At 40.1% G+C, this 144,179-nt stretch overlaps 2 protein-coding genes across 2 annotated transcripts; one reads left to right on the top strand and one right to left on the bottom strand.

Moving 5' to 3' along the window:
* Positions 1 to 11,183: 11,183 nt before the first annotated feature.
* IL10 (interleukin 10) lies at positions 11,184 to 17,290 on the top strand. The gene is made up of 5 exons (XM_070748910.1): positions 11,184 to 11,330; positions 12,229 to 12,291; positions 13,218 to 13,367; positions 15,525 to 15,590; positions 17,198 to 17,290. The coding sequence occupies exons 1-5, from the start codon at positions 11,184 to 11,186 to the stop codon at positions 17,288 to 17,290; spliced, it is 519 nt and encodes a 172-aa protein (XP_070605011.1).
* Positions 17,291 to 45,816: 28,526 nt separating this feature from the next.
* MAPKAPK2 (MAPK activated protein kinase 2) lies at positions 45,817 to 140,154 on the bottom strand. The gene is made up of 10 exons (XM_070745555.1): positions 139,469 to 140,154; positions 67,662 to 67,801; positions 63,090 to 63,154; positions 58,391 to 58,470; positions 55,914 to 56,040; positions 52,416 to 52,491; positions 51,135 to 51,259; positions 49,698 to 49,783; positions 48,318 to 48,398; positions 45,817 to 47,706 (listed from the first exon to the last, which is right to left on the bottom strand). Exons 1-10 carry the CDS (start codon positions 139,730 to 139,732, stop codon positions 47,563 to 47,565), a joined length of 1,188 nt encoding a protein of 395 aa, XP_070601656.1. The 5' UTR covers positions 139,733 to 140,154; the 3' UTR covers positions 45,817 to 47,562.
* Between the last annotated feature and the right edge of the window lie 4,025 nt (positions 140,155 to 144,179).

The raw sequence follows: 144,179 nt of genomic DNA, 5'->3' as shown, positions 1-144,179 counted from the left end.
TGATCTTGATTCTATCCTGTTAATGCAGCCTAGAATTGTGTTGGCTTTTTTGGCAGTTGCTGCATACTGCTAGCTACTATTTAAATGGTAGTCCACTAGGACTCCAAGGTCTCTCACAATTACTATTGTTGAGCAAGGTACCACATATACTGTACTTCTGCATTTTGCTTTTCTTGCCTAAATATAGAATCTTACTTTTTCACAACTGAGTTTCATTTTTTTAGATACCGCCCAATGTTCAAGTCTGTCAAGATCCTTCTGTATCTTGAGCCTATCTTCTGGAGTGTTGGCTATTTCTGCCAGTTTGGTGTCAACTGCAAATTTGATGAATTCCCCATCTATCCCCTCGTCCAAGTCATTGATGAAAATGTTGAAAAATATGGGCCTAAAATAGAGCCTTGGGGTACTTCACTGGATACTTCCCTCCATGTAGATGCCATTTCATTGAGCACTACACATTAAGTGTGGTTGGTCAGCCAGTTTCGAATCCATCTGGTGATGTTGCTGTCTAACCCACATTTTTCTACTTTCTGTAGTAGTAGGTTATGGTCTACTTTATCAAATTCCTTACTGAACTCCAAGTAATTCAATTCAAGTCCTTCAGAGGATACAATTCAAGTCCTTCATAGCATAAAACATAGCTTCTCCCATAATGTCTATACATCTTGTTCAACATGAGGAAAGTGACATGACATGCAATAAAACAGTATCATCTGATAGCATCCAAGAAGCACACCTTCTTTGTCATGCCTGGTCCTCTAGAGGAGCACTCCCCTGAGATTCAGATATCCTCCACTCTGATCTTAACCTTTAAAAGGCTTTTAAAAGCTGGTCCTTCCACAGGCTTTGAATAATGAATGTGGGAATCTATACCAATGCTGTTGAGGCAATATAATCTCAGATGCAATGTTCCTTTTAATTGATCCCATGAGCTTTTCATTAATGTGACATCATGCTGATTGTATAAAAATAGTATAAAGGGGTTTTTTTAGATAATCAAATATTTCCTGTGAATTGGAAAAAAAGTAATAGGAAATAATGACATAGTTTGCCAATTTTGCTGTTTGTGAAAAGGAGTTTTATTTTAAAGAAACTATGTTATGATCTAGTATGTCTTTACCATAATTTTTATGTCATGGACCTAAATAGCTAAGAGCTGAAGCTGAAGTTACTGTGTCATTCTATGTCTGGGGGAAAATATCACACCAATATTTTAAAGCACACAGGAGGAGAAATACCACTTTGGGGATAAGATGGAATATATTATTGTGTTCACAGAACTTCTCCTCCCAACATGAGATGTTATTGTTGTAATTCCTTCCCATTTAGCCAAACGCAATTATAAGTCACATTGGGTGTAATATTTTTTAGTTCTCCTGGAGATACATTTCTCTCTTGGAGGGTACGGTCAGATCTTGTGAACCTGTAAAAATAAGTTTAAAAATAACTCTACAAGAAAATAAGTAAGCATCTAAACCATCTGTATTACTGTTATTCTCAAACTGAAACCAATAACTCTGCACCAAGCCCATAAAAGAGATCTTCAGACTTCTAATGCAGAACAATTCATAGATCATCTAAGAAGCAAAGGAAATATATGAATTAAACAAAGGTACTTAGGTAGTATAAGGCATGTGTCCAAATAAAAAATTCTATGGAAGGTCCTTGCATATTGAAATAGGATACCTCCCCACAGAACAATTTAACAATTCAACTATTTAAATGAAAAAACATTTTAATTTCTGTCATTCACATTTCATTTTATCCCTCCTGTTCTTTAATGATTCTATTCCACCATTTCTTTAATATTAGTATAATTCTTGTCCTGCAGTGAATTAGCTGTGGCAAGTCCTGTAGCAAGTTGCCTGTGGCAAGTTGACCATGTCAAGTTGGCTGTGCATGTATCTCTAGGAAAAAAAACATAGAAAAAGGTGTAAAAATTACCTTTCTAATAGTCCCAGCTGTTACCTGTTTTATTCTTGGAATTATTCTTATTAAAAGGACATCATCCTTATCTTTGATCATACATATTTTGTCTAATTGAATGGATGGAAAATCTTTTTTCCCTTTTAATAAAAATCTATATATGGTGTGAGGTAGTTAAATGTTTGAGCTCATGTCAATATTCAGCATTTTAGGAAAAGGAAAGTTGAGTCACACATGAGCATGCAGAAATACATTTTTTTCTTTCTTTTTCATAGATACTAAAAACTCAACAATGTTTTTCTTCTTTAATCTAACCACAAAGCAGAACAATAACAAACAAATAGAATACGTTCCAACCTATGCATTTGATAGAGAGTGTTGAAATAAATTATTCTGGTAATATTTCATAATGGTTCTTATCTTTTGGTCCTGATGACTATTCAGTTTGCATTAGATTCTTTCAGTTTCTACCTTTCTGAAATACTCCAATGATACAGCCAATACAGCCAACTATATCTATCTTTTAAAAGAGAAAAAAATAAGAAAATGTAATCATATTACTCATATTGACTTAACAGTTAATTTTAAAAGGCAGCTTTACTCAGAATAGCTTACATCCTGCGATGATACCTGTAATACCCTCAAACATCAATATCTGCCTATCCCAGATCCTTGGAGAGGACTCAATAGGTAAATAAAAGTGTTAAATTCAGTCTGAACATCTGGATGACTGTGCAATGAACTATGTAAAAATTCAATAGATCACAAATCTCAACTTTGGTGGGACATTAATTGGGGGGGGGGGACTAGGATAAACTAATAAGGAGTCACCTTAAGCCCCGAGCAAGGAACTCAAGACCATATCATCAAAATTTCAAGTTCAAAATGTCTGAATTTCATCTTCTTGATGTTATTGTTGGTTTGCAGTATACGCGCAGTAAGCACACGGATACAGAACTGGGAGTTATTGGTAATTTTATTAATTAAACCTAGGACCTGCAGAGGTAAAACGAAAAAGGGCAGAACATTCCTGGACAACTATGGGTGAAAGCCCCTTGCTGAGCAAGGGAGGGTCCTCTTAACCTTGAACGTGGACTGGAACTTGACCATCCCTTGCTCCTTGCCATACCCATGTGTGTGGGGAGGCTCACCCACCCAAGTTGTTGTCTCATGCGGTGGATGAGCCCCAGGGGCATCTCGCCTCCATAACCCAGGCCGGCCTAGCCTTTTAATCGTGGCGAGGAGCGGCCCATACTCCAGTGATACAGCCAATACTGTATCCATCTTTTAAAAGAGAAAAAAATAAGAAAATATAATAATATTAATCATATTGACTAACAGTTAATTGAAAAAGGCAGCTTTACTCAGAAAAGCTTACATCCTGCCATGATACCTGTAATACCCTCAAACATCAATATCTGCCTATCCCAGGTCCTTGGAGAAGACTCAAAATGTTGAATCCTTGCTGGAATAAGGACTGCACTCTTGTGGTGAGTAACGGTTCTTTATTAACAATGAATAACGGTTACAGAACTAAAACCAAAGACAACATGGCCGTGCCTGGCAGCTATATATATGCCGGGCTGCCAGGCTGAGCCAACCAATCCCCTTGTAGTATTTTCCCGCCCAAAGAATATGGGGCGGGTACAAGGCCTAACTGTCCTCTGGACATAACACAAAAGGTAGATAAAAATGTCAAATTCAGTCTGAACATCTGGATGACTGTGTAACGAACTATGTAACAATTCAATAGAAGATCACAAATCTCAACTTTGATGGGACATAAAATTAATTGGGGGGGGGGGCTTGGAATAAATAATATATTAAAATCAAAGAAAAGGCTTTTCTATCCTTCCTTCTCTTTGCAGCCTCCTATGCTGCAATGATCTTGTCCAGAGAGTCGATGCACTCTTTTGAATGTGTGCATGGTAAGTGAAGTGAATAAAAGACGATAACATACATTGGGTTTACATGCTAGGATAAACTAATAAGGAATCCCCTTAAGCCCCCAGCAAGGAACACAAGACCATATCATCAAAATTTCAAGTACAAAATGTCTGAATTCCATCCTCTTGATGTTATTGTTGGTTTCTGGTGAAAATGTGAACTGATTCCTCTAAAAGGTTTACTGCTTCTGTTCCGACCGTTCAAATTTCTCAAAAGGGTTAAAACACAGGGGAAAAGAGGGAGTATGATTCTTGAAATGCTACAATATCACAAGAAGCTTGTGAAGACTGACAAACAGACCTGGCCAATGAAACGTTGCCAATTTCCTTAATTTCACAAAAGGACTAATTGCAAACTCCTCCCTGATTGGCTCTTCATATTACTCCATTGATATTCATTCCTCACTCTCTAGAAACACTTTCATCAATGGGAAGAAACAGCTATGCATATGTATGAGAATGCTGAAAGCCACAGGTTAGATAAGGCAGTTGTCAATCCAGAAATTCAAGCAATTAAAAATAAAACAAGGAAGGGAGGACCAATAGCAAGGACTGCAATGTTGTGCAGAGGCATTCCTTCTATAATGATATCGATATACAGTGTTCCCTCGCTTTTCGCGGGGGATGCGTTCCGAGACCGCCCGCGAAAGTTGAATTTCCGCGAAGTAGAGATGCGGAAGTAAATACACTATTTTTGGCTATGAACAGTATCACAAGCCATCCCTTAAAACTTTAAACCCCTAAATTGCAATTTTCCATTCCCTTAGCAACCATTCAGATTATTACTCACCATGTTTATTTATTAAAGTTTATTAAAAAAAATATTTATTAAAGGCAGATGAAAGTTTGGCAATGACATATGATGTCATCAGGTGGGAAAAACCGTGGTACAGGGGAAAAACCCGCGAAGTATTTTTTAATTAATATTTTTGAAAAACCGTGGTATAGACTTTTCGCAAAGTTCGAACCCGTGAAAATTGAGGGAACACTGTATATGCAGTTGGTCAAATCACATCATGCCTTTCTTCTAGGCTGCTGCTTCCATTGAGCAAAATAACCCTCCAGTGCTGCTTTGTAAAACTTTATTAAATTCCTCAGCATTGCACTAAGCTTTTTTCACAGCCTACTCTACTGTTTGGCAATGGCAGAGAAAGCTGCAGGATGATACAGATCACTTCAGCTAGGTGAATGTGCACAGGCTTGTATTCTAATCACTCAAGGCATTTTTAAGAGATCATAAAGAAAATTTGCTTTATTTTATATGCATGTGTGTTTGTTCTGCCAAAAATGCAGTTGTTTTCTTTGTTTGTGATTACATTTATACGTCATGCTGTGTCAAAATGAACTTAGTGGAAATGTCCACATTTCTTTTAATAAGAAGGCATTTTCCTTAATGAGAAGGTGAATAAGCGTGTGTGAATGTGTGAATTCTCTTTTAATATTTAGTCATTTTTCCATCTTTATGCTACGTCATTTAAATCTGAAAGGAAACCCTCCCATAGGGCTTTTTCAGCTTTGGTAGTGAACTTGGGGGAACAGCAATGACGTTTTTCAACACTACACAACAACAAAGAAAGTCTAAAATTCCTTTAAAATAAGTTCTAAGGAACTCTGAGAATGAAGTAGTAAAACAGGTATGGGAAGACACATCAGGGGTCTTCCTGCTTTGCTGGCTGGGGAATTCTGGGAGTTGAAGTCCTCCAGGCTTAAAATTTCCAAGGTTGGAGACGTCTGGTTTAGATCATTGTATAAAAATATGTCTTTTAAGAGGCTACCAGGCAAAAGAGGAAGCAGAAGATCAAAGCAGCAGCCTGAAGATGATGAGTGGGACCTCAATCTTACATGTGAAAAGACTTGAACATGCCAAGATCTACATACCTATAGCCATGACAATCTATTAAAACACACACACGCACACACATATATGTGTGTGTGTGTAACATATTTTTGCTGATAATGAAAAGGAAGGGAGATTAGTATAGATCTATTTCCAGCTTATTTGCTCTCATCAGCCAGCCATACCTTTACTGAGATTTGAAACTGCAGCCTCTGCCTTGCTAGGCAGTGGACTTAGCATCTAGACTACAGGCTCGCCTACTTATCAGCTTGGTACCAGGGAAAGGTTATATGCAGTGAAGGGCTACCAAAATTTTTACTACCACACTGTGGGCATGGCTTATTCAGGACACCCTGCATTTTATTTCAACATCTTTCAGTGCAAATTGGGTGCTCTCAGGTGGAGCTCCATTTCAGCTACCCCACTGAGTCTCCCCCCCCCCACTTATCCAGGCAGTAGCCCACCCCGGTTATATGTGATTTTTTGTCAAATCACCCTGGTATATGGGAGGAGCATACAGCTTCCTTTTTACCTCTCGGTCCCACCAGGGGCCATATTCCAAGGCAGATAAACTTTATATAGCCAACAACTATAATCTATAAGCATAACTTATTTTTGCTGATAATGAAAAGGAAGGGAGACTAGTATAGATCTATTTCGAGCTTATTATGCTCTCATCAGCTAGCCATACCCTTACCAGGATTTGAATATGCAGAGTATGCCTTCTAAGGCAGTGGTTTTAATCTCTAGACTACAGGCTCTCCTCCTCTCAGCTTGTATCAGGGAAGTTTGTGTGTGTGTACGTGTGTGTGTGCAGTATATATGTATATTATATATAAATGTGTACAGGAAATCCTTGACCTCATCACAGAAGTACTTAATTATTATTATTATTTATTAGATTTGTATGCCGCCTCTCTCCGAAGGAGGTTAGGTGATGATACTACAGAGTCAGGTAGTGAGTTCCATGCTTCAACTACTTGGTTACTAAAGTTGTATTTCCTACAGTCCAGTTTGGAGCGGTTTACTTTAAGTTTGTATCTGTTGTGTACTCCGAAGACTAATTGGTGAAGTAACTGCCCAAAAACCCAAATACTGGAGATCCCTAGCTGATCAATATGCCACATAGCATGGGAGGATCTAATGTTAATGCTACACACGCAGATACATTCATACACACATATTGCATATAGGTGATAAACATAGAGAAGCAAAGCATAGCAATCATTTTTATTAGTTTCTGACCAATATTAGCTGAAATTGTCAATCTCTATTTCAGGGCTTGCTATCAAATATATAGAAACCAAAAATGGGCCTTGATGGACTTTTTTGTTTGTTTGTTTGTTTGTTTTGTTCAGTACATATTGGTAGTATACAAAGATATAACAATGTTTATATACATGATACTAGTAAGAGAGAAACATTAGGACAGGGGACAGAAGGCACGCTGATGCACTTTTGCATGCCCCTTACTGACCTCTTAGGAATCAGGAGAGGTCACCAGTGGATAATCTAAGGGTAAAGTTTTGGGGGTTAGGTGATGATGCTACAGAATCAGGTAGTGAGTTCCATGCATCAACTACTCGGTTACTAAAGTTGTATTTCCTACAGTCCAGTTTGGAGTGGTTTACTTTAAGTTTGTATCTGTTGTGTGCTTGTATGTGTTGTGAGTGCTTCTTGTCCACCTCTGGTAATGATAGATTCTGAGGAGGATGACCCAGGCCCATCTTGGTACCCTGGGCCAGTAGTGTGGTCAGCTGATGCAGAGAGTGAGGGTGAAGGAGAAATAGACCTGGAGGAACCTGAAGGACCATCAGAGGTGGCAGATTTGTCAATGTCAGTAGAGTCTGACTGAGAGGGGGAGGAAGAGGAGGATCTGCAACCTTTGCTAGATGCCTGCTTTAGAAGATTAAGAAAGAGACAAGAATAGTATGGAAAAAGGAAGTAGTCTGTGGTTTGTTAACTCTAGGGAATTGTGACCACTTTCTATAGGTATTTAAGGGTGGAGTATGACTAATTCAGGGTGGAGTTACAACATTTTGCAATGGAGTCAGATGACTATTTGAGGTCTCAGCCAGGTTACGCTAGCCAACTGTTATTTCCCTGCTAAAAATCCTTGGGGAAAAGTGCCTTGTCTGCTGAAATGCTGGAAAGCTGTCATTAGTAAGTCTGTGAAAATGGAGAATACTTATGTCATGAAGGAATGTGAGCAGCTTTGATCTTTGGCAACAGCTTAACTGCGGAACTGTTAGATCATAATTATCTTCACTGAGAAACTGCCAAGATTATATCGCATGCATGCCTTTAGCTTGTACAAATGAGACTTTATGTATAAAAAGACTATTTTGAAGTATCAATATGTGAATTCCTCCTTTGTTTTCTAGCTGCATAGGTCAGGATAGAACAGTGTGGATCTTTTTTGAAAGGAATAATTTAGGAATTGGATCTATTGCCAAACTTTTTTTCACTAACTAGGATTCCTCCACCAAGGGATGGATGTAATGGATAAAAAAAGACAAAATGGTGGCTGCAATTATTTAATCACCTTCCACACCAGAGGTGGGTTGCTCCCGGTTTGGACCAGTTCTATAGAACAGGTAGGGGGAATTTCCCCCCACTCGCCAAACCGGGAGCAATTGCCAGCTGGCAACACCCCTGAACTGGGTCTCTTAATGGTGCTATAGGGGGTGCCATCTTGGGGGTTTTTTGCTTCAGTTCATGCACAGAAGCTGCTTTTTGCTTCTCCACATGCGCAGAAGCTGGGTTTTTGGTACTGTGCATGTGCACTCCCATGTGCACTCCCAATAATGGACAGCCAAAATTTTCACTGCCACACTGTGGGTGTGGCTTATTTTGTGGGTGTGGCTTGATGGTCATGTGACTGGGTAGGAGTGGCTTGCCAGCCATGTGACCAGGCGGCGGTGGCTTGAACAATCATCATAGTTCAAGTGAACTGTTAAATCCTCGACTTACAACCTCACCAGTGTTGCTCTCTGGAGTGACAATTTGCTTCACGTTTCCCACACTCCCTGCCTCAGGCTGGGTAGCTAGGTGAAGAGGTGCCAATCAGCTCTTGAGAGAAAAGGGGGGAGGAAATGGGCCCCCTGCAACTCCTGCCGGTGGGAGGGTGGGACGGTCACTCAGCTTGAGCTGGGCACATAGCTTCATTTATGTTGTGAGCTGCCCCGAGAGGGGCGGCATACAAATCCAATAAATAAATAAATAAATAATTTTCCACTGGTGGAACTATGTTCCAACCTGTCCTCCCTGCTGCCCACACCTGGGCACACCCATGGGTTGCAATGCAAAGGTGGCCATGCGGTGCGGGAGGAAGCAAACTGGCAGCGAGGTAAGTTAGAACCCACCCCTGCCCTACAAATGTGTATATGTTACATACATGCTGTATAAAATGTCAGTAAGACTTCAGTCAAGCAGTCTTTGATGCTGTCATTAACCTCCTCTTCAGAAGCTTTTGCATTAACACAAGCTGAAAAGTGTGCATAAGGTTATGAGGTACTAATACTATTAGGCTCTTCAGAATTCTTTCATGCATATTATTGTTCTTTCTTTACAGATGCTTTTTAGACATCTGCTGACTTCAAATATTACATACAAACTGTTCAGACAGAGGCAATTATCTAACTAAAGATTCCTATTCCCAAAATTTACTCAAAAAATGTTCTGGATATCTAGCTTCCTTAGTTCAATTAAATTTAGTTATAGAACCATATTATTTGTATAGTCCAAGATCACATAATCATAAGATTGCAAAGAGAAACATTTGCCTAGAAAAGGAAAATTTGAATAGTTTGTTATTATGATTATATTAAATTAATCTATTATTCTGAATTGTTAGCTTCTTTCAAAGAATTGGCTTTGAATGTTCTTTATTTATAGCAGGGCTGTCAAACTGCCAGCCCGCAGGCCAGATGCATCATGTGCTGGCCACGTCCTATGCCCAGTTTAGCGAAGGGTGAAAAGTTCCAATACATCACATGGTACCACCATGACAACATGAGTTTGACACCTCTGATTTACAGGGTTCTGATAGAGAGTTGCTTATTTCTTTGTCGTCCTACAGCCCCAAAATCAAGGTTGATTGTTTTTCAATTGCAAAAAGAACAAAAGCAAGTTATTTCAATTTGAGATGGAAGGCATTATGTTTCACCTCCAAGAGTAATAATGAACCAATCTAATAAAACATCATTCTCGATTATACAAAAAAGAAACATCAAGTCGGGAGAAGGTGAAAGAGAATTTACATATAACACTGATCATGAAATTTACAGCTCAACGAAAAGGAAGCCATCAATAAACCAAAGAAGATGAAAAGAAACAATACAGAAAATGAACCTGAAGGGCCACATTTTTTTCTGAAACATAACACTTTTAAAGGAATCTTGATGAAATCATTAACACACAACAATGAATAAGATACAGCATCAAAAATGTCCGGAGGTTTGTATTGCTTTCATTTGCAAAGAGGGAAGCATCCAACTCATCATACAAGCTTATCTCTGTATTGAATGTAGTTGGAGACACAACATTTACAATAAACAAAAAGCCAAGAAAAGGGTAACATTGTTTTTATCACAAAAATTAGTTAAGGACAGCAAGAGAAAAAAATTCAGAAATCAAATTAATAAATCAAAAGCTAAATTATCTAAAATAGAACCTATTCAACAGGTCTTAACAAGATGACCATAGGACAGATCCACGCTGGCCCTGTATGACTATAATATTTCCCCTGTTTAAGGAAGATGTTTTAGAAAATAGTGGCACTGCAACTTTAGAAGATCCTGGATTAAACAATTCCATAAATTTCTAAGAAAGACTTTTACATACTTGATACAGTTATTGGTCTTAGTTTGAGAATAGCAGAAATACAGTCGGATAGAATATCTAGGTGTTTCCAAGGCCACAAATATCACCCATGTGCAGTCAATTGCTGTATGGTTAAGCTATTTTATTCAAATAAAACTTGGTTTACATTTAAATATATTTGGGGATTTTATATTGTTTGGGAAAATATTGGCTTTTTCCCAAAAATACTGCCTGAGATTGATTTGCTTACCACTACTGGTAGGTTAGTAAGGGGAAAACAATTCAGTTAGATTTGTAGAGATTTGTTAACAGAGATTTTTCTCATTAGAATGACATTTAACTAAAGTAATAATAACATAACGGAAAGTGTATTTCCATCAAAGCAAAGCTAGCAGAAGCATTACCACACATTTACAAGAAGCTATTTTTTTAAAGGGGAGGAGAGGTGGGAAAGTTCTACTGCAATAAGCACTTTTAAAGGGAGTGGGGAAGACTCAAAAATTTATTATGGGAACGTGACATTTGGGGTTCCTGACGCAATCAGGAAGGAAATTAGTCCTGCTTTGAAGTATAAATCAGGGACCAATCAAGGTGATGGCAATATAACTTTCAAAATCTAGTAAGTCTAGAAAGGAAGGGTCAGAATAGAGATGAACTCATTGATAGCATTTATGCTGCTTTCACTGATGCTCAAGAATGTACATCCCCAACTCATAGACTGTGGACACTTTTCAGATAACCTCCCTCTTAGACTCCGAGAGATAAGAGCCACATTTAACAAGATCAAGGATTATTTTGTGAGTATATTCATCTTTTGTTCTTCTAGCTCTTTTCATTTAGAAATTTAGGAAGCAGGAAATGTAAAGGGGCTGGGCTTATTTGTACAACAGTGCAAAGCAACATATGGTTGTGTTGTTTGTTGCTAACTACAATAAGCACTACTAAAATAAATCAGTAGCTCAGCACATAATTTATCAAGAGATTTTATGCAACTTCCAGGAAGAAAATAACCAATGGAGAATTTTCTTGTATGTTTAATTATTTTCATAATAAACAATTACACATAGTATGCATTGTTTCTCAGATAAAATTACTACAATGATTAATAATATATATTTGAGGATTGGAATTGTTTATTGAAGGGATTGGAATAACATTCATTGTTTAATGTTACATTAATGCCAAAGTCCGAAAAACATTTACATTTGAAAATTAGCTGTCTGTATAGCTAGAAATATAGTACTATTTCTCTATTCTTCAGATGTGCATAAATGAAAATAAATAATAATATTTAATATTATATTGGTATTTTTGAAGGTAAGAACTTTTGAAGTTAATTGAAATATATTAAATATCCAAAAACAAATTTTGAGCATCTTATGTTAAATATCTATCTTGCAAGTTTAGCTACTCTGCACAAAAAGATGCATTTTTAAGCATTCTTAGAGGTAAACAAAGAGGTAAAAGATTGAAAATAGGGCCTAGCCTATGTACTGTGCTAATCCAAGATTTTAACCAAATATATTGAATAAACTACATCATACAATTTGATGGTTCATAAACCATGTCTTATAAATCAGAAAATGAGTAAACAAAAGAGTTGGTTGTTAGGTAATAGTAGCATATTCTTTCTAAATTAAATTTAAATTCATATTTTCTTAGATTAATGTTTTCTTTCATTACTTTCTTTTATAGCAAGATAGAGACACCGAGCTGGACACTATGCTATTAAAACAAGATCTGCTAGAAGATTTCAAGGTGAGATTTTATCAGATTACTTAGGGGAAAATGTAGTATAAATTGGGATCATGAAATCGTATTCTTGGCAGGGCTACATTTCTGTACTTATCAAGTGTCATAATTGAGGATTTCATATGAATATGTAATCAAGTGAATTGAAAATACTATATAACATACATATTGTATTTATTTGCTTGTTTGTTTATGCCCACGTCCTAAATTGGTGGTAAATCTCAACTCCCTATATCCTTTTCATTTATGTATTGTACCTGGGGAGAATCATACATTTATAAACTATTTTAGAAAAGTCGGAATTCACTCTACAGATGCCTGACTAAACAAGGCTGAATAATATATCCAAAGAAAAAGATGATATAATGATACTCCATGTGTTTTATTTATTTCATAAATTATAATATTTGAAGGTGGAAAGTTTGATTTGTACATTCTTGGTCCTTAAAATAAGAAAGAGGACCTCTGCTTTAGACAATTTGTTCTTAGAAGGTTCAAACAATGGAGATTAAAGGAAGATTTTCTGGTGAATTATAAAATATGTTATAATTAAAAATTTAAAATAATTTTGTATTTATTGAGATATATTAAGAGATAATTTTGCACCCAATAATGATGGAAATTTAATACAAAAAATAATAAATTTCCTGGATCACAATACCTCAATTTACTGGGAGGGGGAACTGCTAAAATATTGTTCGCCTTAGTTACATGTAAACGTTTTTGTTGGTATCCATTTCCAATTCTGATTTATCAAGTGGCATTTAAAAAAAAACCTGTTTAAATATAACTTTAATATTTTCACTTGACCCTCTTCACCCATGGAATAGAGTCAAAGGATAGAGCAATATGTTTTATTGCTAGACTAGAATAAAGTCAACATATACAATTTGTTCATCTCTTACCATTATTGTTCTGTTTAATTCTTTCAGAGTTACTTGGGCTGCCAGTCAGTGGGAGAAATGATCCATTTTTATTTGGAAGATGTCTTATCCAAAGTAACTACAGACAACCCAGTAAAGCAGGATGTAGATTTCCTTGGAAATATGTTGCTAGATCTGAGACAATTAATCAAACGCTGTGTAAGTATTTGTGGGTGTTTTCCCTTGGCCTCTTATTGTCTGGCTTGCTATGTCTGCTTGCAAAGAAAATCCTTGTACAGCTAGAAACAATAAGATAGGCAAAGTGCAAGGCACACTTGGTTATTAACACCAGTTTTATTATAAGCTATGTTTCATTGTTTGGTTGCAGTTTTTTATACCATGTCTTCAAACATTTGCTCTAGTTTCTAAATCAAAGAGAACAGTGCAGAAATTTGGTGACACTGGGATTATGATAAATGTGTAGTCACTCTGAAAGTCCAATTCTTCATGCAGAAATGATGCATGTTAGATCGGTTTTTTTAAAAAAAAATCTGCCCTGGATCAATCCACATTTTGTGCCAAGAAAATCTAAATTAGAAAATGCCAAAGTTATATACCTAAATCACATTTGTGGATAAACTATTTCAACAATTTAAGCACAAAATGCTAGAAAGCATATATTTGTGGCATTAATCACACAGGTCACTTTAAAAACATTACATTTTCTTAGCACATCCTTCTTGTGCCTAGCAACATTTTCTGAACAATGTTCTATGCTATACAAACAATGTTTGTCTATAGCTATTAAGGGGAAGAAAGAATAAAGCTTCTTTTAGAGTATCTTCTTTAAATAAGTAGAGACATAAAACAGAGAAAGTAAATAAGGTCTGTGTGAATTAGTAGCTATTTCATCACCTATAAGAATCTGTGAGTTATATAATCTATATTAAGAACTGATATCTCCCTTAAGTAACTATATGTAAAATTCTTACCTAAAAGCAGCTGCTTCTACAGATTGTAAATGCAGAACTATAACTGGTGGAAGTATTAGAATTTTTTTATTGCACTCTACTCCCCACTGTGTCATCAGGTCACAAAATGACTCAGAATGCAAACATTCTGTAAAGGAAGCCTTTTCTTAGCAGAATAGATGGGAAATACTACTTTCTAGTCTTCAATTGAGGACAAGGCATATTCATCAGCTTACACATGACAATAAGTCATTTCTAAGAACATACTATTAAAATATCCATGAAGAACCTCATTGCTCTCTGAGCTTGGTTTTTTGGTCTTAGATGTTTTATTATCTGACCAGTAACCACCATGCTCAGAAAGTATCCAGAACTCCACAGTTTAACCCTGAGCCACAGTACATATATTTTTTTCTATTTGAACAATAGTCCTGCTGGATCACATGTGCTCAAATATAAAAGTGCCTTGCACACTGTAATGTAATGCAAGAAATATATGCTCCTTGATGAGAGAGATAGAATCTTCTTTTGTTAAACTATATCTAATTTTAGGGTCTTGAATTGGTTGATTGGGCTTGAGCTACCTATTTGTGAAATAAAAATATTTCAAACAGAAATATGTATAGCATGTAATCAGATTTCATTCTTTTCTCCGCTTCACAGTAATTCCCAGGGAAACTAGCCCAATTAGACAGCAAGATGACTGGCTCAGACAGTGGAATTAGGCAGAAATTTATATTAGTGTCTTTAACTAAATTAAAAGTGAAAAGATATTCTTTATATCTAAAGGAGAAAAATAAAAAGGAGCAAGCATGGGGTTGTAAAAGTGGGTAAAATAATGAAACACTTTTTATTACTCTATTATAGTATAGTACAGGGTTGCCAAACTCAATTCCATTGAGGGTTGCATCAGGATTGTGTTTGACATCAGGGCGCCAGGGGGGCTGTGGCCAGGGAGGGCATAGCAGCTGAATGTCAGTTATGTTGGGGGTGCTGTGATGGCCTTCTCTGCCAGCAAAAACAGGCTATGCTATGCTATGCTATGCTATGCTATGCTATGCTATGCTATGCTATGCTATGCTATGCTATGCTATGCTATGCTATGCTATGCTAAGCTAAGCTACGCTATACTGTTCTCAGTGATGGGCTACCAAAATTTTACTACCACACTGTGGGTGTGGCTTATGCATTTTGTTTCAACATCTTTCAGTGCAAATTGGGTGCTCTGGGGTGGAGCTCCAAATTTTGCTATCGGAACTACGTTCCTGACTGTTCTCATATGAGCCCATCACTGACTGTTCTGCTACACTGCAATTACCTGTACATCTTCCTTGCTCAATTGAGGCATGTAGCTGTGCCATTTGGAGGTTTTGAAAGTGTTTATAATCACGTTTCCTTCCCACAGCATAGGTTTTTCATCTGCGAAAGGAAGAATAAAACAGTAAAGGCTGTCAAAGATATGTATGAAAAGGTAAATTCCTGAATTATATTATTGAACTTATTTATTTATTTATTTTTTAGATTTGTATACTGCCCCTCTCCGTAGACTCGGGGCGGCTATATTATTTAACTTGCCTTCTGAATCTCTGCAACTCTAAGAAAACTTGTCACTATCTTTGATAATCTTTGTGTAAACATGGGAAAGCATATGAAAGAGCTTGTTTGACCTACATTTTACATGAGAAGTCTTAATGTAAATCCTTCAGACCATTTATGATAAATGAAAATCTCTCTCTCTCACACACACACACACACACACACACACATATTTCAAAGCACTTAATATGTTCATTTTATAAAGAATGTACCTAAAAAGTGTTCTCCAACATACTTTCAAAAGCAAATAATAACATCAATGAATATTTTTACAATATTTATGAATTATATTTATAATCCATAATCCAATCAACTCCAAATGTTTACAATTATAAAAACACATATAATCTAAATTGAAATAGTTAATAAAGTGACGTAAAAATGAGAAATCACAAATACAACCCTAGCAGATCCACAGCTTCAAAACAACAATAATTATATCTCAAAAGACCTATGAAACATTCCATCTTCACATTATGAAATGATTGAAAGATAAAGGCTGAACAAACCTCTATTGGTGTGGACTGTTTCACAAGGGGGAACCAGAGACAACATTCTCCCCGGCATTTTTACACATTGGGTTGGGATGATTTGAAGCGCCTCTCCGCTAGCTCCTCTCTCACACACACACGAAACCTTCTGCACCATTCCATTTCTGTGTCTTGATACTCCTCAAAGTGGAGAAAATGTGCCTTTCAGGGCAGGCAATTGTGATTGCTAGGATATCACACCTTTTCTCCACTTTGAGGATAATCCCAGTGCAGAAATGGAAAGGCGAGGGGTAGAATGGGAAGCGAAGGTGTAGGAAGGAGAATTCCAGGGCAGAAATGGAAAGATGCAGAAGATTGTGTGTGTTGGGTGGGTAAAAGGAAAGCAAAGCAGGGTGCAGAGATGTGTGGTAGCCTGGTAAGACTTACTTCCAAGTAAACCTACTGTTCCCTCTCTGTATTCCTGAGGGAGGGGGAGGCTGGAGGAGAGAGGTGGGTGTAGGCATTTTGGAAAATTATTTTACACTTCTCTCCTTTCACTAGATTTATATTAATTGTCTTCTAAAGAATTCTTACTTGTGACTAAACCAAGTGTTCCCTTTCCCCCTCTAAAATAACCTGGTTTCCAGTTCAGCAAAAAGATTGTAAGGTTATCACTTCCCCTCTCCTTTCGCTGCATTTGTATTGGTGGGGAAGAGAGTAGACCCTTCTAGCTGATTGGTTGGGAGCTGTGGAACAACCACGTCAAAAGGTGTGGGACATAGCTGCTGGTGACCTATTGCCCAGAGCAAATGGATGGAGACATATCACTTGAGATAAATTGGGGGATAATCTCCCGAGGAGAAACACCCGAGAAGAAGGAAGAGTCAGAGATGAAAAGTCCCATTCCATATTTAATAGTATTCAGAAAGCTAACCAAAACAACTTCTACACCTCCTATTATATTAATAGTACTATTAGTAATAATACTGTAATTATTTTTCTTTCTCATCAGCTGCAAGACAAAGGGATCTACAAAGCAATAGGAGAATTTGATATTTTTGTTGACTACATTGAACAATATCTTATCATGAAAATGAAAAACTGAGTATTTTTCATAGCTGGGAAACTGTTACTTTATAAATGAAAAACAATGCAAACAATGTTCTGGAAAAATAAGTGATAATGCATGGTAGCATCAAATGTTTAATTTAAAATGTATTTATTAATTCATATACCTCAGTTTTATCAGTGTTTTACATGTTTTAGACAAGAATCTAGTAAATAATTTATTGACTGATATGTTTACATAGAACATTAGTTGCCTTTTCTTACAGCTAGGATGTTTAAAGCTAAATTGTTCTTTAAAAATGGAAATAAGAACTTCTATTATTGTCTTATAGTTTAACATAACATTTTCATTTAAATCTCAGCTCTATGACCTGAAGCTTACAAATAAATGTAGTGTTTTTTTAATGGATATACTGGCATTTCCATAGGATTGTATCCAACAGTGTCTTTCCCTTCTGGAAGATTTGTGTTAATAGAATGAAGAAAAGTATTATTTAGTCCCCATATTTGCAATTCTCATCCTTTCAGTTGTGCTGCAGAGTTTTGCCATACTTGTTTCAATATAGGTGGTCCTTGGTTAATGATCACTTATTCAGTGACCATTCTCTTTCATGATGGTGCTAAACAAATGGTACTTATGACTGATTGCTGAAGTTCCAGGTGTCACAGGATCTCCATGGCCCCTTTGATTGCCACTTGGATACTCAATGACCAGCTTGCAATTATGTCACAGAGTCCTATGGTCATGTGATCCTCATTCATGACCTTCTTTGCTGGTTTCCAAGAAGTAAGTCAATGGGGAAGCTGGCAGAAAGTCGTACATGACATTGTGCTTAACATTGCAGGATTTGCTTAACCAGAACTGCTGTCTCTAAGGGACATGAAAATGCAATGTGCTTTACAACTACATTGCTTAACAATGGAAATTATAGTCCAAATTGCTGTCCTTAACCAAGAACCACCTGTAGAAAAACTACTTTGGGTGCAAACTGGTGTTACTTTTCCGCTCATAGAAATGTTTGTTAATTTAAACTACAGATCTCTGGATAATACTATGGAATGTGAAACAGAGGTGATCTCTTACAATAAGCCAATACCTCATACAAAAATATGGTTGTGCTGCTTCTTTCATTGTTGCAAGTGCATTGTTTCATGCTATGCACTGAGATCTGCTTTGCAAACTCTTTTATATCTATCCTTATTAAATGAATTTTAAATTCTACTTACAAAGTTATTTTCTCAGGTATAAGACTTGGCTTTATATCCTCTTAGGCTCTTTCAAGCCTTTTGAATTGCTTATAATGCAAAATTTAACAGATCAGTGGGTATAATATTTTCATTGTATAAGAACTGTGAATTGCTTTTTTTAAAAAAAATTGAAGGAAGAATAACATTCTTAGTGAGCTATGTATGAACATAAAATTCATTTTGTTAAAATTCAGAATCACCAGCTAGCTCATGCTAAAATTACACATGTAAGTTAGCAGACTTTAATAATGAATTGTAGAAATTGTTTGATGATTGTTGAAAACGTTAGGGTTATATCAGAACATCAGCTCATACTATATTTTGAGTTTCTCAAGGACCTTGATTATGTAATTTAGTAATCAAAGGCATTCTAGCTCTTTTTTGAGCGAAAAAAATCAAATATTTATCCCACATCTGGGATAAATCCCAGATGTCATTTAGTCATTTAGTCATTTTAACATATCACTTAACTAACATCTCCCCCCCCCTCCTAAAATAATTCTGGCTAAAAGGAAAGGTGCACATTTTGGCTTATCTTCAAAACATTCTGAAGTGATGAATAGAGAGAAATCACCTCAGCTCCTGGCTCTTCTATGGTGCAATTGAGAAGAATTTTTCTTGCTAAACAACCTGTGATCTCTGATGTGGTATATAAATAATGTACACTTTGTATATTTTAACAGAAAAGATACAATATTTGTATCTTGAGTAGATGAATCTTGTTGACTATTTTTGTCATTTAAAAAAATAAAATTGCACTTCTCTTATTTCTTTGCCTACTGTGGTATTAATAAGCTACACTATGGGATGATTCTAGGATAAAGTAGAGAAATCAAAAAAGATTTTTTTTAAAAAAAAAGTTTAAAAAGTTATCAAGGGATTTAACATGCAGGATTGGTTTAATTTAAAAAAATGTTCTGATAGTAAGGACAATTTGATAGTAAAACCAATTATTAGAGAAATTATTTCCTTTACTAGGTGTGACCCCATAGAAATTATATTTGTCTGGCATACTTTAGATTGGATTTCTGCATTAAGCAAACTACATCAGTTATTCTTAAACTGACCCAATCACCCCTTTTCCCCATCTCAAATAAGGTCATTCCTCACAGAGAATATTTTTAAAGATCAAAGACTCTGTTGTTTTATGCAAGTGTCTCAGCAGCAGCCATCTTAGAAAACAGGAAAAGAGAAGAGGAGATAAGATATCATAATAGGACCAGAATGTTGAGTTAATCAATTGTAGAAAAGTGCATCTCTCTGTCTGCAAAAGACTAATCTTCATTTACCATATTTCTAGTGATTTATGATTCATCTCAGAAGAAAACAAACTTCCCTAGAACATTTCATATTGGGAAGTAGTGAAATAGAAGGAAGTAGTAGGACAAATGCTCGGGCCTACACATTGGCAAAACGAATGAAAACACCCAATACAAGCTGAATAGATGAGACCAGTGTTTCTCAACCTTGGCAGTTTGAAGTCCACACATCTTCAAACTGCCAAGGTTGAGAAACACTGGACAAGACCTTGCAGCCGACCCTCACTCTATCAAAGATCTTGGAATATTCATATCAAATGACCTAAGTGCCAAAGCCCACTGCAACTACATTTCCAAAATATAAATAAATAAACAACATATATAAACAATGTTATATCTATGTATATTACCAAGAAGTATCTGACAAAATAAATTAATAAAAATAAATCATATAAATAAATAAAAAATAATAATAATATAAAAAAAATAAAATAAAATAAGTAGTCAGTACACATTCTATAACTCGTAAAATAAAGAGAGTCAAAATTCCCAATGTAGTGTGAGCTTCGGAAGGGAGGATCTAAGTATGACCATGACGATCATAATCAAAATCCATAATTGCATAATTTAGGAGACTAAAATGTTTGTGATTGTGAACTACGGAGATGCCCAATATGAATCATTTCATATAATTTGTCAGAGTTTGTGTTATTTATGAGATAAAATCCAGGGCCAGATGCCCTAGTTGAAGCAGACCCATTTTTCTCAGAAAATATATGTAGCCTTTTCTCTGTTATGGGAAATAGGCACAAATTTATAAATTTCCCCAAAAGAAATAAAGACAGTAGTAAGTAATAACAATCATTTGAGAGACAGCAGTGAGTAATAAGAATCATTTGAGAAAAAGAACACTGCATAATTTAATTTAATTTAATTAATTTGACTTCTATGCCACCCAATCCCAATGGGACTCAGGGCAGCAAATAATACAATATAACAAAAGTCAAATATTATTTAATAAACAGTAAAGCCCCATTATAAAACTCTAATGAACTATCCAATCAAACACACATGCCTACAAAATAAGACATAATTCAAGCGTGACAAGATGTTACATTCATGGCCCACAGGCCTGCCCCCAAAGCCAGGTCTTCACGGTCTTTCAGAAGGCCAGAAGGGTGGGAGCAGTATGGACATTGCGAGGTAGTTGGTCCATAAGGTTCGGGCAGCCATAGAGAAGGTACCTCCCCTGCGGGCCCGCCAACCTGCATTGCTTAGTCAACAGAGAATGCCAACTCCGTGTGATCTAATTGGTCTCTGGGAGGTATGAGAATTTATAAATATTTTATTCCAGAGCATACTAATTTTATTTCAAATTTATCTGTGAAAAATCTGGTCTTATAAAAATATCCAGAAATCTTAGACAAAACCAAATTATTCATGGATCTCCTCGTTTGGGTTTAGGAACAGACATACACATTAGCTCTAAGATGTCATGGATTTTCTTTCATCTTACTGAATTGGCCACTGAAAAATATATTTGTTATTAGTAGTAGTAATCTATTACTATTAATAGTAGAAATTCCCTTTTCCAAAAGAAAAGAAGAAGAATGAAAACAGCCTTCAATTTATAAACTATGAGCTAATTAAACCATCATTAAAATACTATAATAAAATCAGTAAACATATATAGATAGGTTAGCTATCCCTAACCTTTCTCCATAGATCAGTGATGGCAGCAGATGTGGGGGCAGTGGCGGCTGCAGATCCCACACATGCACAAATGAAACATAGCGTGCTTGCCTGCTGCTTGTGTGGCCCAGTTCCCAACAAACCATGGATCATTACTAGTCTGCAGATCAGGGGTTGGTGACCACTGAGGTACGAAGGTCAGCCAGAAAGTAATGCACCATTTTTTTCCCCAGCCTACAATACAAATGTGAAACCTGAGATATATATTATTTGAATTGTCAGGACTATGTGTGTAAACTTTGTGTTTCTTCAGACAGATAGCATAGCTGCAGCCGTGTTTCAAAATGGTGCCTGTAAGTTACAGCAGTGTGTCGTCATTGAATTTCTCACTGCAGAGAAAGAAACAGTTGGGAACATTCGCAAACATTTGTGTATAGTTTATGGAGAAACATCATTCTTTCTTGTGTGTAAGTTTCATTGTGTTCAATAAATAATTGTTGAAGAAAAAATTGTTGCATTACATTCTGGGTGACCTACTTCCCTACAGCCCCAAGATTTGTTAACAAGTTAATAAGTGGTATGTTAAATAAAAAGGAACTGGATGGATCAGCGGCTGGCTGGTTTGGAGGCTGTTTGAGGGGGCATTTCATTTGTTGTAACTTTTGACGAAAACTGTGAAGTAAGGCAACATACCACTTCTAATTATCAAAGTGGAGCAATCACAACACTTTGCTATTTCTGCAAGGTTAAGCTACTCAACAAATCAGACAAAACACCTTCTTGAGATGGATTGCAGGCAAATTACCCAGATATTCTGTCCAGGCTGTGATCTCACATCTATGGAAATGTAATTAAATACTTTACTGCACTAAAGTTTCCTATAACATTTACGAAAGGGAGTATGAAAGTGATGTGGATGAAAAGCAGCAATGTATTTAGATTTATAGTAAGCATTTTCAAAAAGTCCTATTTCTCTTTTTTAAGAAAAGGGGAAGGTCTGATGCTGAAAAGGGTTGCTGAGCTTGCAGTTTTGATACAGCAGTTCTTCCATTTCTAGGATATCTGCCTCTTAATATTCAAACGGGAAGATAAATCCAAATTGAGTTGGAATAGACCTTGGAGGTCTTATGGTTCAACTCTCTTCTCAAGAAGAAGACCCTATACCAGTGATGGTGAACCTTTTTCTGGTCGGGTGCCAAAGGGGCGCATATGTGTGCCATAGCTCATGCGTGCATGCCCACACTCCTAATGCAATGCCTTCCCCCATGCATGTGCACACAACCCCACCACCACGCTGCCCCCCATGGGTGCATGCAGGCCTCACTGAAGCCTCTGAACTTCCGGTAGGCCTGTTGGGACTGTTTTTCACCATCCACATGCTCTAGAGGCTTTCTTGAAGCCTAGGGAGGCTGAAAATGACCTCCCCCTGTCCTCCCAAAGACCAAAATTCAGCTGGCCAGAGCACACATGTGCACTGGAGCTGACCTAGGGCAATGTCTCATGTGCCTTCAGATATGGCTCTGCATGCAACATGTGGTACGCGTCCCATAGGTTCACCATCACAGCTCTATACCATTTCAGTGACTGTTTTGTCTCTTCTTTAAAACCTTTAATGATGAAGCACCTGCAACTTTGGAAGGCAAGCTTTTCCACTGGTTAACTGCTCTCACTGTTAGGAAATTTACCCTTAATTCCAGGTTACTTCTCTCCTTAATTTCAGAATAGATGAAGTTAATGAGTATCATGAAAACTATACTAAACAATGACATTGTGCTTTGCCTTTAAACTTTCTTTTCTGCCTCTTTACAAAGCAGAACTCCGGAACAAAATGATTTATATTAAACATAGATACATAGAGTTTGAAGTGGCATCAGAAGTCTAGTCCAATATCCTGCTCAAGGCAGGAGCCTTATATTATCCCAATCAAATTGTTGTCCAGTCTATTGTTGAAAACCTCCAGTGATGGAGCATCCAGGAGCCAAACTATTCCACTGATTAATTGTTTTTCCTATAAGAAAATTTCTCACTACTTCTAGATTGAATCTCAGTTTAACAAGCTTCCACCCATTACTTCTTGCCCTTCCCTCAAGTCACCTAAAGAATAAGTCAATCCCCTCTTCTTTGTGACAAGCCTTTATGTACTTGAAAACAGCTATCATGTCACCCTAATCATGGCGGTCCCAAAGATAGTCTGGCCCTAAGCCATGTAGGGGTTTATAGGTGATAACCAACACCTTGAATTGCACCTGGAAACTAATTGGAAGCTAGTGTCAAGCCGTCTGCAGAAGTTGGTGATAAACTAATGGCTTGCCACACTATCTTTATGATATCTGATGTCTGTGTGAGTTGGGAGGGCTGAATTCCAGAAGCAACTACACAACATTCTTTCGAGTGCATTCCACTGGGGCAAAAGTGAAGAAAGAATTTGTCCATGCTGGCACAATCTGTATGGGCAACGTGACAAGTTGTGGGTGGGGGACAGCAAAGGATATGAACTTTCACCTGAGTTTCAGGTTTCCCTGCATAGGTGCCAGCATGGCTTTGAAAATAAATTGGAACTTTTAAGAATACTTTGACACAGATTTTGATTTAGTTCAGATGTTATCTGGAACCTTGACAGCCAGTGCAACTCACGGAGAGTTGGTGTGATGTGGGTGTACCTAGGTGCACCTACGATAGCTCGCGTGGCTGCATTCTGAACTAGTTGTAGTCTCCGAATGCTTTTCAGGGGTAGCCCCATGTACAGCACATTGGAATAATTGAGCCATGAGGTGATGAGGGCATCCCAATCCAAAGAGGGTTGTAATTGGTGCACCAGGGAAATAGTGCAAAGATCCCCCTGGCTACAGCTGAGGGATGTTGTTCCAGTCTCAGCTAAGAATTCAGGAGGACACTCAAATTGTGGACCCATTCTGAGAGGCATAATTCTTCTCCTCCCAGAACCAAGGATGGACAGTTGGTATAGTCCTTCGGAGGCAATATTCATAGCCACCTAGTCTTGTCGGGGTTGAGCTCGAGCCTGTTAACTCCCATCCAGACCCTCACAGCAAAGGCACATCACATCTACTACTTCACTGAACTGACACGGGATGGAGATGTATAACTGGGTATCATCAGTGCATTGTTGATGTCTCACCCCATGTCATCAGATGATCTCACCCAGTGGTTTCATGTAGATGTTAAATAGGAGAGGAGAAAGTACCGAGCCCTGTGGTACCCACAAAGGAGGGGCCTAGGGTCAATCTCTGTCCTCCCACCAACACCAACTGCGACCGACCAGAGAGATAGGAGAAGAACCACTGGAGTATGGTGCCTCCCACTCCCAACTTTCCTAGCTGCTGCAGAAGGATACCATGGTCAATGCATACAAATCCAATAAATAAATGGTATTGAATGCTGCTGAGAGGTCAAGAAGCACCACGATAGAAGAATTACCCCTATCCCCGGCCTGCCAGATGTCATCCATCTGAATAACCAAAGTATTTCTGTGTTGTAACTGGGATTGAAACACGATTGAAAAGGGGTCTAGATAATTGGCTTCATCCAATGACCGCAGGAACTGGAGTGCCACTATTTTCTCAACAACCTTACCTACAAAGAGTAGGTTGGTGACTGGACAAAAGTTCCCCAACTCAGCTGAATCTAGGGAAGGCTTCTTGAGGAGGGGCCTCACAACTGCTTCCTTTAACAGTTGCGGGAAAGACCCCTCACACAAAGAGGCATTGATCAGAGCCTGGAACCAGCCTCATGTCACCTCCCTATTAACCGCACCAGCCAGGAGGAGCACGGGTCCAATAAACACGTGGAAAAACACACAGCTCCTATAGCCTTGCCCACTTACTCAGGAGTCACAGGATCAAACTTGTCCCACACAATAGGACTAAGACCTGCAGTCACCCCTGGTTACACTACTGTATATTTACGCCATTGCTTTGTTTTCCTTGACCAATATTTGCCACCTCACTAACCAGTCACCAGTGGCTGAGTTTCTCCTTCCCTCTTGCTCCACAACCATGTCAAATTAATGAACAGTACAGAGTGGAAAGCCCTAAATTGCAAAAGTCAGCAGTCATAACTTATCCTAGGAGTTATTCAGAATAAATTTTTATTATGTATTTTAGATTTTTTAATCCTGGCTTTCTTATTTTATAATTATGTTGGCAAACATACATAATACCCCTTCCACCTCTTATTAAGCCTTTGAGGTGAGTTGGGCTGAGAGACAATGACTGGCCCAATGTCACCCAGACAGCTTTCATGCCTAAGAAACAGTTTATTCATGTTCAAATGTTGTGGATTTTAACACATCACATTTTTCCTGGCAAAATAGTGGGTGTGTATAGTTGGCAAGTCTAAGGAGTTCGAGATAAAAATTTCCAGGCCTCTTTTCAGCAAATGTTCCATATCTGTATGCACAAATTTACAGAGACTGTAGGCAAAAGGGGTAAAAATATAATCAGTTTGCACATTGGTGGTAACGTTCCAGGAAATCAACTTAAGCGTCTGCATATGATAATTCTGATCTTTATGACCTACATCTGCAAATACATACAGGTCTGGAGGAAGCTAGTCACTTGCTTCCAACCTCATTTGATATGGCATCATAACTGATTTTTGTGCACATCAGCGTATCACTAGACAAAAGAATTTGCTATTAACAAGTTTAATCAAAATTCCGTTCTAGGAATATTTCTTAATAATCACATTTGCTAATATTCACTAAATAATCAGTATTACAAATATCTGATTGAAGACATTATATTAACATAGACAAGATTGATGTTATATTAACATCAATCAAGTTAGCTTTTGATGTTGCGGTCATTTAGTGGTGTTTTCATGATTGCATCTGTAATAAAGAAATATGAAAAATATTTTCTATTCAACTGCATGTATTTATTGACATAGATATTTAATGATAGTGATTTTTTGACTAAAAGGCAAAAAAGGCATAAAATGTCAAAGGATTTTTTTCAAATTTATTTAGTTTTTTTTAATGCAGTTTGAATGAAAAGTGACCCAACCCAAAATGTACTGGATGAAAACTTATGCAAATTTTTGGAATTTACAAATAATGTTTGAGCCTTCCATTCTCAGACTATTTCACCATTCACCAGAAAATGTCCCACAAGTTTTTAAAAGGTGAGTATTAGTTTGTGTAATAAATCAGTGAATCATAAAAAAAACCTAGCAAGATTAGCCCAGCTGCTTTGGCCTAAAGAAAACAATTTAAATCTGCAGAAAAAACAATTGCTGGATTGAGGACCTGTATACTGCACAAGTCAAAAAGAGGGCTGTGAAAATATTTACTGACCCCTCGCATCCTGGACATAAACTGTTTCAACTCCTACCCTCAAAACGTCACTACAGAGTACTGTACTGCACACCAAGACAACTAGACACAAGAACAGTTTCTTCCCGAATGCCATCACTGTACTAAACAAATAATTCCCTCAATATTGACAAACTATTTACTAAGTCTGCACTACTATTACTACTAGGTTTTTTCCCTCATCATTCCTATTACACATTTCCTCCCACTTATGACTGTATGACTGTAACTTGTTGCTTGTATCCTTAAGATTTTTATTAATTTTTATTGTTTCCTCATTGTTTATTTGACCCCTATGACAATCATTAAGTTTTGTACCTTATGATTCCTGACAAATGTATCTTTTCTTTTATGGACACTGAGAGCATATGCACCAAAGACAAAATCCTTGTCCAATCACACTTGCCAATAAAGAATTCTATTCTATTCTATTCTATTCTATAGGTGAAACTCTTGCCTCACAATCAGGAGGTTGTGAGTTTGATCCTAGGTAGAGACCAATGTAGGATCTCCTGCTTGGGCAGGGGCTTGGACTAGATGACCCGCAAGGTCCGTTCCAACTTTGTTAATCTGTCAATGTGCTTTAAAATGCCAGCTAACCATAGAATAATAGGCAGGATATAATAGGCCAAGGCAGGATTTCTTCTGCCAGCCTAGATTATCTCCATTGATTAACTGTTCTATCAGGATCTTCTTTCTTAGTTCCAGGTTGAATCTCCCTCTGACAAGCTTCCATCCATTGCTTCTTGTCTTGCCCTCACGTGCTATGGAGAACAAATCTTTTTTTTTTCTTCCTTTGACAACCCTTAAAATATTGGAAGACAGCTATCATGTCACCTTAAGCCTTTTCTTTATTAGGCTGTACATATTTAGTTCAGTAATGGATGGAATTGTATCAAGGAGAGATTCTTAAGGTGAAATTTCCCGACAGAACAATTAATCAGTGGAATGGTTTGTCTCCAGAAGTTGTGGTTGTTCCATCTCTGGAGAGTTTTAAGAAGAGAGTGGACAGCCATTTGTACAGAATGGTATAAGACAATGATGTGAATCTTTTTTGGTTTGTGTGCCAAAAGGAATGTGGGTGGGTGTGCTTGCATGCGTGAATGTACCCACACTCCTTCCCTCCCCCCCATTCATGTGCATCCCCCCCGCTGCCCCCCGCGCATGAACACAGGTCTTTCTGAAGCCTGGTACATGAAAAAAATGCCCAAAGGGGCAAACCGGAAGTTCTGGAAAATACATTTCCAGTTTGCCATTGTTTTGTTTTTTGCAGTCCGGGGGGTTTAGGGAAGCTTCCTGAAGCTCCGGAGTGCAAGAAAACAGCATACCTGGCAAACTAGTAGTTTGGAAAATGCATTTCTTCTTTGCCCATTGTGCTATTTTTTGCACTCCGGGACTTCTGGAAGCTTCCCTGAACCCTCTGGAGTGCAAAAAAACAGCACAATGGCAAACTGGAAGTACATTTTCCCGAACTTCCAGTTTGTCTTCTGGTCATTGGTTTATGGAATTCACTTCCAGAATAGGTCATGATAGCTTCGAGGCAGGATTAGACAGATTCATGGATGCCAAGTGTATCAGTGGTTATTGAAACGGATGTCCAAGTGCTGCCTCTATGTTGGTTGAGGCAGGCAGGATTCCCTTGAGTACCATTTGCTTGGGGTCAAGGGAAAGGAAGGGTCTTGCCTTCTCTTTCTGCTCAAGATCCCCATGGACAATTGGTGGGCCACTGTTTGACACAGAATGCTGGACTCGATGGGCTTTGCCTGATTCAGCATGGCTCTTATGTTCTTATGTCTGTTGGGTGGAGTTTTTGCCTCCGGGGCTTCGCATCCGGAGAGCGAAATGGCCTTTCCCATGGTCAAAAATCAACTGGACAACATGCGCAGGCAAAGTCTTGTGTGCCCTCCGATATAGCTCTCTGTCCCACCTGTGGCACGCATGCCATAGGTTCACCATCACGGGTATAGGGTCTCCTGCTTGAGTAGTGGGGTTGACTAGAAAACGTCCAACGTACTTTTCAATTCTATTATTTTGTTATTCCTTTATCATTGTTGTTTATCATACAATTTAACCTCCAGATTGTCCCAAAGGGAATCTCCATAGACATTTAACCGCCAGGTCCCTTATCGTCTTTATTGCTCTTTTCGGCACTCTTTTTTGTATTCTGGTGACCAGAACTGGATGCAGTATTCCAAGTATGGCATTGCTAGTGCAGTATAGAGCAGTACTATCATCTCTATGATGTTCTATTGATGCAGCCTAGAACTGCACTGGCTTTTTTGGAAGCTGTAGCACACTGTTGACTCATACTTAAGCAGTGGTCCACCAGTCCACGAGTACTGAGAGATCTCTCTCTCTCAGGCATGATTGTTGAGCAAGGTACTGCCTATTCTGTACCTGCACATTTGGGTTTTCCTGCCTAAGCACAGATAGGGTCCAATGCTCAGGTTTGTCCTTCTGAATCTTGAATCTATCTTCCAGAGTCTGAGCAATTTCCCCCAGCTTGGTGTCAAATTTGATGAGTGCTCCTTTAATCCCCTCATTTAAATCACTTATTATTATTATTATTATTATTATTATTATTATTATTATTAGTAGTAGTAGTAGTAGTAGTAGTAGTAGCAGTAGTTAGATTTGTATGCCACCCCTCTCCGGGGCGGCTCACAACAGTGATTAAAAAACAATACATGGTAACAAATCTAATATTTAAAATCTAAAAATAACAATTTTACATTAAAAAGTCTAAAAAAAACCAATATATAAAAACATACACACAATCATATCATACACAAAAACTACATGGGCAAGGGGGAGATGTCTCAGTTCCCCCATGCCTGATGGCAGAGGTGGGTTTTAAGGAGTTTACGAAAGGCAAGGAGGGTGGGGGCAATCCTAATCTCTGGGGGGAGCTGGTTCCAGAGGGTCGGAGCCACCACAGAGAAGGCTCTTCCCCTGGGTCCCACCAGCCGACATTGTTTAGTCGACGGGACCTGGAGAAGGCCAACTCTGTGGGACCTAACTGGCCGCTGGGATTCATGCGGCAGAAGGCGGTCTCGTAGATATCCTGGTCTGGTGCCATGAAGGGCTTTATAGGTCATAACCAACATGCTGACGAATACTGGCCCAAGATTTGAGATACCCAGAAACTTGAGATATCCCCAAAAAATCATAAAATCAAGTTCCAGTATTTCATTCCCAATTGCTTGTTATTAGTCAGAAGCAATGCCATGACAATATAATATTTAATTTTACTTCTTGCTGGCAAAAGCCTCAAGATCACATGTTATCTCAGTTTAGAAATCAAAACATAATTTGACCTGAATGAGTCAGCACAATTGCATAAATGAAAATTATCTAACATTATATGTAAACAACAATGGAGAAGTTCGCTTTTCTCCAGTTACTATTTCTATCTCCTAGTTACAATATATTGTTACAATAGCATATAATGAAGAGGAAGAGGAAGAACCTTCAGTCACAGCCTCAAGCTGTTTGAATTAAGCCGCTAAGGTTATTTTAATGACAAAACTCCTGCATCTTAATTATTTCATAACAGGCACCAATGCAGGAGACAGGTTATGCCAAGTGCCATTTTTCACCATGGAGAAAATGTGTAAATGTTGAATTTTTTTAACGTTTTACAGCACTGAGTTTAATTATATATCCATTGTGATAAATTACACCAACAGTCTATAATTAAAGACAAATGTACATAACTGTCGCTCTAAATGCAACTTTGGATTTTCAATATTTGGCAATGAGCAAAATATCTAAACTTAGTAAGAAATCTCTGAGTATAAATGCTGTTTTATATAAGTACAAATAATGTGAAAATACTCATTCAGGTCAAAAATTGAACAGGTCCAAAGACGGGCTACAAGAATGGTGGAAGGTGTTAAGTATAAAACGTATCAGGAAAGACTTCATGAACTCAATCTGTATAGTCTGGAAGACAGAAGGAAAAGGGGGGACATGATCGAAACATTTAAATATCTTAAAGGGTTAAATAAGGTTCAGGAGGGAAGTGTTTTTAATAGGAAAGTGAACAATAAGAACAAGGGGACACAATCTGAAGTTAGTTGGGGGAAGGATCAAAAGTAACGTGAGAAAATATTATTTTACTGAAAGAGTAGTAGATCCTTGGAACAAACTTCCAGCAGACGTGGTTGGTAAATCCACAGTAACCGAATTTAAACATGTCTGGGATAAACATATATCCATTGTAAGATAAAATACAGGAAATAGTATAAGGGCAGACTAGATGGACCATGAGGTCTTTTTCTGCCGTCAGTCTTCTATGTTTCTATGTTTCTATGTGTATGACAATGGAAGATGGATGTTTTGAAAAGGTGGGAATTCCCTGATATCCTCCAATTTAGCCCAAATTCCTCCCTTCTGATTTTTTACAGTCCTGATCTGTCTTGCATGCCTAGGGGTTGTTGTTTTTTAAAGCTAGCACAGAAACCATCTAGTTATCTCACAATAGGTGTTATCTTTTAACCATGACTCAGATAAGCAGATATTCAAAGAGAGTGGGAAAACAGAAGGGGGTGGAGAAAACAGGAAGCAGTATAAGCTTGTGAAATAGGAAGTCAGTTTATAGTGAAGGTAGGAGAAGAGGCATACAGGAGAAAGAGGGGAAGAGAAAGACCAAGGAGTACAACTGCAATTCATCTCCACAATTTGTTGAATTTCAGTTGTGTTTTAGATTTGACTTCCGTTTATTTTATTTACAAGATTTGAGATGATTACAAATTCATTTATGGCACAAAGAACAGAAGTAGTTTGTTGAAATAAACATACTATTTAATTTCATATTCCAGAGGAGGGCAACCAGAACAGTAAGTTGATTGGAACCCATCAATAATGTTTAGCCTGCAAATAGAAGCAGGGGGAATGGGGAACAATGGCCAGTGTAAGTGAACAACTAAATCCATCTGTTGGGATGCCTAAAGCGTACTTCTATTTTGTGGCAGCTATCCTCTGGAATGAGATTTAATACCGGTGGTTTCCACCTTAGTGACATTTCACATGACCTTAAAGACTTGACTCTTTTCTCAAATTCTGGCCTTGGAAAGTTGGAGCCCCTAATTGGTTTGTTACGTATGTTTTGAAGTGGCTGGGCAGATTTATTAGTGTGTGTGTGTATGTATGTGTGTATTATAAGCACCTAATCTAGAGTCAGGTAGTACATAATAATAAACTTTACCATCATCAAACATCACCTGCGTATCCTTGGGAAGGACTTAATAAGTAGATCAAAATCAATCCAAGCCTCAGACTGACTGCAACAAACCATAAATAATGTTTCCTTATAGTTGTCAAAGAATGGAATATGTTACCCTATAAAATGGTGAGCAATTTGTAGTCACTGGAGGTCTTTAGGCTAGAAGCCAGGAAAGTATGAGTAAATTCCACCTTAGTCATGAAAGCCCGCTCGGTGATATCAAACTGACGGGTTTAAGCATATTGATCCTGAACCAAATGCAAATGGAGTAACCAGAATATCACATTTGTTTCCTTCAGTTAATTCTGTGGTTTCCCTTAATTATTTTAAAACAAGCAATCCCGACCCTACCAGTTCTATTTATTCCCATACATGTACACACACATGTATGTGAATTGTGTATCTATGTGGGTCTACACATACAAACACACCGTAACTTTCTCACAAAGCCTGATATTCAGAAAGGACATCATTTAGATATAAATTTGAATAATTTCCCATTGTTACCAAAAACACCTACTTAAGAATTGCATTACACTGAATCTCTTACACTGAGTTCTCTTGCACTTATCACCTCCCACTGACTGACAAAAAAATCATTTTCACAATGAGACCTTCAAAGAAATAGATTCTATTTCACATGTGCTATATTATCACTTCAGAGCAACATGTCCAAAAAAAGGGTGTGTGTTACTCTTTCCAATACAGGATGGCAAACCCAATTGTTCTGACTCATAATTCCCCTTCTAGCCAAAACCATTGTGACATAAGCATAAGTTGAAAAATCAAGGTAGCAGCAATATGGTTCTTGTAGACGTGACTGAAATACTAAGTGCCTATTTAGCATCTCTTGACTTGGCAATTTTTAGAAGTTTGTTTTTTAAATTTGTAATTGTAAGACAGAATACAAAAAAATAAAAGCAGTGGATCACTACAACACAATGAATACAGTGTTCCCTCGATTTTCGCCGGGGATGCGTTCCGAGACCGCTCGCGAAAGTCGAATTTCCGTGAAGTAGAGATGCGGAAGTAAATACACTATTTTTGGCTATGAACAGTATCCCAAGCCTTCCCTTAACACTTTAAACCCCTACATTACAATTTCCCATTCCCTTAGCAACCATTTAGATTATTACTCACCATGTTTATTTATTAAAGTTTATTTTTAAAAATGTTTTTTAAAGGTAGATGAAAGTTTGGCAATGACATATGACGTCATTGGGCGGGAAAAACCATGGTATAGGGGGAAAAACGCAAATTATTTTTTAATTAATATTTTTTAAAAACCGTGGTATAGACGTTTCGCGAAGTTCGAACCCGTGAAAATCAATGGAACACTGTATATGGGGGGAACATTTGGTAGAGAACAATCAACAGTGGACTAACTGAGGTGACAAAGTCTTTGTCATCTAGCAAATTTCTGTTATGTGATTTGATTGACACATCTTAATAACTATTTGTGAACAAAACACAATAGCAGATATTTTGTATTCTCAATCATCTCTTAAATGTGCTATTCTAAAAGTTTGCTCACTCTTGCAGTGAACATTGTATTAATTCTCATTGTTGCTTTGTCCATCTAGAAATCTGTCACAAAAATTAAGCTGCTTCAACTCTTTAGTTTTTATTCTCTCTAATACCCAGATGGGATCCCCCTCACCCTTATATTCTGAGGTAAGATTTTGCAAAATAATACGCCCTATGGAACTGTCTTTAACAAGAAGCTTGTAAAAGGTAGTCAGAATTCCATATCAGTCCCAAATAGTTTCAAACTTTTGAATGGCTTGCGGGTGGAAACTAGCCACATAGTTTAGGACCAGATTATCTCCAGGACCGTCTTCTGCCTCATGCATCCCAGCAGCCAGTTAGGTCCCAGGTCCCGTCAGTCAGACAATGTCGACTGGCAGAACCTAGGGGAAGAGCCTTCTCTGTGGTGGCCCTGGTCCTCTGGAACGAACTTCCTCCGGAGATACATACTGCCCCCTCCCTCCTGGTCTTTCCTAAAGCTTTAAAAAGCCTACTTCTGCCAGCGGGCATGGGGGCCATGAGCGATGAGACTGTCTGCGGCCGATACTAGATATGATTGGACTGGATGAATATAGAAACATAGAAACATAGAAGACTGACGGCAGAAAAAGACCCCATGGTCCATCTAGTCTGTCCTTTTACTATTTCCTGTATTTTATCTTACAATGGATATATGTTTATCCCAGGCATGTTTAAATTCGGTTACTGTGGATTTACCAACCACGTCTGCTGGAAGTTTGTTCCAAGGATCTACTACTCTTTCAGTAAAATAATACTTTCTCATGTTGCCTTTGATCTTTCCCCCAACTAACTTCAGATTGTGTCCCCTTGTTCTTGTGTTCACTTTCCTGTTAAAAACACTTCCCTCCTGAACCCTATTTAACCCTTTAACATATTTAAATGTTTCGATCATGTCCCCCCTTTTCCTTCTGTCTTCCAGACTATACAGATTGAGTTCATTAAGTCTTTCCTGATACGTTTTATACTTCAGACCTTCCACCATTCTTGTAGCCCGTCTTTGGACCCGTTCAATTTTGTCAATATCTTTTTGTAGGTGAGGTCTCCAGAACTGAACACAGTACTCCAAATGTGGTCTCACCAGCGCTCTATATAAGGGGATCACAATCTCCCTCTTCCTGCTTGTTATACCTCTAGCTATGCAGCCAAGCATCCTACTTGCCTTTCCTACTGCCCGACCACACTGCTCACCCATTTTGAGACTGTCAGAAATCACTACCCCTAAATCCTTCTCTTCTGAAGTTTTTGCTAACACAGAACTGCCAATGCAATACTCAGATTTAGGATTCCTTTTCCCCAAGTGCATTATTTTACATTTGAAAACATTAAACTGCAGTTTCCATTGCTTTGACCATTTATCTAGTAACGCTAAATCATTTACCATATTACAGACCCCTCCAGGAATATCAACCCTATTGCACACTTTAGAGTCATCGGCAAATAGGCAAACCTTCCCTACCAAACCTTCCCCTATGTCACTCACAAACATATTAAAAAGAATAGGACCCAGAACAGACCCTTGTGGCACACCGCTTGTAACCTGTCTCTGCTCAGAATACTCGCCATTAACAATAACTCTCTGATGTCTATGCTTCAGCCAGCTTGAAATCCACTGAACTATCCAGGGATTAAGTCCAATCTTCACTAATTTATCTATCAGCTCTTTATGTGGAACCGTATCAAAGGCTTTGCTGAAGTCCAGATAGGCAATATCCACGGCACCACCTTGATCCAACACCTTTGTGACATAGTCAAAGAACTCAATGAGATTAGTCTGACACGATTTGCCTTCAGTAAAGCCATGCTGATTTGGGTCCAATAAGTTATTGTTTTTTAGATGCTGATTTATCCTCTTTTTGAGTAGAGTCTCCATCATTTTAACTACAACTGATGTCAAGCTAACTGGCCTGTAGTTTCCAGCTTCTTCTCTACTGCCCTTCTTGTGGATAGGCACAACACTGGCCATTCTCCAATCCTCAGGAACATCTCCTGTTAACAGGGATTGGTTAAACAAATCAGTCAGGGGGGTAGCAATGACAGATCTGAGTTCTTTAAGAACTCTGGGATGGATGCCATCTGGACCCATTGCCTTATTTATCTTTAATCTTTCAAGTTCTTCTAAGACATCGGCTTCTAAGATCACTGGAGCTGAATCCGTACAGCTGGAAGCAATGCTATATCCCTCTATAGTATTATTTTGTAAGGTGTCCTTTGAGAAAACTGAACAGAAGTAGCTATTGAAATGGTCAGCGATCTCCTTATTCCCATTAATGCATGTATTATTCCCGGTACTAAGCTTTGTGATGCTGCAGTTTTTCTTCTTCCTATCACTAATATATCTGAAGAAGGTTTTATCCCCCTTCTTTACAGATTTTGCTATTTCTTCCTCTTTTGAGGCTTTAGCAGCATATATTATCTGTTTCGCCTCCTTCTGTCTCATTTTATACACCTCTCTATCAGCTATACTTCCAGACTCTTTATACCTCCTATAGGCAGCCTTTTTTTCATTGACTATAGCCCTTACATCATTGCTAAACCATAGCGGTTTCTTCTTCCTTTTACCTTTAGTTACTTGCTTTACATAAAGTCTTGTGGCTTTTAAGATGGCCTTTTTTAATACAGTCCACTGGGTGCTCGCTCCTGCCATTTTATCCCTCCCCTTTAATTCATTATTTAAATATTCCCCCATTGCATTAAAATTTGTTTTTCTGAAATCCAATACTTTGGTTGCAGTATAGGATTGCTCACAATCAGTTTTTACATCAAACCACAAACATAGATGGTCGCTGCAACCTAAATTTTCTCCCACCTTGACCTCTGAAACCCGATTCCCATTTGTAAAAACTAAATCTAGAATATTCTCCCCTCTAGTTGGCGTCTTAACTAGCTGTGCCATAGCTGCTCCTGTAAAGGCCTCTACTATATTCTTACTTTTGCATGTAAGGGCACTGGGGATATTCCAGTCAACATCAGGCATGTTGAAATCACCCATAACCACAATATCTCCCTTTACTGCCATTAGGGTAATCTCATCCACCATCTTGTTGTCATGTTCCTCAGATTGCCCTGGAGGCCTATAGATCACCCCAATTCTAATGACAGAACCGTCTTTATTTTGCATGCAAATCCAGAGGGTCTCCAGATCTTTACATGTATTTTGAATTAGTATTGTTTTTAGACTTTCTTTAACATAAATGGCTACTCCACCTCCCCTTCTCTCTATTCTATCCTTCCTATACAGTGTATATCCTGGTATGGATATTTCCCATTCATTGGAATCCTTAAACCATGTCTCAGTTATGGCAACCAGATCCAAATTATCTCTAGATATTATGGCCATTAACTCACAGAGCTTGTTGCTCAAGCTTCGAGCATTCGTGCACATTACCCGAAGAACATTATTTTCATTATTAGTTTGCCCCTTATCATCAACAACTACATCTATTTTATTTTCAGCTCCCTTTTCATAAGCTTCCAGAAACTGATGTATCCTCATTGGTCGGGGACAGAAATCCTCCACATCTGGTACATCTCTGTCCCCTTTACCTAGTTTAAATGCCTGTCCAAAAAAGCTCTGAATTCCTCACCGAGCACCTGGGTACCTCTGTATGATGGATGCAAACCATCCCTCTTAAACAACTCCCTATTAGACCATCTACTGACATCATGACTTACATAACCAAAACCTTCAGCTTTACACCACTGCCTTAACCACACATTAAACTCTCTGATACAACTTGTTTTACCCTCCTGGCCACAAACCGGTAACACCTCTGAGAAAGTCACTGAATCAGTTATTTTACCCAGCTCCACACTTAGACTTTGAAAATCTCTTTTTACTAGATTAACATTTCTCTGGGACAGATCGTTTGTGCCAAGATGCACCACCACATCAACTTTATTACCTTTACTCACAGCCCTGACAATGTTTGTAATCCGCCTCCTGTCCCTGTGGGCAGTGGCTCCTGGAAGACACCTCATCACCTTCACCACATCCTTCCTCTGTCCCAAATCAACACCTCTGACAATCGAGTCACCCACAAGAACATGTGTCCTCTCTTTATTTCTACTAACTGGACTTGGTTTGGTGACACTATGTTCCTCATTTACAACAACTTCTCCTTTGAACATCCCCTCATTCTCCGCCTGAGGGTTAATATCAACAAAATCCTTACTATTTAAATCCACAAGAACATTATAGGAGTTGGATACAGAGAGACCAAAATTGTTATGTTTTTGTTCAACTGCACGTAATCTTCCTGAACCAACAGTTGTCCAAACAGCCCTCCTCCTCGGGGGGCGCTGTGGAAGTGGAGGCTGCACACATGGCTGCATTACAGCACGTGGCTGAGACAATCTTTCCACTTCTGCCTGCAAGCTACAAACTAAGGACTGCAATCTAGAGATCTCGCCATCTAACCTAGATGTCCTAATGCAAAGAGGGCAGTACCCCAAGTTCCACAAGGTACTACGGAACACAACAGCCAAACAAGTGTTACACTGTACCAAGCCAATCATCTTAAGAATGTATTGAAATACAGGTACTTAGCAAGAAAATGAACCCTATTGCTACCAAACTTTGCTGATTTTGGTTTATAGTTATATAATTCGCGCGCCGCCAGGCGCGCGGGCCACTATTTTCCTCTCCTCTTCCTCTATGTTCTGGAAGTGCAGTTTAAAATGGCTTTTCTGACCCTTTTATACTTCCCAATCTAGTCCCCTCCTCCCTGAATTCAATAACGCAATCAGTCAATGAAATTTCCCCTTACAGCCAGCTATATCCCCTCCTCCTTGAATTCAATAACACTATCAGCCAAAGAAATTTCCCCTTACAGCCAGCTATATACCCTCCTCCTTGAATTCAAGAATACAAACTGTAAACAGCACTATTTTCCTCTCCTCTTCCTCTGTGTTCTGGAAGTGCAGTTTAAAATGGCTTTTCTGACCCTTTTATACTTCCCAATCTAGTCCCCTCCTCCCTGAATTCAATAACGCAATCAGTCAATGAAATTTCCCCTTACAGCCAGCTATATCCCCTCCTCCTTGAATTCAATAACACTATCAGCCAAAGAAATTTCCCCTTACAGCCAGCTATATACCCTCCTCCTTGAATTCAAGAATACAAACTGTAAACAGCACTATTTTCCTCTCCTCTTCCTCTGTGTTCTGGAAGTGCAGTTTAAAATGGCTTTTCTGACCCTTTTATACTTCCCAATCTAGTCCCCTCCTCCCTGAATTCAATAACGCAATCAGTCAATGAAATTTCCCCTTACAGCCAGCTATATCCCCTCCTCCTTGAATTCAATAACACTATCAGCCAAAGAAATTTCCCCTTACAGCCAGCTATATACCCTCCTCCTTGAATTCAAGAATACAAACTGTAAACAGCACTATTTTCCTCTCCTCTTCCTCTGTGTTCTGGAAGTGCAGTTTAAAATGGCTTTTCTGACCCTTTTATACTTCCCAATCTAGTCCCCTCCTCCCTGAATTCAATAACGCAATCAGTCAATGAAATTTCCCCTTACAGCCAGCTATATCCCCTCCTCCTTGAATTCAATAACACTATCAGCCAAAGAAATTTCCCCTTACAGCCAGCTATATACCCTCCTCCTTGAATTCAAGAATACAAACTGTAAACAGCACTATTTTCCTCTCCTCTTCCTCTGTGTTCTGGAAGTGCAGTTTAAAATGGCTTTTCTGACCCTTTTATACTTCCCAATCTAGTCCCCTCCTCCCTGAATTCAATAACGCAATCAGTCAATGAAATTTCCCCTTACAGCCAGCTATATCCCCTCCTCCTTGAATTCAATAACACTATCAGCCAAAGAAATTTCCCCTTACAGCCAGCTATATACCCTCCTCCTTGAATTCAAGAATACAAACTGTAAACAGCACTATTTTCCTCTCCTCTTCCTCTGTGTTCTGGAAGTGCAGTTTAAAATGGCTTTTCTGACCCTTTTATACTTCCCAATCTAGTCCCCTCCTCCCTGAATTCAATAACGCAATCAGTCAATGAAATTTCCCCTTACAGCCAGCTATATCCCCTCCTCCTTGAATTCAATAACACTATCAGCCAAAGAAATTTCCCCTTACAGCCAGCTATATACCCTCCTCCTTGAATTCAAGAATACAAACTGTAAACAGCACTATTTTCCTCTCCTCTTCCTCTGTGTTCTGGAAGTGCAGTTTAAAATGGCTTTTCTGACCCTTTTATACTTCCCAATCTAGTCCCCTCCTCCCTGAATTCAATAACGCAATCAGTCAATGAAATTTCCCCTTACAGCCAGCTATATCCCCTCCTCCTTGAATTCAATAACACTATCAGCCAAAGAAATTTCCCCTTACAGCCAGCTATATACCCTCCTCCTTGAATTCAAGAATACAAACTGTAAACAGCACTATTTTCCTCTCCTCTTCCTCTGTGTTCTGGAAGTGCAGTTTAAAATGGCTTTTCTGACCCTTTTATACTTCCCAATCTAGTCCCCTCCTCCCTGAATTCAATAACGCAATCAGTCAATGAAATTTCCCCTTACAGCCAGCTATATCCCCTCCTCCTTGAATTCAATAACACTATCAGCCAAAGAAATTTCCCCTTACAGCCAGCTATATACCCTCCTCCTTGAATTCAAGAATACAAACTGTAAACAGCACTATTTTCCTCTCCTCTTCCTCTGTGTTCTGGAAGTGCAGTTTAAAATGGCTTTTCTGACCCTTTTATACTTCCCAATCTAGTCCCCTCCTCCCTGAATTCAATAACGCAATCAGTCAATGAAATTTCCCCTTACAGCCAGCTATATCCCCTCCTCCTTGAATTCAATAACACTATCAGCCAAAGAAATTTCCCCTTACAGCCAGCTATATACCCTCCTCCTTGAATTCAAGAATACAAACTGTAAACAGCACTATTTTCCTCTCCTCTTCCTCTGTGTTCTGGAAGTGCAGTTTAAAATGGCTTTTCTGACCCTTTTATACTTCCCAATCTAGTCCCCTCCTCCCTGAATTCAATAACGCAATCAGTCAATGAAATTTCCCCTTACAGCCAGCTATATCCCCTCCTCCTTGAATTCAATAACACTATCAGCCAAAGAAATTTCCCCTTACAGCCAGCTATATACCCTCCTCCTTGAATTCAAGAATACAAACTGTAAACAGCACTATTTTCCTCTCCTCTTCCTCTGTGTTCTGGAAGTGCAGTTTAAAATGGCTTTTCTGACCCTTTTATACTTCCCAATCTAGTCCCCTCCTCCCTGAATTCAATAACGCAATCAGTCAATGAAATTTCCCCTTACAGCCAGCTATATCCCCTCCTCCTTGAATTCAATAACACTATCAGCCAAAGAAATTTCCCCTTACAGCCAGCTATATACCCTCCTCCTTGAATTCAAGAATACAAACTGTAAACAGCACTATTTTCCTCTCCTCTTCCTCTGTGTTCTGGAAGTGCAGTTTAAAATGGCTTTTCTGACCCTTTTATACTTCCCAATCTAGTCCCCTCCTCCCTGAATTCAATAACGCAATCAGTCAATGAAATTTCCCCTTACAGCCAGCTATATCCCCTCCTCCTTGAATTCAATAACACTATCAGCCAAAGAAATTTCCCCTTACAGCCAGCTATATACCCTCCTCCTTGAATTCAAGAATACAAACTGTAAACAGCACTATTTTCCTCTCCTCTTCCTCTGTGTTCTGGAAGTGCAGTTTAAAATGGCTTTTCTGACCCTTTTATACTTCCCAATCTAGTCCCCTCCTCCCTGAATTCAATAACGCAATCAGTCAATGAAATTTCCCCTTACAGCCAGCTATATCCCCTCCTCCTTGAATTCAATAACACTATCAGCCAAAGAAATTTCCCCTTACAGCCAGCTATATACCCTCCTCCTTGAATTCAAGAATACAAACTGTAAACAGCACTATTTTCCTCTCCTCTTCCTCTGTGTGATTTTAAAATTTTAAAAATGTTTTTAGTAAATTTCCATAATCTTTTATAGTTTTTTAGATTTCTTATACATTGTTGTATTCAATGTTGTACGCCGCTCTGAGTCGCCTCGAGAAGGGTGGCATAGAAATCTAATTAAATAAATAAATAAATAGTGGTTAGATAAATTTGGTGGTTAGGCCCTATTTGGACCGGGAGTCACTGCTCACAGTCATTCATGCCCTCATCACCTTGAGGCTCGACTACTGTAACGCTCTCTACATGGGGCTACCTTTGAAAAGTGTTTGGAAACTTCAGATCGTGCAGAATGCAGCTGTGAGAGCAATCATGGGCTTTCCCAGGTATGCGCATGTTACACCAACACTCCGCAGTCTGCATTGGTTGCCGATCAGTTTCCGGTCACAATTCAAAGTGTTGGTTATGACCTATAAAGCCCTTCATGGCATCGGACCAGAATACATCCAGGTCCACCTTCTGCCGCACGAATCCCAGCGACCGGTTAGATCCCACAGAGTTGGCCTTCTTCAGGTCCCGTCAACTAAACAATGTCGTCTGGTGGGACCCAGAGGAAGAGCCTTCTCTGTGGCGGCCCCGACCCTCTGGAACCAGCTCCCCCCGGAGATCAGAATTGCCCCCACCGTCCTTGCCTTTCGTAAGCTCCTCAAAACCCAACTCTGTCATCAGGCTTGGGTGAACTGAACTACCCTTTCCCCCTAGGCCTATACAATTTATGCATGGTATGTTTGTGTGTATGTTTGGTTTTAATAAGGGTTTTTAAATTATTTTAAACATTAGATTTGTTACATGATTTTTATTACTGTTGTTAGCTGCCCCGAGTCTACGGAGAGGGGAGGCATACAAATCAAATCAAATCAAATCAAGTCAAATAAATAAATAAATACTGAGAAACCAATATTGGATCTCATTTCACAGGTTTATGAAAACTAGTAGTAAATGAGATAAAGAAGACAGAACACTATTCCAGTCTATGTTGATTCCTATATCTCCAGTCACTGAGACTCAATAGCAGCTCCGAGTAATGCCTAAATTAATTGCATTTTTTATTTGTTTAGATATGAATTTGCATCTGTTAAAGATAAAATTTGCTTAATTGAATTCCATTCCATTCCCAATGTTAGGCACCTATAGTTATCATCCTTGAACCCAGCAGTTTCTCTTGTTATTCATAGGCCCTAATAATGATGGAGAAACTGGGCATAGAAAATTTGTAATTTCGGTTTATTGTAAGAGTTTCAACAAAAAGGATGTAGGTGAAGGGATCTAAACATTTAGAACAGTGTTTCCCAACCTTGGCAACTTGAAGATATCTGGACTTCAACTCCCAGAATTCCCCAGCCAGCATTTGCTGGCTGGGGAATTCTGGGAGTTGAAGTCCAAATATCTTCAAGTTGCCAAGGTTGGGAAACACTGATTTAGAAGGACTATAGAAGGGTTTTCTTTTGCTTTGTGTTATTACACTATTAGGAGCGCAGGCGTCTTGTTTCAAAATCTTTCATTTCATTGAAAAAATACTCTATTACAGATTTTGTTTTATTTCATTTATTATTTTATTTTAGCTTCCCTTGGGCAGAGTTTTGATTCTAAAATGCAACATATGTACTGGGGGAGGGTTCCACTTATCCTTGCCACCTGTTCCCTCGCAACTTTCTTACTTTGAAACATTGACTCCACAACACAGTAGACATGTTGTTTCCACCATTGTAACCAGTCCAATGATTGGCAATCGTAACTTTCACATAATTTTGTGCTGATTCAAACCGAATAGTTTCGCTCACATGACAGTCAAAATGAAAGGTGTCTGGCATCTTCCCATTCTGCTCGTTTCTCACCCTGCCCACCAATCAAAACCTATTAGCTAGAAACACTAGAAATAAAAAATGCTGAGTGTGGTATCAATCACACAGAAACTGCCCAGCCCAATCCAGAAATGAAAAGAAATTCATTTGAAAAAGTCCAATATTCATTCCCTTTCTGAATAGTGATAGCTCCAAATTTAAGCAACTGGCTCCACCTAGAGGAAACTAGAGGAAATATTCTTCCAGAAATTAAGGAGACATCCCTCCTGAAATTAAAAAAGCTCATTTGAAAAGGTCCAGCATTCCTTTGCTTTCTGAACAGTGACGGCTCCAAATCTAAACAAATGGCTCCATCTAGAGGAAACTAGAGGAAACACCCCTCCAGAAATTAAAAGAAGCTCATTTGAAAAGGTCTAACATTAATTCACTTTCTGAACAGTAATAGTTCCAAATTTAAATAATTGGCTCTGTCTTTAGGAAACGTTCAGCCAAAATGAAGTGCTGCTTCTTACAGAGAACTGTGTTTCCAATATTTTGTCATCACCATGAGGAAAAGATTTGTTGTCCAATTGAATATGCCGATCAAATGTTAATATTTTGCTATATCTATCTCCACCACAATCTAGGATAATCAGGACATTATGATGAGGATAGGCAAGTATGAACAGGAATGTCTTTTTTTGCTTGGGTGCCAGAGGACATGTGCATGCGTGTACCCACATCCATAATGCAATGCCCCCCCCCCCGAGTATGTACGCACAACCCCCCATGTTTCTCCCCATCCATGGGCACAGGGCTCATTGAAGCCTCTGGAGCCTGTGGATGCCTATAAATGTTGTATTGCCTCTGTACAAATCATTGGTGAGACCACACTTGGAGTATTGTGTACAGTTCTGATCATCAGACCTCAAAAAGGATATAATGGAACTGGAAAAGGTGCAAAAAAGGGCAACAAGTATGATCAAGGTAATGGAGCACCTGAGTGCAACGCCTTGGTCTCTTCAGCCTTGAAAGACGGCATTTAAGGGGTGACTTCATCGAAGTGTATAAAATCATGCATAGGATAGAAAAGGTGGATAGAGAAAAAATCTTTTTTCTATCACACAATACCAGGACAAGGGGGCACTCCCTAAAGCTCACAGGTAAGAAAGTGAGGACAAATAAGGGGAAATATTTGTTCACCCATAGGGTCATTGGTTTATGGAATTCACTTCCAGAAGTGGTCGTGACAGCTGTCAGCCTTGATAGCTTCAAGGCAGGATTAGATGCCAAGTGTATCGGTGGTTATTGAAACGGATGTCTATGTGCCGCCTTTATGTTGGTTGAGGCAGGCAGGATTCCCTTGAGTACCATTTGTTGGGGGTCAAGGGAAAGGGAAGGTTTTGCCTTCTCTTTCTGCTCAAGATCCCCATGGACAATTGGTGGGCCACTGTGTGACACAGAATGCTAGACTCGATGGGCTTGGCCTGATTCAGCATGGCTCTTCTTATGTTCTTATGATGGCAAAAAATAGATTCCATCTTAAGTTTGGCCTTCTGGAGCATGTGGGGGGCAATCATTTTCACCCTCCCCTGGCTTCAAGAAAGCCTCTGGAGCATGTGGATGGCAAAAAACAGACTCAACGGCCCAACTGGAAGTTTGGAAATGAACTTCTGCTTGGGCCGTTGGATACATTTTTTGCCATTCACAGGGTCCAGAGGCTTTACTAAAGCCTGGGGAAGGGGAAAACTACCTTCCACCCTCTCCAGAGGACCAAAAATCAATTGGCCAGTGCACACAAATGCACTAGAACTGACATAGGGCAACACCTCACGTACCTTCAGATATGGCTCCATGTCCCAGCTGTGGCATGTGTGCAATAGGTTCGCCATCACGGGTCTAGAAACTAAAGCAACTTCCCCTCTTCCCCTTTTATTTGTGATCGTTAGCTACGACATTTATTGATAATAGAATTTGTAAGGTAACACAGCCAGAGGTTTAAGATGGTGGAATTTCTGTTTAAGACTAGGGAAAGACTAGGATGGAGTTATGGAAAAGTATGTTTAAAAATGACAGCTTTTAGTATCTCCAGTCAACATAGCCGGTGCTGTGGAATATTGGAGGTTATAACAGGGCAACATTTTTAAAAAGTCACTTTGCTCGATTCTGATTGGGTGCAATCAGCCATTGTTCAAGCTTTAGGTATGTAGATCTGTGTATTACTCAACAGACTGAGCGATTTATTATTTTCTTTTAATTGAGAGATTTGTTGTTTTTTCCTCACCAAAGCCAACAATGAGCCAGACTCTTATCAGGAAGATTCACAAAAGATGACAGGATTTCCTTCTAAACAGGCCTGGCCAGAGCTAGATATATAGGTGCTGTGCTGGAAACATATGTGCAAACACGTGCACATATGTTGATTACAATAAAGCTTACTGGGTGCATGTAATTCTCATAGCAGAAACTATCCAGTCAGTCTGGTGTTCAAGGCAACAATTAATACACATAAACACAAAAGCACACACTGATGTATTAGGTGTCTTTAATCCAAAATGAGGGAAAGCAGGAAAGCGGACCAAATCCTCTTGTTAGCAATAAGACACCAAAACAAACTGAACATTTTTTTACAAATTAAAGTCCCTTACAGTGTCTAAAATGTCACTAAAAACTAAAAGTTTTCTTTTCAAATGGAAAGGAAAGCAAGTATGTGTGCTTAAAAAAATACCAATAAAACAAATATGATAAAAGATATCCATTCATAGGATAATATATTGGGGGGGGGGGGGAGAGAGAAAAATTGACCATCAGGAAAATGAGGCAAACTTGTATACTAAGATTTTTCTCCTCCATGAAATAATTATAAGGATCAGAAAAACTCTCAATTTTAAACAAATGTGCCCAAGAAAAAAAAGATAATCCCAGCTGAAGTTTGCAAATCTTGTAGATACATTCCATCTTATACAAAATAAAATTGTGGCCCTTTGGTTTTCTAAACAGAACTCACACCGCCATCATCACATATTTGTGCCACATTGCCAACTACTATCTACAAAAGTTCAGATACATCCAACAAAAAAAACCCTATTTTTTGTGGCATTTATCCTTTTACATCACTATGGCAAGGGCAGACTCCCTCCTACATGAATCTGAAGCTATCTGAAGCTTCCATGAGATGCTTATCTCAAATGTAAACAGGCAGTCCCAAGAGTTGTGGGTTCTTAGTAATTTTTTGTTCCTGGAAAAAAAAAGGAGTCACCATGAGCAGCTACAAAATTCAACAGCATGAGATCTTTTAAAATGGATTCAGTTTGACACTGAATGAGATGATGATGGAAAACTGGGCAAAAAGACATATTTTGGTATACTGCTCCAGGATCAGCTAATGAAAGAGATTAGTTAACCAGAAAACACCTCCTTTCTCTCATGCCACCTAAATACCCTGAGATCATAATTGACTTCTGAGTGCATCATGGATCCCACCATTATCCCTCAGAAATTCAAGTTAAAAAACAAAAAGTGGGGACTTCCTCCTTCTACTAAACCTTATACAGCATTATATATGATCTGCTAAATGACAAGCAAAGGGAAATAATCCTGTACATACCAGTGAGTGACAGAAAGAGAGAAGGCTTCCAGTTTAAGAGGCTATCTTACACTGGGGCATTTGATTAATTAACTTTTAAGATTGCAAACTGAGGTCTTTACAAGTTGCACAAGCAACAGAACAGTTCTGGTTAAATGAAGACCATAAAAAAATCAAGAACCCCTTTGTTTCAGATGACATTTCTTCAATGGCCCAGAAGCTCCTTTGAAACAAACCAAAAGCCTTTATCTTTAAACAAAACAATCAACACCATAATACTTTGCCCAGGACTCTGTTGGAGTTTCAACTCTACAGAAATTTTAAAAATATAGATATATATATATTATCATTAACCCTTATAAGGTTATCACAGAAATCTCAGTGTTTCTGAGGGTGAGGGGATTGCCAGGGGGGATTTTACCAATAAAAATCCAATTATCAGAATATTTTTCCTATTGGACCATTAAAAAAAATAAAAAATAAAAGGGTGTATTTGTACAGCACCTGTCTCCTGCCTCATTTTAGAAACATCAGAAACATGAAGGGCAGCTAGAACAAGTAACTAGTTTGATATAAAGAATTGCATTCCATGTGTTTTGATATGACAGTCTCGTTTCCAATTTCTTTTTAAAAATATATAGGTATCATTATTGCTTTCACAACCATCAGCCTGGCTCTACTCAAATTCTCAGTGAGGGAGAACCGCAGTTTCAGAAGTGTTTGCTTTCTTCCGCCTTTTCATGAGCAATGGATTAGAGGAGTCTTCAATTTTCTTTATTTTAATCTGTTCATAATCTACCCTCATTGTGGCCAAGGCACTTGTCATCTCCTCCTAAATTGGGGGTAGAGAGAAAACAAAGTTTGCAGGAGATTAGCAACAGAGAAATGAAGCTGCGGCAAATTTAGAGAAAGTGCTGGAGGCCTCATAAAATTAAATCAGCATGCATAGATGATAAGGAACACTTCACCCTTGTGGAGATCCCCCACTGCCCCAATCATTGGGGCTCACATGCAAAACTGCCATTTTCAGTGTTGGCTTTTTAGAATACTATTGGTCTCTGTTCCAAATGAAATGTTTTCAAATACCTTTTATCTGCCTTTCCCTGATTTTATACTAACACTATAGCAAGGTTAAAGTCTGACACTCTCCATGACCAGCTATCCCTTTTATTTTATTCCCAATAATAGCTGCTACGAAGCATTTATAAAAATATGGGTCTACTGCAGATTCAGTCTGAGCCTCTTTGATCAATATTTTAGCAGATTTCAATTTTTCTGGTAAACAACTGAAAGACAGGGGGGAGCAGAGCATCTTTCATTTTGTACTTTGTCTATGCTTTATCATTACAGCATATAGATCTATATACATTTAATAATATAAATTTATATAAATTTAATAATAAAAAATAAAATATGTAACATATATAGAATGTAGGCACTTACTTTGACATCCTCCCAAAGGTCTTTCTCTTCTTTCAAAACTCTACTAGTATGCAGAGGTGTCTGCGGCACTTGCATGGATTGCTATGGGGGGGGGGAGAGAGAAAGAAAATTAGAATACAGTGATCCCCCGAGTTTCGCGATCCCGATCATTGCGAATCGCTATATCGCGATTTTTCCACCCGATGACGTCACTCCCTTCCTTTCTCATCTTTCTTTCTCTCTCTCTTTCTCTATCTTGCTTCTTCCTCTCTCACACTCTCTTCCTCCCTCTCTCATCTCTTTCTTTCCTTCTCTCTCTTTCTCTATCTCTCCCCCTCTTGCTCTCGAGCGGCAAGCGAGCGGCCGGGCGAGCGGGTGACGGGCAAGCGGCTAGCGGCAAGTGAGCAGCCAGGCGGGCGGGCGAACGGGCAAGCGGCAAGCGAGCAGGCGGGCGGGCGAATGGGCAAGCGGCAAGCGGCAAGCGAGCAGCCAGGCGGGCGGGCGAACGGGCAAGCGAGCGGCCGGGGCGAGCGGGTGACGGGCAAGCGGCAAGCGGCAAGCGATCTTGGGGTTTCCCCTTTGCCTGGGCAGCGGGAAGACCCAGGGAAGGTTCCTTCCGCCGCCCAACAGCTGATCTGCTCCGCAGCGCGGCAGCAGCGAGGAGCCGAAGATGGGGTTTCCCCGTTGCCTGGGCAACGGGGAAACCCCATCTTCGGCTCCTCGCTGCTGCTGCGCTGCAGAGCAGATCAGCTGTTGGGCGGCCGAAGGGTCTTCCCCACCGCCCACACGCAAACTCCACCATCTGCGCATGTGCGACCATGGAAAAAGGGGCGCGCATGCGCAGATGGTGTTTTTACTTCCGTGCCGCTACATCGCGAGTTATCGATTATCGCGAGGGGTCTTGGAACGGAACCCTCGCAATAATCGGGGGATCACTGTACAGTGTTCCCTCGATTTTTGCTGGGGATGCGTTCCGAGACCGCCCGCGAAAGTCAAATTTCCACGAAGTAGAGATGCGGAAGTAAATACACTATTTTTGGCTATGAGCAGTATCCCAAGACTTCCCTTAACACTTTAAACCCCTAAATTACAATTTCCCATTCCCTTAGCAACCATTTAGATTATTACTCATCATGTTTATTTATTAAAGTTTATTTTAAAAAATGTTTTTTAAAGGCAGACGAAAGTTTGGCAATGACATATGACATCATCGGGCGGGAAAAACCGTGGTATTGGGGGAGGGAACCGCGAAGTATTTTTTAATTAATATTTTTGAAAAACCGTGGTATAGACGTTCCGCGAAGTTCGAACCCACGAAAATCGAGGGAACACTGTATTCTCAGATGTTCCTAGATTAGACAGCAAATATTTACTTCTAATAAACAACAACTGAGCTCTTACCATGATCCATGAATGATTCATGAACTCTGTTATAGTCATCCGCTGGGTAGGATCTGTTTTCAGCAAATTTCGGATCAATTGTTTAACTGAAGGAAGAAAACACCAGATATATCAATACAATGCGAAATGTGTTTTTTTCATGCACATGATGTGATGGTGGTGAGGACAAAATTTGCTCCTTTAGTCCAAGAGATACAGAACTGCTACTTCATCTTCCATTGCTCTCAGGTTGGTCTAACTATCTAAGCATTATCAGCATATAAAAGCTTGTATAAGCCAATTCCTGCAAACATGGCACCCTCCAGATCTAATGGACTACAACTGCCACTATCTTTTCAAAATTGCTGGCAGAAAATAATGAGAACTACAATGTAACACATCTGGAAAGGCCATGACAGTATATTTTGTCAAAATGTGAAGTGATATTCATAAAAGAAAGTTTGGGAAACACTTTGTCTATTTTGATATTTTTGCTGTAGTAAGTGCTGAAAATTATAAATACAGTCATACCTCGTCTTACGACCCTAATTGGTTCCCGGGGGAGGTTTGTAAGACGAAAGGTTCGTAAGACGAAACATTGTTTCCCATAGGAAACAATGTAAAGTCAATTAATCCGTGCAACAACAAAAAAAAACCCGCAAAAAAACGCTGCCGCCCGGCTGTCACCTTTTAAAACAGCCCGGGGGCTTCTCAGCGGCCTCCCGAACGCCGAACGCCAAACCCGAACTTCCGGGTTCGGCTTTCAGGAGACCGCCGAGAAGCCCCCTGGCTGTTTTAAAAGGTGACAGACGGGCGGCGGGGCTTCTCGGCGGCCTAACGCCGAACCCGGAAGTTCGGGTTTGGCGTTCGGCTTCAGGAGGCTGCTGGGAAGCCCCCCCGGCTGTTTTAAAAGGTGACAGCCGGGCTGTGCGGCTTCCCAGCAGCCTCCCGAACGCCGAACCCGGAAGTTCGGGTTTGGCGTTCGTAAGACGAAAAAAGTTCGTAAGAAGAGGCAAAAAATTTCTGAACCCTGGGTTCGTATCTCGGGTTGTTCGTAAGACAAGGAGTTCGTATCTTGAGGTACCACTACATGAAAAAAGATAGTGGGGCCTTTAATGCCTGCTTTCTTAAAGATTCATACTCCTTATAAACTTTCATTCAAAATGCTTCTAGTAATATGTTATTTACAAAGTTGTTTCTACAGAGCAGAAGGTAAATTTACCAACATTGCCTCTTCGTTTAAAAATAGGGTCTACGAATGAATACAAAACTTACAAAACAGTTCTCTTGGGTCATGGCCAGGTTGTGGAATAACTTTAAGCTTTCAAACATTAAAAATTACACCGTTTCTCCTTTTTCTTATTCAAAGTATGGTTCTGAAACTCATTAAGCTCACTCACTTTTTTCTTTTCTTTTTTCCAAAACAAAACAACAGTTGAAGTTCACAATAACATTTACCTTCTTCTGATACTTCAGACCATTCTGGGTTTGGAAATTCATATTGACCCATCCTGATCCTTTTTTTCATCCCTGGAGAAATCGCCAAACCATGGTTTGAATAAAAAGGAGGGTAGCCACATAGTCTACACAAAAGAGAGAGAGAAATGATTTTGTATTAGGTATTTTGTATTAGTCACTTTCGAAGGCAGTCTAATTGTGAGATTACTAAAGTATGAATTACTATGAGTTGGACATTCTTTCCAAGGGTCACTTGCAACTTGAGCAACAGAGGTGAAATAAAGCTGAGATATTTTCATTGTCTAAATAATCCCTTGTTTCCATAATTCTAATGAATTATGGGGCAGAATTTTATCACAGTCCTTGGCTATTAGAGTCAAGGGTCCATCAATATTGACTCATCTCTACACAAAAAAGTAGCAGAAATGAGGACCTTATCTCTTGTTTTTGATCTGCTGTTCCTCAAAATTCAAGAAAGATCAACTGCTCTTTGCTCCTAATATATTTATATATTATAAATTATCCTCATTATAAATTATCCTCATTCTGCTCTCAATTGCAGAAACTTGCCACCATTGGGAAGGAATTCTTGCCCATTTCTCTGGCCTCAAGGGAGAATTAATTCTTTATGTAGTAGCACTGTCAGTCTAGCACTCAAATGACAAGACAAGATATTGCTCTTCAGAGCTGACAGAGAAATCATGCTGGCTTGGTTGCCAGGATACATAGAAAATCTTTATAGTATGGAAATCATAAACTCTACCTTTACTTCCTCACTTCACTTATTTGAAACTAGAAAGTTGTGTTTGTTTTTGTCTGTGTGTCTATTTTAGCATTTTCATATATGCACTTGAATTCAAATGGTGACTTGGTGACTAGTGAAAAATATCAACCAACATGGCACAAACTTGCTTAGAGATTTAAATGTCAAGATCAGCTTTTCGAATGAAGTTTATGAACATTGATGACACCATTATACTCATTAATTACTGTTTTCTAGAATGGAAATATAAGCAACAATACCAAGACATGTAATCTTTCCATTCGAGGCTTTATCACTATTTCCATTCTGTCAGCCTGCTCATTCTCCACCCCGACCAGGAAATAAGCTGAACTTGTAAGCATATTCTCTGCATCACCTTTAGTGCTTACTGGTAATTATCTTAACTTATTTTTAAAAGTTGACATACTAAAAAGTCTGTTTATAGTTTCAATATAATCAAGAATACAGTATAGAGAGAAGAAAATTCAAAGTAATTCCAAGGAAGCCAAACTACTTACAAAATATACATGATGACACCAAGGGACCACATATCACAGGATTTGTCATATTTCTCCGGGCCTAGTACCTCTGGAGCTAAAGGGGAAGAGAAATGGAGATTTAACTGAATGTGAGTCTCTATTCTGCTGTGCCTCCAAGCACATTTGTGAAGTAGAGAAGACAGAGACCAGAAAGATCTCTGATGGGCTCCTAGGGATACGATCAGGTATGCAGAACCGGTATAAAAATTTTGCTATTCCCCCCCCCCCCCTTTTTTTCCCTTCTGGGCTCTGGGTGTTTTTCCTACCACAGGTTGAATATGTATAATTTTAGAAGAGCTGTGTGTGTGTATACACACAGTTTATATAGTAGATAATGTATAGTTTTTGTGCCTGTGTGTAATATATTTATGTACATACATGGCATATATACATAGAATTAAATTGTATATTTTGGATGTTCAATAATAGTAAATAGATAGGGAAATTGTATTTCCTTGAGGCAAGGAGAGGCCAGGTACCCTAAACCCTTGCCGTGAGTGAAGTCCAGTTGGCCACCTTTAAGCCAGTCACATGACCTTTTAAGCCACCCCGTCACATGATCATCAAGCCACTCCCACCTATCCACATGGCCAGTGAGCCACACCCACAAAATAAGCCACACCCACAGTGTGGTAGTAAATTTTTTTGTAGCCCTTCACTAAGAAATATGTATCACAGGAAAGCAGTAATTATACTGCATGAGTGCTAATTATTTTTCATCCACAAAACCTGAGTGAGCTTTCCTGTTTTGGTAGCTTAAAACCTTGTCATGATGAGTTTCCTCCTCACAATAGAAAAGGAAAATGAGTGAAATATCAAAGGAGAGGGATGGAGCTCTCTCAGGAACTTCCTATAACCAGAGAGCAAGGACAAAAATTTGAGAGTCCTTCACCATATTACTACAGCTGATGCTAAAGAACAAGAGAGGAGGTGGGAACATTAGTGAAAGGAATGTCTCAGTCCTTTGATTTTATTTTATTGGATTTATTGGATTTATATGCTGCCCCTCCTTATCATAAAACCAAACATACATACAGACATACCATGCATAAAATTGTAAAGGCCTAGGGGGAAAGAGTATCTCAGTTCCCCCATGCCTGGCGGCAGAGGTGGGTTTTAAGAAGCTTATGAAAGGCAAGGAGGGTGGGGGCAATTCTAATCTCTGGGGAGAGTTGGTTCCAGAGGGCCAGGGCCACCACAGAGAAGGCTCTTCCCCTGGGTCCCGCCAAGCGACATTGTTTAGTTGACGGGACCCGGAGAATACCCACTCTGTGGGACCTAACTGCTCGCTGGGATTCGTACAGCAGAAGGTGGTCCCTGAGATAATCTGGTCCGGTGCCATGAAGGGCTTTATAGGTGATGACCAACACTTTGAATTGTGATCGGAAACCAATGCAGACTGTGGAGTGTTGGTGTAACATTGGCATATTTGGGAAAGCCCATGATTGCTCTCGCAGCTGCATTCTGCACGTCCTGAAGTTTCCGAACACTTTTCAAAGGTAGCCCCATGTAGAGAGCATTACAGTAGTCGAGCCTCGAGGTGATGAGGGCATGAGTAACTGTGAGCAGTGACTCCCGGTCCAAATAGGGCCGCAACTGGTGCACCAGGCGAACCTGGGCAAACGCTCCCCTTGCCACAGCCGATGTTTCTCCAATGTGAGCTGTGGATCGAGGAGGACGCCCAAATTGCAGACCCTCTCTGAGGGGGTCAATAATTCCCTCCCCCCCCCCAGGGCAATGGACGGACAGATGGAATTGTCCTTGGGAGGCAAAACCCACAGCCACTCCGTCTTATCAGGGTTGAGTTTGAGTCTGTTGACACCCATCCAGGCCCCAACAGCCTCCAGCCTTCCTCATGTGGGAAGATTTATGCCTTGCTACCTGTAGCTCTGAAAACTGGACACGAACTCCAAACTCTCTTTTTGTTGAAACAGCAAAAATACACCACCAGGCTGTGTTTTATGAAGAAAAGGAGTATTCTAATTCTGAAGAAAAGGCTGCCATTATTACGCCATTAGGGTAGGTAAAAGGCAGCACTAGAAGAGCAAAGCATGACATGGCAGGATAATGAAAGACATATTTTATTTTAACAAGAATATAGCATTCAGGCTATTACAAAAGAACAAATTGTCCCTTCTTCATTTAGGAACTTATTAACCCTGGCACTGGGCCTGGAAAACCCTTGCTTCAGTATTTGCAATTTGGACACAATTTATCGGCACAAACTATCCGTTCAGTTTCTGGGAAAGCCGACCTCACTGAGAGTACTGATAAATACATTTTGAAAAGTTTGCCAGCAAAAGGTCATTAAGGTCACACACAAAAATTTAAAAGTTGCATAAGTCACTTTGTAACTGAGATGAATGTCACTTCACATACATTCTTTTAAAATTAAATCAACAAATTATATGAAGATATTTCATATAATTTGTATATGCAGGCATTGTGCTGCACGAATCCCAGCGACCGATTAGGTCCCACAGAGTGGGTCTTCTCCGGGTCCCGTCAACTAAACAATGTTGGTTGGCGGGCCCCAGGGTAAGAGCCTTCTCTGTGGCGGCCCCGACTCTCTGGAACCAGCTCCCCCCAGAGATTAGAAATGCCCCTACCCTCCTTGCCTTTCGTAAACGCCTCAAAACCCACCTTTGTTGTCAGGCATGGGGGAATTGAGATATCTCCCCTGGGCCTATATAATTTATGTATTGTATGTTTGTAGGTATGTCTGCTTAAAAATGTTTTTTTTTTAACTATTTTAAATTTTAAATTGTAAATTATTAGATTTGTCATGAACTGTTTTATTGTGTTGTGAGCCGCCCCGAGTCTACGGAAAGGGGCGGCATACAAATCTAATAAATAAATAAATAAAACAAATAAATAAATAAATTGTCCTTTTTCTTTATTTGTAGATTTAGAAAGTGAATTTCCACAACTTTCAAGGAAATGCAGAGATATTTTATGCCAACCAATGGTTGTCTGGAGATTTACAACCCAAATTTTGCAACCCTAGATATTATGCATCAGATCCTATGCCTTGCATTCTTGAACATTTTGATTTTTGTTCCATCCCAGCTATTTTCAGAACTCAAAATATGCATGTCCTTCACCTGAACTTTACTATCACTGTCCCTTTAAAGATACAGATAGTCCTCAACTTACAACCATTCATTTAGTGACTTTGTCATACTTATGACTGTTGCAGTATCTCCATCGTCATATGATAAAATTTTGAACGTTTGGCAACTGGCTCATATATCTGAGAAGCAAAGTCAATAAGGAAGCCAGATTCACTTAACAACCATCTTATTAACTTAACAACTGTAGTGCTTCACAAATACAACTGTCTTGCTTAGGAACAGAAACTGTGTGCTCAATTGCAGGCGTAAGTTGAGCATTACATGTAATGAAAGAAGCATGTAAGACTCAAATTTCAAGAAAGGATTGCATTCACAAATTACTCCTTGTAGTAAGGTTACTTACCCACATAGTACGGTGTGTAGCATGGTGTAGCTAGGGAGTTATGTGTTGTGGTTTCTTTAGCAAAACCGAAGTCTGTAAGTTTTAATACAGTATTAGGCCTTTTTGAGGTATATAGAAGGTTTTCTGGCTGTAAGACAGAAAAAGATAAAGTCCTTAGTCAAAGGCTATCTTTTTTTAAAAAAAAAAGTTTTATTAAGTTTATATACATTTAAAAACCATACCAAAAAAAGAAATAAAGAACAAAAGAAAACTACAAGCAATATGACAGACACACACAAAAATGCTGTCTATAATGACAGCTAAGCTATTATCAATTAGTTCCATTAATTTTTATTAACTTCTAAATTCACCTTATGGTGCTAAATATCGATTGTAAGTGTTCAAATTTTATACAATAGTTTATAAAGTACTACTCATGTTACCATAATTTCTCCTCAATATTTACGGTATGTTTGTTCATTTAATTCATTAATAACAAGTTCCTGGATACATATTCCTTTATCTATTTGTTGATAAATAAGAATGTTTTAATTCACTATATACAGATTTCTACTATTTCCTTTTTGCTAGCAAAGCAAAGAAGTTGATATCTTCTATATCAACTTCTAAAACTTGCTCCAATCCTAGAAGGTTAAAAAAAGAGCCCACCACATAATATCATGTAATGCTATTTTCCTCTGTAATTTCATTCAAAATAATTTTATTCAAAAAAATCCTAGGATTTATTTATATAATAATTATATTTATTATTAATAATAATAATGAAAACAGAATAAAATCGAGTAAGAACCACCAATTTTTAAAAACTAGAATATTTATTGCTTGACTTCATTTATATATGGTACACTCACAGTCAAGAGGCCATCCCTCATCAGCTGTTAGTCATATTGTAACTTAAAAACCATTTAAATTGAGAAAAATAAGAACAATCAGTAAAGGAAAACAGCAAGATTATAAAACAGCAAATAAAAATATTGGAAGCAAGCTAAAATAATTCATGTTATGTTAAAGATATGTTAAAAGGGCTGAAGAAAGGATTTTGCCTGATCCTACGATGACATAAAATTAAGGCAGATATACCCAGTAATGGGCAGGTGCCCGCATGGGGGTGGTGTGTGTGCCACACACGCAGCTCCAGCTGCGCGTGCACAGAAGCAAAACAAGTGAAATATCGCGGTTGTTTTGATTTCTGTGTCCGCCTGCCCGCCCATGCCTGCCACCCGCCCAGAGGCGTCCCGGCATACAAAGGTAAGTGCATCCCTTCACTGGATATACCCTTCAAAGGAGAATGCTTATAAACAGAGTGTCAGTGATTTTTTTTAAAAAAACCAACTATGGTTGTAATTTGTCTAAACTCAGAACATTTATCATGCAAAGAACCCTTATAATCTGCCACTAATTATTCAGTTTGAAACACACACAAAAAATTACATGGTTTAAGCATTCTGCATTAAATAAGGCCTCCTTTTATTTCTGGTGATAAAGGTACAGTATTTAAGAAAAAGCTTTGGAAATTATACGCCCATGTTTCTTCAACACTCCGCAGTCTGCATTGTTTGCTGATCAGTTTCCGGTCACAATTCAAAGTGTTGGTTATGACCTATAAAGCCCTTCATGGCACCGGGCCAGAATATCTCAGGGACCGTCTTCTGCCGCACGAATCCCAGCGACCAGTTAGGTCCCACAGAGTGGGTCTTCTCCAGGTCCCATCAACCTAACAATGTCGCTTGGCGGGACCCAGAGGAAGAGCCTTCTCTGTGGTGGCCCCGACCCTCTGGAACCAACTCCCCCCAGAGATTAGAATTGCCCCCACCCTCCTTGCCTTATGTAAGCTGCTTAAAAACCACCTCTGCCGCCAGGCATGGGGGAACTAAGATACTGTACACTTTCCCCCTAGGCCTTCACAATTTTATGTATGGTATGTTTGTATGTACGATTGGTTTTTATATAATGGGTTTTAACTGCTTTTTTTTAGTATTGGATTTTGTTGTACTGTTTTACCGCTGTTGTTAGCCGCCCCGAGTCTGCGGAGAGGGGTGGCATACAAATGCAATAAATAATAATAATAATAATAATAATAATAATAATAATAATAACAACAACAACAACAACAACAATAATAATAATAATAATTGTTTATATCGCATAGGTCTAATTCAGGGATATCAAACTCAAGGGCCAGGGGCCAGATCTGGCCCTCAGAGCCACCCTGGAAACACCTGCAGATCTCAGGAGCTCGGGAGGGTTTTCGTTGGCAAAAATGTTGCAGGAGGCTGTTGCAGCGGAAACGGAACTTGGGAGCCCGTTTTCACTGGCAGAGTGCTTGGACCACTACCACTGCCCCCTTGCACAAGTGATGTTGAGCTGGTCATGGCCGCCTTGGCCATGCCCACCTTGGTCCCCCAAGGTCAAACACAACCCTGATGTGGCCCTCAATGAAATAAAGTTTGACACACCTGGTCTAAAATAATACATACCTTAACATCCCGGTGTGCAATGTTGATAGAGTGTAAATACTGGATGGCTTCTCCAATACTTTTCATTATTTCAGAGGCCTCTGAAGGAGATGAGAAAATGAGAAAGACCCCATTATTCTCAGTAATCAAACAAGCAAAAAATTCACATCCGAATTAACGATCACAATGCATTTCTGTATTAGGTTAAAATTCAGAGCATAAAATTCAGAGCGACCAGTTAGGTCCCACAGAGTTGGTCTTCTCCAGGTCCCGTCAACTAAACAATGTCATTTGGCGGGACCCAGAGGAAGAGCCTTCTCTGTGGCGGCTCCGACCCTCTGGAGTCAGCTCCCTCCAGAGATTAGAACTGCCCCCACCCTCCTTGCCTTTCATAAACTCCTCAAAACCCACCTCTGTTGTCAAGCGTGGGGGAACTGAAACATCTCCCCCTGCCTATGTATGATATGACTGTATGTATGTTTTTTATATATTGGGGTTTCTTGTTTTTTAGACTTTTTAAATGTATTATTGTTATTTTAGATTCTACCGTGTTTCCCCGAAAGTAAGACAGTGTCTTACTTTCTTTTTATCCCCAAAAGCCCCACTATGTCTTACTTTTGGGGTATGTCTTATATTGGAAAAAAATTGTCGAATTTTTTGTTTTAACCATAAAATTAACATTTAGACGCGGTGACCTATGGAGGGGGGGCGGCGTGGAAGTGGGCAGGAGGCGGCGCTCATTTGGATCAGACGGAGGCGGCAGACGCGGTGACGTATGGAGGGGGGCGGCGCGGAAGTGGGCAGGAGGCGGCGCTCATTAAGATCAGAGGGAGGTGGCAGACGCGGCGACGTATGGAGAGGGGGACGGTGCGGACGTGGGCAGGAGGCGTCGCGCAGCTAGATGAGAGGGAGGCGGCAATACCCCCGTGTTTCCCCGAAAGTAAGACATATGTCTTACTTTCGGGGTACGGCTTATATTAGCCGACCCCCCTGAAACCCCCGATATGTCTTACAATCGGGGGTGTCTTACTATCGGGGAAACAGGGTAACTATTAGATTTATCATTGTATATCGTTTTTATCATTGCTGTGAGCTGCCCTGAGTCTACGGAGAGGGGCGGCATACAAATCTAATAAATAATAATAATAATCATCATCATCATCATCATCATCATCATCATCATCAAATTTCTCAAGGCTACAACTTGTACACTGTGCATTTACATTATATTTCTCTCTTCCCTTTAATAACATGGTTCTTCTGTCCTAATGTTATAAATTACTTGTTTCCAAACTGTTGTTCACATCATAGGTTGAGATAGACTGTCTATCCCAGCCTATGGGATTTGACAATGTCAAATTTAAGGGACTGATTTAAAGCATCTGAAACCAACTAGAGATTTACATCTCACTGAAAATGCCATTCCATAGCTTACCTCTTCAATTCTATTTTAGGATACCAACCATGGTGTTTAGACTTGAAAATTACTGTATGTTCAATATGGGTCCAGAATTAAAATAATTTAATTTTTTTAAAGGAAATCTGATTTGAAATTGTTAACTTGAAAGTACATACATCCCATAGATCAGTGTTTCCCAACCTTGGCGACTTGAAGATATTTGGACTTCAACTCCCAGAATTCCCCAGCCAGCAAATGCTGGCTGGGGAATTCTGGGAGTTGAAGTCCAGATATCTTCAAGTTTCCAAGGTTGGGAAACACTGCCATAGATGAAGATGATGTTAAGGGAGACATTGAGGGACATTGCTGAAGGAACGGGGCTGGGTTTTTAAAAAGTCCATGACACTGCTATCTGTAAAAAGGAGGGCACAATTCAAGATTAATGAAGGATTTACGTTAATCTGAAGGAAATGGGCTGTTAAAAATATGAAACATAAATAAATAAATACGGTTTTGTGAGAAAAATGCTGATGTAGTAGTTAGAATGCATTATTGCAGGGTAATTCTACCAACTGCCAGAGTTCAATTCTGACTGGCTCAAGGTTGACTCAGCCTTCCATCCTTCCAAGGTCAGTAAAATGAGGATCCCAGATTATTTGGAGCAATATGCTTACTCTGTAAACCATTCAGAGAGGGCTATAAAGCACTGTGAAGTGGTATATAAGTCTAAGTGCTATTGCTGTTGCCATTCATTGCTGACACCAGCTTGAGGCAACAGGATGACAAAACTCAAGCACCACCAAAAAGACTGCATCAAATCTATTATATAACATGAAACCTAGATACAGGTTTACAAGATCATGTATTATTCATGTAATTATTGATGTATATAGCTGCCCTAGTAAGATGTGACCTGGAGAATATACAGGATAATATTAGTGTAAGAAGCAGGTAAACTAATATGGAAATATATCTGAGGAAATGTAAGAATAGATAAGATAGTATTAGAAAAAAGCCTGCAAAGTGTTCGTGAGATTTCAAAGACAAAATAATCCAAGTAGCTTTTAAATCAAAGGATCAAGACAGAGGATTAAAGCCTGAGGCCAGAACTTTAACAGAAAGGCCAAATTTTTTTTAAAAAAATCCATTTATGAGTGAGTGAGAGAGTGTGTGTGTGTGTGTGTGTGTGTGTGTGTGTGTTAATGGAAAGCATATATACATAAAGTAGGATTTTCAAGACTGATGATAGATGAGAAGTCATAGAGAAAAAGACTATAGTGAAATGTTTTACGGATGAGATTATAGAATAACAAAAATGAGCCCCTCTCCGAGGGAGATAGGTAGTTAAGAAATATGAAATGTAAATAAACAAGAAATATTTCAGGAGAGAGTATAGTCCCACCAGAAAACAGAAAATGGACTTTCAAATATGAAAACACCAGATGCAAATTAAAAATGACTTAAACTCTATGCCAACAAATGTGGACAAAATTTGTGGTCTAGACATTAGGAGAAAATTGTATGTGTATGGGGGGAAGAGAGGGGCGGAAGAGGGAGGGAGGGAGAGTGTGTCAAATGTCAAATGAAGAGAAGATTCACACAAGATAGTTAAAATAGAATTGATAATGAAAAATAAGAAGAGATTTCCTTCTTCTTTGATTTGACCCAACCTTTGATTGTCTTTATCATGCCAGAATGTGGAAATATATTAAACTAGTGGGTTGGTCCAAACACTTGATTATTACAATGAATAAAGTTGATACAGGAACTGAAAATGAAGGAACAGTGTAATTCAGAGTAAAAAAAGGATATGAAATGAGGATCTATATTGTTACCATTTATTTTTAAGTTCTACACTTTTGGAGAGGTAACTGAACTTACCAACTGGAGGCTAAAAATTTTAACAGTCTGAGATGTGCTGAAAATATTTTGTTAGCAAAAATTTTAAAAGACTAAAAAGACCTCACCGGTATGAAATTAAAAGTGTACAGTGAAAAGCAGATTAATGTTAAGTATTAAACAATGCTGTCAACAGGCATGCTCAATGAACTTACAGTTGGTGGTCAAGAAGTGAAGTACATAGTTTTGTTTTCTTGGACTTAGATAAAGATGGGCAGAGTGCTGGAGAGGTAAAGAGGAGTGCTATGGAGGAGGGACATAATAAAAAAATAAAAACATGAAGGATTAGACTACGTCCCTGATAATAAATATCAGAACTGTTAAAATAATGTGTTTTCCAATGGTAATGGAAAGTTGGAACACTGAAAAAAGAGAAAGAAGATAGCTTGTGAAATTGGGAAAGTTACAAAAGAATGCCATGGACAGCAGAAAGAATCAACCAACCAATCTAAAACAGTAACAGACTGATCACTCCTTTGAAAAGGTTATTATTAGTAGTAATAGTAGTATATGGCATTGCTACATTAACCAGGAGACTACAATGGTAAAGCAGATTAGTAGTCTGCTGCCAATTTGCTAGCTCTGCTGTGGTACAAGCTTGTGCACTTCCCAAGGTGCGCCACAGGAGGGCAAGCTAGCTTCGCACCAGAAAGATGAGCGGCTCTTCTTGCAATGTCACTCAAGGCCGCCCTTCCTCTACAAGATACACTTCACAAATGGCTATTGCAACCAGGAAGATTGAGAACCAGCAAGAATCTGACCGCCTGCACAAAGCACCAGCTTATTTCTCCGCTCAAATGTTCCTATTTATCTACTTACTCAGAACATACTTTCGAACTACTAGGTAGGCAGAAGTTGAGGAAAATGATGGGAGCAGGCTAGGGCTTGCACCACTGGAGCAAAGAACATCTCCAGTGTCATTAAATCACTGAGCCACTGTGCCTCCTTTGAAAAGATGATCAGCATGAAAAAAAAAACCTCTTATATTTTAGGCATATCAGACTGGAAAAAGCAATTAGGCCAGCAGGGTTTAGGAAACTAGAAGAAGGGAAAGACTATGGATAAGGTAGATAGACAGGATCAAAGACATTGTGAGAAAGTTACTGGAAAAGCTATGGTGTTATCTTTGGAGACAAATTGAAATAATGAACATTTGCCATCCTTTCACCAGAGTCTGGGTCACATTCAGTAGCACTTGACTAACTAGCAAGTAAAATAAAGAACATGGTAGATTTAATGGCCCTAAAGTTTATCCAAGCCTGTTTGAAAGTAATTGTTTGGAAACCCCTTGGAAGAATTACCAGTAGGTTAGGTATCTTTTGCAAGAAGACTTAGGACTTTTTCAATAGTGCCCATGCTAAAGGATAGGAGAATATGAACATCTGTATTAAGCTTGATGAAATCTATTCTATCCCTTCATACCTCTTTCTGTGAAAGCTTGGTCTCCTCTATCTTGAATTCGACTGAATAGTTCTCCTCCATCCAAGCTGAAATTCATAAAAAGAAATTAGTTATGATAACAATTGCTGTCTCAATCCAAAATATGAACACATTTCTATCACCACTGAGCTTCAAGTACTCGGGTCTTCAGAATATTGTCCCCTTTAAGTAAATTGAGCATTGCGGTAGATTGGCTGATTACACTAATGCACTAAACCAGAGATATACAACTTGGCAACTTTTAAGATTTGCACCCTTCAACTTCCAGAATTCCCCAGCCACAATGTGAAACATAAAACATTTTTTTTTTCAAACTATACTGGCTGAAAGCAAACATTCCTACTAAGCAAAACCAAACTATAAAATCTTGTGGTTACATAAAATGTGAACACAGTCACTGTCTCAATATGCAGATAATTGTGATAAAGAAGAAACAACAAAGTTATATCGAGATAGATTAACACATCAGTTGTGATGCAGTCCATAAAAAAACCCACCCCCACAATAAATATGACTTATTATTTATTAATTGGTTTTATATACTGCCCCTCTGTGACACAAGACAATTATTATCTCAATGGTAAATATGTTAATTTTCCTAATCAAATCAAAGCATGTATAAATTCCAGTGTTAAAGGAATGGATCATAATGCAGCAACTACAAAGATTAAAATATATAGCCACTGAGAATATATTCCACAATATATCATATTTTTCAGAGTATAAGACACACCTTTTTCCTCCCTAAAAGAGGCTGAAAATTTAGGTGCGTCTTATACTCTGAATGTAGGTGTTTGGGTTTTTGTTTTTTAAGCTTTTTTTCAGCCCTAGCTAGGTGCTAATATCTTCCCAGTTCTTACCTTGCAGGCTCTTTCATTATTACTCTCTGCAAAGAATGTTTTCCAAGCCTTAAACCTTTGCAGGCTTTTTTAAATTGTTCTACTAGTTCTAATAGTTTCTTTCCAGCTCTAACTAGCTGCTAATGATGTTCTCAGCTCTTACCAGCTTACAAACTCTTTCATTGTAACTCTCTCTGAATAAGGTCTTTTTAAGCCCAAACCAGGGGATAAAATAATGTGTTGAAGCTGACCAGACTAAGGATGCTAGCCAGATGAATATCTGGTAGGCAGATTTTTTTTCTCCTATTTTCCTCCTGAAAAACTAAAGTGCATATTATACTCCGGTGCAGTCTTATACCTTCAAAAAATATGTTAATCACTTCTATAACCAAGAAATAGATTTTTACCCACATTTGAGACCCCAGGCCCAGGCATAGGGCCAGACCTTTAAGAACTTGCTTCATTTTTATCTCATTAAATAATATTTTTCAAGCAAAGTGCTTTATTTTTGACCCAATTCATTTACCCAGTAATGTTACTTGCAAATGTGAACAGCCTTTAGGTTGTTTACAGCTTGAGAATTTCCTAAAAATCTCCCACACCCATGCATGAAAATAAACCTTAAAAAAAACTTTCATTGAAATTGATGGATGCTTAAAAACTAACTGTCCTTCAAGAGAGATACCTGGGAAATGATAGTGCTTTGTAAAAAGAGAATAAATGCCTACTATCCCAAATGTGATTTTCCACAAATGCTCTGCGCTGGAGGCACATTTTGTTGCTTTGTATTTTAAAGTCTAACTGATGCAGAGAAGGTCCAGAAAGTCCAGTTGCCTCTTGAAAAAGCACCTTTGGGACAACCATGACCTGGATGACTGAAAAATCTCCATAGTGAGGGCCATAACCATAACCAAACATTCCCCACTTTTGCTTTAGAGCAAAATTCCTGGGGGGGGGGGGGAATCATTTAATTATCTCTACAAAGTCTCCATATTTCATTGCACTGATGTCATCCTTTATATTTGGGTGGAGGGACTTAGAATCTCTTCCAATACAGGGGTCCCCAAACTTTTTACACAGGGGGCCGGTTCACTGTTTCTCGGACTGTTGGAGGACCGGACTATTAAAAAAAACTATGAACAAATCCCTATGTACACTGCACATACCTTGTTTTAAAGTAAAAAACAAAATGGGAACGTACTATTTAGAGGGGGGAGAAGATCTGAAATTCATATATGTTTGTTTTGTTTTTAATTTTCTTTTGTTAACATCTGATTGGCTATACAAGGTTTTCTTGGCTTATGAAAAATGTATAAAGAAGGAAGCACTTTGGCATAATGGCTAACAAGTTAGAAATATAATTGGTGTTGCACTTTTTGAAGGAACATTAAGGAGGGAATTTATTAAAAGAAAATGAATGTAACTGGATGACAAAATTAGAAAAAAAAACCTTTTGCAACTTTTTTGATGATTGATATTAGTTACTAACAAAATACCACATTTTATTCATGGAAAATTAGATGGTACACTGTGTTGTTTGAATGTATGTTGAGAGAAAATTTTTAAAAAAGTACCCCCCCCCCCAAAAAAAATAACAGTCCTTCCTTCCTCTGTCCCTCCATTTCATTCTTCCTTCCTTCCTTCCTTTCTTCCTTGTTTCCTCCATTTCTCCTTCTTTCCTTCCTTCCTTCCTTCCCTCCTTCATTCCTCTCCACTTCTCCTTTCCTCCCTCTCTTTCGCTTTTCTTTCTTTCTCTCTTTTCCCTGTGCTCTTGTCACTCACTGGCGGGCCGGATAAATGGCCTCAGTGGGCCGCATGTGGCCCGCGGGCCGTAGTTTGGGAACCACTGTCTTAAAGCCTGGGCAGAAGCATTTCTCACCAATTGAGAGGAGATGGAGGTCAAAATTCTCCCTCTCTTCAGCCCCCCTTGCTCTCACACTCACTTGCACAAACCTGTCTGTCTTTCCGGCTTTGCCCAATGGTCAGCATGAAGCTAGCCACTGTGGAAAAGATACAAGACCCACGATTTTTGTGGAGGTTTGTAAAATGGAGTTGTCCCAAAGGGGCTTTTTAAGAAGCAACTGGACTTCTTCTTTTTTTTCTTTGAAGATGTTCCACCTCTCATCCACGAAGCTTCTTCCACTCTGGATGGTGAGGAATGGAAGAATTTATATTCCTTGCAAACAGCTGGTCATTTATGTTCTTTTAGACAGTCCTTGAAGTCGCTTGGAGGTTTATCTGCGCCCTCAGGGTCACCTGAGTGGGGCAAATGGGTGTGGAGCCTTCTTGGAACTGCCATTCCCCATCATCCAGTCAAAGCTGAAGAGGTTTCTTGGATGAGAAGCGAAAGGTCTTCAAAGAACAGCCCCCCCCCCCCCCCCCCAGAAAGCCCAGTTGCCTCTTGAAAAAGCACCTTTGGGACAACCGTGACCTGGATGACTGAAAATCTCCATAGACATGTATAATGGAGTTAGCAGCTCACATGGGCAAGCAGAAAATGAAAGAAGGAAATCTTTGCTGAATCATTCCACAACCTTGTAACCCTGTTCTTCTCTTCCAGGTCTTACTATACTACCCATTCCGTCTTCCTCTTTTGATAGAAGATGCTTCTTTGCTTAAATTGCAATATATTCAAGTTTAAAATAATATGTCCTGGGGTTTTTTTTAAGTCTTACTTTTATATTTTATAGGTATGCCCATGTTACACCAACACTCCGCAATCTGCCTTGGTTGCCGATTAATTTCCGATCACAATTCAAAGTGTTGGTCTTCACCTATAAAGCCCTTCATGGCATCGGACCAGAATATCTCTGGGACCGCCTTCTGCCGCACGAATCCCAGCGACTGATTAGGTCCCAGAGAGTTGGCCTTCTCCGGGTCCCGTCGATTAAACAATGTCGTTTGGCGGGTCCCAGGGGAAGAGCCTTCTCTGTGGCGGCCCCGACCCTTTGTAACCAGCTCCCCCCTGAGAATAGAACTGCCCCCACCCTCCTTGCCTTCCGCAAACTCCTTAAAACCCACCTCTGCCGTCAGGCATGGGGGAACTGAAATATCTTCCCCAGGCCTATACTGTTTATGTATGGTATGTTGTGTGCATATTTTTTTTAAATTATGGGTTTTTAGCTTTCTAATTATTGAATTTGTATTATATATTGTTTTCTGTTGCTGTTGTGAGCCGCCCCGAGTCTGCGGAGAGGGGAGGAATACTAACTAACTGACTGACTGACTGACTGACTGACTGACTGACTGACTGAATGAATGAATGAATGAATGAATAAATAAATAAATAAATAAATAAATAAATATTATGACTTAAATTGATTGGATGGTTTAGTTTACCCTTTGAGTATGAGATGGGCTTACCTTTAGAAACGGCCCCCCAAAATTCAGTTGATCCAAAAAGTTGCAAAAGTGCTAACAGGATCACTCAGCAATGAATATATTATCTGGCCCTTGAATGATAGAATTTGACTTCTGTTATCTTTATGAGCCTGATTCAACAAGTTGACCTTGGTTATGTAGCCCTGAGTGGCCAAGGATAAATAATGTGAAAAACCATATTCTTCCTATCCAACTATGCTGTTTACAAAACCCTTATCTTACATGCTTTTGCTCTGGCATAAGGCAAATAGAATAAAAATAACATATCCAGGGAGGGGAAGGGCACCAATATGCCTCTAGATTTCCACTTCCCGCACTAATAAATGACACTCACCATTCCATAACTATCAGGAGACATTTTCGACCCTGGTAAAGATTTTCATAAACATCCATGATCTTCACAATATGGGAGCATTGAGATGCTCTCCAGTGGAGTTCAACTTCCCTTCGAGCTTTTGGACAGTCTTGCAACATCTAAAAAGGACAAGAGAAGAAAGAGGGATTTCTCCCTTAATTTGGGAAGCATATTTGCTCAACATTAATCACCAACCATAGGACACTGCAAATTAGAATTTCAACTCCTTTATCACCAACCATAGGACACTGCAGATTAGGATTTCAACTCCTTTATCAATTGGAAACTAGATTTCACATGATCTATCACATTAACACGTTCGTTAAAAATGAATGACTCACTATTTTTCCATATCTGTCATTCCCAAATACTTCCTTTGCATTTCTGGAATAGATAGGGCATTTTTCCCCCCTAGTTGGTTCTTTGGTTTGGGGGTATTAAAGATTTTAAGGCCTTTACTAAATTTATGTCCAGGATAAAATTTAATTTTAATTTAATTTATTTTGTCAATCTCATATTAGATAATACATATAAGTATATACATAATTTGAATACAGTTTTTCTCATCATCTACTAGTTTTTCTCATCATTCCTATCATCCTTTTCCTCCCACCTATGACTGTATGACTGTAACTTGTTGCTTGTATCCTAAGATTTTTATTAATATTGTTTCTTCATTTGACCCCTATGACAATAATTAAGTGTTGTACCTCATGATTCTTAACAAATGTATCTTTTTCTTTTATGTAGAAAAAGCCGCCCCGAGTCTACGGAGAGGGGCGACATACAAATCTAATTAATAATAATAATAATAATAATAATAATAATAATAATGATGCACGCTGAGAGCATATGCACCAAGACAAATTCCTTGTGTGTCCAATCACACTTGGCCAATAAAATTATATTCTATTCTATTCTTTACTGATAGGAACAGATGAAAAATGGTTTAAACACTACAATAGTCCCTCACCTATCGCTGGTGTTACGTTCCAGACCCGGCCTCAATAGGTGAAATCCGCAATGGGGAATTTATCGACTGATAGTACTTATTTAAGTATTTATATTGTAATTGTTTGGTAAGTTTTCATTGTTTTAAGTGTTTATAAACCCTTCCCACACAGTATTTATTTTAGATACAGTATTTAAATACAGTACAGTATTTACAATTTTATATATATATATATTTTTTAAACCTGCCGATCGAGTTTGACGGGCTGTTTAAATCTGCCGATCGACTTCCTCAGAAACCCGCGAACCAGCGAAGATCCGCGGATTATTTTTCTCATTAATATTTCTTGAAACCCCGCGATGAAGTGAAGCCGCAGTAGGTGAAGCGCGGTATAGCGAGGGACTACTGTATATGTAACTGCTACAGGTAAAAATGAAAGAAGTGGTGAAAGAAACAATGATAGTATAGGCAAAAAAATTTGGATACACAATTGAATTAGAAAAATGACAACAGGCATGGGAAAGAAATTAACAATGGCAATGGCATATGAAGAAAATGTGTATAAAATATTTTTAGATGCCACATGTCACATGTCACCAGAGAAAATAGCAAAAAGGTTTAAGGATAAGCCAGCAAAACATTGGAAGTGTCATCAAACTCCACGATCTTATTATCATATGTGGTGGACATGCAGAGAAGCAATAATTTTTTGGACTAAAATACAAATATAGTTAGAAAAAATGTTAAAATATAGGATAGAATTGAGACCATTAATTCTATTAATGGTCTCAAGAGGGCTACAAGAATGGTGGAAGGTCTTAAGCATAAAACGTATCAGGAAAGACTTAATGAACTCAATCTGTATAGTCTGGAGGACAGAAGGAAAAGGGGGGACATGATCGAAACGTTTAAATATATTAAAGGGTTAAATAAGGTCCAGGAGGGAAGTGTTTTTAATAGGAAAGTGAACACAAGAACAAGGGGACACAATCTGAAGTTAGTTGGGGGAAAGATCAAAAGCAACATGAGAAAATATTATTTTACTGAAAGAGTAGTAGATCCTTGGAACAAACTTCCAGCAGATGTGGTAGATAAATCCACAGTAACTGAATTTAAACATGCCTGGGATAAACATATATCCATCCTAAGATAAAATACAGAAAATAGTATAAGGGCAGACTAGGTGGACCATGAGGTCTTTTTCTGCCGTCAGACTTCTATGTTTCTATGTTTCTATTAATGTTCCTATTATTAGGCATCTTACCAAAAAAATATAATAAAGAAGACTCTTATTTGATGGTACATATAGTAACAACAGTGAGAATAGGAGAGAAAGAGAAGGGTGAAGAGGAAAGAAGAAAGGGAGAGGAGGGGAAGATAAGGAGGGGAGAAGAGGATAGGAAAGAAGGTAAGAGGAGGAAGGAGAAGAGGGATAAGAGACAGGAAAGGGATGTAGAAAAAGATGTAAAGGAAGGGAAAGGAAAGGAAGCAGAAAGAGGGAGGAGAAGAGAGAGGAATTATGGGAAATAAAAAAGGGAAATAAGGGATGTCAAAAACAGGGTAAATGGTATAAAATACAGTGATACCTTGTCTTACAAACTTAATTGGTTCCGGGACAAGGTTCTTAAGGTGAAAAGTTTGTAAGACAAAACAATGTTTCCCATAGGAATCAATGGAAAAGCGATTAATGCGTGCAAGCCCAAAATTCACCCCTTTTGCCAGCCGAAGCACCCGTTTTTGTGCTGCTGGGATTCCCCTAAGGCTCCCCTCCATGGGAAATCCCACCTCTGGACAGTGTTCCCTCTAATTTTTTTTCGGTGTGGGCGGAAAACTATAGTGTCTGAGCAGCAGTCACTTCAGGACTGGGCGGTGTGTGTGTATATATATATATACATAGATATAGATATAGATAGATATATAGATATAGATAGATATATAAATATATAAAAAATATTTTTAGCTGAATATATATATATATATATATATATATATATATATATATATATATGAAATGTTTTTAGCTGAAATATATATATATATATATATATAAAATGTTTTAGCTGAAATATATACATATATATATATATATTTCCCTTCTATTTTATTGAAATTAATAATAAAACAAAACCAAAATCTATTACTATTAAAACTAAAACAACCAGCAAAAACAAAAACAAAACTATTAATAAATCTATGCTTTAAAATCCACTTAAATAGTTGAGCTAGTTTCAAACTAGATTTTGATTTTCTTTCTCTCTTTCTTGCTCCCATTCTTTTCTATCTGTTTCTGTCTCTTTTCCTCTCTTCCTCCCTCCCTCTCTTTCCCCCTTCTCTTCTTTCTCTCTCCCTCCCCCCTCCATCCCTCTCACTCTTTCCCTCTTTCTCATCCTCCTTTCCTATTTCTCCATCCCTCCCTTTCCTTCTTTCTCTCTTCCTTCCTCTCTTTTTTCTCTCTGTCTTACTCTCTTCTTATTTTTCCTGCCCCGCAACACCACTCACTCGCACAAATATGTTTTTTGGGGCCAGAAGCACGGGGGCTTCCTGGGAAACTTTCCTTTTTCCCTGGGACCCGGAGAAGGCGGCCGTCGGATATGGGGTGAAAAGGCTCGGAGGCAAGAGCCCCGCCATCACCCCGAGCAATTTGCGTAACGAAGTAGACTGCTGAGGCACCGGGCAGTACCCATGGGAAGGTTGGGGGAATTGCGACAGGGTGGCGGCCGAGCTTGGGCGGTGGGGGAACCGCGGTAGGCTGACGGCTGGTTCTGGGTGGCGGCGGGCGGGCCGCGGCGGCGCGGGAAGCCGCAGTAGGTTGCCGGCGGGTCTGGGAGGCCACGGACGGGCCGCGGCAAGCCGGAGAAGCCGCGGCGGCGCGGGAAGCCGCGGTAGGCTGCCGGCCGGGTCTGGGAGGCCACGGGCGGGCCGCGGCAAGCCGGAGAAGCCGCGGTAGGCTGCCGGCCGGGTCTGGGAGGCCACGGGCGGGCCGCGGCGGCGTGGGAAGCCGCGGTAGGCTGCCGGCCGGGTCTGGGAGGCCACGGGCGGGCCGCGGCAAGCCGGAGAAGCCGCGGCGGCACGGGAAGCCGCGGTAGGCTGCCGGCTGGGTCTGGGAGGCCACGGGCGGGCCGCGGCAAGCCGGAGAAGCCGCGGCGGCGCAGGAAGCCGCGGTAGGCTGCCGGCCGGGTCTGGGAGGCCACGGGCGGGCCGCGGCGGCGCGGGAAGCCGCGGTAGGCTGCCGGCCGGGTCTGGGAGGCCACGGGCAGGCCGCGGCGGCGCGGGAAGCCGCGGTAGGCTGCCGGCCGGGTCTGGGAGGCCACGGGCGGGCCGCGGCAAGCCGGAGAAGCCGCGGCGGCGCGGGAAGCCGCAGTAGGCTGCCGGCCGGGTCTGGTAGGCCACGGGCGGGCCGCGGCGGCGCGGGAAGCCGCGGTAGGCTGCCGGCAGGTCTGGGAGGCCACGGGTGGGCCGCGGCAAGCCGGAGAAGCCGCGGCAAGCCGGAGAAGCCGCGGCGGCGCGGGAAGCCGCAGTAGGCTGCCGGCCGGGTCTGGGAGGCCACGGGCGGGCCGCGGCGGCGCGGGAAGCCGCGGTAGGCCGGCGGCCTGGCCCAGGGCCCCCGGTCATCACCCCCACCCTTGTTCCCACCCCCACCCCATGGATGCTTAGAAGGCTTGGCAGCAGACCGCGCCGCCAGACCCAGGGACCCCCAACGGTTTTCTTACCTTACCGGGCCAGCAGCTAAACAACCATTTGGCTGCGAGGGGTGTGTGTACGCGGAGAACGTCTGGGATTTAAGGGGCGGGGAAGAAAGCGGGCCTATAATTGGCCCCTTTCTTTCCCGCCTTTACTTGAAGGAACTGTTGCTGCAAACTGTTGTTTACAGAGCAGCGGCAGTTCCTTTAATTTCAAATTCCGGCGCAGCGATCGGTCCTGTGCGCTGGAATTTGAAATTCCCGCGCTGGGGGTTAAAAACCTCTGCGCTATAGCGCGCTGCGCAGCTTAGAGGGAACTATGCCTCTGGACTTCCGTTGCCAGTGAAGCACCCGTTTTTGTGCTGCTGGGATTCCCCTCAGGCTCCCCTCCATGGGAAATCCCACCTCTGGACTTCCGTTGCCAGTGAAGCACCCGTTTTTGTGCTGCTGAGATTCCCCTCAGGCTCCCCTCCATGGGAAATCACACCTCTGGACTTCCGTTGCCAGTGAAGCACCCGTTTTTGTGCTGCTGGGATTCCCCTAAGGCTCCCCTCCATGGGAAATCCCACCTCTGGACTTCCGTTGCCAGTGAAGCACCCGTTTTTGTGCTGCTGGGATTCCCCTAAGGCTCCCCTCCATGGGAAATCCCACCTCTGGACTTCCGTTGCCAGTGAAGCACCCATTTTTGCACTGCTGGGATTCCCCTGCAGCATCACAAAAACACGGAAGTCCAGAGGTGGGGTTTCTCATGGAGGGGAGCCTCAGGGGAATCCCAACAGCGCAAAAACGGTCTGGCAGTGGAAGTCTAGAGGTGGGGCATCCGAGCTGCGGCGGTGGGTTTGTAAGGTGAAAATAGTTTGTAACAAGAGGCAAAAAAATCTCAAACCCCGGGTTTGTATCTTGAAAAGTTTGTATGATGAGGCGTTTGTAAGACGAGGTATCACTGTATAATGATTGTATTAATGAAATAGCAAATATGTACAGAAGTATACTATTATTATTATTATTGAGAAAATGAAATGATATATTTGGGGTGGAAATATATGAAATAAAATAAACAATTTGCAAAAAAAAGTAACAAAAATTAAATATTTTTATCAGCATCACACTAGTTGTGGATATACGATTTAAGTAACCTTATATTTATTAATATTAGCATTTTAGAAATCCTAGTATTGATACATTTTTCCTTGCCTTTAAAGGTTTATATAAAGTATATAAATTTAATTTAAAAATCACTCACATTTAGATTGTAATGAATATAATCGACAGACAAGGAAATAATCCCAAATAAAGCCAATTCTGCCCCCTGGTGGCAAAAGTTCATCCATATGTTAATTATCCCACATTTTTATATAACTAGCATTCTCCTCTTCAAAATGTATCACTGAAGAGCTCCACTCTAAATACCTTTCCCGAGATTCATTCAGTAATCCTGAGTTTTCATTATTTCTCAAGTCTGAGTGATCATTAATTTAAAAAGTAAGTAAACGTGAAAGCTGTCATGAGTCTTTCATGGATTTTTTTTTAAAAAAAGACTTATTTTTAAAATCCAATAAAAAATAACAATATTGAAAATTAAAACTTAAGCTTGTAGTTTCTATAGAAAAATCATAATGAAAATGCTTGCTGGATCAGACAAGAACCCTACGCAGTGTGGCATCCTTTTCCCATGCTGGCCATCTTACTGATAAGAGCACATGAGGTCAACTTCAGCCGACTGACACTGTCTCCAACAAACTAGTATCCTGATAAGTGGCTCCTAGGAGCTTTAGTTACTACAACCTTGCCTAACCTCCCTAATCCCCATATAAAAGCAACCAAATTGGCAACCATAATGACATCCGGTGGACTCAAATGTTCTAATTCCAACTACGGTATGTCCTGCCTCAGGTAGTTTACTTGGTACCAAATATTTCTATAAGGGTATGTGAGAATGATTTTGAGAAATGAAAGGAAGAGCTATAAACTATGCGACCATACTATGAGCCAACAGGCAGGCGAATGAGGACATGGGAAGCATTTCAGAAAGATGAGAAATACTTTCAAACTTGAAAGATTGTCTTATTATAAACCTACAATAAGATTTGTGCTAATTTTACTAATTTAGCTAATTTCTCTTCATATCTTATCTTCCTAGTGAAATCATTCTATAAATCTGCAGCATATTCCTTACTGGTTTATATCCAATCCCTTCCCTAGATTCTAACTTTTCTTCAAAAATTCTTCTATCCCCCTGAAATCTTTTAGCTAATTTTTTTCATTGGGATTCCTTTGGCCACTATAGAATTCTCTGTGGTGGCCCCGACCCTCTGGAACCAGCTCCCCCCAGATATCAGGGTTGCCCCCACCCTCCTTGCCTTTCCCAAGCTCCTTAAAACCCACCTCTGTCATCAGGCATGGGGGAATTGAAATTTCCCTTCCCCCTAGGCTTATAGAATTTATACATGGTATGCTTGTATGTATGAGTGGTTCTTTAAATTGGGGTTTTTTAGATTGTCTTTTAATATTAGATTTGTTTACATTGTCTTTTTATATTGTTGTTAGCCGCCCCGAGTCTTCGGAGAGAAGCGGCATACAAATCTAATAAATAAATAAAATAAAATAAATAAATTCAAGTGCACAAAGCACACAATTCCATCTGTGAAATTTTCACTTCAAAGAAATGACCTCTGTCCAAGCTATGATGATAATTGCAATCCACCATAAACAGGGTGGCACCAGATGAGAAAAATTAAAATATTAAATATATGCCTCTTTGTGACATACTTTTTCAGATTGTTTACATATTTTATGTGAATATTACTGCTTGATACTAAATCAAGGCTTTCCTATTTTCCTAGGAAATGTTTATCAACCTAGCAAATCCTCTACCATTTATCTATGTTCAGCTACCAGCTGCCACCTTTGGGAATAAAACTTGTTAATTATTGTAAACTGTGCCTGGTTATATATACATAACAGTGAGGTGTGTACATTTGAAACTTTTCAGATGTTTTAATGGAATCTAAATTAGGTGCCAACTATAATTAGAATCTAAATTTGGCTTTTTCCGTTTTTTTTTTAGCAGAAATCAAGACAGAATACATTTTCCCTCACCCCCTCAGAAAATATAAGCTAATAAACATGCTTAATGGCTGAATCTAATGTTTTCCTTTCAATCATGTGATAATTTCTCCTTGTGCATGGAATTTGTGTTAGTATATTCAGGCAGGCAGAACTGGTTTAGTGTTACATTGCTTCCCTGGCAAAGAAAAACTACTATGTTACCTTAGCAAGCTATCCTGTTTTCCCCCAAATTAAGCCATCGCCTGATAATAAGCCCAATTGGGCTTTTGAGTGCCTGCCAATAAGGCCAAGCACTTATTTCAGAGTTCAAAAAAAATGTTTTCGGGGAAGCACCGTATTGCTTTGTAGACTCATAAATATGTTTCAGGTTTAATTCATTTAATTATATGTAAAGTATACAGTGTTCCCTCGATTTTCGCGGGGGATGCGTTCCGAGACCGCCCGCGAAAGTCGAATTTCCGCGAAGTAGAGATGCGGAAGTAAATACACTATTTTTGGCTATGAACAGTATCCCAAGCCTTCCCTTGACACTTTAAACTCCTAAATTTACAATTTCCCATCCCCTTAGCAATCATTTAGGTTATTACTCACCATGTTTATTTATTAACGTTTATTTTAAAAAATGTTTTTTAAAGGCAGATGAAAGTTTGGCAATGACATATGACATCATCGGGCGGGAAAAACTGTGGTATGGGGGGGGAACCGTGAAGTATTTTTTAATTAATATTTTTGAAAACCCGTGGTATAGACGTTCCGCGAAGTTTGAACCTGCGAAAATCGAGGGAACACTGTACATTGTTTTTAGATTTTTATGTTAACAAGAATAACCTCTCTAACAAAGAACAACATGCTTTACAGAGGAGAGGGAGAAAGAAAAAGAGAAAAAAGATCTTACTCGGGGAAACACGATAGCCAACATTTGACTTGGCTTCTCAGGTCACACAGTCAGGGCTCAAAATAAATCCTGTCTTTCAAGCAGACAACATCAAAAGAAATACATAAACCTCAAACTTGAAAGATCGGGAGTGTTGGCTTAATATTATACCAACATTCGTCACAAGCCCACGTGGATGGTTAAAAGTCTACCAAAAAAGTCACCCAATACTGTGCAGATGTTGCCATCTCCAAACATGGGAATCCCAATCAATATATCAACATGCAGCTTTTTTCCGTGGTCAGAGGTATTATCAGAGAATTTCATGTTCTCTAGTACCTGGGCTTAAGTAATGTCAAGTTTTCCTGACCTTTAGCCAGAAAACTGTCAAAGGATATTACAGTGTAAAGTTCAAGATATCATAAAAATTTCCCTTCTACTTAGCCAGCAAATGTGTTTCTAGCCTGTATCATTTCAGACTGTCATGGGCCCACACTTATCTTGAATGCTCTTCCATACAAAAAACATTACCCATACCAAAGAAAAGAGTTTATTCGATTTATTTATCTATTCGATTTATAAGACTGACGGCAGAAAAAGACCTCATGGTCCATCTAGTCTGCCCTTATACTATTTCCTGTATTTTATCTTACAATGGATATGTTTATCCTAGGCATGTTTAAATTCAGTTACTGTGGATTTACCAACCACGTCTGCTGGAAGTTTGTTCCAAGGATCTACTACTCTTTCAGTGAAATAATATTTTCTCACGTTGCTTTTTATGCCACCCTTTTCCTTAGACTCAGGGCAGCTTACAACATGTTAGCAATAGCATTTTTTTAACAGAGCCAGCAATATTGCCCCCACATTTTACCCACCTCAGAAGAATGGAAAGCTGAGTCAACCTTGAGTCGGTGATGAGATTTGAACCGCTGACCTGCAGATCTAGCAGTCAGCTTTAATGGCCTGCAATACTGCACTCTACCCACTCCGCCATCTCAGCTAGATGTGTTCTAGTCTCATCTAATCTTTCTAAATGATATTTTTTTTAACAATGTAAAAGAATTTAATTATTTAAATTCCCTCCTACATTTTGACATAATAAACTCAGAGGAAAAAACCCGGATAAAACCTTCACCATCTTTGACATCTTCTTCAGGGACATATTCTTCAAAGTCTATGAAGTACAACTAGTCTTGCCACCTAGAGTAGACCCATGGCAAGATAAGTTTAACAAAGCGTTACCATTCATGGTTTTATTTGGCAGGCAACAATAGGAGATTTTTACAATAAACTTTAATTGTAGGATGTGCATGCAGAATGTAATACATAGGGGGGAAACAAGGTTGTGGAAGATCTTCAAAAAAGCGTGTGACAAGTTGTGGGAGTTCTTATCCTAGGTCAGTTTCTCCCTGACTGCTTTGGCACCTCTCAACAGAGTTATAATCCAATCCACCCTGCCAGCTGCTCTTCCCTTAATTCCATCCAAAACAAGTTTGACATTCCTTTACCTGATTCATCCCTGGAAGCTTTTCCTACCAAACAAGATCATTAAATGAAACTCCACTTTATATATTGCTAATATCACAAGAAATACCCAGGCTTCATGCTCTGGGGAATCTACAGCATGATACCATGGTCAGACTGAAGGATGCCAATGCGTTAGAAGAAAGGGACAATCACCATGGGATTGTTTTGATCTGATATCTTCTTTGTAAACTTCAAGGGAGCATCATAGAAGCATGGAATAGGTCAGCATTTCCCAACCTGATGCCCTCTGGAAGTGTTTGATTCTCACAATGGCTTATAGTTCTGGTTGCAATTTCAACACATACATTTGAAGAACCTGATGAACCCAATAGTGAAAGCCACATAAAAGGCCTAATCACCACTTAATAAACCACTCCCTTCATCCTGCTCATTTACTACTGCCATTTTTATTTTGCAGTAAATCAAGCTGAGGATTTACCAATTATTTAATCAATCAGAGTTAGGCAAATGTTCTTTTAATCCATGGAGCTCCTCCTCCTGAATTACTTCCACTTCAAACATTATTATTTTCTTATCAATTTTCCCCCATCCTTTCTTTTTCTTGGATTCATCAACATTAGTTTGAAATCTGACGCAGGTTATCTCCAGTTCAGGACAAAATATAGGTAATAGAAATTTAAAGCAGACTTCAGAATCAGTTGTCTAACCCAGTGTTTCCCAACCTTGGCAACTTGAAGATATCTGGGGAATTCTGGGAGCTGAAGTCCAAATATCTTCAAGCTGCCAAGGTTGGGAAACACTGGTCTAACCAATAATATGTGAGTGCCTAATAGTCAGCCTTTTTTTCACTCAGCTCTTCTTAGAATAGAATAGAATAGAATAGAATAGAATAGAATTTTATTGGCCAAGTGTGATTGGACACACAAGGAATTTGTCTTGGTGCATATGCTCTCAGCGTACATAAAATAAAATATACATTTGTCAAGAATCATGTGGTACAACACTTAATGATTGTCATAGGGGTCAAATAAGCAATGAAGAAGCAATCTTAATAAAAATCTTAGGATATAAGCAACAAGTTACAGTCATACAGTCAACTTGGGAGGAAATGGGTGATAGGAATGATGAGAAAAACTAGTAGAATTGAAGTGCAGATTTAGTAGAAAGTCTGACAGTGTTGAGAGAATTATTTGTTTAGTAGAGTGATGGCGTTCGGGGAAAAACTGTTCTTGTGTCTAGTTGTCTTGGTGTGCTGGTTGTTATAGCAGCTGTCAGCACAGGCACAAGTGTGCATCAAGGTTCTCCAAGCCCCCTAGTCCGCAATGTAAGAATTTGGGGAAGGGGAGGAAGAGAAATATCTACAGATAGGACAGGTAATATTGCTGCCCTCCTTCAGTGTTAAACTCTCAAACATTCCGTTAAAGAAAACGCTTTGCTGAAGGCAGATAAAAGGGCTTCCCTAGAGGCCAGGCTGCCACCAGCGATGCCATTCTCAAGTCCATGACAGCGTATGGAAAGAATGCAGCACTTGGCAAGTGCAGAATGTCTAGGATCAAGTCAGCTACTAGGGCGATCAAGAGAGGAAATGGAGAAGTGTGGCTGAGGCAAGGCACACTCCAGAAGCTTTAAAAACAGAGGACAAGGAGGGACTCTCATAACTATGAAGTCATTCGAATTTCAAAGTTCTTCATAGGACAAACAGGCAGAAATTTCTGGCTACTTATTACAAAGGGAGGGAAGAAAAGAAAAGCCTTCAGAATCAAGAGTATACCAAATCAAAAAAAGCAATATGTAATGTGGAACAAAATTGAACGGGTCCAAAGACGGGCCACAAGAATGGTGGAAGGTCTTAAGCATAAAACGTATCAGGAAAGACTTAATGAACTCAATCTGTATGGTCTGGAGGACAGAAGGAAAAGGGGGGACATGATCGAAACATTTAAATATGTTAAATGGTTAAATAAGGTCCAGGAGGGAATTATTTTTAATACGGTAGGAAAGTGAACACAAGAACAAGGGGACACAATCTGAAGTTAGTTGGGGGAAAGATCAAAAGCAACATGAGAAAATATTATTTTACTGAAAGAGTAGTAGATCCTTGGAACAAACTTCCAGCAGACGTGGTAGATAAATCCACAGTAACTGAATTTAAACATGCCTGGGATAAACAAATATCCATCCTAAGATAAAATACAGAAAATAGTATGAGGGCAGACTAGATGGACCATGAGGTCTTTTTCTGCCGTCAGACTTCTATGTTTCTATGTTTCTATGGAACAGGATCACAAAGCCCTACTTAGAAACACCAGATACTAAAGAGTGTGTGCCCTGCTCTATGATTAAACAACGGTATCCTACAATACAAATGTTATATTGTATTTAAAAAGAATGGAATGCACACATTCCTGTGGCATTTTTGAAGCAAACTATTTTGATTTTACGTATCATTCAGCACTCACATAGCCGCACAAGTCACAACTTTTTTAAAAAAAAATCTAATTTACACACGCTTTTACTTACTAAGTTCACAGCCATTCGAACAACACTGGCATGGAGACTTCTAAATGGCTGATGCCATCTTAAAGCATATATATTCAACTGTTGTTTTAATTAGCTGTAGCTATTACTTATTGTGTATGGAGAATAAGGTACTCCGAGTCTGCGGAGAGGGGCGGCATACAAATCCAATCAATCAATCAATCAATCAATATTTTCAGTGTTTTGAGGAATTGTGATTTTAAGTATTTTATAGCTTTTCTTAAAGTTTTAATTGTAGGCAACTATTTTTAACTTAACTGTAATCAAGTGGATTAATTATTTCAATTGCATTTTTAACTTTGGGATTGTTTAAAAATGATTATTTCATATTGTAACTATTATAAATATATATATATGATTTGAAATCTAAAACAAAGAGAAAAATCTTAAAACATCTGATTTCTTCATAAATTTTCATATGTAATAATAACAATAACAATAATAATAATTATTATTATTATTATTATTATTATTATTATTATTATTTATTAGATTTGTATGCCACCCCTCTCCGCAGACTCGGGGCAGCTATTCTAAACTATTCCTTATCGGACATCACACATTAACTGTCTTTTCAGCGCTTGACTATATTATGCATTAAGATGACATTAGGGAGATGCCTCCCTTAGCTTTAAAACCACACATTCTATACAGCAATTGACACATTTAATTGATTGCATGCGAAGAAAATGCTAGAAAAATTGAAAAAAATTAAATACTCTCATGAAAGAAATTTACCTACAAAAAGGAATAAGAAAAGCAGTAGTAAGGGGAGATTGTATAAATATTGATGCCAAATTAAGACAGGGAATGAATTAAATATTTTAGGTGAAGGACAACAATAACACAAAATGTAAGAGTTATACATTTGCTGTTCTATATGGTGACACATCATGGGCAATAGCAATTGCCTACAGATAAGCTGATCTTAAGTTCCATAATATTAACTACATTATTTGAGCTAGACAACAACCACAACAAAATACATTGGCTGTTGTTTTCAAGGTGGTAGTGGTGGTGCCAATGCTGGTGCCAGTCTTGGTGGTGTTATTCATAACAATACAATGACTACTATGTTGACAGTGCTTCCACCTACTGAAAAAAAAAGCCACAAAGCAGAAGTACAGGTGACTTCTAGGTAGAATAGTAAGACAACAATAAAAATGGATAAGCAAGCAAATAAATAAATATGGGTGACACTTTCTGACAGCCTCCCGCTGTCAGGCAGGAAACATGACAAAGTTACTTTGTTGTAAGGCTACATTAACAGTATCTTACAAGATTGAAAGCACAAATCTCCCATTCTCTCTTTACCACTTGATAAGTAAGGGACAGATCCTTTCTAAATGTGTTTCTCTGCCCTTTATTCAGGTGTGGGTCCGTCCTCCCAAACTTTTTGTGATTGTTCCCTAGGTAGCATCTCTTATCCTTGCCTTCCAAGATCATTCCCATATACCATTACACTGTCCTTGGAAGTTACATCCCCCCCCAACTGTCATGATTCTTCAGTGTCCATTCAGGAAGATCCTAGATCAAGAGTGTCAGACTCGATTTCATTGAGGGCTACATCAGAGCTGTGTTTGAACTTTAAACATTATGATTATAGGTATCTTATTCATCAACTGTACTTAAAACCCTGTTTAAAAATAATTGCTTTCAGGCAGCCTTCTCTATATGATAAACATTCTGTTCCATGAAAAGAATTCTAAATACAATACGGAAACAGGAAACACCAACACTATAAAAAGAGAAGGACATAATAGTCAGAAGACACTAGAGGAAGTTACTGCACACCCTCTCATAAACTGCCTGTGAAATCGGGAGATTCCCCATGCCACCCATCCCAAACTCAAATAGGGATTTGAGTTTCAACGTCATGTGATGGGTGGGAGGAGAAATCTACATGCTTAACTTTAATATTTTCCCTTCCAAGCTTTTCAAAATTGGATGAAAACCTACATTGTTTTCTTTCCGAAATTAGCAACTCTATTTCAAACTTTAGTCTATTATGTCTTTTTTATAAGGGGTATACAGAAATGACCTGGGGCAGCGATGGCGAACCTTTTAGAGAGCGAGTGCCCAAGCTGCAACCCAAAATCATTTATCACAAAGTGCCAACATGGCAATTTAACCTTTCACTATCTAAAATAATGATACAGGCAGAGTTCCGCTAATTGTTCTAAGAAAAATGTGATAACGGCACTTTACGCCCTTTCTTTTTTTTTTCTGCTTTTGAAATATTATATTTAGCAACACTAAAAAAGAAAAACTTTTGTAACATTATTTCTCTTCCCCTTCCTGTCTCCCCTCCCCTTTCTCTCTCTCTCTCTGCTCTCTCTCCCTCCCCTGTAGGAAGGAAGGAACCACTGAACTGGTGCTGAATGGTGAGAATCTGACGTTGACAGGCCCAGGAGCAGAGCTGGCTGGTGGGGAGGCGGGGCATCCCATCACCGCAGCTCTACAAGAAAAGAAATTGACATCTGGGAGACCAGAGCAAGCTGAGATGCAGGGTCACATTGTGGCTCCATGCTAAATTTCAGTGTGCTACGCAAGGCACTGTGAGAGTAGAGGGCAGGCCATAGAGGCAGCGACAGCAAATGTACCACAACGAAGGTGGAATGCTGCTTAGTGCATTTTTTTGGTCCCTCAAACTTTTGTTTCCCTGCAAACAATGGTGAGAAACATGATGGAGAAATATGATGGAGCCGGGCTGCAGCAACGGCACGTTCTGCGTGCTACCTCTGGCATGAATGGACCTAGGGAAACCTGCAGACCAGGCAATAGCTCTGCAGGTTGGGGGAAGGCATGCAAAACATTTAGAAGGAACCCTCCCTAGTTTTCTAGGGAAAAAAGGAGGGGAGAAATACTTTCAGCCTTACAAGATGCTGTAATCTTCAATGAAATGGTGTTAATTCATCTGGGTGTACTTCTTGCCTGGACTACTTTGCAAAGTTGGCATCTTTCAACATATATTAACAGAGAACGTGGACTTATTTTGATCCCTGTGTGGGTTAAGTGTATACACATCATCATTATTATTATTATTATTATTATTATTATTATTAATTAAATTTTTATGCCGCCCTTCTCCGTAGACTCGGGGAGGCTCACAACAATAGTAGCAAAACAATATGTAATACAAATCTAATAGTTTAAACTAAAAAACCCATAATTTAAAAACATGCACACAACACACCATACATAAACAATATAGGCCTGGGGAAGTTATTTCAGTTTCCCCATGCCTGATGGCAGAGGTGGGTTTTAGGGAGTTTACGAAAGGCAAGGAGGGTGGGGGCAATTCTAATCTCAGGGGGGAGCTGGTTCCAGAGGGTCGGGGCCGCCACAGAGAAGGCTCTTCCCCAGACGACATTGTTTAGTCGACGAGATCTGGATAAGGCCAACTCTGTGGCACCTAATCGGTCACTGGGATTCTTGCGGCAGAAGGCAGTCCCGGAGATATTCTGGTCCGATGCCATGAAGGGCTTTATAGGTCAAAACCAACCCTTTGAATTGTGACCGGAAAATGATCGGCAACCAATGCAGACTGCGGAGTGTTGGTGTAACATGGGCATTCTTTGGGAAGCCCATGATTGATGATGATGATGATTATTATTATTATTATTATTATTATTATTATTATTATTATTAATTAGATTTGTATGTCGCCCCTCTCCGAGGACTCGGAGCGGCTCACAATATAACAAAGCCAATACAATAAAACAACATCTAAAACCCACAACATTAAAACCATACAGCTCTGTCATACCATACACAAAATTATAATAGCCTAGGGGTAGCTCAGTTACCCCATGCCTGATGACAAAAGTGGGTTTAGAGTAACTTACAAAAGGCAAAAAGGGTAAGGGCGGTTCTGATCTCTGGGGGGAGTTGATTCCAGAGGGCCAGGGCCACAAGAGAGAAGGCCCTCTGGGGCCAACCAGACGACATTGTTTAGTCCATGGGACCCGCTGGGATTCATGGGGCAGAAGTCGGTCCCGAAGGTATTCTGGCCCGATGCCATGTAGGGCTTTATAGGTCATTACCAACACTTTGAATTGTGACCGGAAACTGATCAGCAACCAGTTCAGGTCGCGGAGTGTCAACGAGACGTGGGCGAATCTAGGAAGCCCCACGATAGCTCTCGTGGCTACATTTTGCACGATCTGGAATTTCTGAACACTTTTCAAAGGTAGCCCCATGTTGAGAGTGTTGCAGTAGTCGAACCTCGAGGTGATGAGGGCATGAGCGACTGTGAGCAGAGACTCCTTGTCCAAATAGGGTCACAACTGGTGCACCAGGCGGACCTGGGCGAATGCCCTCCTCGCCGCAGCTGAAAGATGGTGCTCTAATGTTAGCTGTGAATCGAGGAGGATATCCAAGTTGTGGACCCTCTCTGAGGGGGTCAATAATCCCCCCCCAGGGTAATGGACAGACAGATGGAATTGTCCTTGGGAGGCAAAATTGACAGCCACTCTGTCTTCTCAGGTTTGAGTTTGAGCCTGTTGACACCCATCCAGACACCAACAGCCTCCAGGCACCGGCACATCACTTCCACTGCTTCACCGACTGGACATGGGGTGAAGATGTATAACTGGATATCATCACCAAGCGGTTTTGTGTAGATATTAAACAGCAGGGGGGAGAGGACCGACCCTTGAGGCACCCCAAAAGGGAGAAACCTAGAGGTCGACCTCTGATCCTCCACTAACACCGACTGCGACCCACCGGAGAGGTAGGAGGAGAACCACTGTAAAACAGTGCCCCCCACTCCCAACCCCTCCAGCTGGCACAGAAGGATACCATGGTCAATGGTATCAAAAGCCACTGAGAGGTCAAGGAGCACCAGGACAGAGGACAAGCCCCTGTCCCAGGTCCGCCAGAGATCATCCATCAGCGCGACCAAAGCAGTTTCCGTGCTGTAACCAGGCCTGAATCCAGACTGTTGAGGGCCTAGATAATCGGCTTCTTCCAAGGACCGCTGGAGTTGGAGCGCCACCACCTTCTTAACAACCTTCCCCATAAATGGAAGGTTGAAGACTGGATGATAGTTGTCGAGTATGGGTCCAGGGAAGGCTTCTTGAGGAGGGAGCGCACAAGTGCCTCCTTGTAGGGAGCCGGGAAGGACCCCCTCCCCAAAGAAGCATTGACAATCTCCTGGGCCCAGCTCCGTGTCACCTCCCTGCTGGCTGAAACCAGCCAGAAGGAACGCAGATCCAGCAAACAGGTGGCGGAACTCACAGCTCCAAAGGCCTTGTCTACTTCATCTTGTCCACTTCATCACCAGAACACTCAGGTGCTTGTAGACATCTCATTTGAGCTAAAGGTCTCCCTGCATTATGCAACTTTTTAAAAATAGAGAAACAATATTTTATTTAAAAAGGAATATCTGTGGAAAGTGGAACATCAGTCTATAGTCTCACCTTTATTCACAAGAATATCTCCAAATACTAATAGTTCTCATAACATTTTTTTTAAATAAAAATTGTAGATGACTACCGACTTAATAAAAATTGTAGATGACTGCTTCAAGTTGTGTTCATCTGCCTATCAAGGGATGTAATTGAAAAGACCACAGCAATAGGTTGTGTGCCTTTGCATGAGTTCACCTCCATTATGGTTACTATTGTGAAAGCAAGGAGAAATCCCATGGTAGTCCAATGTGGTTCCATTTTTATCCCTATCTCTAAAATTGTTTATGCCTAGAGTAAGAAATCTGAGAATATTTGCCTACTAGTAAAGAGATAGATGCAATAGTTCATTAACTAGATTTTGTAAGGGAGGATTGTTTGAATTCTGACATGACCTACAGAGATGTATTTGATCCCATATGAAAAATACCTCCATTAAAACAGAAACACAATGCAAATTATTTTATTGCAACCAGATTCAGTGGAAAGATAGTAGAAAGATAGTTTCACCATACCGTCACTGGCTAGCTTGATCTTCAAAATAACAGTACATCAAAATAATTAACAGGCTGACTACATCTTGTTAATCCCTTATATAACAACAGTCACCAATAGGGATTTTATTTTCATACTTCAGGACTTAATTTTATGATGCCAAAGGTCATGTCATATTGAGGCTATAAGACTATGTACATTGTTTGATGGCAAGTAGGCATCACCCAGCTTCTCTAAATAGTTCAGGTATGTTATGGTAAGCTTTTATTAAAACTGTAAAAGTGATTAATTTTCCTTAATTTTTCTCAACTTTAGCCAAGTTACTGAAGTTAAATCTTACTCTGTCTAGCTAAACCAGTATAAATTGTGAACTACATAATCAAGGATAAGGCCAACGAAAATTCAAGGACATTAGTGGTACTTTTGTGCCACAGAACAAAAAAAACCACACATGTTGCTAGGTTATTTAAGTGGTTATTCCAAATATTACACCCCTGTGCAAATATATACTGTGCCTGAACTTTTTGAACTGATAAATTGGACTATTAGAATGAGTTTTAGTAACTATACTTGTTTCTTGCATAATTGCATGATCTGTTAGGAGTTTAATACAGAGTAAATTAGTGTAGGGAAAAATCCCAGAACCATAAATACACTGATGCAATTCTTCTCATAGTTAACCAGCATCTCTGAACCTCTTCTCCATCTGTCAGCCACCAAGGCCCCAAGTAATTTTCCTCTCTACTTCCAAATTTCTGTCCTTTAGGAAAGACAACCAGCAAATGGAAAGTTGTGCTTGAAACTTATTTCCATTTGTCTATTAGGAAAAACAACAGAAGCCTTTATTGTGCTTTAAAGAGTAAACAATTTAGCTGATTTCTAAACAGAAGGCTTTCCAAATCACATTGCCAGGTCCCAGTAGAAAATAAGTCAGACCAGCCTAAGGAATGAAGTCCCAAGAGTTCTTCTAAATACTCTAGATATCAAGTTATTGATGGGCCATTGTTTATCAAGACAAATGTTCAAAAACAGCTTCAAGAAGTAGGTTAATATTTTGTTACCACACAGTACAAACCATAGAAGGTAGAAGAATTCAACTTCAATGTAATTTTGTTTAAAAATCAACATCTGTTTAGGAACAGTTCCCATCCCAAAATAGGAGTGGAATGAAGAATAATCATCAATGGCAATGTTGCATTTGGCATTTTGAAGAGTTTGACCTCAGTCCAAAATTGCAGCTACACATTTTAAAATTCCAAAGCATATCATATTTTTCAGTCAAATTTTGTTTCCGGGGATGATAACCCAATGGTACAAAAGTTTTGAAAATGAATGGAAAAGGTTCTTATTTTGAGATTTCAAAAACTGATTGGCTCTGTGGCACTGGATAAATACATTTCTTAAAAATGGTACATAGAAACATAGAAGTCTGACAGCAGAAAAAGACCTCCTGGTCCATCTAGTCTGCCCTTATACTATTTTCTGTATTTTATCTTAGGATGGATATATGTTTATCCCAGGCATGTTTAAATTCAGTTACTGTGGATTTATCTACCACGTCTGCTGGAGGTTTGTTCCAAGGATCTACTCCTCTTTCAGTAAAATAATATTTTCTCATGTTGCTTTTGATCTTTCCCCCAACTAACCTCAGATTGTGTCCCCTTGTTCTTGTGTTCACTTTCCTATTAAAAATACTTCCCTCCTGGACCTTATTTAACCCTTTAATATATTTAAATGTTTCGATCATGTCTCCCCTTTTCCTTCTGTCCTCCAGACTATACAGATTGAGTTCATTAAGTCTTTCCTGATACGTTTTATGCTTAAGACCTTCCACTGTTCTTGTAGCCCGTCTTTGGACCCGTTCAATTTTGTCAATATCTTTTTGTAGGTGAGGTCTCCAGAACTGAACACAGTATTCCAAATGTGGTCTCACCAGCATTCTATATAGCGGGATCATAATCTCCCTCTTCCTACTTGTTATACCTCTAGCTATGCAGCCAAGCATCCTATTTGCTTTCCCTACCGCCTGACTGCACTGTTCAATAACTGTGAGCAAGCCACAACTGTTGAGAATGAGTGTGACCTAAGCACATTTTTAAATGTACTAGATGGCCAATGTCAATTGTCACTGCTGGAATTTTTGTAGTTAAACCAAGTTAAATGTTAATATTTCCTTCCAAAAAAATACAAGATAGTTTAATAAAGATTCTCAGAAATTTGCCAAAGCTCCACTTTAATAGCACTGCATATCCCAGTGTTCTTTGGAGAGAAGAAATCATGGTTAAGCTAGGTTTAAATAGAAAACTAACTTATGGAACCTTCCCCTGTCCAGAATTTTATTTGCTATACCTTTAAAAACAAATAAAAGCATAAATACCAAAGATCCATTCAAAGAAGTAACATGCTGCAAGGATGACAGGTGACACCAGGACCAAAAAAAATAAATCAATTTCACTCCCACTTCCAAACACTAAGAACTTACCAAATGAGTAATATAAGCATAGGTCTTAAGTTTGCTAAATAAAGAGAAGTGTCTGAGCCATTCACTCCTTCCGAAATGTCACTCTTCATGGCTTCCTTCCTGGATCAGATTGTTGCTTGTATTGGAGAGAGAAGCACAAAGGAACTCAAAGCTTGTGGCTTCTTAAAAGTGCAATTTAACTTTGATCCATAAGCTACAGAGGAGGCAATGAAGGAAACCAACTTCACTACTTTCATATGACATAATTGCACAAGTACCTTTCCCATTTCATGTATGAGTGAGCTGGGGTGGCGCAGTGGGTAGAGTGCTAGATCTGCAGGTCAGTGGTTCAAATCTCATCACCAGCTCAAGGTTGACTCAGCCTTCCATCCTTCCGAGGTGGGTAAAATGAGGACCCAGATTGTGGGGGCAATATGCTGACTGTTAAAAAGTGCTATTGCTAACATGTTGTAAGCTGCCCTAAGTCTAAGGAGGAGGGCGGCATTAAAAAATTGAATGAATGAATGAATGAATGAATGAATGAATGAATGAATGAATGAATGAATAAGATTCGCCATCAGAATAGAATATCAAAACATAAATATAAAAGAAACGATACCACAGACAGGATAAAACCTAATAAACTTGCTTCACTTAAATATGCAACAAAGATCTCTCTCTCTCTCTCTCAACATATAGATACAGTATTGATATATATAGATATAGATATACAGTAGATATACATATACACATACATCATACATACATACATACATACATACATACATACATACATACATACATACATACATACATAAATCCTAGTCTCCCTTAATTTTAAATTTTCCGCAAAAAAATATGTGATTGATATATGAGCCGAGAGGCAAATAAGGAGCTGTGATGTTCCTTCAATACACCAGGGTGATTCGACACAAAAATATGTAACCCTTCCCTGGTGCAGAGCTGAACGGATTGGATACTGTAGCCTAGAGGATAATTCTCTGCCTTACAAGGCAAAGGTTGCAGGTTCAAGTCCCAGTGGGTATGGCTAGCTGATGAGGCCAAAATAAGGCCGAAATAGATCTATCCTAGTCTCCCTTAATTTTCAAATTCAGCAAAAAAACATGTGACACACACACACACACACACATAGCTTTCTTTGTTGCATCTTTTAAGTTTTTATATCACAGAAATGAGGTAAAACAAACTTACAAATGTTGATGTTAAACTCCGAGACAATGTGTCACTCTCACGGAGACCAAGGGCACCACTTTTGGAACATTTGAACAGATGTCTGTTCATTTGAACATCTGGAACCAGAGGAGAAACCTGGTTTCCAGTTTCTCCAACTGTTGCATAGGGTGCCATATATTTTACACTATACCCTTGTTCCAGCCTTTCAGTAATCAATTTGCCCTTTATGGTCTTACAGAGCATTTATCGCATTGTTTGCTTTGCTCACAATAAAAGGCTGTAATTTAATTAATGAAGCTACAAAACACACGCCCACATATTTTACAAAAAGCCACTGCAACTCAGAACAAAAAAAACGTACCAACCGTATATGTCACAAAAGCAGCTTCCCTTTATTAGAACAAAATGCTCAGATTACACAGATCATACTAAGTCATGTGCATGGAATATCTGAAAAGTACCATATTAATGTCATTCCCTGTGATCCTCTATGGCAGTGTTTCCCAACCTTGGTCACTTGAAGATATCTGGACTTCAACTCCCAGAATTCCCCAGCCAGCATTTGCTGGCTGGGGAATTCTGGGAATTGAAGTTCAAATATCTTCAAGTGGCCGAGGTTGGGAAACACTGCTCTATGGAACAGATAGTTGGACTTTGAAGAAGGATAAAAAGAGTCTTCATGCATTTGAACTTTGCTGTTGGAGGAGTTTTCTCTGAATACCATAGACAGCCAAAACACAAATAAATCAATTCAAGAGTTCTCACTTGAGTGATGCCGTTTAAATTATCCTACCACAAACACAGTGGTGGACAGCAGCCGGTGGGCAGTTAGGTGCTCCGTCCCAAGAGGAAATTCAGGGATGCGCCTGAAGCTACGTGCTCCTGACATGTGCATGCATGCCCCCACGCGAGATTTGGCTTCTACGCTTGTACAACAAGTGAACTCTCATGTGATGACACTTGTGCGAACGAGATTTCAGCTATTTTCTTTTTTGCTTCTATGCATGCGTAGCAACAAAACTATCGATAAAAATCGCCAAAATCTCACTCTCGTGCGTGTCCTCACTGACGATTATTTATTTATTTATTTATTATTTAGATTTGTATGCCGCCCCTCTCCACAGACTCGGGGCGGCTCACAACAAGACACAACAATTCATAACAAATCCAAATAACTTTAAAATATTTAAAAAAGAACCCCATTTTTCTAACAAACACACACACAAACATACCATGCATAAATTGTACATGCCCGGGGGAGGTATTTCAGTTCCCCCATGCCTGACGACAAAGGTGGGTTTTAAGGAGTTTATGGAAGGCAGGGAGAGTAGGGGCAGTTCTAATCTCTGGGGGGAGTTGGTTCCAGAGAGTCGGGGCCGCCACAGAGAAGGCTGTTCCCCTGGGGCCCGCCAACCAACATTGTTTAGTTGACGGGACCCGGAGAAGGCCCACTCTGTGGGACCTAATCAGTCGCTGGGATTCATGCGGCAGAAGGCGGTCTCGGAGATATCCTGGTCCAGTGCCATGAAGGGCTTTAAAGGTCATAACCAACACTTTGAATTGTGACCGGAAATTGATCGGCAGCCAATGCAGACTGCGGAGTGATGGTGAAACATGGGCATACCTAGGTAAGCCCATGACCGCTCTCGCAGCTGCATTCTGCACGATCTGAAGTTTCCGAACACTTTTCAAAGGTAGCCCCATGTAGAGAGCATTACAGTAGTCGAACCTCGAGGTGATGAGGGCATGAGTGACTGTGAGCAATGAGTCCCGGTCCAGATAGGGCCGCAACTGGTGCACCAGGCGAACCTGGGCAAACGCCCCCCTCGCCACAGCTGAAAGATGGTTCTCTAATGTGAGCTGTGCATGCGCAGAAGCCAAATCTCATGCCGATGGTCATGCACACACACGCCAGATGCACCCACTATGGCCTTGGACGGTGCACTGGTAGCGCCAAAGACAAGCGGCCCTTCTCTGTTCAGATACAATATGAAAAGACTTAGCTCTTTGGAGAAGGCTCTATGCTGGCAAAAAGGGAAAGTAATAGAATTACCAGCAGCAAAGTGGACGAATGCAGTGGCAAGGAGTGCACTGGTCAAAGATCTGAAGGAACAAATTATGGACAGATTGTCCTGGAGAAAATGTATCTGATGGCTAACACAAATCAATCAATACAAACTATTGCAAAAAGTAATGAAATATGCATTCATAAGATAATCTGTAAACTGATCCTTGTGTGAAAGTGGGCTCAAGTATAAGTTGTTGATTCTCTTGTAGGAACTTACAGTCAATCACTCAGTGACTGTTTGAAGTTATGATGGACCCCCAAAATTTTGTTATTATGATTTTATTTATTTATTTATTACTTAGATTTGTATGCCGCCCCTCTCCGAAGACTCGGGGCGGCTCACAACATGTAGAACAAATCATAAGCAATCAGACAAATTTAAAATATTTAACTATTTAAAAACCCCGTATGCTAACAGACACACACACAGACATACCATGCATAAATTAAACGTGCCCAGGGGGAGATGTTTCAGTTCCCCCATGCCTGACGGCAAAGGTGGGTTTTAAGGAGTTGCCACAATCCCTTCCCCCCTGAATGGAATCTCCATTGGAACAGTCAACAGAACTATTTCACAGAATCAGAAAAACCTGGTTAGTAGATATAGCATTTTTAATCATTCTTATTACAGTTGTCAATCCTGTAAGGTAGACCAGAATAAGAAACATGACCTTAAGCTTCTTGGTACAATAATCTTGAGTTATAACCACAAATGAGTCCAAAATTTCCATCACTGAGCAAGGCAGTTAAATGTGTCCCTTTGTTAAGTGAATAACTGCCATTGTTAAGTTAATCATATGGTCATTAAGCAAATCTAGTTTTCCCCATTGATTTTGCTTGCAGGAATCTGACTGGGACGGTTATAATTGGTGGTCACATGACCCCAGTTATGCAACTGACATAAGTACATGTCAGTTGCCAAACACATGAATTCTGATCATGTGATTATGGGGATGCTGTAATGGTCATAAGGTGAAAATAAGCTACTTTTTCAGTGTATATGGCTGTCAAAATTTCAAAAACAGGTCAAGTAGTTCTGAACAAGCCAGTCATAAATTTGAACACTTGCTAAGCAACTGACTATTTAGTGAGGACCACTTGTATTTGGTTTGCCTTAAGGGTTCAGAGCTATATGGAATCTGGTTTCCTTTAATCCTTTGGGGGATTGCAAAAAGTCCAGATGCAGAAATCACACCCACCCAATCACATGACCATGAAGCCATTCCCACCATCACATGACCATCAAGCCACGCCCACAGAATCAATAGTAAAAAAATATCAGAACCCATCCCTGCTTGGCGAGAGGGTTATAGAAAGTCTTATGTTAAGTTAGAAAGTGCAGTTTCCTAGAATCAAATTTAAAGCAAGTTAATAAAATATAGGACCCTACTTAAGTGCATACATGGCATATAAGAATGGTTAGTGAAAGACATTTGTCAGCTATAGTATTCCAGAGTTTAAGAAAAAGAGATTAATGTACAATATTGGTGGGTTAGAATCACCTTTTAGGAGAGTGACATAAATAACCATTAGCAATACTGGAAGAGATTTGGTGCACCTGCATCCTGCAAATAGCTATAAATATATACTCCTCAAGGTGTATGTGGACCACAGACAATTTGAGGCCCTCAGCCAAGTAGGGCATCTGCTGAGTATTTTATTCAAACAGACATAAATGGTCACTTTTCCAGAATGACAGATGTGGCAGCTATTCAGGCTTTTCAGATGGAACAAAAGCTTCCTCCGGAAGGACAAAGGGAGAAAAATGAGTTGTACTTAAATGGGAGCCACCTGCCAGGGAAGCCCCCTCCATTTAGCAAAACCTGCATCCTGGCTTGAAAACAGCCTGTGTAAACAGGAACAATTCTCTCCAAGCTGTGCTACTGCATTGACATCTTTTGTGAAATTTATAAAAAAGTTTAATGCCATTCTCTATCTAGAGTATATATGAATGATACAAAAATTAACAACACCTTGGGAAGAAAGGCAGAACCCACTCTGAAAATAGTTTATAATCCATTCTAATATAATAGAAACTGTTGGTACTGATAATTATAATGACAAATGATAAGAGTAAACAATCAACAACCTTCATTTCTTCATTCCATATTTAGGAAATTAAAGGCAAGGACTACACCAGCAAAAATGAGGAAAATAGTTGTGTAACAATCTATGGTTCAATGATCTGGATTTCATGTCTATTTTCCAGATTCATATATGTTCTACAGTGATTTACAGAATACAGTGTTCCCTCAATTTTCGCGGGTTCAAACTTCGCGGAAAGTCTATACCACGGTTTTTCAAAAATATTAATTAAAAAATACTTCGTGGGTTTTTTCCCTATACCACGGTTTTCCTGCATGATGATGTCATATGTCATCGCCAAACTTCCGTCTGCCTTTAATAAATATTTTTTTAATAAACTTTAATAAATAAACATGGTGAGTAATAATCTAAATGGTTGCTAAGGGAATGGGAAATTGCAATTTAGGGGTTTAAAGTGTTAAGGGAAGGCTTGTGATACTGTCCATAGTCAAAAATAGTGTATTTACTTCCGCATCTCTACTTCGCGGAAATTCAACTTTCGCGGGCAGTCTCGGAACGCATCCCCAGCGAAAATCGAGGGAACACTGTATACTTGTACATCCAAGTACACTTAGTTTAAAACTCTCTAAAATCATGGCACTAAAATGTTTCTGACTTTAAACATTGTTGACCACAGTTCAAAAGCTAGTTTCTGAGAATTGTAACATCACATATTGTAACATATATTGCCTTACGTGTACACCTGCTCCATTAAATAAAAATATTAAAAGCTGTGGGTGTTTTATCTTAAAAAATGGCTAGAATTTGTTTTCTTCCATATCCATAACATTTGGGAAAAATATCACACACTGTTCAATTGTTTTTGTGCAACAGGAAATGTTTTAATATCAGGCTGCTTTTAAACTCTGCTGCCCAAGAATATTTATGCCACAATGGAAAAGGTCATACTTCTGTATCGTTTTTAGCAATTGATTTCATGCTGTCTGACCCACTTTTCCTCTGAGAATTGCTAATAGGCAAACAATTGATGTGGTTTCTTTTCTATCCTGCAAAATACTATTGCAGTGTTTTAATAAAAGAACCCCCCTAAAATTGCAATATTAAAATGTTTTAGTGAAAAATGAGTCTTTGTTCCAAGACAATGCTCAAATTATTGTGAAGATTTGGGGAAACCTCACATCCTCTGGGGAATCAGCTACCACTGAAGGGGCAGAGTGTACAGCTTCACTCAGTTTGTGCTTCTTTCAGGTAAAACTATTTCAGAAGCTTGACCTACCGCTTACAAAATTGCACCTGTTTTAGTCCCTCTCCTTCTCCCCACCCTAATGTTTCCATTTTATTAGGAAGAACTACATCAATCTGAGGTGACACCCCATCCATTCAAAAAATGGAGTTTTGGGGGCTCTTTGAAAAACCTTTTGCTTGCTTGGGATAAACTCCAAACCTGTAAAACCTTACACCAAGAATTGGAGTTAGGCTTTGTCTGAGTCAACTTCACACCTGAAACATGTCCCTGTTCCCCCCATGCATCCTTGTAATATCCAACATTCCCAGAACTACATTAAATTACTTTTTCTCATGCACTTATTTTTCAATTTTGCTCTTCACTTTTTTCGAAGTGCAGTAATTCCAACAAACAAAGAAGATGGTCCTTTCAGTGCATCCCTTTTTTATTGCTATGTATTTCATAGGCATCTCTTTATCCTTCCTAGTCCATTAGTAATGGAAACTCCCTTCCTCCTCAATGTAAGCAAAAAGAGGGAAGGCCCAGGACCCAAACAAAATGGCAGTTAGAAGAATAGAAATAGATATTAAACATGCACTACCAAATCCTGCCAAAACATGGGTGAAATTCAGCACATTTTGACAGGTTCTGGAGAACCAGTAGTGGAAATTTTGAGTATTTGAAGAATTGGAAACCACTTCTGGCTGGCCCCAGAGTGAGGGGAATGTGGATTTTGGAGTGGGCAGGGAATGGGGATTTTGCAATATCCTGCCCCCGTGAGTGGGCAGGGAATGGGGATTTTGCAGTATCCTTCCACTACCACACCAACCAAACCACACCCACAGAACTGATAGGGAAAATTTTTAAATTTCACCCCTGTGCCAAAGTATGATAAAATAACCCTCCAGTATTTCACAATTTTAAAAAACAACTTCCTAAATCCAAGCTCCATGCATATTAATTACAAGTTAATATTTCTGTACACAGATGAAGTACACTGCCTCCCTGATTTTCTTACTGGCTACTTTCAGTATGAATAAAACACCTCTCATAATTACTTCATGCCATGGTACATGTATGACTAAACTTTAGGGCAGAAGCTAAGATTTCCCTTAGAAGTGCAGAAAGTTAGCATCCACCCTCTCCTAGAAAAATGAAATACAATGCCTCTACTTACGAACTTTTCTAGATAAGAACCGGGTGTTCAAGATTTTTTTGCCTCTTCTCTAGAACCAGACGGCGAGAAGACTCCGTGGGGCCTCTCTGGGAATCCCCTGGGAGGAAACAGGTCCTCCACTCTCCCTGTGGTTTCCCCAATCGCATGCATTATTTGCTTTTACATTGATTCCTATGGGAAAAATTGCTTCTTCTTACAAACTTTGCTACTTAAGAACCTGGTCACAGAATGAATTAAGTTCGTAAGTAGAAGTACCACTGTATTATAGGAAATATTAAAAAGGCAGAATATTATACCTCCCTAGATGAGAAAAGGAGATACATGTTCTTGGAAAAGAGCCCCCACCTTTGTTAATAGCCCCAGGAAGGCTACACCAGCTTATCTACAACACAAAACATCTTCACCTTCAGGACATAATAGGATTAGCCCTCTACCCATCTCACCACATTACACCTGGGAAGATTACATCATCCAGCAAGATTCAACCAAGCCAGGGACTCAAGACAACCTACAAAGTTACCCCTGCATGGTTCCATGGGAGTCTGACAACCAATCGGAATACATTTCTTTCACAGGAACAGGAAGCAAGTTCAAAGACAAAGAGAAGGTTTAAATATCTCCACTCCAACCAGGATTTCAAAACATGTCCACCACAAGCTAGCAGAACCATCTTTCCACTCTCCATGTTTCCAGTATCTTTCTCCCCTGAAACTGGAACTGAACCTAGATGGAAGTTTCTTCCAACAGAAGTAAGGATGGCATATTTATTCTGAATTAAATTTAATATCCATAATTGTTCAATCTAAAATGAAGGAATGGGGTTTCCAACTATTGGTTTCAGATTGCTTAAAACTATACAATTGGTAACATGTTAAGCAAATCAGTCTAACAAAGATCCAGATTTACAGTTATGAAATTTTAGCCTGTGAGTTTAATTATATATTTGGCAATAATTTATTCTGAGGTGTTTCACAATTATGCATTTGATTACAATGGAGTTAAGTTCTTCTCTTTGGAATTTCCCCCCTTATTTGCAACAACAACAACAACAACAACAACAACAACAACAACAACAACAACTATTATTATTATTATTATTATTATTATTATTATTATTATTTATTAGACTTGTATGCTGCCCCTCTCTGGACAAGGCAAAACTTGCCTTTTTCAGCTAGCTAGCAGAGCCTGAAAAAAATTATAGTAAGTTTTAGAAATCCAATATTTTAAAAAATACAGCAACATATCAAATTACAGTCGTCCTCTGTTAATGACTTCCTAAGTTAGCAACCATTCATAAATATGATGCTAATAAAAAATATATATTTTGACCAATGTATGCATTTATAGATTTCCTATGTCTCATAACAAGGCAGCTCAGTGTGAGGGTTACACAGCCACAGCTGTATGAGGATTTCACCTGAATGAGACAGAAGCAGCAGCCTGTGATCTTAGAAAAAGTCCTCTCCCCAAGGCTAAACAACATAAAGTTTGATTCTTAAACTTCATGCTTAAGTTTATATTGTTTACTAGTAGCTGGATACCCGTGCTTCACTATGAAACTGAACTCCTTAGCATGGAATAAAATGTCTAAACTCCCATCCTGCAGGAGTCAGGTGCTCGCCATGCCCACTGGCAGTTGGAACAGAGTTCTTTTCAGGTGGGCAGGGGGAATAGAACCTCTAACTCCTTAGCATAAGAGCATGTTAGTAATAACATAAGAAATAATTAATGATCTGATGGTCATTTCATTTCTTAGCGAGCACCTAGAATCCAAAAGGAACATACCTGCCAATTTTCAAGTATGTAGGCTTTACAATTCTGGAGATTTTGTGATGATGCAAGTGTGGTATTTGGCTTTTATATACAGTATATAGGTTTATTCAGAGCTAGGATGAGAGATATTGCAACCAGGCAGGTCTTTTTAATACAATATCAGAATTATAATCTTCAGCCTGAAAAAGTGTGTTTTTTCTTTCTTTCTCTTTCTTTCCATTCTTTCTTTCTGTCTTTCTTTCTTGCTTGCTTGCTTGCTTGCTTGCTTTCTGCCTACCTTCCTGTTTTTTGCATGTCATCCTATTCAAAAACAACCATTTAGTACTGTAAAATTACATTAAAAACCCATAATCAATAGACACATGTTATTTATGTTCAAACAGCTGATATACATATTTGATGTAATTTCATTCTCCAATCTTCCCAATGTGTAAAATCATAATTCCAAATACATTTTTACTATCAGATTGAAGAAGACTGATTGAACTAATTATAATTAATCCCAAAATAGGATAAAGATTTCAATGTTGCATTTTAGCCACATGACCAATTAGTCCTTCTTAATCTTCCCATCTATCAAAAAACCGTTTTATTCTCAGCCTTACATTCTTAGATGTGTCGATATGTCTTTTAACCCAGAATGTTAAATGTTATATATTACCCCCCAAAAAGGAGTACCTAAAATCAAATTTGACATTTAATGACCATAGGAACATAATTTTCTTAAAACAATATGGAAGCTGTTTTCTTCTGAGATGTTTTAATGGATTCTAGGAGACAAAGTACAACAGTGTTGCAGGATACCACATTCGGGAAGGCTGAAGCAATGTTGGATAAAATAAAATAAAAAACAGCCACAGTGTTAAAAGCTTAAGGAGGAGGCAGAACATATGAAAACAAAGCCGTTATGACTCAACAACTTTCAGAGAAATGGTACAGGACATGGACAGCAGTAGGAACAAATAAATGAGAGTAAATTGATGTCATTAGAGAAAGGAAGAGACCATTCAAATCAAGGCAGGAAAATAGAAATGCTGAAAACTGGTTATGTCAACTGGTTATTTAGGGAACTATAACTGAAAATGGAAACCACATGATAATTTAAAAGGGACACATTACCTGAGCAAATGAACAATTGTACCAATATAACCATATAGATTAAAGAAGTTTTAGAGCAATATTACTTATTGTTGTTATTTGTGAAGTTGAGTTTTGGCTAGATATAAATAGCCAAGGATTCATTCAATTCCTCTTTTGTTATAACTTTTCAATAGATGTAACTGCTGGGAAGAAGTTGGAAAATAAGACAAATTAGTAAAGTAGAGTTGTCCCAGATAAACTGAAGACTGAAAAGCAATATTTGTTTGCTGCAAAATCCTATCCTTTATTTCCCATTATTTTGTCCATTCCTGTACCTATTAGTTTCATTTAGAGGTTGAAAGTATTAAAAAAACACAATCCAAGAATTCAGTCATGAGATATTTGACTGAAATAAAGAAATTTGAACTAAGGATCAAGGAAGGTATGTTTATATTTTGTTTCTTCATTTGTAGAATGAAGAAACAAAAAGAAAACAGAACAAAAAAGGATGCATGGACTTTTTCCAACAACAAATAACACTGCTCCGTATTCCCTAATAGGGTAAACAGATCACACCAATTACAATGATAAAGAACCAGGAAGCTTAGCAAAAAATATGGACCAGGTCATTATGGTTATCTATCCATTTAAATATTTAGAGTGCTTTTATAAATAGTTCTGTTAAGATGGCCCCGGAAAGGGTATTTTACAGCTTATAAAGCACATCTGGCTTTCGTACAGCATCACATCTCTGCCATCATCCCTGAAGTCATGTGATGTATGGCAGGTGCATGGCAACCAACATTTATGACCAGTTGCAAAACACTCCCTAATCACCATTTGTAACCTTCTCTGCTGTAGCTTCCCCTGGAAAGTCAATGGGGAAGCCAGCAAAGGTTGCAAGCAGAGAGACAGAGGAGAACTGGAAACCTTCAACAGTTTGCATGGAGAGGAGAAGAAATCCTTCAGCAAGATGCTGAAGATTTCAACTCCATTCCTGCAGCCCCACAAAGAATTTCCATATCATATATGAATGGGAAATTGCCCATCAGGCAATTCTTTCACTCCATCTATAGCAGACCTGGGCAAAGTGCGGCCCAGGGGCCGGATGCAGCCCGCCCGCTGTCTGTGACCGGAAGGAAGGAAGGAAGGAAGGAAGGAAGGAAGGAAGGAAGGAAGGAAGGAAGGAAGGAAGGAGAAATGGAGGGAACAAGGAAGGAAGGAAGCAAGGAAGGAAGGGGTGAGCAATTAATTTATAATTATAATATAATTATAATATATAATTATATATATATAATATATATATAATACGATACAATACAATACAATATAATATATAATTATAATTTATAATTGTAATATAATTAACTCAGTTCTACCCAATAATATATAGTATTGGGTAGAACTGAGTTAATTATATTAATCCGGCCCTTAAAACCATCCCAATTTCTCATGCAGCCCCATGGCAAAATTAATTGCCCACCCCTGATCTATAGAGTAATATTGTATAGTTCAGTGATGGCAAATCTTTTTTTTTCCATGGATGCCAAAAGTACACTCACATGCACTATCGCACACACGTGTGCCTACACCCATAATTCAAGCCCCCCATGTCCCACCCCCTGTGCATGTGCACACAGCCCCACACACTGCCCTGCCCCCCACGCATTTACACATGACCTCCTCCTCCATTTCCCAAATTACGGTGGGCTCGGTAGGCCCGTTTTTTACCCTCGCCAGGCTCCAGAGGCCTCCCATGCTCTGGAGGCAAAAAATGCCTTCCCAGAGCCTCCACGCAAGCCAAAAATCAACTGGCCGACACGCACATGTGCACTGAAGCTGAACTAGGCAATGGCTCATGTGCTGGCAGATATGGCTCTGCATGCCAGCTGTGGCACATGTGCCATAGGTTCGCCATCTAGGGCAGTGTTTCCCAACCTTGACAACTTGAAGATATCTGGACTTCAACTCCCAGAATTCCCCAGCCAGCATTTGGCTGGGAGTTAAAGTCCAGATATCTTCAAGTTGCCAAGGTTGGGAAATACTGATCTAGGGTATAGTGTGGTTTTCAATTCAATTGTATAGAATTGACTGTAAAAAATATGACTTTAACAATCGAGTTGTCGAAGCGTGGAACTCATTACCGGACTCAATAGTGTCAACCCCTAACCCCCAACATTTCTCCCTTAGACTATCCATGATTGACCTCTCCAGGTTCCTAAGATGTCAGTAAGGGGCGTACATAAGTGCATTAGTGTGCCTTTCGTCCCCTGTCCAATTGTCTTTCCTTTATCATATATATTTTCTTCCTTTCATATATCTTCTTCTCTATTTTTACATATTATCTTTATATATATTATTCTCTTCCATATGTATTGTGTATTGGACAAATGAATGAATGAATAAATAAATAAATAAATAATTTGAAGGATGTACATTTTTGTTTTATTTTTATCGTTTTCTTATGTATTGTGTACACTGAAGAGGTGCAATGACAATAAAGTAAACTAAACAAACCATCTGCTTAATGGCCTGAGAGGTTGCTTAAAGACAGAAATTGGGAGTGCCAAGATTGCAGTCATTGAAGGAAGCAGCCACCTGGGCATCTTGCTTAATGATCATTTTGCTCAATAATCAAGATTCTAGTCCCATTTGTGATTGTAAGTCAAGGACTATTTGTAATGTAATTCAATAGTCTGTCAGGCTCCAAAAACCAAGGACACACTGAGATTTTTTTAAAGCAATTTTGTTTATTGTTCCTCACTAGTAGACAGAAATATTGCCAAACGAAAATCTTGCCAAACCATAAAACATTACTTTGGGAACTACTAGACAGGAGTCATCTTAACTATCTCCCACTACAAACTACAGGTAGTCCTTGACTTGTGACTGATCGGTTAACGACCATTGGAAATTACAATCAACTTACAATTCATATTTGAAGTTCTGATGGTCTGGCCACCAAGGTCACATGACCCGAATTCATTTATGTCCATTTGCAGTGTTCTGCAGTCACGTGACTATATTTTACAATGGTTTTGTCAAAAATCAGCACTTTCGGTTTTCAGCAAAACTGCCTCTATGGCAGGGGTCAGGAACCTTTTTGGCTAAGAGAGCCGTAAACGCCACATATTTTGAAATATAATTCCGCGAGAGCCGTACGTATCTCCCTTTCTCTCTTTCTTTCTCTCTCTCTTTCTCTCCCCCTCTCTTTGTCTCTTTCTATCTCTTTCTCTCCCTCCCTCTATCTTTCTCTTTTTATCTCTCTCTTTCTCTTTCTCTTTCTCTCTCTCTCTTTCTCCCCCTTCTCTCTGAAGTGGGGAGGGCCGGGTTGGCACCAAGGGAGCTCGAGACGGGGTGCAAAAGCAAACTACTCTGCTGGCCCAGGCCCACATCGGAAGGAAGGAAGGAAGGAATGGTAAAAGGGGCGATCAAGAGAGGAATGGGTGAATGAATGGACGGAGGGTGGGAAGGAAGGAAGGAAAGAGGGAAGGGACAGGAACAGAGGAAGGGTGCAAAGAAAGCAAGGAAAGGTGTGAAAGGGGAGAGTAAGAGAAGAAGGAGTGAAAGAAGGGAATGAGGGAGGAAACAAGGGAGGAAGGAGAAGGAAAGCAAGAAATGGAGGGAGGGAAGGAAGGAAAGAAAGAAAGAAAGAAAGAAAGGGGGAAGGGACAGGAACAGAGGAAGGAAGCAAGGAAACTTATGAAAGGGGAGAGTAAGAGAGGAAGGACTGAAGGAAGGGAGGGAGGGAAGAAGGTAGGAAGGAGAAAGAAAAGAAGAAATAGAGGAAGGGAAGGTAAAAGAGAGAAAGAAAAAGAGCAAGAAAGAAAGCAAGAAAGAGAGAAAGAAAGAATGAAAGAGAAATAAAAATAGAGAGGGGGAATGAAAGAAATGGAAGGAGGGAAGGAAGGAGAGAAAGAAAGAGAAAGAAAGAAAGCAAGAGAAAGAAAAAAGAATGAAAGAGCAAGAGAGCAAGAGAGAAAGAGAAAGAGAGAAAGAAAGAAAGAAAGAAAGAAAGAAAGAAAGAAAGAAAGAAAGAAAGGCAACTTCAAAGAAAGGCTCACTGAGCATCTCTCACTCTCTCTCTCTTTCTATCCCTCTTTCTTTCTCTCTCTTCCTTTCTATCTCTCCTCTTCCTTTCTCTCTCCTCTCTCTCCCCCTCTCTTTCTACCCTCCTTTCTCTTCCTTCCTTCTCTCCCTCCCTCCCCTCCCTCCCTCCTTCCTTCCTCTCCATTTCTCTTTCCCTCCCTCTCTTTCCCTTTTCTTTCTTTTGGTCCACTTCTCTCTCTCTCCGCTTCTCCACTTGCCTCCCCCTCGCGCCTCGCCCTTCCCACCCGGCCACCCGCGCGCGCTTACCAGCAGCAGGAATTCAAGTAAGCCCAAAAGAAGCCATTGGCTCCGGGCGGCGTTCATGGCCCCCCCGAACCCCCAGCCCAGCTGGAGCTCCCTCTCACCGCCGCCATCTCCCTGCGACTGCCTGCGGCCGCTGCAGCCCCCCCCTCCCACCGGGCCACAAAGGACATTTGCCGCCGACGCCAGTGAAGCTTCAGCTGGGCGGGGCGCTGCTGGTACTTCCCTCCTGGGGCTCCCGCTCGCAGCTGTCCCCCGGCTTCTGCTCGATGCCGCGGTTTTCGGCGCTGTCCTGCTGTGCCCCAAAGACGGAAGGCGGGAAAAAGGCGAGAAGAATGGAGCTCTCCTTCTTCCTGCCTTCCGTCTTTGGGGCCCAGCAGGACAGCGCCGAAAACCGTGGCATCGAGCAGGAGCCAGGGGACAGCTGCGAGCGGGAGCTCAGTGCTAGGAGCCCTGTCTGCGAGCCAGATACGGCCATCAAAAGAGCCATATCTGGCTCGCGAGCCATAGGTTCCCGACCCCTGCTCTATGGTGAACCACTGATTCACTTAAGGACCGCAGCATTCACTTGATCCCAGATGTCTCTTCTTATTTTTGTATAGTTCTTTTTAAAATTATAAACAACCCAGAGTTGGGACTCTGTAAATTAATTGTTTAAATAAAAATATAAATAATCCACTAAACACATGATGATTTCATCCAGCTACATAATTGGCTAGTTCCCCTTTCATCTGCCAATATTGATAGAGACCTTCAAACTGCCAGGTGTTAAGGGAAGAAAAAAGAATAAAGTTTTTCATCTACTCAATCTAAAGATTTTTCTGGCAGAAAAGACTTCCTTTGAAGTTAATTGCCTTTTTTTTTTCATTCACTGCCTGAAGCTTTGTAGCTAATGAGAAATTTTCCATGTCTGCAAGGTAAATATGCTTTCTTCCGGAAATATGACTTTACATTTTTGCTATCTCGTTTTGATGGCACATATGCAATAGAAGTAATCACTAATTAACATAGTGAGGTTAGAAACAAAAATAAGGCTCAGGGTTAGATTTGAGTGAAGTCTGGTATTAAGAGTGATTGCAAAAACTCAGAATAGATTTCCTTTACCAACATAGAACAGATGGGTCTGTTCGATTCTGTTTCATTCTGGTTGAATAAAGTTCTGCTCCCAATCCTTTTCTCTTTTTTCCCTTTTTTTCAGTTCAACTGCTTTAAGTAATTATATCCTTTTTTTAATTTGTAAGAAATACAAAAGTACAGTGATACCTCGTCTTACGAACATAATTGGTTCCGGGACGAGGTTCTTAAGGTGAAAAGTTTGTAAGACGAAACAATGTTTCCCATAGGAATCAATGGAAAAACGATTAATGGGTGCAAGCCCAAAATTCACCCCTTTTGCCAGCCGAATCGCCTGTTTTTGCGCTGCTGGGATTCCCCTGAGGCTCCCCTCCATGGGAAACCCCACCTCTGGACTTCTGTGTTTTTGCGATGCTGCGGGGGAATCCCAGCATCGCAAAAACGAGCGCTTCATTGGCAACGGAAGTCTGGAGGTGGGGTTTCCCAGCGAAGGGAGCATCAGTGAAATCGCAGCATCGCAAAAACACCGAAGTCCTCGAAACCCCACCTCCAGACCTCTGTGTTTTTGCGATGCTGTGATTTCATTGAGGCTCCCCTCACTGGGAAACCCCACCTCCAGACAAAAACAGGTACTTCGCTGGCAACGGAAGTCCGGAGGCGGGGCATCCCAGTGGCGGCGGCGGGTTTGTAAGGTGAAAATAGTTTGTAAGAAGAGGCAAAAAAATCTTAAACCCCGGGTTTGTATCTGGAAAAGTTTGTATGATGAGGTGTTTGTAAGACAAGGTATCACTGTATATATAGTATATAAGTGTATATAAGTGCTGGTTATGACCTACAAAGCCCTACATGGCTTAGGACCACACTACCTTTGGGACCATCTCCTGCCCCATACACCCCAGGGGCCAGTTAGATCCCACAGAATCAGCCTTTTCCAGGTCCCATCAGCCAGACAATGTCGGCTGGCAGGGCCTAGGGGAAGAGCCTTCTCTGTGGTGGCCCCAGCCCTCTGGAATGAACTTCCTCAGGAGATATGTACCGTCCCCTCCCTCCTGGATTTTCATAAAGCTCTGAAGACTTACCTCTGCTAGCAGGCATGGGGATCATGAGTGATAAGACTGTCTCCGGTAAATGTTATGAAAGATTGAATTAGATGAATGTGGATGACTGAACATGGGGGTTTTCTAGAATTTTTAGTAATTTTGTATATTTCTTGTTAAAAATAATTAGATTTCTTTAAATATACTGTTTGCATTTATAATGTTGTACACCGCTCTGAGTTTCGTAGAAGTGGGATAATTGCACCCAGAAGGGACAGCAGTTATTACACATATTTGACAAAAGTAAGAATCTTTGAAATGTAACAATTGCAGGAAAACAGAAAGGGGATTATAAAAATAAGCTGGTCCATGAACCAATCTAGATCCAGAATTATGCTAAAAAGCAATTAATCAAAGTAAATTAAATGTTCAGGTCAAATGGACAATTGGAAAAAGGGGGACTTGCAACTGCTGGCTACATTTCACACACACCGGAAAGTATCTGGAGCAAAGCCTGTATCTTTCTCTGACTCAGCAAGCTACACTTGCTGCTCCCATAGCAACCTTTTCAACAAAAAACATTTTTACGTATATTACGGTAAAACACATTTTCCATCTGCCTCTTAACAGCTGTTTACCTTTCTGTTGGAGATAATAGCAGGGAGATAATTGTTCACTCACTGGCACTATTTCCGGGATCAGGGGCTAGTTTCAAAATCTGAGACTAACGTCTCTCTGATAAAAATATCAGAATCACACACATACCAAAAAAAATCACTTATAAAAGCTATATTGTCACTGCACAGCAAACATGAAAACCTCTAAGATAGAATGTGTAAATATTCAGCTTCTATGGCCCTTCCTAAGCCTTATAATACTGTGTGAAGTATTTAAATTCATTCAATCCTCATATGCCGACTTATCAAGGATGTAAAAAACTAATTTATACAACCCATTAAAAAATACAATAAACAAAGAGGACAACTAGATGTCAAAATAAGAGAACTGGAACAAAATCATAAAACTGACCCAAATAAACAAATGATGAAAGAACTCATTAAAAGAACTCATTAAACCCACACTCAGTAAAAGACCTTGGAATACTAATATCAAATGACCTAAGTGCTAAAGCCCACTGCAACAATATCGCCAAAAAGGCTTCTAGAGTTGTTAACCTGATCCTACGTAGCTTCTGCTCTGGCAATCTCACACTACTCACAAGAGCCTACAAAACTTTTGCCAGACCCATCCTTGAATACAGTTCATCTGTCTGGAACCCATACCACATCTCGGACATCAACACCCTTGAAAACGTCCAAAGATTTTTCACCAGAAGAGCCCTTCACTCCTCCACTCGAAACAGAATACCCTACGAAAATAGACTAACAATCCTGGGTCTAGAAAGCTTAGAACTACGGCCACTGTTCCCCGTAGGCTGTGCGCCCGCGTGCCCGCACACCCCAAAATACCCCCCGCGCCCCCTTTTCCATGGGCGCGCAGTCCCCATCCCCCTGCCAGCCCGCGGGGGGGCGGGGAGGCGCCGGCAGCAGAAGGGAAGGGAGCCGCGGCCACCCCTGCCTCCCCATGTTGCCTCCGGCCCCCTCGGCCTTTCGTCACTGCCCCTCGCCCGATCCGCCCCCTCTGCTCCTCCGCCGGGCGCCAGGGATGCATGGCTGCTTCCTCTTCGCTGCAGAGCCGCGCGGAGGCGAAGACACGGCGCATGGCCACGCTCCGCCTCCTGGTAGCCCGGCCGACTTTTGGAGCCGTTTTGTTTTCATGGTGCAAAGCCACATAGTCCCGGACTCCGAAATCGCTCTCTTCTCCGGTCAGCAAAGCCATCTGCCCAGGAAAGCGCCACACGTTGAAAAAGCGCATTGCTTTCCTGGGCAGCCGGCCTGCTGGCCAGAGAAGCGAGCGATCTGGGATTCGGGACTGTGTGGCTTTGCACCATGAAGACAAACGGCTCCGGAGCAGGTAAAAGTCAGCCGGGCGGAGGCGGCGTGTGGCTACTTCCTCTTCACTGCAGAGCCGCGCGGAGGCGAAGACACGGCGCCCGGCCACACTCCGCCTCCCGGTATCCCGGCCGACTTTTGGAGCCGTTTTGTTTTCGGCCGGACGGAGGCGGCGCACGGAGGCGAAGACACGGTGCCCGGCCACGCTCCGCCTCCCGGTAGCCCGGCCGAAAACAAAACGGCTCCAAACGTCGGCCGGGATACCGGGAGGCGGAGCGTGGCCGGGCGCCGTGTCTTCGCCTCCGCGCGCCGCCTCCGCCCGGCCGAAAACAAAACGGCTCCAAAAGTCGGCTGGGATACCGGGAGCGAGGCGGAGCGTGGCCGGGCGCCGGGGATGCCTGAGAGAGCGAGGGGGTGCATGGCTGCTTCCTCTTCACTGCAGAGCCGCCGGGCGGAGGGGAAGACAACGGCACCCTCCACTCTCTCTCCGGCTCTCGCTCTCTCTCTTTTTCTCTCTGTTGCTGGCGTGGTGAACAAGAAAGAAAGAGAGAGAGAGAAAAAGGAGGGGAGAGAGAATGAGAGAGTAAGAAAGCAAGAGAGAAAGAGAGGGAAAGAAAGCAAGAGAGAGAGAGAGAGAGGAGGGAAGGAGGGAGAGGGAAAGACATAGAGGGAGGGAAGGAGGGAGAGAGAGAGAAAGGGCAAAAAAGAGAGGAAGGAAGGAAGAGAGAAAGGAAGAGGGATGGAGAGAGAGAGGGAAAGAGATGAAGGGAGAGAGAAAGGGGGAGGGAGAGATAGAAAGGAGGGAGAGGGGGTATTTAGATAGGGAGAGGGAAAAGGAAGGGCTTGGAGAAAGGCAGGGGGTGAGAAAGATAGAAAGGAAAGAGGGAGGGAGAGATAGAAAGGAAAGAGGGAGGGAGGAAAGAGGGAGGAAGACATAGAAAGGATAGAATTATGGATGCAAGAACTTGCTCATGTGTGATAGCGCACGCCCACACTTTATTTACTTACTTACTTACTTACTTACTTATTTATTTATTTATATTTATATTTATTTATTTATTTATTTATTTATTTATACTTATATGCCGCCCAGTGGCAAAGGGACTGCCGCTCAGACACTATACTTTTCCGCTCACCCCGAAAAAAAATTAGAGGGAACACTGACTACGGCGCCTAAAACACGATTTAAGTATTGCCCACAAGATCATATGCTGCAACATCCTACCGGTCAATGACTACTTCAGCTTCAACCGCAACAACACAAGAGCACGCAACAGATTCAAACTTAATATTAACCGCTCCAAACTTGACTGTAAAAAATATGACTTTAACAATCGAGTTGTCGAAGCATGGAACTCATTACCAGACTCAATAGTGTCAACCCTTAACCCCCAACATTTCTCCCTTAGACTATCCACGATTGACCTCTCCAGGTTCCTAAGAGGTCAGTAAGGGGCGTACATAAGTGCACTAGTGTGCCTTTCATCCCCTGTCCAATTGTCTTTCCTTTATCTCATATATCATATATATTTTCTTCCTTTCATATATCTTCTCTATTTTTACATATTATCTTTATATATATTACTTCATGTCTATTCTCTTCCATATGCATTGTGTATTGGACAAATTAATAAATAAAATAAATAAACTTTAGAAAACCAAACAGAATTAAACTTATTAGGAACATAATATCTATGGAAGAAAACAAAATTAACTAAACTTTGAATATGCAAGTAAGCCAGGAAAATTGCTATTTTATCAATTTAGAAAAAAAATAGACATACAAACAATATTAGACAGAAAGAAAGGATTCAAATCATTTATTTGAGGACCCTTAAGATCAGAAATATTTTTTTAAAAAATTCTTTATTGATTTTATAATATAAAATCACACACTCAAGAAATAATAGAGGAATGGCAACTTTATATATAAATATATAAGTGTGTGTGTGTGTGTGTGTGTGTGTGTGTGTGTGTGTGTGTGTGTAGATTGTTCTGAGTTCAGGTTTTGCCCCGTGTAATATTTTGCATGTCTATGCGACACTTCGGTGAAATCACATTCACCATCATCAGGCTGAAGTTGTAAGCTTCATGCTGCTGTAGATATAGTTTGTTTGCAACTGCCATTTGTTCCTTATAAATAGTGGTGGGGGTGGAGATTTGGTTTGAATGTAGCAAGTAGATTGGGTGGCTATGTTTTAATGATTTGATTGGTTGGTGGAATCACATTTAGTTGAAGGATTGACATGGTGATGATTATGATATGTTTTTTTGTTTAAGGCTGGTTTCCAAATTTCTGGTATGTCATATATGTCACATGTTTTTGCTGAATTTGAAAATTAAGGGAGACTAGGATAGATCTATTTTGGCCTCATGAACTAGCCATACCCTCACTGGGACTTGAACTTGCAACATAATATATATATATAGTCTCTCTTCCTTTATCTATCAGCAAAAATATGGTACACACACACACACACACACACACACACACCCAACAAAACTAATACTAAAGTTGTTGCTTGAATAAATACAGTGAAAAATCAGTTATTAAAGAATAATATGATCAATGATCAACAGGTGCAAATACTATGCCTGTCCAAGAAACAAAAAAAAGCAAAAATAATATTAGGATTTTTATTACTTACACAATCTAAGTTCGACTAAATTTAACCAAGAATGCCTCCCATACATATATACATCATGCATTATAATGTATATATTTTGCATAAGTATGCATGTTTTTGTAACTATATATAATATACAGGAAATAGATGTATTTATATACACATTAACAAAATGGTATTTAGGTGCTGGTGTGTGTGTATTTGTTTTATATGTTAATAAAAGGTGGAGACAGACAAAATTACTATCATGCTATAGAGACTTTATTAAGTAATCAGCTCAAGACTAAAACCTATATTGTATAAGAAACATTTTCAGGTATAGGCAATCCTTGACTTATGTCCATTAGTTCAGCAACTGTTCAGAGTTACAGCAGCACTGAAAAAATGGATCCATGGTCCAAAGTTCTGATCATAAGAAGAGCCAGGCACTCAGCTTGCCCAGCTTGCTATTATAACATCATGCTCTCATATGATTGCCATTTGCAGAATTCCCTTCTGGTCCCCATAGGAAAAATGAATAGGAAAGTCAGCAGAGAAAGTCGCCAGTTGCTCCTTGCCCAAAACATCCTCCGTGTACCCTTTAACAGCCCTTCCAGGCCTTCACCTGGCCTCCTATCACCATGGATTCCGATGGTCTTCCAGGAGTTCTACAGCCTCCCCACCTCCCTATGACAAGCCCACACTTGGGGGTCAGCAACCTGCAGTTCCAGAGCTGCATGTGGTTCTTTGGGCCCTCTGCTGCGGCTCCCTGTAGCAGAGCAGAGGGATGAAAGAGCTGTCATCCTGTCATGGTAGTGGCATGGTCAGAGCCTTTGCGTAGCAACAGCATTCCGCCTTGGTCTTGCTGTTGACACCAGCAAAGAAGGCTTGGAGACAATGGCGGGGGCAGATCTTGCGGAGTGGGAGTCATCCCCCAAGCCTGGCTTTCCTACTTGTTGGTGGAGACAAGAAAAAGAAGGTGGCGGCGTGAGGAAGAGCTCCTGTCCCCTGCCAAGCACCGAGCACAACAGCCCAGTGGGGAGGGGGGTTGGCAGAAGCGCTCCCATTGGCGAGTTGGATAGCTGAGAGGCATTTTCCGGCTTTCACAGCGGAACACTGCTTGCCGCCTTTAAACACATTTTCTGTTATCTGGGCCTTTCCCGGGCAGCAATGGCTGGGGGCCAAACAGAGGTGTCAGGGCTGTTTCCCCTCCTCAGCAAACTGGGCTTGGAGGAGCACAGAGAGTTGCAGGTGAGTTCCGGAGTGTCAGAAGATGCACACATTTCCAGTGCGCACTTCTCTGTCCCAAAGTAGGATTAAGACGGGGAAAGGGGAGCAAGGAGAAGGGAGAAGGATAGGGGGGAAGGAGAAGCCTGGCTGGCTTTCCTCTGGCAGGGAGCGGGGGGGGGGGGAAGGGGAACCCAATACCCCTCCATGGGCTGCCCGCTCCTCTTGCAGCACAGCGAAGCAAAAGCACACTTCACAATGGGGGAGACTGGATTGCCTCCTCTTCCTGAAGCCCATTTAACTGCTATACAAGGTGCTATGCACAGTTAGATTTGGCGCACTCTTCCCAATAGGGGAGACTAAATCCCCTCTTCCTGGAGCCCATTTCCTACCATACTCACCCCTGGAATCTCTCTATCTATCTTGTGGGGGAGGGGGCAGATAGTAAACCCGGAAGTAGCCATCCCGCCATTTCCTGCCAGATAGGCAGCGAGCAAGACAGACAGACAGATACACAGACAGATTTGGCTCGATTCAACTTTTGCCAAAGATTTATTTATTTATTTATTTATTTATTTATTTATTTATTTATTTATTTATTTATTTATTTATTTATTTATTTATTTATTTATTTATTTATTTATTTATTTATTTAGTCCAATACATAATGAAGGTTAATGAGATTAACCATGTACAATATATATCAAAGAAGGGAAAGAAAGAAAGGATAGGAGTGAAGATATAAGAATAAAATGCAATACATCAATGGAGGATAGAGGAAGAGGTATATGAGTGGAAGAAAAGAAATATGAGATATAGGAGAGACAATTGGACAGGGGACGGAAGGCACCCTGGTGTACTTATGCACACCCCTTTGCTCACCCATCAGCCGGTCTCCCTCTGTGTGTGTGTGAGAGAGAGAGAGAGAGAGAGAGAGTATGTGTGTGTAGCTCTCTCTTGCTCCCTGTATCTGTGTCTCTTCTCACTCTCTTAGAAAGCCCCTCGTGCTCTCCTTGGGGCTTTTCATTATCTGTTTCTTTTTTCAACTTCCTTTTGGAAATCCGTGCTGGGTGAGGAATGGCGGAGACTTCCCCCCTCCCCCTGCCCCTCTCATGCACACACTGTCAGCTTCACCACAGCCGGCCAGGGAGTCGTGAGAGGGGGAGGGGGAGGGAAGCCTCCACTGCAGGTTGCATTTGTTCCTCACCCAGCCCAGATTTCCAAAAGGAAGGAAAAAAACAGGTAGTGAAAAACCTCAAGGAGAGCATGCAGAGCTTTCCAAGAGTGAGAAGAGACAGAGACAGGGAGCGAGAGAGCGAGAGATACAAAAAGAGAAAGAGAGATGGCTGAAAAGAGTAACCACATCTAGCTAATCGCATTTAGAACACTAATAAGATTAAAAGGCTAGTCCAAAATCCATTCCTACTAGCACAAACAGTACAATTACATTTTTCCAAATCAAGGTACAATCATTCTCATCAAGAGAAAATAAAGACTTGAAGGGACCTGTAAATATTGTTTTATTGTTCAGGGTTATTGTCTTTAATATATTTGAGCTTCCACTCATGGTTTGCCCTTCTGATTTTTATAAATATAAAAAGTACCATGCTCATATATATAAACATATAAGAAAAATGGGCTATAGGACATTATTTATTGATTTATTCATTTATTTATTTACAGTTGCATTTAATTGTCCTCCAAATGAACAAAAATCTCCCAACATACTTTCTGAAAGTAATGAAAAACAACCCTTTCAAAAGTGATATTGTAGTATTTCAAAGTGAACATCATTATCAATAAAAATGAAAATGAAAATCATTGAATCTTGGAAGATTTTTTTTAAAAAAACAGCATTCTTCTGATTTTTTTTTTACAACTTTTGAAAATTAAGTTTCCAATATTATAGGAAAGCAGATGAATCTTAATGGGATACTTAATTTGTTTGGCTCTCAACCAAACCATAAAAAGGCACAAATGACACACACCGTAGACATGTTGTTATCAAAGATGGTAAAATGCAGAATCAACATCAGCTTCAAAGTAAGTAGGAGGGGAGAGATTGCTCATCACCAGTTCACATCCCCTCTCCTCTGAGTTAGTCATATTTGCAACTAATCAAGTGTACAGAGAAAAGAGACATAAGTCAGGAAATCTGCTTCGTCATCTTCTGCCCCTTTAAATTGTGTGACAAGCTCTCTATCTACAATATAAATATTTTTGGCATGACCAGAAGGTATGTTTGACCCAAATGTTTTATACTTTCTCTGTGTTCCAGGAAGCCAGATAATAAGTCTAGAACGATTTACAAAAAGAGAATCACATAAGTGTATGGACACACAGTACTGGATATATACTCAATATCACACTCAAACAACATATGGAAGAGAGAGAATGAACTATAAACTAGTGGTTCTCAATCTCTTTTTCACCTTTCAATACCTTTTTTGGCCATGGACTATTGGCCACAGACCCCTTAACTCAAGATTTACAGTAAATTGTAACATTTCTTCAAGCCTCTGCGACCTCTTTGTGGTGACGTTGTGCCCACCCCAAGGGATCCACGGACCACACGTTGAGAACCACTGCTCTAAACCATGGAATCCAAAGGCTTCATATCTAGTAACCCCATAACTAGATAGATCTTAAAGGTGACTTATCTAGTTATGGGGTTACTAGATATGAAGCCTATGAAGCTTAAAAGAGATCTCTGCAAATTGAATGAAACTAGAAATGAACAATATTCAGGACGTCTGCCTTATCAAGTATAAAGGACAATGCTAGCAATTTTTAAACCATTTTTTTCTTCACTCTATGGATTTCATTATAAAGTAAAGGCTTAAATAAACATTTAAAATGCTAGGATTTCAATACCAAATGTATCATTTCTCAGCAAGTCCCCAAGATCCTCTAAAGATCAGTTGTCGCCTACAGCTTTATTATTTATTTCCAAGTTGGGGGGGGGGGGTTTGTCTGATTTGAAATCAAGTAACCTCATAGGATGGATGATATCCACATAGAACTGCTAGGTCAGTACAGAGCAATTCCTTTTAAGAATAAAAAAAAAGAATTAGAATGGAGGTCAAACTGTATGAAAACAGGGAGTGCTTTTTCAAAAAGCAGATTGCTATGAACACTTGTGATCATTTTTAACCGACAAACATAAAAGAATACAGTGATCCCCCGGTTATTGCGTCCCCGACCATTGCGAACAGGGTAATTTGCAATTTTTCAACCCGGAAGTCAAAATACCATCTACGCATGCATGCCCTTTTTTTCTATGGGCACGCATGCGTAGATGGCAACCGGGAGATCAGCTGCTGGGCGGCTTCCCTGGGTCTTCCCCCTCTTGCTGGCATCAGCGAGGAGTTTCCCCACCGCCCACGCAAACTCCTCGCTGCCGCTCGCCCGCCCTTCGCCTGCCCACGCCGTTCGCTCCCCCTCTTGCTGGCGGGAGGGCGAGAAGCCCTCCCCAGCACCCGCTCGCCCGCCCTTCGCCGCTCGCCCGCCCTTCGCCCTGGCGGAGAAATTCCAGCCCCCACCTGGTCCCGCCCGATCCTCCTCCCTGAGGCAGCTCGCCCTCCCATGGCCGCTTCCTCCACCCTCCATCGCAAGCCCTCGCCACCGCAGCCAACGCGCGCTGCGATCTTCAAGCCCGGCTCCTTTCGGTCCAGCATCCCGGGCCAAGCAGCTGCCTTCCGTGACTGAGCCTGGCTGGCCCGGAAGATCGTAGCGCGCGTTGGCTGCAGCGGCGAGCGAAGCCAAGCCGGCAGCAATGTCGCCGCCGCTGCAGCCAACGCGCGCTACGATCTTCCGGGCCAGCCAGGCTCAGTGACGGAAGGCAGCCGCTTGGCCCGGGATGCTGGGCCGAGAGGAGCCGGGCTTGATCCGCTGAGCCTGGCTGGCCCGGAAGATCGTAGCGCGCGTTGGCTGCAGCGGCGGCGACATTGCTGCCGGCTTGGCTTCGCTCGCCGCTGCAGCCAACGCGCGCTACGATCTTCCGGGCCAGCCAGGCTCAGCGGATCAAGCCCGGCTCCTCTCGGCCCAGCATCCCGGGCCAAGCGGCTGCCTTCCGTCACTGAGCCTGGCTGGCCCGGAAGATCGTAGCGCGCGTTGGCTGCAGCGGCGGCGACATTGCTGCCGGCTTGGCTTCGCTCGCTCGCTCGCCGCTGAGGAGCCGAAGATTGGGGGCGGCGCGGCTCTTTTAAAACATCGCCGCCGACATGGGGGGCTTGCTAGCACCCCCCCAAACCCGGGTTGGGGGTTCGGGGGGGTGCTAGCGAGCCCCCCATGTCGGCGGCGATGTTTTAAAAGAGCCGCGCCACCCCCCAATCTTCGGCTCCTCGCTAGCGCTGCGGAAGTTTAAAACACCATCTGCACATGCGCAGATGGTGTTTTTACTTCCGCAGCGCTACTTCGTGAAAACCCGCTCGTTGCGGGGGGTCCTGGAACGGAACCCTCGCAACGAGCGGGGGATCACTGTAGTTAGCATCAGTGTTCCCTCTAACATGAGTTGTGCGCTATAGCGCAGGAGATTTGAGATGTCTGCCCACAAGTTTTCAATTCCAGCACAGAGGTCTGACCTTTGCATTGATGATATTGTTTTCTAGTTTTTGTAATTTATTAATTGCTAGGAAAGCCTATTTCTGGCAGTTCTGAAAGAATATACCGTAATAATAATTAATAATAATAATAATTAATAATAATTTATTGGATTTGTATGCTGCCCCTCTCCGCAGACTCGGGGCAGCTAACAACAATAATAAACACAACATGTACAATCCAATAATAAAAAACAACTAAAACTCCCTATTATAAAACCAAACATACACACAAACATACCATGCATAACTTGTAATGGCCTAGGGGGAAGGGCTATCTCAACTCCCCCATGCCTGGCGGTATAAATGAGTCTTGAGTAGTTTATGAAAGACAGGGAGGGTGGGGGCAGTTCTAATCTCTGGGGGGAGTTGGTTCCAGAGGGCCAGGGCCGCCACAGAGAAGGCTCTTCCCCTGGGGCCTGCCAAACGACATTGTTTGGTCGATGGGACCCGGAGAAGGCCAACTCTGTGGGACCTTATCGGTCGCTGGGATTCGTGCGGTAGCAGGCGGTTCCGGAGGTAATCTGGTCCATTGCCATGTAGGGCTTTAAAGGTCATGACCAACACTTTGAATTGTGACCGGAAACTGATCAGCAGCCAATGCAAGCCATTAAAAAATAAAGATTTTAAAACTAGCAAGGCTAAAATCAAGATTGTTTTGTTTGTTTTGTTCTTAGGCAACCATGAGGCATGTACCAAAGCTACATAATATTTATACAGTGATCACTAAATATCAACTGTTCCTCAATTTACAATGTTAACAAGGACAACAACTTTCATAGCTTCTCTCTATACTTGTAAAAGTAAAGGCATCTGGTATAGATTTATGAAAATATTACTATCTTAATTAAGGCCACTTATCTAGGAACTCCACTAGGAAAAAATCCAAACTCTGCTAAGAACATGCTGCAAATTAAAATTACCATCCTATTACAAAGGAGAAGATGACAAAGATACTCTCTCTATGATAGGGGTTGAAGTCCATGCCACAGTCATAACATTTAAGACTATTTATAACAAGCTGTTGTCAATGTTGTTGAATGCAATCAGATATAAACTGAAAAACCCAACAAACTAATTATCATACTCGTATCTATTTGCCCTCATTGGCCATTCTGAGCAGCTCAGTTTGCTCATCACCTATCCAAGGCTTGAGGATAATCAAGTGTATGAAAGGCAAGGCTCTGAATTCTTACAGCAATATGAGCTGGGGTGGCGCACCAGGTAGAGTGATGTACTGCAGCGAGGAGCCGAAGATCGGGGTTTCCCCTTTGCGTGGGCAGCGGGGAAGACCCAGGGAAGGTTGCGCTGCCCACGCAAAGGGGAAACCCCGATCTTCGGCTCCTCGCTACTGCGGCACTGCCAAGCAGATCAGCTGCTGGGCGGCCGAAGGAACCTTCCCTGGGTCTTCCCCGCCGCCCACGCAAAGGGGAAAGCCCGATCTTCGGCTCCTCGCTGCTGCCCGCCCGCCGCTCGAGAGCAAGAGGGGGAGAGATAGAGAAAGAGAGAGAAGGAAAGAAAGAGATGAGAGAGGGAGGAAGAGAGTGTGAGAGAGGAAGAAGCAAGATAGAGAAAGAGAGAGAGAAAGAAAGATGAGAAAGGAAGAGAGTGACGTCATCGGGTGGGAAAATATTTTTAATTAATATTTTTTGAAAAATCGCGATATAGCGTTTCGCGAAGATCGAGATCGCGAAAATCGAGGGATCACTGTATATTCATATATTGTTTTGTTCATAAGGTTCACCATTCCATTTTGTGGTTGTTTTGATAGAGTATTATTTTACATGTTTATGTTTCTTGACCTACCATGTATGTAGTTGCCTATTGCAATTTCTGCCAGTCCACCCAGCCCAAGGGATATAGCAATGGCAATGGCACTTAGACTTACCGTATATACCACTTCATGGTGATTTACAGCCCTCTCTCGATGGTTTAGAGAGGCAGCATTATTGCCCCCAACAATTTGGCTCCTCATTTTATTGACCTTGGAACGATGGATGTCTGAATCAACCTTAAGCCAGTGAGATTTGAACTGATGAACTGTTGGCAGCAGAGGTAGCTTGCCTTCTAACCATTGTGCCACCACGGCTCATATAGGAAATATTTTGAGGGCTACTGTGAGCTTGTGCTCCATTCTGAAGTATGGCTTTATTTTTTTTCAGAGTGGTGAAAAGGAAAAAGAGCTTGCAGGGTGACATAAAAATTCAAACAGCTAAAACATTATCGTGGTAAATAATGTTTTAACCAAGATTATATATCTTAAAATCGAAGAAAATCCCAAGTGTTTTTAATAGGAAAGTGAACACAAGAACAAGGGGACACAATCTGAAGTTAGTTGGAAGAAAGATCAAAAGCAACGTGAGAAAATATTATTTCACTGAAAGAGTAGTAGATCCTTGGAACAAACTTCCAGCAGACGTGGTTGGTAAATCCACAGTAACTGAATTTAAACATGCCTGGGATAAACATATATCCATTGTAAGATAAAAATACAGGAAATAGGATAAGGGCAGACTAGATGGACCATGAGGTCTTTTTCTGCCGTCAGTCTTCTATGTTTCTATATTAAAACAAACCGTAACTTGCATTTTAAATCTCTACTCAAAAGTTTCATAGAATTAAAAACAGGGCTGCCTAAAATAAAACCAAGAAGAACCAACCTGAACGGTTTGAGGAGGCTTTCACAATCAGGATATTGCCTCATTTAAGTCAGATGACAGAGAGCGAGAGATATATCAGTGCTTCCAAAACTGGTTGAAACAATGAAGAGATGCTTGCAAATTTAGGTTTTCTTGTTACAATCAAAAACGTGATTTAATGGTATGAGTTGGGAGAAGGGACATCTGTTTTTCTTAATCATATGTTTAATCAGGGAGTATATCATTACAGCAATGGTGAATGATTAGCAAAGCTAATGAAGCATTAAAGAAACGAGCAGCCAAGAATGTGGTGATGTCAGCATACATGCCCAAGAGAAAGTTCTAAGAACACCACTACAATACAAGATCACTGTCAGCAAAAGCAAGTAGTAAAATATTAGAATACCAACTAAGGAACTGCATTCAAGGTTAGCAGTAGCCCTGATCATCTGGCAGTAGCCTGAAGCCAGGCACGTGATCATAATTCACTGCTGAAACAAACTGGATGATTTCCACAAAGGGCCTTCGACCTTCATTCTATGGCATTGAGGAACATTAAATCGGGAGTGCCTGACAGCGTCCAAGCTCCATAGATAAATATAGTAGAGAGACAGCATGCAAAAAGGGATTGAACAGAGGAAATCTACCTTAGTGACAGGGCAATTCTGAAACTATAACTTTAGTAGAGCTAAATTTCATATTTAACATTTATTTTGCTTTATAGGCTAATAACATGCTAACTTTGAACAGGTGAAGATAACTTACTTTTATGGCCACAAAAGATGTATTAAAATCATTCCCCTTATCAAAATATTGGGATCTATTTATTTATTTCTAAAATACACAGACAAATATGAGGTCACACAAGGATCTCTACACCCATTCAAAAAAAGCTATTGAAGAGAAGCATTTGTCCAAACTCATAGTATTAGATTTTTCATGGTTGGAAGAATGGAATACTCTGATTAAATTAGCAGCAGAAAAGATATTTTTAAATTATTGAACCTCAAGCACTTTACTGAGAATGAAAACAGGAAATGGTTTGTATTCTAGAGCCCGAATCTAGGAAAGCCACAAAGGCAACCTCTTTAATGTCCTGTACCAGAATGTGTTGTCCTTCAGAATGAACTTTACTAAACCAATTGGCAATTATCCTGCCACTCCAGATTATCCAGCAGTCATTCTGATTTTCCTTGTTTCGTGTTGAAAGGAAGATATACAGCCTATCCAATATCATATTAGAAGATTCTAAAATAGAATCAAGGCTGGCCCAGGCTCAGATTGCACAGATTTAACAGATCAAAGTTCTGCTATGTAATGGAATGAACTAGACCAGTGATTTTCATCCTTTTTTGAGCCGCGGTACATTTTTTACATTTACAAAATCCTGGGGCACACTACCAACCGAAATGACACAAAATGACACACTAAGACAGTACATATTATATATATTATTCCCCCCCCCCTTGTGTGTGTGTGTGTGAGAATATATACACATTCTTGAACCATTGAACACTCTTGAAACAAGTGAGGGCTGGGGAGTTTTCCTCTCTTATTCTTTGGGTGCTTTTTATCATATGCTTTAAATCAAGAGTAACTTCTCTCTCTCTTTTGTTTCTCTCTCTTTCCTCTCATTCTCTGCCTCAATCATTTTCTCATTTCTCTTTTTTCTACCCTTTCTTCTCTCATTTCTCTCTCCCTTCTCTCTCTCTCTCTTTCTCTCTCTTTTGCTTTCTTTCTCTCTCACTCTCTCTCTCTTGCTTTCTTTCTCTCTCCCCCCTCTCTCTCTCTTGCTTGCTTTCTCTCTCTCTCTCTTTCTCTTGCTTTCTTTTTCTCTCTCTTGCTTTCTTTCTTTCTCTCTTTCTCTTTCTTTCTTTCTCTTTCTTTCTTTCTCTCTCTCTCTTGCTTTCTTTCTCTCTTTCACTTTCTTTCTTTCTCTTTGTCTCTTGCTTTTGTTCTCTCTCTCTCTCTTGCTTTCGTTCTCTTTCTCTCTCTCTTTCTCTCTCCCCTCTCATGGCACATCTGACCATGTTCCGCGGCACACTGGTTGAAAAACACTGAACTAGGCAACAGACAAAGCAAGTCCTTCTAAAGGAAATCCAGCTGTATGTCCCTATTGGCATAGCGTGTGTGTATATATTCTAATGGCTCTACAAAGCCAGTCCAATATTCTGGATTCTTTAAGCATGATTATAAGCAGGCATACCGTCAGCAAAAGTTGCTGAGTCATAAATTCACTCTAATGATGTCATCTGGATAATTATACAACTGCTAATGTTGGCAAGCATTGCTGGAAAGCCACATGGCTCTAGATTGGCTTCGTCATATGCTTTACTCATCTCCAAACGCTGGTTTTAACGTCCTGGTAATTTCAAGGAGACATCCTAATTTGCTGATTACTGGCAGGCCTGTATTGCATGGAAAGTGAATGCCAGCAAAATACAGCAGAGCATGGACTTAGGAAACAAATGCTACCAGTGATTTGTCAGAGAGGAGAATGAGATACTTGTATTCTTCACTTAAAGTCTACTCATCCAACGTTCCCACTCTCACATGATTCAGGTGCTTGGCAACTGGTTCACAATGAAGATGGTCACGCTCTCATCACCATTGGCTCATCCTTTGCAACCTTCACTGCTGGCTTCCACAAAGCAAAGTCAATGAGGAAGGGACCACACACCACCACAGGACACTGTGATCATGCAGGAGTTGTCTATTGACAGCAACTGGGGATGCCAGAATTGATGTTATAAGTCAATGTGGTGACATGACATGTCAACTTACAATGTTCTCTCTCTGCCACGCTCAGGGGCGTGGCACCGCATGGGTCGCTGCCGGTTCTAGCAGCCCAGACCTCCAAGTTACTAATGATTTTATAGAACCAGTCCGAACCCGTAGGAACCCACCTCTGGCTAAATTATCTGGAAACATCTTGCCAATTACAAAAACAAGCTTTTGCAACAGCAAATAAAGATATAAACTTTTATCAGAATAGATCTTAGAAAAGGAAACTAAATGGAGACATATTACAGTGAAGTTTCCATTCTGTCTTGCACTTAAATCACATTTAGCATGGATCGTATGACTACTACAGTTGTTGCTCAGATACAGAAGACTTTCCTTACACTTTCGTTACTTATCTCATGACTAATCACAATTCACCAATATTTTGGATTTATTCTTCTTGACCGATAATATGTATGCAGGCAAGTTTCTACAAAACTATATCCTTTTGGGAAATTAATCTGACTGAAGCCTTCAACTGTGCTTTAAACTGGATAATCACAAAACAGAAGGGGGAAATACTGTTTGGGGAGGGGGGGATCACTGAACTAAATCTGTTTCATTTAGAAATTAGAAGTCTTACACTGGCAAATTGTCCAGAAAAATTACTCATTTCTACTTGTTTACATAAGGACACACCAGGAGGTTCTGAACCCTTTTCAGTCTCTTCCATTTTGCCTGCTTTACATTGATTAGCATGTGGTTCTCTATTGAGTAATATTGGCAGCTTTCAAACATGTGCACTTCATCAGTTTGCTAGATTCTGGTAGACCAAAGCTTACATTTCCTGGCAGTTGAAACCTATGATTTAGTCAAGTATTTCTGAATCTTGATAACTTTAAGATGAGTGGACTTCAACTCCCTGTATTCCACAAAAGGCATGTCCCTGGACATAACAACATAACATAACATCCCTTCCCCTAGGCTTATAAAAAATTTATGCATGGTATGTCTGTATGTATGATTGGTCTCTTAAATTGGGGTTTCTTTTTAAAATTAACTTAAATATCAGATTTTTTAATATTGTTTTATTACTGTTGTTAGCCGCCCCGAGTCTGCGGAGAGGGATGGCATACAAATTTGATTAATAAATAAATAAATGATTAATAAATAAATTTTCAACAGTTTAAAATAGGTTTGCAGGAAGAGTCTGGGCAGCTATTATATCAAATATTATATTCTATTACATTATAAAATGGGAGGATAAATGAATTCTCAGAACCATTATAAGGGAGGTTAGTGAGTCTATTTAATACAACAAAACTCATTTTAACAGAAAGCAACTTCTTTTTCCAAATAACTGCTTTAATCAGGCATCATGAATTTGTCCGGGAGATATTACCCAGGAATTTTTCAGTTCTGAGAAGAGTTATTTCTTAGTAATCAGATTTCAAAAGGGTCAGGCGTTGCAAAACTGAAAAAGAAGAAAGAAAACCCATTTCTCTTTCACCATTGAGAATGAGTACTTTATGTGGCTTATTAACGTACTGATACAGTGTTACAATAACATGGACATGGTTTAATTTATCCTTTACTAGGCAAATGTATCAACTCTGCTCTTACTTATGTTTGTGGTACTGAAATACTTACTAAGCCTTGCTCTCTATGCATGGGAGAATAATAACATATAATTGCAGTAATTATCACTGGATCTCAATTTAAGACTGCGGGATCACCAAATAAAATATCAGGCTCCAAACACCAAGAAGGAGGTGCTGAGATCACACTAAACAGATTTCTTTATTGTTCTTCATCTACACTCCATGGCCTGCACTGGCTGCTGATCAGTTTCCAGTCACAATTCAAAGTGTTGGTAATGACCTATATGGTATTGGACCAGAATATCTCTGGAACCGCCTTCTACCACACGAATCCCAGTGGCCAATAAGGTCCCACAGAGTTGGCCTTCTCTGGGTCCCGTCGACCAAACAATGTCGTTTGGCGGGCCCCAGGGGAAGAGCCTTCTCTGTGGCGGCCCCCGCCCTCTGGAATCAACTCCCCCCAGAGATTAGAACGGCCCCCACCCTCCTTGTCTTTTGCAAGTTACTCAAGACCCACCTGTATCGCCAGGCATGGGGGAACTAAGATATCTTCTCCATGATTTTATATTTTATGTTTGGTATGTATGTGCTGTATAGTTTTTAAATTGTTGGGGGTTTTATATATTTTTATTATTAGATTTGTCCCATTGTTATGCTGTTTTTTATTACTGTTGTGAGCCGCCCTGAGTTTTCGGAGAGGGGCGGCATACAAATCTAATAATAATAATAATAATAATAATAATTATTATTATTATTATTATTATTATTATTATTATTATTATTATTACTATTACTATTACTATTACTGACAGAAATCTTGTCAAAGCAAAGAAGACTAACTTGCACCATAAAGCATACATTCTGGGAACTATTAAGAAGAAGTCTTCTTCATCCTTTCTCTCACAGAAACTATGTAAACTGCATTGTCTCTTCCTTCTATGGAATGCCCTCCCTCCTTCCTAGGAATCCAGATAACATTCCATCACATAAAGTAAGACTTTACATTCCAAAGGTTTTTCAGATTATTATCAACACTTGCTTATACCACCTTTTAGGATTTAAAACAATCAATATAACTACCATATTTCATACCGAAGTTGATTAATTAATTAGAAATGATCAACACTAGAAGACTCAATTCAAACTTTAGATTACTTACTTTCTTATTTATTTATTTTTATTTTGTCCAATACACAATAATACACAATGAAGGTTATAGAGGTTATACTCGAGTAAAATATATTAGAGAACGAATAGAAGTGAAAATTTAGGAATAGAATATATCAATTAGAGAATAGAAGGATATTATGAGAGTAGTATAAGAAGATTAGAATAGAAGAATAGTAGATTTGATATAGGAGATATAGGAGAGACAATAGGACAGGGGACGGGAGGCATGCTAGTGCACTTATGCACGCCCCTTACTGACCTCTTAGGAATCTGGAGAGGTCAACTGTGGATAACCTAAGGGTAAAATGTTGGGGGTCAGGGGAAGATACTACGGAGTCCGGTAATGAGTTCCACGCTTCGACAACTCGATTACTAAAGTCGTATTTTTTAGTCCAATTTGGAGCGGTTAATATTAAGCTTGTATCTGTTGTGTGCTCTTCTGTTGTTGTGGTTGAAGCTGAAGTAGTCATTGACAGGCAGAACGTTGCAGCATATGATCTTGTGGGCAATACTTAGAGATCATGTTTAAGGCATTGAAGTTGTAAGCTTTCTAGACCCAGGATAGTGATTGGTCATTAGACTGCACTACACAAAGCAGCACAGGGTGAAGCAGTTATATGACCTGAAATAAAGACTCCCAGAAGCTGACTCTTGGTCCTTAGTCTTGGCAACAACACAGAAATGGTTTCTCACATTTTCTGGTGACCTTCCATCCAAAAACTACCCAGATTCAATTCTGCTTGACTTTTTCTGAAATCAAATCAGGCCAATTACTGTAGCCGCCACAATGTTTAATCACCACTTTCAAATGACAGAATCAGTCCCAAATGTGCTAAAATGCATTCCCATTATTCTTCTGCCAGCATTTACAGCTTAATGTATCTGGAGTGCCCCAAAGGTAGGAAGGTTTCACTTAATTAAATACCCCCATATATGGACAAATTACATCTACTTATTCCAACCAGCTGATTTTGCATTTTATATTCCAATAGCAATAAGTGGGTAGGACAGCATTAGTCAAGGCTGATCTATCAACAAAATGTGCTTAGCTTATTTTAATTACTTTAAACTTATCATGAGTACCCGTATTTTTCGCTCCATAAGACGCAGTTTTTTTCCTCCCAAAGTAGGAAGAAAAATCAGCCTCGTCTTATGGAGCGAAGATGCAGGCAGGGTGGGGGGGGGGGGGAGGCTGCGAACTCCGAAGCGCCATCCCGCTGGCTGGCTAGCTGCTGCCTGGCCCCCTCCCTCCCGGAGGAGGGTCTCCCTCCTCACCACCAGCGGCGCTCCCCACGCCAGCCAGCCAGCCAAGCCCCGCGCCCGCCGGAACCGGCTCCTCGCTCTCCCCCCGCCGCCCGCCGCGTTTGCAGGAGGTGGGGAGGGTCGGGCGGCCCGCCAAGGCCAGGAGGGACGCCGCTGCCCCCCCTTCCTTCTCTCCGCCCGCCGCTGTGCCGAGAGGAAATGCCGGCAAAGGCTTTTGTCAGCGGAGGCCGGCGAAGGCGATATTCAATGTCGGGGGCGCACGGGCGGCTGGCGCGTTCCCTATCTCCCTGCTAGCCCACTCGGAATATTCAAAATAAGAAAAGCCTTTGCCGGCGAAGGTTTTTCTTATTTTGAATATTCCGAGTGGGCTAGCAGGGAGATAGGGAACGCGTGCAACCACCCGTTCTCCCCCGACATTGAATATCACCTTTGCCGCCGGCCCCGCCTCTCCTACAACCCCCTTGCTGAGAGCTCTCGGCAAAGGTGAGGCGGGCAGGGCGTGCGCGCGTCACCGCTAAGAAGAACGGAGAACGAGAGTGAGTGAGAGCAACAGACAGCAAGATAGTGAGAAAGAGAGAGGGAGAGAAAGGGGGGGAGAGAGAGAAAGAGAGAGGGGGAGAGAGAGGGAGAGGGAGAAAGAGAGTGGGAGAGGGGGGAGAGCTAGCAAGAGAGGGAGAGAGAGAAAGAGAGAGGGAAAGGGGGGAGAGAAAGAGAGAGGGAGAGGGGGAGAGATAGCAAGAGAGGAGAGAGAGAAAGAGAGAGGGAAAGGGGGAGAGAGGGGGGAGAGAAAGAGAGGGAGGGAGAGAGAGGAGATAAAGGAAGAGGAGAGAGAGAAAGGAAGAGAAAGAAAGAAAGAGGGATAGAAAGAGAGAGAGTGAGAGATGCTCAGTGAGCCTTTCTTTGAAGTTGCCTTTCTTTCTTTCTTTCTTTCTTTCTTTTTCTCTCTTGCTCTTTCATTCTTTTTTCTTTCTCTTGCTTTCTTTCTTTCTCTTGCTTTCTCTCCTTCCTTCCCTCCTTCCATTTCTTTCATTCCCCCTCTCTATTTTTATTTCTCTTTCATTTTCTTTCTCTCTTTCTTGCTTTCTTTCTTGCTCTTTTTCTTTCTCTCTTTTACCTTCCCTTCCTCTATTTCTTCTTTTCTTTCTCCTTCCTACCTTCTTCCCTCCCTCCCTCCCTTCAGTCCTTCCTCTCTTACTCTCCCCTTTCATAAGTTTCCTTGCTTCCTTCCTCTGTTCCTGTTCCTTCCCTCTTTCTTTCTTTCTTTCTTTCTTTCTTTCCTTCCTTCCTTTCCTCCCTCCATTTCTTGCTTTCCTTTTCCTTCCTCCCTTCTTTCCTCCCTCACTCCCTTCTTTCACTCCTTCCTCTCTTCCTCTCCCCTTTTTGGCTCAAAATATTTTTTTTCTATTTTCCTCCTCTAAAATCTAGGTGCGTCTTATCAGCAGGTGCGTCTTATAGAGCGAAAAATACGGTATTTTCATATTTTTATAATGTTTACCCCCCAGGTTGTATCAACATACAAACATACATAATAAATCTATCAAATTAGGTAGCTGATTCCCCCACTTTTTAAAAAAAAGATTAATGAATAGTTTCAGGTTCTTTCATGATTTCCAATCTGCCCTGTGCTAGAGCATTCCAGTTCCTTGCTATCCAAAGTCACTATTCTTCTATTTACATGCTTATTCGATCAGAATAACTTTCCACTCTTAAGATAGTTATGGCAGCATTTATGCAAGTTTTTCAAATCAAACCTAGTCAGTAAGTCCTGTGGAGTCACAGCAAGTCATTACTGCTGCCTGCAAATAATAAATAATATATAAATATAAATAAATTATAGATAGATATATTTATTTATTTATTTATTTTATGTATTAGATTTATATGCCGCCCCTCTCCGTAGACTCGGGGCGGCTAACAACAATAATAAAAACAGCATGTAATAAATCTAATATTTAAAATAATTTTAAAAAATCTTATTAAAAACCAAACAAGCACACACACAAACATACCATGTATAAATTGTATAGGCCTAGGGGGAAAGGATATCTCAGTTCCCAGATGATAGATAGATAGATAGATAGATAGATAGATAGATAGATAGATAGATAGATAGATAGATAGATAGATAGATAAGATAGATAGATAGAGTCACTATGATGCCAAGGAAAGGAGATCCTACAACAATGCAATAGGCTATCTTTAGAATCACAGCTGTAGACATGTAGCAAAAAGTGATTGAAACCCAAACTATCAAGTATAAGGGGGGAGAGGAGGTCAAAATCTATTCCACTCTTTTTCACTAGAAATATTATAGACTGTGTAAAAATCAAAGAATAAAGTAGTATAGCATTTTCCAATTATATTTTCCCCATATCTCCTGCCCTGCCCTCCCCCTGCGAAATGCACTTTTTCCAGATATTTACAATTATTGAGTATAATTTTGAGTCCCATCTTGGGACAATTAGAGGTGAGGTGAATACAGGCATCTCTACAGTTAACCTTTTGCTTTGGGTTTTTAACTGTGAACCACATAGAGTTTAGATTATTAAAGCAACATACAAGTATCCGAAACATAAATACATACATACATACATTTATTATTTATTTATTAATTCGACTTCTATGCTGCCCAATCCCGAAGGACTGTGTGTTTGTTTGTGTGTGTGTATAACATGTTTTTGCTGATAATGAAAAGGAAGGGAGATTAGTATAGATCTATTTCAAGCTATTTTGCTCTCATCAGTTAGCCATATCCTTACTGGGATTTGAACCTGGGGAGTCTGCCTATAAGGCAGTAGCTTTAACCCCTAGACCACAGGTTGTCCTCCTCTCTCTATATTCAGTAGTATTCAGATAAATAATGGTTAGAAACAATGTAAACAGTTTGTAAAATTATTTTCCACACATATGTAACTCATATATTGAATATGTATTCCAAAATTGGTAGATTGTTAAATAAAAGATTTGGAAGAAGATAATATGAATTCATTGAACCTATGAACCTATAAATTCAATGTCTGCCTTGCATAAGAATCAAAAATAATACATTTGCCCACATATATGAGGCTGCTGAACACATCTAGGCAAAATCCAAACATAATTTTAAAAAGTCAGACAAAAACCCCTGAACTAATCAAATGTTTAATAATCATTTGAGATTCATTATTCTGGATGATCAAAAAGGAAAATTTGATCAGAGAAGCTATAAAGGGAGTGTCCAAGGGTAAACAAGGAATACAATGATGTTGTAGGATTTTTTACAAAAACAAATGACATTGTGCTTTACAAAAAAGGTTTACTACTTATTAAAACCGAATATGAACAAAAAAAATCATCACTGAACAGCACTTGTTTCTCAGGTTAAGAGTAATATTTTAAAAAGTTACAGAACTGGGAAAAATTACCAGGAGGCCATGTAAAGCAATCCATTTTGCATTGCTTTACAGTTCATTCATTAATTTTCTACAGAAACCCATCTCAGTCAATGACTCTGAGTACATTACAATCGAAAAACTATATTAAATATTAAGACACTAATAACATTTTAAAACAATAAAAACATCCAAAATTAATATACATAGAAGCTGAGGTGCTTCACCAGTTAGTAATACAAACAGGAAACAGGGCCCTTAGTAATTAGTTTTCTTCTTCCAAAAATATTGTTCTCCAGAAAGGTCTCTGAAATGCTAAACAGCAAAATTTAAATGTCTTCCTTCAATGAATAACAACTAGGAAAGAGAGAAAATGCTGGTGTTTCATCAGATAAAAGCAAATAAAAATAAAAATCATAACAAAATAAAAAAATAGAAAGGCTAGCAAAAACCCATCAATCAAACTTCAAATTTGAGGCAGTATTTGGAGAAATATAGAGAGCATTAGAAGATATACTTGGGCAAATGTATTTTTTTTTATTCTTATAATGCAGGGATTGAATTCATAGGGTTCAAAGCAATTTTAAAAAAAAACCTCATTCCATATGAAAAGTTCTGTAATACTCTAGCTAGAACATCTTGTATGCTATACTGCCTGAGGAAAACAGGAGGTAAAAGGCATTATCACAAGAGGTGCAAGAAATCACATTCTCTGTCTAGGATCTTTCTCACTGAATGTAATGATCATAATAGGTAAGTATTTCAGTCCTATATATTTTATATGATTTTCACATAGTGGATGCAAAGAACATTGTGGAAATGATACAGCATTTTCCTTTCAACCTAATAAAATGAAATTGAAACCATCACTCAGATGGACTATACTGTTATTGTATAACTATTTCCTTCACTTGAGACAAATTCCTATATAAATCTAAGCACCATCTCTAGCATAGTGTTTACTTCAGTAGTGGGTTCTGAACTTTGTGCTACTGGTTCATGCTTGTGTGTGACATTTTTGCGCATGCACAGAAGTGTCCCCAGCCGGTGGGCAGAGCCACCCACTGCCACCACCAGTTCTAAGAACCAATCCGAACCGGGAGCAACCCATCACTGGTTTACTTGGAAGATTAGATGATAGAAAAATCTGACTAGTAAAATCCAAAAATAAAGGGAACATTCAATTAACATATCCTAGATCTGAGTGAATGAAATATTCTCATTGAATACTTTTTTCTGTACAAAGTTGAATGTGCACAACAGCATGTGAAATTGATTGTCAATCAATTGTCTATTATACACTGCTCAAAAAAATAAAGGGAACATTTAAACAGCACAATATAATTCCATGTAAATCAAACTTCTGTGAAATCAAACTGTCCACTTAGGAAGCAACACTGATTGACCATCAATTACACTGATGCGCTGTTGTGCACATTCAACTTTGTACAGAACAAAGTATTCAATGAGAATATTTCATTCATTCAGATCTAGGATGTGCTATTTGAGTGTTCCCTTTATTTATTTTTTTGAGCAGTAAATCATTTTTTTACTCTAAAAAAGAAATCTGAGCACCTACTCGGAACAACAAAGACATGTACTGTGAAAAGGACATAAGGTCAATAAATCATAAACATATTTTGAATTTAAGATTTAAATTGTTTGCTATACAGTATTCTACGGATAAACAATGTATCAAAGAAATGAGACACTGAAATATAACATATATGTTAAATTTAAAAATGAACATTTATTTTCCATTCCACAACCAACATTGTTGAGCAGGAGTGGCACAGTGGTTAGAGTGAAGCACTGCAGGCTACTCAGCTGACTGCTAGCTATAATTCAGCAGTTCAAATCTCACCACCAGCTCAAGATTGACTCGGCCTTCCATCCTTCTCAGGTGGGCAAAATGAGGACCCAGATTGTTGGAGGCAATATGCTGATTCTGTAAACAGCTTAGAGAGGGTTGTAAAATCACTGAAGCGGTATGTGTCTTATTGCTATTGTGAACTATTTATATTCTATAGGTTATCCCTCTCAAATTGCTCATAATGTTCCATGGCAATCCCTGTTTGAGAACCTCTACTTTAAACACAAATAAGTCAGATTTTGATTGAAAATGATATTTTATTTATTTATTTATTGGATTTATATACCGTCCCTCTCCAAAGACTCAATATGCAAATATGAGAAAATATGGGGACAATATAATTTCCCTTAATATTTTCCATATTCCATATCATTCCTCCAGAAATGATCATATTCTTTTCAGAGCAAATTTCCCCAGCTGGGTTTTCCAAATTTCTTCAATTTCAATTCTTTTACAACCTTAGTTAAATAGCAACAGCTGTGAGATTATGGCAACTGAGGAAACCATATAGGAGACAAATTGTACTGAAAAAATATTAAAAATATTAAAAACGTTATAGAAAACCTCAGATGAGCAGTATGTGTTTCATAACTTAAACATAAAATTTCAATTTTTAGCTCCGGTTAACAGTTAGTTCCTTCTTAACCCTTATGGCATCAACAGAAACATAGCAAATCCTGTTGCAATAATTTCCTGGTATCTGATTTGTTCAGTTCTTTTGTGTTGACACTGCCAAATTACTTCCTTTTGTTACAGACAGGCAGATAATGCCTGTTTGTAAGCAGTGTATTTCTATATTCACCTACATGGCCCCTTCATCCATCGCCAGTAAAATGAAGCATAAAGGTAAACAAACAAGTTGTTTTCAAAGAATAAAACTGCCCTTTAACTTGACCATTCTGAATAATCCAGAAGCGACAAAGTTGCGCTCAAGTTTGAACTAACTTTTGACCCATTCAAAAGCTTACTTAAATTCATTCCCCAGGGCATTTAAAAAAAAAAACACAGTAACAAAGCAATTATGGAAAAGTGCCAATGAAATATTAAATTTAGAAGTAGCAGTTGCAACAATTTTACAAAATAGCTGTCCAAGGGAAAATCAGAATATTTGTGGTTGCCATACCATAATGAAATATAAAGCCCAAGTGAAGTCTCAACATAGGACAAGTATGAACAGAGAACAGTGATCATAGGGAGGCAAACTGCTGTCTCTCAATTTTCTCCTCCAGCATAAGTCTATAGACCTTCCTTATTGCCTCATAAAGCAACCATCTGAAGTTGTTTGTTCAAGTTGAGTGTTGGAAAAAAAATAACTGTGTTACCAAGGTGCACATATATGACACTCTCTTCCTCCCCCTCCTCTCTCTTTCTTGCATCTATCATTGCAGTCAGTTAGAATGTGTTGCCCTGTGCCTCTGATCTGTTCCCCTCCCTCCCTTGCAGAATGAAGAGATTGCCTAAATAAGCAATTACTTAGTGACCAAGTTGTCAGTCCCTACTGTGGTCGCTAAACAAATAACTTCCTCTAAGAAAAAGAAGGCTTAGAATTATCTGTGTGCATGGAAATATTCTTGAAGACAATTCAATAATGTTATTATCAACATGCATGTACCTTTGTTGATAAATTTTAGAAACAACAATACAGATGAAGCTCTCTGAATATTCCAAACACAATAAAATGCTAATATGTTCATTTGCCAGGAAAAATATATATGGGTGTTAAACGCAAAATGTCTAGATTATGTTTGGAAAGATGTAACAGAAACAGTTTCACCTGGCACAATATTTGGCCAGAGAACTTGCAAAAATATGATGTCTCATGTTAACACAGACAATTTATACAAACATTATGTGCTTTATGTTTATTTCTTTATTTCCATCTCGGTGCCACCTGACTCCAGTACAGCTATATGCATCATGGTATCACTACATGTGTGATACAATTTGTATAGTTTTCATTGTTTCTGCCATATTATGGATGTCACATGACCGCGAGAGACCATGCATATCAGTAAAACTCCCTCAAAAAACACTCCAGTTTTAACAATAAAGGAACATCCTGCAATTTACCATTCACACTAAATGTCTTATTCCTGGACTACAAATGTCACTTTAATTGCTCCAACTGATTAAAGAGCTGAAGCTGAATTCCACCCATGCCTGCAACTTTGTGATCTGCTGTTGGCACTATGGGTGGATCTTGGAGACCAGGACCCTTATCTAACCTCATACTTGAATGTAAGATGGCAATGGTGAAGAAGGAGCAGGATTCCTCTTCAGCAGTTATCCTTATTCTTTGGATTATTCCACCCACAGGAGTATTGGAAACATACAATTTAGAGAGTGGAAGCAACTGCCAAACTGATTAACACTCTGCTGTCAAAGCAGTGGTTGAGCCTACTCATTTACAGCTTAAGAAGGAAAATAAGCATTAGAGTGTGTCAGACATAATAACAGTGATAGATACAGTATGCGTGTTCTCAAGCAAAAGGCAGGAATCTGCCATTCAGCTAGTTGAGAATGTTTATTCTCTCTCTTTATGGCTTTGACATTTATACTACAGACATATTGTGATGGAGGAAACTGACAGTTCTCTCTTTGAAATGGCCATATTGGTTTTCTTTAGTTGTTTTTAAAACAGATGTTTGTAACAAAAAGAGAAGTAAGATTTAATTGCAACAGAAGGGAGACTTCTTGTTTTTTAGCATTGCAATTAACAGGATAATCTATAGCATTCCCGAACAGCTAATGTGTAGGAGCAAATTTATGTTCTACTCTTCTGAAACTGGCATCCATCTTACCTAAGAACTTCAACTGCATTCCTAAAGCCATTTCAAAACAAGTGAGTTTTTCCAAAAAGGGTTGAGTGATGCTTAACAATATTGAAAGCCAAGCTTATGTATTAAAGAATATACTGTATTACAGATAAGTAGGTGCCTTCAGGTGAGAGAGATATCTATAAATCACAATTATTTTCAGTAAATATTATTTCAACCCCTCAACAGAAGTATCTGCAATGGCTTTAAAAAAATCAAAATGGCAGGTGCAATGGAAGCCCTGCTATGCATGCGTATCCCATTAAAATCAACGTTTGGGGGAAGATCAAAAGCAACGTTTGGGGGAAAGATCAAAAGCAATGTGAGGAAATATTATTTCACTGAAAGAGTAGTAGATCCTTGGAACAAACTTCCAGCAGACGTGGTTGGTAAATCCCCAGTAACTGAATTTAAACATGCCTGGGATAAACATATATCCATCCTAAGATAAAACACAGGAAATAGTATAAGGGCAGACTAGATGGACCATGAGGTCTTTTTCTGCCGTCAATCTTCTATGTTTCTATGTTTCTAAAATGGAGTGAATTTTTGACATATAGTCACAGCCAGTCAACCTGACTTGACACTTACACAAACCTGTCAAATGCTCTTCTCCCAAAATGAGGATTTCCTTTTTTAAAGTTAATATGATCTTGTTTCAAAGTACTTATTATATGAGACTTAGCATGAAGGAACATGAATGAATTTTAACTCAATTTTGCACTAACATTATGTGGCTCAAGTTTTGTCAGAAAGTTTTTGTTGGTTGATCCTGAAGAAGGATCACAAAGACATATCCAGTAATAGTTAATAATCATTCAAACCAACATCACTCTCTCATGAATATATGATAAATGACATCCCGCAGAGACACTTTTAAACTGAAAAATAAATAAAAGACAACTGAAGCAAAAATCTGAAACAAATTGCAGTACGAATATCTATTTCTAAGCAGATCCTTACAAACCTTAATATGCATATAAAATTAGCATAAAATTATGCACACCTATATAAAAGTTGTGAATACTTGAAATTTACTACCGAAAATCAACAATGTTGCATATGAATAATTCAAACCAATAATTAGGAGACCACAAATATTTACTTCTCTTTCATTGTAATATATAATCTTATTTTATATTCTTGCCTATAAAATAGTTTTAATTTGTACTTTACAGAAGAAAATATCATGGCTGTGATACTTCACAAATGCATTAATATACTAAATCTATGCAGAAAAATAAGACAGAATTTGAAATAAAATGTATTTGAATCTTGATTATATTTTTTTCTGAAATAGTTCTTAGCTGTCTACCTATTGTGAACTTGGGCACAAAGCCAGCTGAGTGACTTTGGGCCAGTCACTCTCTTTCAGTCCTAGGAAGAAGACAAGGGCAAATTATTTCCAAGAAACTTTGCAGAGAAAATTTCAGGGACTTGTCCCAGTGATTACCAGGAATTAACACTGATTCAAAGGCACAAAAAAGAAGAGGGAGGGTGGAAGGAAGGGTTCCTAATACTTCTATCTATATAATACTTCTATCTACTTTTTCAAGACTTTATCAGTCATCGCTTCTTCATTCAGCAAGCTTCTGTTTACAAAAATAACAATCATTTGCCTTTTAATTTTATTGTGGAGCAGTAACTTCCAAGGTTTTGCAAAATTGTTTAGGAAGCCAAGGTGAGAAGGGCAAGCTGGCCAAAAGGCCATCCAGTTATTTTCAGTCCTGAATGAAGATATGTTCTCCAACCATAGTAAGAACCATTGCCTGCCTTGTGTTAGAAATGATTGACTATAATTGTAGAGCACCAAACCTCAGCTTCACTTCTCTTATCTTCCAGGCAATTCCTTTTTATCTTTCATTCCCATCTATACAATATACAATGGTATATCTACTTAAGAACTTAATTCATTCCGTGACCAGGTTCTTAAGTAGAAAAGTTTGTAAGTAGAAGCAATTTTTCACATAGGAATCAATGTAAAAGCAAATAATGTGTACAAACCCATTAGGAAAAAAATAAAAGCTTTGGGTGGGAGGAGGAGGAGGAAGAAGAGGAGGAGGACAGCTGCTGCCGAAGGAAGAAAGTAAGGTGAATCAAAAAAATCCAAAACTTGAATGCTTAAAAAAAAAGAGGGACTCTGAGGCGGCAAGGAGGAGCACGTGCCTTCCATACACCCAGCATGAGGCTGCCTCCCAATACACTCTGCCAGAGAGAAACCCAGGCGGGCAAGAGGCGGGAACCTCCTGCTCCTTTGACCGAAAGGTGGTTGCTGCTGCTACCTGCTTCCTCTTCTTTCCCATGCTGAAGGACTCCCCTCTTCTCTTGCTTGCTTGCTTGGTACCTGGCGCCTTTCCTTCACTGTGGTGACTCCTCAGTTTGGCTGAAGCCAAGTTGATTCAGCCGGGGCGAAGCGCCCCCTTTTGCCTTTCCACACCCAGACGCTCCAGGAAGCAACAAAATGCTTTGTTCGCTCTGGACTGCCAAAGCCTCCTTAAGCGCCACTGAAAGGCTCCTCTGGCAGCCCAAAAAAGCCCAAGATTACCAGGATTAAAGGGGGAATGGCAGGAAACTGGCTGGGCCTTTGTGCTGCTGTCAAATTTCCTGGGAAAATTTTCCGGGCTCGGGTTCTTAAATAGAAAAGGGTTCTTAAGAAGAGGCAAAAAAATCTTGAAGACCCAATTCTTATCTAGAAAAGTTCTTAAGTAGAGGCGTTCTTAAGTAGAGATACCACTGGAAACTCAACCCAAAATATATAAGAGTTTCACAAATAAATGCAAACAAAAACAAATACAAACCGAGCATGTTTTCACAAATTACCCTGCTTTGAAATTAATCAGAATGCTAGCATATTTTTTTTCAAAAATACTTGAAATTCTTAATAGCTTAATAAAATGGAAAAGTATTTGCACGTTGTCATTTTAACATAAGGTAGTTAAAATGCTCATTTTGTAGAAAATAACCCTCCAAATGTGTTTAAAGAAATATGTGCATAGATACTCTCATTTTCACATGACATTCTAACCAAGGAAGGATTTTTATGGGTCTATCTATTTTGAAGTGATAAATTTTCCTGTGCTCAGAAACAATGCAACAGATGGTCCCAATCTTGTTCCTTACAGATGTGCTGGCTTTGCATCTTCTAGGAATTACAGTCCTAGCACATCTGGAGAGCATCAGAGGGACCCCTTGAGATTTCTTTTAATGTCCTTACATGAAACTGTAGGCAGAAGCATCTACCTTTAGAGGAAGGGGCAGGAAATTCAAGAGTCCTTCAAATTGACTTCCATTGTCCATATCCCGAAACACGTGATCAGTCCAGACAATGATGTTCATCCATCATGTTCGAAGAGGACATCTAATGGGTTGTGGGCTGTATACGATGTATCCGTAGGTGGCTGGTAAGGCCTATATGGGCACAAAATGTTCTGCCACATGTTGGGCAGACATGTGCGGGCACCATTGTCACAGCATTTGCAGCCCTGGCTTTGCAGAGTACCCACCTCTCTTCTGCAGTGAATGTTCTTCGGGCCTCAGATGTCTGGCAGCCTTGCTGGATCACCATGCGCTGTGTTGGTCGATCTTGTGCCAGGGTTTCCCAGGAGTTGGTGTCGATATTGAGGGACAAAGGAGGTTTTCAACATGTCTCTGTATCGCTTCCTTTGTCCCCCATGCAAACGCTTTCCTTTAAACAGCACACCATAGAAAAGGAAATAGTCTAAAGCAGTGGTTCTCAACCTGGGGGTCGGACATCTTTGGGGGTTGAGCAACCCTTTCACAGGGGTCGCCTAAGACCCTGGGAAAAGACAAATTTCCCATGGTGTTAAGAACTAAAGCTTCTATTCTGGCGCTTTGGAACATATTTTACAGTCCGCCCAATCAGGTGTTTACAGGGGGGAGTGTCCCTTTGACCTTTCTGCCAATCAGCTTCAAGCTCTGTTGGAAGAACTGGCACTAGACTTGGGGGTCACCACAACATGAGAAACTGTATTAAGGGGTCACAGAATTAGAAAGGTTGAGAACCACTGGTCTAAAGGAAATACTGTCTAAACCAGTGTTTCCCAACCTTGGCAACTTGAAGATATTTGGACTTCAACTCCCAGAATTCGCTGGCTGGGGAATTCTGGGAGTTGAAGTCCAAATATCTTCAAGTTGCCAAGGTTGGGAAACACTGGTCTAAACAATACAGGAAATACTTTACTGTCTAAAGCCCTGGTTCCCAACTTGGGGCCCACGTCCCATCGGGGTGCAATTTCATTTTTAATGGAGGCAACTGGAACCTTGTTTAAACCCAGTTAATGGCCTCTGTGTGAGTAGTTCATTTTCTGAATAATAAGAATTATATGGGGGGGGGAGGCCTCAGGGTTTTAGAGATGCTTAGGTGGGGCATGGCCAAAAAATGATTGGGAACCGCTGGTCTAAAGGAAAGACTGAATATTGTCAGTCCAGGCAATATTCAGATGACAGGTTAAGAGCCTCCATTTTATTCCCCCAGCCTCAATTTGCTTTGTTGTTCTTCTAAGCCCCACCCCTTTGAGGCATCAATGTCCCGGCTCAGGAGTACAATCCCCGGGCAAAAGTGCTTCCCACGGCGCTCTTCTCATTTCTTTCCCTACCGCAAAAAAAACTGTTGCTAGTGAATTTCGTTTCAATTCCCCCGCCCCGCCAAACGTTCGCCTGAAACCAGGCATTTTTCAGTCAACGGGACTCTTTTCCCTGAAGGAAAAGAGGCGGGGTGGAAGGAGAGACGGTGGGGGGGGGGGAGAAACAGGTCCCGGCTGCGCCATAAGGAGCCGCTACGGCCTGGACGTCCAAATCTCAAAGGAATTGCGTTTCCTAAATCAGGCACGCCAACTTTAGATCCCGCACTGGGTTTTTCTCAAGCGGCCTAGCGGGATTTAGCAGCCCCCTCAACCGGCAGTTGCCAAGCACGCAAAGCTTTCTCTTTTTATCGTGGGTTTTTTTCTTCTTCCGATCTGCCTCCCGATCTACTCTTTCTCCCCCCCCCCCCATACCGAACCAACCGAGATTCGAGCAGCTTTTTCTCTACCTAGTAAAGGGGGGGGGGGGGGGATCCTTCGGCTACTAACGTAGGAAACTGCCGGTCATCAAAACTAAGTTAGGGGTTCTCCGAGGCGAGGCGAATGCAATCCCACGCGTGTCCGGACCCCCTTTTGCCGTGAAAGGCGGCGAGTCTGCAAATGTGGGGATTTCTCCTCTCTGGGGAATTCCTATCCGATCAAATGCCAAATGGGGAAGTATCGGTTCGAAGGGACGCGAAACTTGATTACATCTTCGCGCAGTCTTTCACCTAAAGAAGAGGCCGGGCGAGACACACAAAAAAACTTTCCGCTGGTGAATACACTTAAAAGCGTTGGAACTCCTCCTAAAAAAACCACAAAGCACCGCCTCCGATCACAACTCTTGGCCGTGCGGGGGTTCCAAACCACAACAACCACAGCGACCGGCCTTCCTAACAACACGTCACGCACTAAACACGGAACAAACTTTTGCGGCTCGGGATCGACCGATTGAGAGTTCGCGTAAAATCCCTCTTTTACAGAGTGGCCCAAAACGTCTAATGAGGGAACCACGCATCCGAACCAGCCCAATTTATTTCAGTTTATAGTGGGGGAAGTTTCATCGACATATAGAAAACTCCCGATTCCTGCCTAAAACGACCGGTATAGTATAGAATGGAATGGAATAGAATTCTTGGCCAAGTGTGATTGGACCCACAAGGAATTTGTCTTGGTGCATATGCTCTCAGCGTACATAAAAGATACATTTGTCAAGAATCATGTGGTATAACACTTAATGATTGTCAAAGGGTTCAAATAAGCAATGAAGAAACAATCAATATTAATTAAAAAAATCTTTATAAATATAAACCGCGAAGGCGAAGAGAGCACCTAAATTCAAAAATCTCTCTCGACGAAGCTTACCTTCAAGGCGAATTTGTCCCCGGTTTTCCGGTTTAAGATTTCCAAAACTTTCCCATTGATCCCCAGCCCCAGGACTTGCGTGGTGACCCTGTAATCATCCGTGATGGCGTTTTTCTTTATCGGCAGGACAGACTTCAGGTGGAACTGGGGGAACTGTTGTTGTTGTTGTGCCAACTGCTGCTGTTGTTGCGGCGGAGGCGGCGGAGGCGGCGGCGGATTGGGGAAAAGTATTTGCGGGTTCTGATTCTGAGAGTTAGACAGCATCGTTCCGGTCCGAAGCGGACGCAAGCCAAAGTGCGGCTTCCACCCTGCCCGCCTCGCCCTGCCTCGCCTCCCGCTTCCTCTCCTTTCCTCCCTAACACGCTCGTAAGTGGGGGAAGTTTGCGCAAAAAACAAAAAAACCAGCCGGATCCAAACTCAAAATTTCTTCCCGCCTCGCTCGCTTCTTAAAGGCGCGGTTAGTTGCTTTCCCTCCCGTCCGAACATACAGGATTGTCTTCTCGGCCTCCCTTCTGGGTCTCTTCGGAAGGAGCCGCGCCGCTTCTTGGGGTCAGTCCCGATCCCAGGGGGCCGGTCCGCTGCCTCTTTCGAGCGCGGAGACAGGAAAAGGAATCGCTATGAGGTTTCGCTCTCGTTACTTCCCCGGGTCGGCTTCCCTGCGCTGATGTCATAGCCTTGCGTTGACTGGCTGCGCCGCGTTCTGGGGGGGCGGAGCCTAAGGCGGGATGTTCAACCAGGCAGGCGGAGCTACTTCAAAGCTTGGGGGGGGGGGAGAGGTTATGGCTGGCGGCCGGGTCGAGGAAGTATTTAAAGTCCTTTTTTGCGTTGAGAGATTTGGTTACTTTCTTCTGATTGGTCAGCTTCTCCTAGACGCGAGGTTGGCTGGAGACCAGGACGCTGGTCTAGATTTTTATTTTATTTTTTTTTAAAAAGCTGAATCACGTCAAAAGTTTATGGAAAAAATGGATTGTTTCATTAACCGCTGTGAGACGGAAAGTTTTTTTTAAAGTAACTGAAACTTCTTATTCATGGTCCAGAAGCAAGAACTTTGAAAGGTTGAAGATTTAAGGAGCGTTCATAAATGCACCAGAGTGCCTTCCGCCCCCTGTCCTAATGTTTCTCTTTTACTAGTATCGTCTAATATTATTATAGCTCTGTATACCACCAATACATACTTGACAAAACAAATAAATAAAAATAAAAAATAAATAAAATTTAATGTACTGTACTGTACTATTGATTTTGACCGATTATATGTTTAGTCATGTAAAAATCAGCACAATAAATGCAAAGTAGAAATCCTGACCCATAGGTTATTTCTATTTTATTTTTTTATTTGTTTGTTTGTTTGTCAAGCATGTACAAGATAATAGGCATTGGTATAAACAAAAACATTAGCAAAGTAGGTACAGGTAAATTAGACAATAGGACAATAAAACAGGGATGGTAGGCACAATGGTGCACTTATGCACACCCCCAGGGGTGGGCAGCAGGCAGGACAGGGTGGAACACAGTTCCACTGGCGAAAATGAAGATGTGTGCACAGCTCCAGCTGATCGGCGGCTGTCACCTCCTGGATTACTGGTCTCAGCTCAGCTCTCCTTTTTTTCTCTGCTGCTGCTGCTGCATCTGCGCTCCTTGCTTTTTTCCTCTTCCTTCCTTCCTGGTCTCGGACAAGCTTCCTTCTCTCCTGCCCGGCTTCCCTCCAGCCTCACGCAGCCACCTCCCCCCTGAAGGCATGGGTGGAAGTGGCGCTGGCAGCATTTATGCTTCTGGCAGCACCCATTCTCCTAGCTACCCAGCCTGAGGAGGGGGGGGGGGGTGACACAGGAAGCTGAGTGTGGGAAACATGAAGCAAATTGTCACCACAGCGAGGGACACTGGTAAGGCTGTAAGTCAAAGACTTAACAGTTCACTTGAATGATGATTGTTCAAGCCACTCCCACCTGATCACATGACCATTAAGCCACACCCACAGTGTGGCAGTAAAAAAATTGGCTGCCCATTACTGCACGCCCCTTACAGACGTCTTAGGAATGGGGTGAGGCCGACTGTAGATAGTCTATGGTTAAAGTTTTTGGGGTTTGGGGAAGAAACCATAGAGTCAGGCAGTGCATCCCAAGGCATTGATCTCTCTGTTGCTGAAGTCGTATTTTCTGCAGTCGAGTTTGGAGCAGTTTACATTTCAGTTTGAATCAGTTGTGTGCTCGTGTATTGTTGCAGTTGAAGCTGAAGAACTCATTGACAGGGAAGACATTGTGGTAAATAATTTTATGAACTACATTTACCTCAGATCAAAAGTGATGAAGTTCTAACTATCTAAACCCAAAATTTTAAATCTGGGGGAATACGGTAGTCTGTTGCGAGCAAAAGAGTGGAGAATTCTTCTTGTGAAATATTTTTGGACTTTCTCGATTGTATTGATATCTGATATGCAACGCAGCTTCCAGGCAGGTGAGTTGTATTCAAGAATTGGTCTAGCAAATGTTTTGTATGCTCTGATTAGTAGATTAATATTGCCAGAGAAGAGGGTCAAATGCCCTACAGAAAGATTTTGTTTTTATAACTATGAAGATAGACATAACCCAAATCTTTAGAAAGAAGCCATCACAGGAGAGATAAAAACATCTTTGGGGTCTCTCTGGCATACTTTGGGACACTTGGGACATTTCACCATTTTAGTGCATCAGATGGGAAGGTTCTGCCTGGAAAGAGAAGAGAATATTGTCGATCCTTAAAGATTGAAACCAACACCTTAAATTACACTTGGAAGTTCACTGAAAGTCAGTTCAGTGCCCATAACACAATGTTTATATTGTGACTCTTACACTCCACCATGTGGGCTATCAATTTCAGCTTCTGGGTAGTCCACAGAAACAGCTCCCACAAAAAGTGCATTGCAATAATCCACACTGGTATTATTGATAAGAATGTGAGTCAATGCCAGCAGGACCTCCTTCTCTAAGTAGAACTGCAACTAGAACAACTGAAGTTAGGGAAAGACTCTCCTGCCTACAGCATTCATCTTAATAGGTGTGAGTCCAAGATAACTTCCAAATCATGGACACACCCCTAACAATTTAGCCTATTTCATCCCATCGAAACAAATTCCAGACGCTTCCTCAATATTTCATAATATTTCTACCCTAGTTGTATTAGAGATAAAGATATGAATATGATCTGCAAACTGATGCCTTACCTAGAAAAAATAGATTAAGGTACTTCTTTTAACTGTTTTGTGTAGATGTCAGGCAGCACTCTCAAGAAAACTAGCAACCAAACAAGAATAACAAGAATTTATTTATCATAAATGGACTTTTACAGAAATTACTATGTAGCATGTGAGACCTTGATCTCTACAGAATCCTTGTTTTTAACTTGTTACTGTGTACTTATTCAGTCCAGTTATTTATTCCTACTGCAGGAATTAAAGTAATAAAACTTAAAACATATTCTACCCCCTCCCTTTTTTTTTTACAGGAATCAGCATTCCATAGGAAAAAGCGTGAACATTTCACACATGCATATATAGGCCAGTGTAGGATCAGTGCAAGATGGACAGGTTACAGGAAAAATGGGAAAGATGATTGCTATTGAGGAATAAAGCCACTGACTCCAGTGATCAGAGCTTTCTATACACAAAATAATAGCTGAGAAACAGAGAGTCTTGAAAGATGCTTGAAGCCAGAGAACATCGCTCTTTCAAGTGCAGTGAGCATTTATAAATTTGCAAGAAAAAAGTAAGAAGAAAAAAGATTCAGAAGGCAATTATATGAAAACCCCAGACTGAAGCCATTCATTATACTTTTCCGGTTCTATTAACAATTATATTGTTGTTAACATCCTGCAACATCATAAATCCTCTTTGTGCTATAACAGAGCTAGGCAATTAATTTTGCATCAGATATTTACCTAACGATTCTTAGGATCACTATTCTTATATCCTATAAGTATCAATTGCTTGTGTACAGATTGGCCAATACTGAGCCAAAAATTCAAATACAGTGGTACCTCTACTTACAAACTTAATTTGTTCTGTGACCAGGTTCTTAAGTAGAAAAGTTTGTAAGAAGGAGCAATTTTTCCCATAGGAATCAATGTGCAAAAGTAAATAATGTGTGCGATTGAGGAAACCACAGGGAGGATGGAGGCCCTGTTTCCTCCCGGGAGATTCCTAGAGAGGCCCCATTGAGGCTTCTCCATGCCTTTTCCAGCCCTGTTTTCCCCCAGGAGATTCCTAGAGGAGCCCCACAGAGGCTTCTCCCTGCCTTTTTTGGCCCTGTTTCCTCCCAGGAGATTCCTAGAGAGGCCCCACTGAGGCTTCTCCCTGCCTTTTCCGGTTACAATTTTGGAGGCTCGGGTTTGTAAGTGGAAAATAGTTCCTGAGAACAAGCAAAAAAATCTTGAACACCTGGTTCTTATCTAAAAAAGTTCGAAAGTAGAGAAATTCTTATGTAGAGGTACCACTGTACTATAAGTAGATATTTTAATATTTTGTTTACCAGCTTTTCTCAAGCAAATTTATAAATGCTAATTTTATATTTTAAAACAAGGTGCCTATCATGAATCTTGTTCCAGCATTAAAATCTGGAGGGAAGACTCTTCTTTTTTAAAACAAATCCTATTGCCAAGGTCTTGTTTTCCTGGCAGATAGGAGGTGGCCTTCTTCTGCCTAGGATGCAAAATGTGGAGCTCTTACAGGTTGCATTTG

Source organism: Erythrolamprus reginae, chromosome 3 (genome assembly GCF_031021105.1).
Source record: "Erythrolamprus reginae isolate rEryReg1 chromosome 3, rEryReg1.hap1, whole genome shotgun sequence".
Taxonomy (NCBI): Eukaryota; Metazoa; Chordata; class Lepidosauria; order Squamata; family Dipsadidae; genus Erythrolamprus; species Erythrolamprus reginae.
The sequence above is the reverse complement of the archived record's forward strand: the minus strand, read 5'-3'. Positions and strand labels throughout refer to the sequence as shown.

Coding starts and splice junctions, on each gene's coding strand:
- IL10 (XM_070748910.1), top strand. CDS start 11,184: ATGAACTCATTGATAGCATTTATGCTGCTTTCACTGATGCTCAAGAAT. Junction 13,368..15,524: donor GACAATTAATCAAACGCTGT/GTAAGTATTTGT, acceptor TCCTTCCCACAG/CATAGGTTTTTCATCTGCGA. Junction 15,591..17,197: donor TCAAAGATATGTATGAAAAG/GTAAATTCCTGA, acceptor CTTTCTCATCAG/CTGCAAGACAAAGGGATCTA.
- MAPKAPK2 (XM_070745555.1), bottom strand. CDS start 139,732: ATGCTGTCTAACTCTCAGAATCAGAACCCGCAAATACTTTTCCCCAAT. Junction 52,492..55,913: donor CTACACACCGTACTATGTGG/GTAAGTAACCTT, acceptor CTTCCCCTTTAG/CTCCAGAGGTACTAGGCCCG. Junction 49,784..51,134: donor GTCTGAAGTATCAGAAGAAG/GTAAATGTTATT, acceptor TTCTTCCTTCAG/TTAAACAATTGATCCGAAAT.